General features: G+C 44.6%; 2 protein-coding genes and 1 non-coding gene across 3 annotated transcripts; 1 reads left to right on the forward strand and 2 right to left on the reverse strand.

Annotated features, from left to right (window-relative positions):
• Positions 1-1,793: 1,793 nt before the first annotated feature.
• SACM1L (SAC1 like phosphatidylinositide phosphatase) lies at positions 1,794-61,680 on the reverse strand. Its single transcript, XM_010589869.3, has 20 exons — positions 61,656-61,680; positions 39,081-39,178; positions 36,242-36,316; positions 35,204-35,331; positions 32,295-32,444; positions 29,673-29,732; positions 24,572-24,605; positions 21,087-21,188; positions 18,985-19,070; positions 18,093-18,179; positions 17,530-17,598; positions 17,357-17,436; positions 12,644-12,742; positions 10,117-10,255; positions 8,197-8,266; positions 7,995-8,067; positions 7,187-7,280; positions 6,986-7,078; positions 6,116-6,173; positions 1,794-3,656 (listed from the first exon to the last, which is right to left on the reverse strand). The coding sequence occupies exons 4-20, from the start codon at positions 35,225-35,227 to the stop codon at positions 3,520-3,522; spliced, it is 1,455 nt and encodes a 484-aa protein (XP_010588171.2). The 5' UTR covers positions 35,228-35,331; positions 36,242-36,316; positions 39,081-39,178; positions 61,656-61,680; the 3' UTR covers positions 1,794-3,519.
• Positions 61,681-62,085: 405 nt separating this feature from the next.
• TRNAR-ACG (transfer RNA arginine (anticodon ACG)) lies at positions 62,086-62,158 on the forward strand. The gene has a single exon. It is a non-coding gene; the product is annotated as a tRNA-Arg (tRNA).
• A 7,885-nt stretch (positions 62,159-70,043) lies between these two features.
• LIMD1 (LIM domain containing 1) lies at positions 70,044-141,880 on the reverse strand. The gene is made up of 8 exons (XM_064274677.1): positions 139,995-141,880; positions 104,083-104,184; positions 86,068-86,135; positions 82,906-82,968; positions 77,131-77,261; positions 76,440-76,491; positions 75,602-75,670; positions 70,044-73,988 (listed from the first exon to the last, which is right to left on the reverse strand). Exons 1-8 carry the CDS (start codon positions 141,397-141,399, stop codon positions 73,851-73,853), a joined length of 2,028 nt encoding a protein of 675 aa, XP_064130747.1. The 5' UTR covers positions 141,400-141,880; the 3' UTR covers positions 70,044-73,850.
• Between the last annotated feature and the right edge of the window lie 2,299 nt (positions 141,881-144,179).

A 144,179-nucleotide genomic window follows, 5' to 3' on the forward strand; every position in this document is an offset into this window, starting at 1 on the left:
GGACCTTGGGACACAGGAGATGAGAAGAGGAGAAGCAGTAATAAGAGCCTTCAAGGTCATGAGTGAGAACGGAATAAAATCCTCACCTTCAGGGAAATCCGTGTCTGGAAAAGCCAAGTCGGGATACTCTGCTTGCTGGCTTGCCCTCTTTCCACAGCAAGTCACTGGGGAAAAAAAAAAAAAGCGGCAGAGACAGCTGATAGCCTACCCAATATCCATGCTCCTCCTAACAGATCTCCTATATTGACAATGTGCCCAACTAACAACAATCCCAGTTTCCCTTGAACCAATGAGATATAAGCATTTGTCTTTATGATGGCTTGATCAGCCAGTGGGTGCTTTTTCGCTCTCCCCTATTGTCTAGAGGGTCAGTGAGAAAGAGGACGACCCTCAACGAGATGGACTGACACAGTGGCTGCAACAATGGGCTCAAGCAAACAATTGTGAGTATAGTGCAGGACAGGGCAGTGTTTCATTCTGTTGTGCGTAGGGTTGCTATTAGTTGGAACTGAGTCAATGGCACCTAACAACAACTGTCTTCCTGTCTGGATGCTGGATATTATGGCTGGAGCTCCAGCAGCTATCTTGAACCAAGAGGATGGAAGCCATACAGTAGGGATGATGAAAGAGAAAAAGAGAGGCAACCTGGAACATGGATGACATTTTGGAGCCTCTAAGCCAGTCCTGCAGGTATGCACCATCCTAGTGTATCTCAGGAGTCTTAGACAAGCTGAAGGAAAAAAAACCTAAGTCGTTTAAGCTACTTCTCCAAACAACACCCCCATCCCCCTCCCCCGACTTCTTTTTCCTTTTCTTATTTGGGCTTTGGATTTGCCACATTTAGCCCACCTAATCCTGACACAAGCAGTCAGTCCGACTGCCTGGGGACTGACACTGTGCATCCATTGACTCTGGGACCCTCCTCCCACCTCCAACCTCCCTGCACCTCACTGAATCCTGAGAAGGCCAAAGCCTTTCATTTTGTAGCTACAGATAAAAGACTCAGAGCACAAACGGATGACCAAGGTAACACACTGACTACACCTTATTCACACTGAAGCGTCATCAGTCTATCAGCAAACATAGCTTATTTTTTTCCATGGCAAGAAAGGGGTTAGACAAGTGCCAGGCACAGAACGACAATTAGAGGGAAGGACAGAAGGTCATGGGGGTGCAGTGGAGGTGGGGGGGGGGGACTACTGAAAACCCCTTTCCAGGAGGACTCTGGGCCAGCTGCCTTTGCCGGCACATGTGGGGACGCGCATGATGGAATCCGAGGTGGTCCTGCACGGTTCACAAGGGGGAACATGTATAGTGCCCAGATGCCATTTCCAAGGAATTCATCTCACTTCCCACGTGTCCGAAGGCCTTCTAGGCTGCCTGGGTGTACTCACATCGCCATTTCACATGCTCACCACCACCTTGCCGCAGCCTGGAGAGAACATTTTCTAGAAAGCAGTATTTTCCCCGCTTGTCAGGTAAGACCTATATCATTGTGAAAAACAAATTATGACGGGGAGGAGGGGGGATGCCTTTTTATAGACATTATACTTTACTAGATATTTCTCTGGTTTTATCTATAACTTAAAAAAATTATAGGGACTTATACAATTTTTAAGTGATCGTAACTGCCAAGTAGGATTTCAGACGCTATTGATTTTCCTGCTTATTTAAACTGCCTAATTTTTCTATAATGATCCTGTATTACCTTGCATAATTTTTAAAATTCTAAGATTAAAAAAAAGAACATCAACACCTTTCAAGATAAAGTATAGGAACAACACCAGCCGCAGTTAGAAAAGAGGATGACATTTTATTTTCACGTATAGAGGTACAGTACGTGAATTTAGAGACAAAATCACTGCAGGGTTCTGAAGTACTGATACCCTAAGACCTGACACACCAACATGAGTCCATTCCCGGCACAGTAGCCACATCAGCAGTTCTGATTTTGGTCTTTGTTGTAGTTGTTGAGTGAAGTTCTTAATGTGAAATGCCCAGTAGCATTTGAATAATATATTACAACAGACATGGACTACATTTCAATCTTCCAGGTATCTTTGGAACAAATTATACTTATTTACATATTAAGAATAGGCAGCTCTACTTTCTTACCTATTGCCAGTTTTAATGGCTGATTTTAAGCTACAGAGGCTTTCCCAGCTAGTATTTCCTTTAGAGTTTCTAAAAGCAACAACTCTTATTAACGTTTATAAAAGGTAAGGTTGAAAAAAAGGCAATGCTGCAACAAAGGTGCTTTTAGAAGTATTTAAGGACAACATAAGGTATTACTATTGAAAAATACTGTACGTATCTTCAAGCCCAACAATGCAACATTGCAGCAGTGTTTAAATGAGTAGTTTTAAAACAATGGCAATGACACTACCTTACATACTTTTCTAATATGTAAACCTTGTAATTACAATTTGAATATACAATCCAACTTACAATTAGAACTACACACAACTTCTAAAGCATATTTTCAGGTTTATTTCTGCACATAAATTAAAGTTGAAGTTGGTCCTTGATTAGGAGAACTATAACTACCTGGAAGCACTAAATTTGAGACAGACTTATCGGATGCCAACAGAAACCTTTACAGAGTGAAAGGCATCCACGGTACCAGCGTGAAAAAGAAGCTGCCCACGTGCATCATCACCTCCAGCACAAGACCCTCGGGGAGGCCTGCACTCACGACAAAAGGCCCCCGGAGAAACCGGAATGTGCAGAGGAAGTGACTGACCAGCCAGGGCTGTTTTCCACACTGGGGCAATCCTTAAAATAGAGGCGGCTTTGGACCTTTAGCTCAAGAGATAGACTTTACATTCTTTGATTTACACCTTTTAAAAAAGATAAAGTACATCTGAACTTTGTCATCATACTTAAAACTGCTGGTCCAGCTGCAGCAGTTCAAGCTGACTGAACTTATGAGGCAACGCAACCAAAACTTCCCAAGAACACCCGACCGTTCTTCCCTCCCTCCCATGAAGTCACAGACCACTTTGTCAAACTCCCTGACGTATGTCAAGGGCTTACATCTTATAAACATACCGGAGTTAGCTTACTACTAAACTTTTAAGAAAAGTCAAAAGCTGTGTGGGAAAGTATGCTTGCTAAGAGTGACTGCTTCTACAATGACAATAATGAAACCGAGCTAGAAAAATAATTTTCCTATTTTAAATAATGAAAGAAGCTAGATTTTTAATATATATTACTTATTCTGCAACAGTTGATTAGATTGACAATGAATAGATTTCTTCCATTCTGTGAGCTGAATTCAAGTTACATTTTAATTATAGAACAGCTCCAAGTGATAAATATAACCATCCCAACGGCAGAGAGATCATCAAGGCAGGACCATCAGATCATTTCTAGTTGTCACCACTGCACAGAGCACAGATGTGTTTTTTAAGAAAGGCTTTAAAAAGACCTCAGGCTGATGTGGAAAGCAGGTCAGTAAAGACTCCAGTTCTGCATGATGGAATCTTCCAAGCCAAGCCGCTTTCCACAAACACAAATTCAGTCTATCTTTTCTTTCTGGACCAATCTGGGAGCATCGACAAAATCTTTGCCATTGTAAAGGATAATGAAAAATGTTCCAATGCTTGCAACTGCCCAGAAGAGCACATAGGCCAGTGTTTCTGTCCACGTGTCACCTGTTGAGATTAAAAAAAAGTTGATAAAATGAAGTCTCTGATGCCAGACCCAGCTTTCTGCTATCAAGCACATCTTGACAACATTAAAGCTTAACACATCCACAGGAAAAACATGAGACCCTCTTCATTAACCAGCACTCTCGACTCTGGCTCCCATCATAACCCTCAGAGGGCTCGTTAAAGCACAGATGCTAGGCCCCACCCCAGAGCTTCTGGTCAGTCTGGTGGGGCCCAAGAATCTGCATTTCTAACAAGTTCCCAGGCGATGCTGACGATGCTGGTCCAGAGGCCACACTATGAGAACCACTGGACTACAGGATTTCACATCACATCACACAAATAATAATTACCACTTTTAGAATACAGACTTTCGTATTAGAAGAGACAATAGTTTAAGTCATAGTTCTATTCACAAATATTAGCTACTATCAAAATATCTATACAAAAATACATTTACAAAATATACACGCTTCAGAAAACATTATACTTATATAAAACAAAATCCAGTAACATATTTAATAATGTATTTAAATACAACTCTGCTGACAGGCATTTTTCAAAGTCTAGGGTTCAGGAAGGTTAACAGCAAGCAAAATGTCTATTTTGCTTTATTTCCTTGCCGAGGGCCCAGTATCGCTTAGATGGGGAACACATACAGAGGCTAACAGGCAGTAAGAACACACCAGGGGAAGCAAGCCAGGCGTTCAGGCTTTCCTAACAAGCTATCAGTGCTCACTCTGTATTTGCTTTCCATTTTCTTAAAAACCACACTCCAAACCAAACCAAACCCACTGCTGAAGAGTAGATTCCGACTCATAACGACCCTATAGGACAGAGTAGAACTGTCCCACAGGGCTTCCAAGGCTGTAATCTTTACAGAAGCAGACTGCCACATCCTTCTCCCACAGAGCGGGTGGTGGGTTGGCACCACACACTTTTCAGTTAGCAGCCGAGTACTTAACCACTGAGCCATCAAGGCTCCTTAAAAACCAGAATAACAAGACCAAACCCATTCCTGGCAAGTCGATTGGAACTGCTGACCTGTGGTTAGCAGCCGAACTCTAAACCACAATAAACCCATAAACCCACTGCTGTCGAGTCAATTCCGACTCCTAGCGAACCTATATAGGGGCTAGGAATCAAACATTATCCTACCCAAACAGTCCAAAGTTCATTATTTCACAACAATTAATTGGTAAGAGATGATGCCATCTGAAGATTAACTCCAGCAGCATCCAATCTCTTTTTATTCAAAAACACATCTGAAGTTGCTTAACAGCCCATGTTCACAGCTGAGTTTTAAGACTCTTCTTGAGCAAAAGGCAGGCAGTTCCTCATATGCAATGATCATATTCAAACCCTTCTCATCACCCCCACTTCTGACCCGGGTTCCCAGTTCCTCAACTTCCTGGAAAATCTGATCCCCTCAGCCTCCTCACTGGTGGCCCTGCCCCTTCTTTGAAGCTCTTCACCACAGAGGGAAAGAATGTTTTAGCTATTACCATTATTAATGGCTTGTTTCTTTTTACACCTCCCCTCTGCGGTTTAAGATCCTTGAGGGCAAGTTCCAGGTCTTACTCTATGGCCTCAGCACAACGGACAGCTGGCCCTTGTCTCATTATGCAATCATGAATCAACTTCTCCCCGCTGTGTGTTAGCCTCATCAACTCAGGTTTAGTCAATTTTATACTCAACTATTAAAAGTTAATGATTAGTGTTTTAATCTATTAATGACATTTATTTGTCCAACAATAGCTGTTTGATTAGATAAACTATACAGCCATAAACAGGATACTATGTAGTCCTTGAAAATGTAGATAAATATGTAATTACACGGGAAATATCTATATTGCTCAGTGAAAAAAGATTACCAAAAAGTATGTATGATATGATCTCACTTTTGAAAAAACACACACTCATAAGAATTAAAACATCAAATTGTTAAGAGTGGTGAGCTTCTCTTTGGAAGGCGAGATGGTGATTAATCTTTTTTTTTTGCCTAACCATATTTTCTATAATTACTATGTGTTATTTTGGTAATAAGAAAAAAAATTTTTTTTTCAAAATCTTAAGCAAAAATAAATACCATTTATCAAACTACTGGGTATATATTTTACCTCCTGTCACTTCTAAGGAGCCCTGGTGGTGCAGTGGTTAAGAGCTCGGCTGCTAATCAAACTGGCAGTTCAAACCCACCAATCACTCCTTGGAAACTCTATGGTGCAGCAGTTCTACTCTGTCCTGTAGGGTTGCTTTGAGTCAGAATCATGTTGATGGCAACGGGTTTGGGTTTTCTGGTCACTTCTAAGGACCAATCTCATCTGCTCACTTTATTCACTAAATTTAGTAAGGAAACACGAAGTGTTGAATGAACTAAAAAAAACTCAAATGCTATACAATAAATTTCAACGTTCTAACTAAGAAATAAATCTAAGAAGGTGAAGTATGAGCAGACTTACCAGCCATGAGCAAACAGATAATGCACATTGAAAAGGCAACAACCATAATGATAGGCAACTGGAAAAGAAAATGGAAACAGAGAAACCACTGTTTAAGGATGGTAATCAATGGCCGCAAAATCAGTTGTGCACGCTTTGCCTAAAAAAAAGGAACGTCTCTGCAATCTAATATAAGCAATTATCTCGGCTGCAATGATGGGCTCCAACATAGCAATGATTGTGAGGATAGCACAGGACTGGGCAATATCTCATTCTGTTAAATGTTAAAAAGTCACTAATGAGTCAGAGCCAACTTGATGGCGCCCAGCAACAGTGTTTTCAACAAAACGCCATTATTCAGGGGCTCGGCCACGACTGCCAATGTCTTCCAGTGGGGTAAGTTACAAGATCTGAGGAAACACGCGTTTGCTCCAAACCAAGGAGTACTTAGTGGAAGGAGGTTGCCCAGATGAGAAACCAGACACCAGGGCTCTCCTTCCATTCCAGGCACTTCCCTTGCAAAGTCTAGGGAACAGAGGAGTCAATAAGGAGAGAAGGGTCACGAGCATACTTAATCTTACATGCTATAAGTTTGCCTCCGGTAATGCCTGAACCTACAGGGACTGACGACTTCCTGAAATGAGAAAACTCCCACATTCCCTATGCTTATGTGCCTTACATGAAATGGACAGGAGGGAGTGGGAAGAGAAAACAAATGCCCCAAAGTTATTTTATTCCTCTCCATACTCTTCTCTTTGGGGAAGCCCAAGAATTTATATTCCATTTAGAACAACATATAATGTTTTCAATCAGTGGGAGTTGGCACCATCTCTGGTGCCGTCCTCAGACACAATGCTTTTTCGACATCTTGAAAACATGAAGGTTTCTTACAGCCAGGAATTTCCAATCCTTTGGAACACTTAAAGGACTATGAGATTCTAATTCATCCACGGAATAGTTCCCAAGAAATAAGTCTATGGAATCCTAGAACATAAAGAAGGAAATTATATTATTATATTACATTACTAAGGAATAACACAAAGGTACAACTGCGTAATGACCAAAAAGGCATAAAGTATTGTACAAACTCACTTGTCGAAATCCATCAGAAAAGTTGTTCTTGTAATACCGTACTAGTGAGTTCCAGCCATCCATTAAAAGTCCCAACTGAGTTCTCTTCCCAGTTCTGGTTGAAAGAGGTTAATTTCTGAGTTAAAGATTACATATTAAATTCTCACAGTTTTATGACCAGGAAGTAGGTGGTATAGGGATAACTGAGTTACAGAGATTTAAAAAATCATTCCTATAAATTTAAACAAAAATTTCACTGAAGAAATCTCTGACAGAACCAAGAAATATGTATTCTCTTTCTAAACTATGACCAAAGTAGGACACAAACAGGAAAAACACTCAGTTCCAGTTGCAAAGACAATAAATTAAAGGAGAAACACAGAGCCTGGATTAAGTGGCATGAAACCAACAAACAAACAAAAATTAGAACTCTTGTTTTGCTCCCAGGGAATTCATACAACAGGTAAAGACCCACTTGCATTTGGGACAAGTTCAAAACGGCCTGGCTCAGGTACTAAAAGCTTTTCAGACTTGCAGAAATCGCAGGCCCTGCCCCCAGGCTGGCTGATTCAGACCCCCTGTGACTCAGGGGCACAGTGAGGTTCCAGAAGCACTGAAGAGCCTAGTTCTCAACCCTCAGTGTGCACGAGAATCAGAGAATCACCCGGCCTGGGCCTCACCACCCAGAAGTCCCAACTTGACTGGTTGGAAGTGAGGCCCAGGCGCTGGTGTTCTGCTGGTGTTGTGTGAAAGCCGATCAAGTGACTCTCATCTGCACCAGGACCGTGAAGCACTGCTCTGGAATGCAATTTTTAAAAGCATGACTTGCCTGGTAAAGTCAGTCTTCAAGGCACCAGTTCCCGCATACTGTTTGGCACAAGCATTCGCATTGTCAGCCCAGGCTGTGAAAAAAGGTTTAAAAAAAAAAAAAAAAAAGCTGCTGATGATTAAAAGGATAACCAGAGACCTAAATCCAAAGTGTTACTTTAAGGTACAAAACTGAAGGACCTTTACCTCGGTTAATTACCTACCATTTTTGTAAATCTTCTCAAATTCATCTTGCTCTTCAAGCTTTTGTCCCACATGCAAAACTCCTAGTCTCTGGAATCAGAATCACACCCATTCCTTATTACAGGGGATCCTAGCATGCACAGCCCTCTCCTGCCCAGGGCAGGCACCAAGCCTCTCCTGAGAACTCCTCTCCTCAGCAGCCCCCAATCTCCCTTGAGCCTAACCACCACAGCGCTGTCTGTCCTCAGGGAAAAGGGCAGAAGGGAAAGGAACAGAGAAAATGAAAGCTGCTGCAGGAGCCAACCACCGCTGCCTCCCTCCCTCCTGGGCCCACCCTTCCCCTGCTGCTCTCCTCCACACAACTCACCGGCCCCAGACTTCCTCACCCTGGGTCATCCCCAATCACACCCCACCCCCAGGACCCCCGACAATCTGGTGGACGTTCCGTAACTACCTGCCCACAAGCTGCACATACATACAGCTCTTGCGTATAATCTCAGGGGGGTCGTGGGCCCCCTGAAGCTCCTCTGTGGACATCCACCCCTTCAGGGTTCACCAATCACCAACCAGGAACCCCTGCCTTAGCCTTTGTCTCAGACCCTCAACTCTCAGAACCACCATCTTCACTGCTCACCACAGACAACGTCTCAGTTTCTCTAATTCAGAACAGATTCTCGCTCCCACCCTCAGACAGCATAGGTGTCACTTATTCTAACTGGAAAGAAATTCTACCCTCACAGGGGGAGACAGGCACAACTGCGGAGTCCCACGCTAGCTGGCAATGCTGCTGCGGAGGTGCCTGCCCACACACTCTGTGGAGGTTGGTGAGGTTTTAGACTACTACATCTAGCACATAAAACAATTCAATACAGATTCTAGCACCGAATTAAGTGGTTCTGTTACTCAGCCTTGGAACTAAATCATTACTATTGTTTCTACTGAAACATGCACTCTGAAGTATACTCAATAGAGCAACAAGGACCTGGTTAGTACAATACCCCAAATGGAGGCCACTCAAACAGGGAAAGCACTCTGTGCTGTAAGAGCACGTTTTACTTAGTGTTCAGGAACAGTTCACTGGCAATGAGTTTACCATAATTCCCTCCTGGGTCTCATGAAATTATCACGAACAAAGTTGAACGCTTACTAATTACCTAAGCAGGAAGTCATTCGGGATACATTTTCTTTGCCACTCATAATAAATGCTAGTGTGATTTGAAAATTTGGGCTTTACATTGTTTTTAATTCCAAATATAAACAAAAGAAAATACTCATACCTACTTTTCTCAACAGCACAATGTTAGTGGTAAAGCCAAGCCAGATAAAAACTTTTTACCTGGAGTTCATACCCCTTGCCAGTAATAAAAAGAGATGCAAATAAAAGCCACCTTGAGGTACTACTACTTTATATGACTAAAATAGGGAAAAAAATGTTTTAAATAAAAACATCTAATGATGGCAAGAGTTCAGTGAAATGGATCCACTTATTCACTGCTGGTGTCAATGTAAATGAGCATTACTCTGTGGGAAAGTAATACGTTTATTTTCTTTAACACAGTAATTTCATTTCTGGGAATTAACCCAAATGAAATAATTCAACTTAATAATAGCATTCACAGATATATTCACTACAGTATTATTTATAAGCCAAAAATGTAGTGGCCTAAATAGCTTGGTAAATTAGAGAGTAACAATGAAGCCGTTAAAAGCCATGACTAGGCATAATGCTAGAGAAAATGACAAAATTAAAAATGGTGCATTTATACGCTGACCATGGCTATGGAAAATGTGTGTGCCCAAGGATGGCAACACACAAAAGGAAAAAGAGCTGCATCAGGGTGGAAGCAATATGCATGTTTTTTGTTATTCATTTTTAAAGACGAAGTTTCTTTAATTTTGTTGCTATACTGTCTTCAATGAAAGGAAAAAAGAATTTGCACCTGAAGCTGGGCCTGAAGTGAACGGCGAGCTAACAAGCTCTGGATCACATTGGTCCTATCTAGACAATCCATGCAATTGCTGCGGAACACGCCTTCCTGGTTGGTCACCACCTTGCCAGCAGAGTCCACTAGAAAATAACTAAAACATATTTGTATAAGCACTCTAATACCAAAGTTAGTCACATCTACTGAGGACATACCTCTTACAACTGGACATCATTATCAGTGACATTACTAGAACCTGTTAAGGAAAAGATCAGACCAGAATGCGTGGTCTAGGTATATTTGATTACCACAGACCAAACAGAGTTTGAACAGCTGAGGCAAGACATGCCACCATCCAAAACACGAGTGTAACATTAGTGGTCATTTCATAAAGAAATGTGAAGAAGCAGAGCTGGGAGTACTGTCAAGGTTTCTCTGGGCACCAATCATGTTTCCCTAAGGCCAGAAGAGGGTTTTGTTCAACACGATTATTCCAACTAGGCACCTCTGTATCAGGGTTCACAGAGTGGGGGTCCCCTATCTATCTGTACAGTCTGCGGCAGAATCCCCTGGGTTGCTTGTTAAAAATGAAGATCCCCAGCCTTGAGATCAACGGAACCGGAATCTCTGAAGCAGGAGCTGGATATTGTACATCAGACACATATTTTAATCCTTTGAAAAATGGGTAATACCTGCGGAGAGTATAAAACCTGTAAAGTAGGGTATTATAGGAAAGATCAGTTTCCCTTCCTCCCCTTAGCCACTCAGATGTTGGCACTGCAGCCAAACATGATAACCAGTTTCTGGGCAGTCTTCACTTTTAACAAGTTCCTCAGACAATCCTCTGAACTTGAAAATCTGATAACACTCGGAGTGGTGGTTAAGAGCACGGAGTCTGGCAGCAAACAATCCGCTTGCTGGCCTTAGCTCCCTGGGCAGTTCACTCTGTGTAACTTAAAATGATCAACCTCTGAGAGCCATGGAGGTGACGGCACCCCCACGGGGCTGTCCTGAGGTGTGAATGAGACAATGCACATGAAGTGCTTCACAGAGGGCACTGGACAAAGCATACCGATTACCAGGTAACAGTGATTTTATTGGAATTATTCCCAAGAATCCAAAAGGAGGGGGAAATGCAGACTGACCAAGGGCTAAATGAACAAGTGCAGTGAACTAATAAAAATCATGACCTTGGCACTAGGGCCTAGAAGATGTTTAGACTCAAAATCTACATGAGGTTCATTCAGAGCTGGTGCGCACGTGTGGTGGCACCGCTCCGCATTTATAAAACACCAACTCTTTTAAACACTACAGTAAGTCTGTGAGGTAGGCAGTAAGTCTGTGAGGTAGGTGTTACCTCCATTTTACACATCCGAGAAACCATGGCTTGAAGTTAAGTAACTTGCCCCTAGTCACATGGCTAATAAGAGGCAAACTGGGATTTCAAACCAAGATGCACTGGACCCCAAAACCCAGGTTCTTTCCATTGCCCCCAAAACTCTAGGGGAAAAAAGTCCGAAGAGGTCACCTGAAAGTCACTGGTGAAAGCTCTACTGCCCTGTGGAGCACAGTGAGGGGCAATGGACCAACTTTGGTGTTCATTCTCCCCTCCTTCTTACACCCCTGTGTGGCAGTGACTATCGGGTGACTCCAGAGAACTCCCCTCTGACAATGTGCCGGACCCAGCCGATGTTTTCTCTTAATAGCCCAATAATGATATAGGCCACCTCTCTTCACCAGCTGTGCTCGTGACAAAACCTCACAGAAAAAAAAGCAGATGTAAGTAACAGTAGCTGATAACTTCAGATGTATAAAAATATATATTAAAAATAGCCTGGCGAATGTCTGTTGGAGATGTTTTGCTCTATTACTGCGTAATAAGATAAAGAAGGTACATTTGGGTTGCCAGGTTTAGAACTATTACACAGAGGCAGAGCAAAGTAATAGAACGGTTTAAAGATTCCTTCTTCTGGCTTTAAATGAGTAAAGACTGGCACCCACATAGGGCACAGCAAACCTGGGAACCAAGACAACCTTTTGGAAAACAATATGGTAAACACATAGAAAGTACCAGAGGATATTCAGGCCCTTTGATCCATTATATACCCAGAGTGATTTACTGCAGCACTATCTTCTACGGCAGTGAGAAAGAACACTTAACTGAGACTGATGACACAATGGAATACAGGAAAGCCATTAAACACCGTCGTTACAAAGACTCTAAGCTAATGAAACAATGCCCGTGATAGCAGGTTTGGGAGAAACTGACTGTACAACAGTAGTAAACTGACTTCAGTTATGTAAAAAGTTTTAAATGTGTGGAAGGTAACTCATAAAAACATGAAAACACTTGGGCTTAATTTTTAAGAATTTAAAAATGTTTTTAAATCACCAAGTCTCATCTTTCCAATAAAAAAAGAAAATAGTATAGACAAGCCCTTGTTGACCCACTGAACTATATCTGTAAGTCAGCTAGATGACGCATGACTGCTATGAATATACACCTCTTCCCCCACCTCCAGAGGGAAAGAACATCGCTTACCTTAATTCATCCTGCACTTCTGCTACCTTATCCAGCAAAATACTTAGTCGATCCCATCTCATATTTTTACATTCCTTATGGAAGTCAAAGGCAATGTATCTATCAAAAGAGAAAAATATTCAGAAACTGACCACAGGTTACTCCTTTCCCTTCTATCAATTATGCTTTCATTATCGGATTCTCCTCCTACGCCAGGGCGCACAGTATTTTCTGGGAACAGTGGAGCCTCTTCCGTCTGGGTTTACCACTACACACACACATATACACACGCATCACCCCGGCTCCTCATTCTCATACCTGGGGGAGAAAGAAGTATATGTACGTCCACCCACACACACACACATAAATACACCCACACACACGTATCTTCACATGTTCTTCTAGGGGCCCTCAGGTAGGAAGATGGGAGAAGCCTGCAAAATGCTCGAGAAGTGGGTTCAGGTACAGTAATTAGGTACATACCGTAAAGAGGCTTTGCCTGAATACCTATCATGTATTTTTCTATCACTTATGTGAAAAGAATAGGGTTCCTTTTTGTTTTTCTCAAATCAATTAAAATGGGCAAGCAATTCAGTCCAAGAAGGATTAGTTTGTGTGTCTGTCCTGTACTGGGAGTTGTGAGAAGTACAGAGGCAGGATACTCTTCTCCATTCTGTTACTGGCCATCCTAACAAAAAATTCACTTTTCTTTACCAATATCTAAACATCAAGCATACATGTAGTAGAGATAATTTTCCTGTCAATTTCTAACAAGTTGTTTAAAGTTATCCGATGTAGGAGACCCAGGTTCAATTCGTGGCCAACAGACCTCACGTGCAACCACCACCCGTCTATCAGTGAAAGTTTGTCCGTTGCTGTGATGCTGAACAGGTTTCAGCAGAGCTTCCAGACTAAGAAGGACTATGAAGAAAGGCCTGGCAATCTACTTCCAAAAGCCAACCATGAAGACCTTATGGATTCACAACAATCCGATCCGCAGCCAATCATGGGGACGGCACAGGACCGGGCAGCATCGTGTTGCGTTGTACGCGGGATTGCCATGAGGCCAGTGCCGACTCAACAGCAGCGAACAACATTTAACAGGCACAGTTCTAAAAGTCAGGAGATATCTGACAGTGGAAGTGTCCTACCACAAGGTGAATAAAGTTGCCCCTCAAGAGGGGAAGAAATTATTAACAGAATCCTGAAAGTCAAGGGAAGCAGGATGGGTGCGGAGAACCTGGGCACTACAGAGACAGGGAAACTCCCACATTCTGCTTCCGCCCAGCTCCCTGCTCAGGGATCACGGTATGTCATGTAACAGGAGGCCTGGTATGCTCTCCTCTGCACAGTCAAGATTTAGATGAGGTGCCTGCTTCCCCGAGGACTCTCTCGGCTCCAACACACTGAAAGGGAGTCCACCAGCGTGTGGGCTTCTGAGCAGAGGAGAGGGGCTCCTACCACCTCCATGATTATCTCACTTATCTACATGGTTAGCTTCCAAAGACCAGGTCATTACTCAAAAATCAGCGTTATGCTAAAATGGCTGATTTTTTTTTTTTTTTTTTGTTTTCAGACCATCCATTTGTCTGATTTTATTTTGAAAAAATATGATCATAGAAATAACAACAGCTAAGATTTACTGTGACGAGTCCAGTTATGGATCATTCCTCTGCAGAGGAGGCTTGGAGGAGACAAAGCTGGATAAAGTCAGGCTGTGTGGAGGGCCCATGGCTTAACCACTTCACCTTCCTCTTGTATTGGAAGGCTCCGCCCCCACCCCCACCAGCCCTTTGTTCAAGATTCTGGAGCCTGTTCTGACCTCCAGGCCTGGGGAGTCACTGAGGATGGGGCTTCCTGTGAGGGCACTGGGAGTCTGGCCACACACCCAGCCCCACAGAAGCAAGGCTTCTGGCCCAGTTCAGCTCACTTTCGGATGTCATTAAACTTGTGTGCATTTCTTCCAAACACCCTCTCCAGCGCTTTCTGCTTTCCTCCCTTCCCACCCCACAGCAATCTTGAGCTGCAGGGTCTCAGGCCACATAGGAGATGGGAACCCAGAACAGGTGCCCCGCTGGCTTGGTGCTGCCTGTGTATCTGTCCCCCATTTGCCAGCAGGAGGGAGCGGCAGCGAGGTCCAGCTTCCCCAAGGCTCCCCAGAGGCCCTCCTGGAAGGAGGGAATGCTCCGCAGCCATTGCCACCATACTTGCCATCTCGTTAATGTGCAAATTAGCTGGCAAGTAGATTTTTTACTATTGTCATAAATGCAAAATGTCCAGATAAGGGGGTAGTCGGTAAGTGAGGAGTAAGTATAGTAGTACAAAATAGAGATTAGCCAACTCACAGGCTGACAACTTTGGGAAGACAGGGGGTGGCAGCAGGCATTTTCAAAGCAGCTCCAATAAACGCAGCAGTGTAACAGCTTTTTTCAGAGTGCTCTGGCCACAAGTGATAGCTCTAGATTTGTTTAAAGAAATTAAGACGCTAACATTCAACCGCACGTGGATTCTTAAGCCTGTATCCTTGTTCTAAAATCACACTTATATCTTCTAAGAAGGAACTCTAAGCTTCCACAGTTCCAGGAAGAAACCCTCAGAGACACATAACCTTGCACATCTCACCTTTTCACCCAGTTTCTAAAAGAGTAACTTTCTACCGCTAATGCTCCCAGCCACTTCTCCGAAGTACAATCATATGACATTTCTCCTTCTGGTCCTTCGCCAATCCAGCAACTTAATTAACTTACTACAGTAACAACTGGTGACAAAACTAAAAAGTGACTCAGTCCAACAGGCACCTTATAGACTCAAAAAATCTACCGTTTGATTTCAGACTTGAGCCAACAGGCTGATTTTTCCCCCCGCCAGAATATATATTTATTAAGTAAAAAATACTCATATACCTGTTTTTCTGATGCTCCTCTGTCTGATGGTCTTCAGAGCCCACAGAAGGGAAATAACAACATCTTTGGGGTGATCACTCTTTAGCAGTAGGTGCCCTTTAACTTTCCTGAAACACTGAGTGTATAACCTTGGGACTCTACGATTTATGCATCACATTCCCAAAGTTAGCTACTGCTAGAAACTCCAAATTCCTCGAGACAACTCTGGGGCAAGGCACACTCAGGAAACCCTCTGGGACAGGACTTAAGCAGGGTTGTACATGGGAGCCAGCATACGAACTTCCCCACTATAGACATGCTGGGCTCCGACCCGAGAGAGCTGGATTTTACAGTTCTAAGGTATAGCCTACGTTCCTCGCGGGTTTCTGAGGTACACCTGATCAGGAATTCCTTCTGAGTCAGCCAAAGTGTGTCTGGGCAGGTTTCACTCTGAGAAGGTAGAAGCGTGAATGCAGTGATGGTGTGATGAAGTTGCTAGAGTTTTTGAGTTAGACACAAAAGACTTAAATTCTTCCCCAAAGTTTCATTATATTATTCTATTTTGGGGTATATTTGAAATCTTCCATTAGGTTAAAACAATTTCTCCCCCAAAGAACTCACTAACATTTCAGATAGGAAGTTTTCCCTCAGTTGCCTGTGACCACTTCCTACCACAGTATGTCACCCTCACCTCCTGCCCATTTCCTGATACAGAAACCTCCAAATGGGCTGACTCATTATCACCTTGCACCTCCCCACAGGATAACTGTGGATGTTTTAGGATTCCCGCCTTTTGATCAGCTACTCAGAATTTACAATCTACACCCGTGGAAGCAGCATTCAAGAAATCAAAAGACACATCGCATTGGGCAAATCTGCTGCGAAAGGATCTCTTTTAAGTGTTGAAAAGCAAAGACGTCACCCTGAAGACTAAGGTGCGCCTGACCCAAGCCACAGTGTTTTCAATCGCCTCCTATGCATGTGAAAGCTGGACAATGAATAAGGAAGATTGAAGAAGAACTGACGCCTTTAAACTGTGGTGTTGGCGAAGAATATTGAATATACTATGGACTGCCAAAAGAACGAACAAACCTGTCTTGGAAGAAGTACAACCAGAATGCTCCTTAGAAGCCAGGATGGCGAGACTGCGTCTTACATACTTTGGACATGTTGTCAGGAGGGATCAGTCCCCGGTGAAGGACATCACGCTTAGTAAAGTACAGGGTCAGCGGAAAACAGGAAGACCCTCAACGAAATGGACTGACACAGTGGCTGCAACAATGGGCTCAAGCGTAACGACGATTGTGGGGATGGCACTGGACAGGGCAGTGTGTCATTCTGTTGTGCGTAGGGTCGCTGTGAGTCAGAACCGACTCGACGGCATCTAACAACAACAAAAAACCCAGAATTTGTACCTGTTGTCTGGTGACTGCTCGTAAGACAGACAAAGCTGCTGCTCCAGTTGAGGCCACGGTACAGCTACTGAGCTGCCCCGGCTCCCATGACAGGCAGGACCACAGAGACCACACCAATTGCAAGCAGTGGAACTTTGAGATCTGGCGGCCTTAGAGCCACAAAGCCTCGATGAGGGGATTTTGATCAGGGGCTAAACATTTTACCAAACTTAGATGAAAACTTGAATGTTAAGAAATTATTTTACACCATAAAATTAAGCCAGAGAAAATTTCTAGTCAACCAAATCATGCCCTGATCTATTATTGGAAAGAAATGCAAGCTGAAACATATTATGTCTAGTGAGATCTATGTACTCAAGTATGCGTGTGAGTGTACATTTTTGTGTGTGCAGAGACAATGATCTGAAAGGACCCGCAACTGGTTTCAAGTGAGGTACCTGATCATTCCACTTCCCAAGGAAGACACCATTGTTGCAAACGTCTGTTCAAGAGGCTTCTCTGAGCCCTTCTGGTTAACCTGCAAAAAATTTTAAACATCCATAGCTTTCTTTCAAGTTTACTTAAAAGAAGATTTAAAAGGGGATTCTGACGCGGTTTGTAAGAAACATACCAGGTTGAGTATAACTTGCTTTCCATAAATAATCACTTGTGAATCAAAATGCCTTTGGAAACCGTCCAACTAGGAGGGAAAAAAAAAAAAAGTTATCTACTTTACCAGATGACATTATAGGAACACTTATAAGATTTTTTAAAGTACCTCCTTAAATGTCCTATCTCCATATTCAAGGAATGAGGTTGGGATGCAGATCACGTCTTCTGAATGCTTTGTAGTAAACAGGATTGTAAACCATTCCACCCCGCCTGCAGTACTACTGTGGAAACTCTGAACACAATCTCCGACAGACTACGCCACGCACTCTAGAGTTCAAAGTCTTACTGAGGTCTCTAAAGTCTAACATGCCAAGCCATTAAATTCCACTTTGCTTTTCCACATCTGGCACGCCATTTATGCAGCCTTTTGGTTTAGAGGTCCACTGCGTGCCAGAACCAAGAGAAAGGCCTCAAAGATGCTGAATTCTAATACATGGGGAACAAATATGTGCTCCATATGCAAACTCTAGTGCCATTAATCTTCTATTTTTAGCTAAGGAAGAAAGCCTGGAAGATACACACATGATTTGCTACTTTGTTGATCTGGGGCTGTGGTTTGTACTTGAGGTTTGGTCTTTGGGACCAGAAAACTGGTATTGATCCTCGCGTCTAAAAGGAAAGAGAGAAATGTGAAATGAAAAACACACACACTTGTTTTTCTCAGTTTACTTACTGTCAGGGTACATATAGCAATGATTCTGCAAGGCAAAAAAGTAGCACAACTTAGCAACTCTGAAAGAAGTCCACTACCTGTTCCTCCAGTTCATGTTTTTTGGGAATACATATGGAAAAGATTTTCTCTTCTTCTAATTTTAGTTACACGATGTCTGTAGAGCAGACAGTTGTTTCCCCCTAAATTCTAAAATAAATCAATTTTTCACAAGTAAAAATTAACAAACTATGTTATATGACTTGGCATTACAAAAAACTTAGAAAACAGCTTTATTCATTCCCAGTGAATGCATTTATGAACACATGAATGTTTAGTTACCACTGCTCGGGAGAAGCTAGGGAGCCAGAATTCTGAAGCAGGCAACCAAAAAGTGGTGCTGTCTCACAGTGAAGTACAAGGCAGGGAAGCCAGTCATAAACCAGCAGCTTGTCCTTCCTTCACTGCCCTGAATAAATCTAAAGGCTTAAGCAGATAGGTGGCTGTGTTCCCACACCCTTGTGCCTGCTACCCTCTCCTTTTGGGATGTAATTTAAGGGCAGAAAATGTCAGCAGGTGAGTACCAGATTAATGGAATATCCTTGTTCTGGGCAAACTCTTTCCCACACTGTAGACAAAGATATTACTTCAAAAAGAAAAAAAAAGGGGTAAGGAGAGGACCCAACAACATGACAGAAAATGACGGACCAAGAAGAAGAGGCCCCTGGCCTGCGCCGACTCCGCCAACCAGACACAGAAACTTGCCTGCACAAAGGAAGCCCTGTTCCCATTGTAGTGCACGATCTGCTCTGTTTCTACAAAGTTCGCTGCGTGGCCTTCGGAATCAATCCCTACATTGAAGAAAAAAATAGTAAACTCTATTTATTACATAGGAAACACATCAGAAGCTCACTGATTCAGGTTAACTTGGAAAGAATTAAGTCAGTTCCAACTAGTGGAAAAGCACTTATAAAAATAAATTTCCAACAAATGCACAGTACATGACCACAAAGCTAACAGAAGCTCGCTTGTTTAAACCAGCTCAGAGAGGAGTATCCAGGACTAATAAACAGATGCAGTAGACTGTTGTTTGTTTATCCATGTATCAACGGTTTATACATACACAATTCCTCTAAAACAGTGTTTCTCAAACCTGAGACATCTTTTAAAGAAAAATAAATTCTCAAGGACCCCGAGAGAGTATGGCCATAGATCCCATATGGATCCCATAGATCCATAGTATTTGAAAAATACTATTTTGAAAGTTAAAACCTTCTATCTAGGTGATCATAGTTAGTAATAACACATTAAATGCAAATGTAGGGCATCATGTACATAGCATTCAGGTATAATAATGCAAATAAATGGTCCAGCAGATGCTTATATTGACTTTAATTGTTAAAATGACAATACAAAAATGATATGAGTCTCAATTTTCTGTAAAATCTAGAGCGTCTATAACCACATGAAACCCAGTTTGAAAAGCACTGCTCTGAAGAGCTTAGAATCTGATACTGGTCAGTCCTTTCAAGTATGTGAAGCAGCCTTTTATGACCTTGTCTACGTGATCTTTTTCTACTAACAAAGAGCTTACCTGCTAAGCAAAAGCAACTTCCAAGCTAGTCCCTGACCCAAACAAATTACCAGGTTACCAGAAAGAAATCAGGGGAGTTTTAACTGTCCCAAATATTTTTCTTAACATCCTTTCTGATACATTTCTCAAGCGTCACATTTTGAGATATCTGTATGGTACGGAGTTTTTGTTAGTATATTATGGTGAGAAAAATGGTATGAAAAATTCACAACTAACCAGCTGGTACAGGGATGAGAACCAAGTGGATGGGGTAAGAAACGAGATTTTTTTTATTGCGTATCTTTTAAAACTTTTTGATATGTGAATTACGTGAATATGTTATCTATTCAAAAAATTAAAAAATATGTTTCCATCCAAGACAATCCAGTTACCAGGGAGCTGCTAACTCTAATTCTGGTTCTCTGATCTTGGCCAGGTCACTCACTCAATGTCTTTCTTCCTCTGCTATATCATTTATAATGAGGGAGGTTATTAACCTCCACAATTTCCTAGCTGAAAGCTTGTGTGACTTATTTAATAGAACAGGATTTTATTCAGATATCTTCTGGTAAAAGGTAAAAAACAGAAAGAGCTGGAGAAACTCCTTTTCATTATGAAAGAAAGTTAATACTGATTTTAAAAGCTTGTTTGAGCAAATTAGCATACTGTTAGTACAAAACCTAGAGAATAAATGTTCAAGATGTAAATATAAAGTTAAATGTCTAGCTTAATGCATGCAAGGACAATGCAAGAAAATACTTTCTGATATTGAGTTTGGATTACTGAAAAGTACATTAAATTCAGCTGTGACTTCAGACATTCAGCAAGCAACATGGCCAGTTCCTCTCTCAGCAGGAAGCAGCCCATAGTGTCACACTGCCACGTGCGTAAATGACAGTAGCTGGAGTAAAGCACAGAAAACCAAACCCACTGCCATCGAGTGGATTCCAACTTACAGCAACCCTACGGGACAGAGTAGAGCTGCGCGTAGGGTTTCCAAGGCTGTAAATCTTTAGAGAAGCAGACTGCCACATCTTTCTCCCTTGGAGCAGCTGGTGGATTCAAACTGCCGCCCTTCTGGTTAGCAGCTGAGTGCTTTAACCACTGCACCACCAACTCCTAAAGCACAGACAACCTACCTAATTAGTACAATGAAGCAGGAGACAAATATTTAGTGAGGCTATCAAATGATAATGAAAACAAATTCAAAAGGTCACATTCATGTCACCGTAAGACAAAACGTTAGTGATAGATCTAACCCAGTATTAAATCATGCTGAGAAAATTAATCTCACCTCTCACATAGTAGCGCACACCAGCTCTGAAACAACTCCTTCTTGAGATGAGAATCCAATCAAAGTATTTTCCATTGATAGAACACGAGTGCATAGTAATAACTTAACTCCATTAAGAAAAACATAACATATGTAGAAATCACATTTATTTCCAGATTCAGTATGAATCATTTACCCTCCTGAGAACAACTCCATTTCTAAGAAAAAAAAAAAAATGGCCAAAAATATACCAATCTTTCTGGTTCTTCATGAACACTCACAAGGCTTTAGTACCGTAATAGTCAAATGTAGAGTTCTGTCAAGGCAGTAGCCCTGCAATGACATATAATAAACAGTACATTTAAGTGGTTCATTATAGTGTCGCCACTTGGATAACATGATTTCCTTTTTCTGATATCCTCAACCACTTTCTCAAAGTAAAGAATTAAGTATTAACCTACTCTGAATGAGAAACATATAAATTTAAAATAGATTAACTTTCAAATAAGAAATGAAAAAAAAAATGGGAAAAGGGCTAGACAACTGCAGTTAAAAAAAAAACTGAAAAATATCACATGTATAATTATAAACGTAAATTAACCATAAGAGTTGGTAAGCTTATGAAGATTTACAGATCAAGCTGAATTAAATAAAGATTATCCAGAAACAGAATCTTAGCTGTTCTTTTCTTGAAATAGGAAAAGTGAACCTAAATTTAAAAAAAAAAAAAAAAAAGACTCTCTCCTCAAAAGCTTCTTAATACAAAACTCTAACTACTGGTGACAGTATAGGCGACATGACACTCACAACCACTCAGTAACATCAAAGAGTCAGATGCCTGGAAATTGGAAAGGCTGGCCTCTCTATTTCACTCCAGAGAAAAAGCCTGCAGAAGCCTCTGGCACTGGCATACCTCTTAAATCAAAACTACATTTTTATCATTCAGTGTAACACAGAGTACATAATGCATATGTGCAGTTAAAGGAATAAAAAGGTACAAAACCACCTCTGCACCCACCAGCACCTTTGACGCACCCTTCAGAGTAACCACTCTCCACTCAGCTCATCGTTCCCTCACTTCTTTCCCGTTTTGCCAGTTTTTGACCTTTTTTTTTTTTTTTGCAGATAAAAGGAATTACACTTTATATATTCTTTCAACTTGTTTTATTTGCTCAACATTATGTTCATGAGGTTCACTGGTTGCTATGGATGTATGACAGTCCACCGTAGGGATATATATTAAAGAGAAGGAACACCGTAAAGAGAACGACATCATGCTTAGTGAAAAAGGGGGTCAATGAAAAAGAGGAAGACCCTCAGCGAGATGGATTAACACAGTGACTGCAACTATGGGCTCAAGCATAGCAACAGTTGTGAAGATGGCGTAGGACCAGGCAGGGTCGCTATGAGTCAGAGCCAACTTGAAGGCACCTAGTAACAGCAACATCCATTCTACTGTCTGTGGTCATGTAGGCCTTTCCCGTTTTTGCTATCATGAACTGTGCTACAGCAAACACTGCTGGACACCTGCTTCTGGGGCACTAAGCTCCTCTTTTTCATGTCACAACATACACTTTGTCAGCAAATCCTGTTAGTGCTATCTTCAAAACACATCCAGAGTCTGACCATCTCTCACCGCTGTCACTGCTACCATCCACCTAGCCACCATCACCTCTCACCTGGATTACTGCAACTGCCTCCTAATTGCTCCCTGTATCCACCCCTGCTCACCTCTGGTCTTTCCTCTACATTTACCTCAGTGATCAGTCTTAGCATGTCAATACTTTGCTCGAATCCCCCCAACAGCTTCTCACCAAAATTAAAAAAAAAATCCATATTATGGCCTATCAGCCCCTGTGCAGTCTAGACCTGCAGTCTCTCGATGATGCAAACGGTTAATATGCCTGGCTGCTAGAGGCTCCACCCAGAGGAGCCTTGGAAGAAAGGCCTGGTGATCTACTTCGAAAAAAAAATTAGCCATTGAAAATCTACAAAGCACAAGTCTCTGACACACACGGGGTTGCCATGAGTCAGAAGGGCTCAAAGGCAACTGGGTTTTTTGTTCATTTTTTAACCTGGGCCCAGCGTCTTCTCTGAACACAGCCCCCACCTCCTCTGCTGGCTGGCTGTTCCACTCACGCACCTGCCTTGGGGCCTTGAAACTCACCATTCCCTCTGCATGTGTATGAAACGTGTTGACTATATTTCTAGTCAAGAAATTACACCAAACACAATTTAAAGCAATACGGGTAAATTTCAAAAAGTATCCAGAAAAAGATTCTCCAAAATCTTGATATTTGTCCATTCACAGTCTCATTTTGAGATAAAACACAACTGGCCTAATTCCCTTCAAGCACCACCTAAATATGTTAACATAAGTTCATTACATCTGTCACACAAATTTCAAAATATACAGTACTTACATTTACTTGCTACTCACACACACACACATATACAAGTACTTTGGAAATAAAGTACAATAGGGAAACCTAGGATTAGCTCAGTGTTTATAATTGAGCAGTCCTTTCAATTTCTTTACTACGTAAGACTTATCTTCCCAGGCTTTACCTGTTTCCCAAATGCCCTATATTCCTCCTAAAAACCAATCACAGACTGTTGTGTTTCCAAGCTTCCTGGGGACACTGCAGAGAGAGCCGCCCCCTCAGTTTCTACAGAGCAGAGTCTTGCCTACAGGCACTCGTCAGTACACTGCCAACCAGCTCCCTCTGCTTCGCTATTTTTATCATGGTGTCTACAATAAAGCCATGTTTTTCAAATGAACTTACCATTAGATAGTTATTATGCATTTATACCATGATTTTTCCCTGAGTGTTATTCTTTGAACTCCAACTATTTTTATTTTTCTCTGGTTATTTGGAATGACAAATATAATTTTTAATTGTAATTCTCTCCAAGCTGCTGTTCATCCTACTTCATGAGTACAGCCTTTTTACTTACTGAGGAAAGTTTTCATTTCACAGACAGGGTGAAACTATTCTTCTTTGATTTACTGAGACAAAACCAAAAACAAAACCCAAATCCGCTGCCACTTAGTCAATTATGACTCATAGCAACCCTATAGGACAGAGTAGAACTGCTTCATAGGGTTTCCAAGGAGCAGCTGGTAGATTCGAACTGCCAACCTTTTGGTTAGCAGCCTGAGGTCTTAACCACTGCATCACCTTTACTGATACAAGGCAACATCAAAAATCTAATAAAGGCAAAATACAATGTATTAGAGTATTCCTTCTCTTTAAGCCACCAACCCCATAACTCTTGAACACAGAGAGAATAACTTTGTCTGAAGAGTTCATTCTTTAAAAAAGGCAGCAGTGGCTTACAACCAATATTCTAAGATTTTGTGTCAATGAGTCTGACTTTATCAACAATTTCTACTAATTCTGAAATTGTTCTCATGCAAAATCTGAGAATGTCTGAATCTGCCTTATAATAAAATTGAAAGAAAGGTTGTTAGAAAACTAAAGAGCAATACGATGTAAGGATACAGCCATGCAGCACTGGCAGGGCAAACCGATGAACCTGAAATGAAGATGTAACAGTACATTTAGGAATAAACGTACTTTAAAAACAAGTAAATAAGCACTACATTACAAGTATACGTGAAGAGGTAATATGCAAAATAACAAAGCAGTAAACTTCTGGGTAGTTTTTAATTTTAAAAGAAATTTCTCTAACGTAATGTCTTTTTAATTAAAACAATTTAAAGCACATCTATTACAACCGTTTGGGCTTGACTATTCAGATTATGGGACACTAACAAAACTACATGACGTTGCAGAATGTTTTCCTACCTCCTTTTCAGTCTGACTGTAACAACTTCATTCCTCCAGGGAAAGGGTTTACCCATGCTAATTGTTTGCAGCTCAAATTACTTTTCCAAAACCAGCAAAGCAAATGACAAGAAATAAAGCAATTAGGCAAATCTACCTAGATTCTATATATTGTTTTCCTGGCTGTGCTTACTTGTTTATAACCCGTGTGTGTAAGCAAAGGACAAAGGAAGCTGAGGCCTACACCAGTCTCTCCTGGGTGGCTGAGGAGAGTCACAGCCCCACAGGAAGGCAAAGGCAGAGCTCTGGGCTCAGCCTGGGGACTTGGCTCTGGCCCCTCATTTCTCCATTATTCATCCCCAAGACCAATCCTGTCTCTCTTACTTATAGAAAACAATGTTTTTGTTTTTGTTTAAATAATATTTTACTGTGTTTTAGGTGAAAGTTTACACAGCAAATTAGGTTCTCCTTTAATAACTTTTGGAAATCCTGGTGGCATAGTGGTTAAAGAGTTCAGCTGCTAACCAAAAGGTCAGCAGTTCGAAACCTCCAGGCGCTCCTTGGAAATGATGGGGCAGTTCTACTCTGTTCCATAGGGTCACTGTAAGTCGGAACAGACTCAATAGCAATGAGTTTTTTTAAACAATTTTTATACAAATTGTTCTATGCCATTGATTACAATTTTTACAATGTCATTAGCATTCTCATTATTTCCATTTTGTTTGCTCTGTTTCCACTGATAGAGCTTCCCTTCTCCTCGTCTTCTCTCGTTCTTGCTCTGTAAACGCTGACTGTTTGGTCTCACGTAGTTTGTTTAAGGAAGCACATTACTCATGGGCGATACTGTGTATTTTACAAGCCAGTCTATTATTTGACTGAAAGGTGACCTGCAGAAATAGCTTCAATTCCAAGTTCAAAGGTTATCTTAGGGCAATAGTCTCAGGGGTTCCTCTAGTCTCTATCAGTCCAGTAAGTCTGGCCTATTTTAGGAACTGGAGTTTTGTTTTACATTTTTCTCCCATTTGGTAGTGGTAGCCAGCACCATCTAGTTCTTCTGGCTGTGATTCGTGCGGGCTATTAGTCTCATGGACTAGTTTCTTCTTGAGCCTTTGATTACCTTCATTCTCTTTAGCTCCATCTGAGTAGTGAATAGTTGTATCTTAGATGGACACTCGCAAGCTTTTAGGACACCAGATGCTACTCATCAATTTAGGATGTAAAATGCTGTCTTTGTGAACTATGTTATGCCAATTAACTAAGCTGTCCACAGAGACTATGGTCCCACGCCTTCTAACCCAGGAAACTAATCCTTCAAGTGGTTTGGATATGTCTAGGAAGCCTCCTTAACTGAGCCCCCGTGTGATTTGTTACTTATGTGGACATACACGCAGCGCACACAAACATATATATAGATACGCTTATAGGTGCACTACCCATGCACAGGCAATTATTCACGTATGCCTTTATATACACATACATGCATCCGTATCTACCCACGTAACTACACATGTATCTTTTTGGTTGTGTTTTTACTGTTGCAAAATTGTACGTTACATAAAAAAAAACGAAACCAAACCTGTTGCTGACAAGTCAATTCCAACTCATTGCGACCCTACAGGACAGAGCAGAACTGCCCCATACTTTTTCCAAGGAGTGCCTGGTGGATTCAAACTGCCGACCTTTTGGTTAGCAGCCACAGCTCTTAACCACTACACCAGCAGGGTTTCCCATAGCATTTACCAAAATTGTCCCATTTTCTCTCATACTTCTTAGCGTTTTTATTTAGCTTGGTTGAGGTATGCTAACTTCACCCATATTTGGTCTTATCTTTTCCATCACCAAAAGTAACAAGTGTCTACTATCAAGAAAGTGATTCCCCTCCCTCTCCCTCCCATCCCTGGTAACTGTCAAAGAACTTTGCTTTCTGTGTGTATATCTATTTTGATTTTTTATAAGAGTAGGACCATACGGTATTTGTCTTTTTGTGATGGACTTATTTCACTCAGCATAATGTCCTCCAGATTCATCAATGTTAAAAGATGCTTCATGGACTCCTCATTTTTCTTTATAGTTGTGTAGTAGCCCATTGTATGTATGTACCAGAGTTTCTTATCCATTCATCCACTGATGAGCGCTAGGCTGTTTCCACCTTTTTGCTATTGTGAATAATGCAGTAATGAACACAGGTGTGCATATGTCTATTAGTGTCACTGCTCTTGTATCTCTAGGATATAAACCTAGGATTGGGATTGTTGAATCGTAAGGTATTTCTATTTCCAGCTTTTTGAGGAAGTGCCAAACAGTTTTCCATAGTGGTTGTACCATTTTATACTCCCACCAGCAATGTATAAGACTTCCAATCCCACCACAACCTCACCAGCATTTGTTGTTTTGTTTTTTTGATCACTGCTATTTTTGCAGGAGTGAGAGGGTATCTCATTAAATAGTTTAGATTTGCATCTCTCTAACAGCTCATCATCACAAGCACCTGCTCATGTATTTGTTGGCCACCTGAATGTCCTCTCTGGTGAATCATCTGTTCATGTCCTTTGCCCATTTTTTGATTGGACTGTCTTTTCGCTGTTGAAGTTTTCTACATATTTTAGAAATTAGACCCTTATTAGATATTTCATGGCCAAAGAGACTTCTTTCCAATCTGTAGATTTCTCTTTTTATTCGCTTGGTAAAGTCTTTTGATGAGCCTAAGTATCTAAGTTTTAGGAGGTCCCATTTATCAAATTTATCCTCTGTTGTTCACGCATTTTTAGTTTTGTGTGATAGGCTATTTATGCCAAAAATTAGGTCCCACAGTTTTGACCCTATGTAATCTTCCAGCATGGATACAATGGACTAAGGGATGATTCACCTCCCGGTGTGAAATTTAAAACTTGTAATTGTTTATTTCTGGAATTTTCCACTGAAGATTTTCACACAGCGGGTGACCATGGGTAATTGAAATTGCCAAAAGCAGAACTGCAAATAAGAGGGGACTTCTGGTGCGGCAGTTTGCTTCCATAGAGATTTACAGCCTTGAAAACCCTACGGGGTCACTATGAGTCAGAACCAACTTGATGGCGGCAGGTCTGGTTTTACTGTATTGAATAAGAATGGTGATAAAAGGCATCCTTGTCTTATTCCTGTTCTCAAGGGGAATGGTCTCAATCTTTCTGTGTTGAGAAAAAGGTTGGCTGTTAGTTTTATGTATATGCCCTTAATCATATTGAGGAAGTTTCCTTCTATTCCTGTTTTGCTGAGAGTTATCTGGACAGGGTGTTGGATTTTATCAAATGATTTTTCTGTGCTGATTGAGATGACCGTGTGATTCTTTGCCTTTGTTTTATTTATGTAGTGGATTACATCAATTGACTTTTTAATGCTGAACCATCCTTGCATCCCTGGTAGGAATCCCACTTGATCATAATGTATTATTTTTTTGATATGCTGTCGAATTCTGTTGGCCAGAATTTTGTTGAGAATTTTTGCATCTATATTCACAAGGGATGTTGTTGTTGTTGTCAGGTGCTGTTGAGTCAGTTCCAACTGATAGCAACCCTATGTATAACAGAACAAAACACGGCCCAGTCCTGCTCCATTCTCAAAATTGTTGTTATGCTTGAGCCCATTACTGCAGCCACTGTGTCAATCCATCTCATTGGAGGATATTGCTCTGTAATATTCTTTTTTAGTGGTGCCGTTGCCTAGCTTTAGCATCAGGGTTATGCTGTCCTCATAGAATGAATTAGGGAGTAGTCTTTCCTTTTCTATGTTGTGGAATAGTTTAAGTATAATTGGTGTCAACTCTTCTCTGAATGTCTGATGGGATTGTCCAGTGAAGCTGTCTGGGCTGGGGCTTTTCTTGGTTGGGAGTTTTTTAATGACCTCTTCAATTTTTTCTTTTGTTATAGACCTACTCAAATTTCAAACTTCTATTTGTGTTAGTTTAGGAAGGTAGTGGGACAAATTTCTAGAAATCTGTCCACTTCTATATTTTCAAACTTGTTGCAGTACGATTTTCAGAATATTCTGTCACTATCCTTTTTGTCTTTTAATACTTTTTATCTTAGTTGGTTCTGTTGTAATGCCACCCACCTCATTTGTTATTTTGGTTATTTGCATCTTCTCATTTTCTTTCTTTGTCAACTTGGCCAGTAGTTTGTCAGTTTTACTGATCATCTCAAAGAACCAACTTCTAGTCTTGTTGATTCTTTCTATTGTTTTTCTGTTTTCTAATTCATTTATTGTTACTCCGATCTTTATTATTTCCTTTCTTGTGGTGACTATGGGCTTCTTTTGGTGGTCCTTTTCTATTTATTCAAGTTGTAGGGTTAAGCTACTGATTTTGGCCCTTTGTTCTTTTTTGATGTGTCCATTTATTGCTAAAATTCTTCTCTGAGCATTGCTTTTGTTGTGTCCCAAAGATTTTGGCATGTCATGTTTTCATTCTCATTTGAATTTAGGAATTTTTCAATTTGATTTTTTATTTCTTCTATTACCCAGTAGTTTTTAAGTAAGGTGTTATTCAATTTCCATAGATCTAATTTTTTCCTTTTCTCTCTGTTACTGATTTCTAGTTTTGTAGTTATGATCAAAGACAAGAAAGCAACGTATTTTTACTTAAGGTTTCTATGAGATCAAATTAAAATAATTAGGCTTCCTCAACCTAGAATGATGTAAGGGTAGACCTGATCTAAGTTTATAAGTTATAAATACAGTTAAAGTAGATTTATTTACCAAAAACCCTGGTAATTAGTCATTTTATTATATGTATTAAGACTTGACTGTAACAAATAAGCAGATTTTATTCAGTATACATTACCTCTGGCTGAGCAGAAAGTTCTCTTAGAAGATGACCATTCCATACAAACCTCTGATCTGCCTAAGAGAGAAGTTTTAAAATTAATATACTTGCTGCCAAGTTGACCTTCTACACAAAGAAAAATAAAGTAATCAATGTCTCCCCCTGGTGGCTAGGTATTTAGACTGCTCCAAACAGAACTCATCTTCCCACACTCATACTGTCTCTCCTCCCAGTTCACTGCCTCAGGCCAGGGCGCTGCCCCAAACAGAAACCTGGGAGACCTCCCAGGATCTTTCTTTCCCTTACATTTAGTCAATCCTCAAGTCCTAAATCTCATCCAAAATCCATCTACCTTCTACATTCCTACTCCAACCAACCACGGCCAACACACTAGACTCCAGCCTAACTACTACAATGGCTTCCCTTGCCTCGAGTCTTGGCCCTCCTGCTTCATTCTTCCACAGTGCTGCTGCCAAGCAGGAGTTCTCTAACACGTCCTGTCTCCTATGTGCTCTGAATTCTCCCAGGGCTTTCTATCACCTAAAGGACTCAATCTTTGAGGGACCTAGCCAGTCCTTGGCTCTGGCAGCCCTATTTAACTCTCTGACTTCCAAACTACAAACACAGAGGAGGCGCCCTCAACCAGCCTCTGTTGAACTGACTCAGCAGAGTAACCAAGCCTCCCCATTCCCTCTATAAAGTCACCAACTCAACCCACCACAGATGAAAGCCACAGGGAGTGGCTCTTGCACTTAGCAGCATCAGATGAAATTCAGCTGTGTGTCCCCAACCGGTTTGTGCCAGTCACATTGCTATTCATCATTACATAATTTGACTAAACATTTTATACACCAATGATATACGACTAAAACAGAACTGCTATTTCTATGAAGCTGAATGCCTTGAAATAACTCAGTAAAAGGCAAGTTGCTTAAAAAACTGCTGTTGAATTTGGAGCGCAAGTGGCAAGTAAAAAAGACTTTAGAAATGCAGTAAAAATCTACAGGATTTTATGCACAGATTGCTTTTTTGTAAGTATGAAAGCCTTTAAAAAGATCCAGGCTGGAAAGCAGTATGGATATAATTTACACAGGAAAAGACAGCTAGAATCAAAAAACCAAGAACAAAGAAAAAAAGCCTGTGGCCCTACATACAAAAATTGACCCTTGAATGAAAAATGTTGTTTAAATGTTTGACGTATGTATGTTTCATTTATCACTTTTGTGATTCCATATTTTAACTTTAACCGACTTTTCTGATTAGCTGACAACTTCCTATTCCCATCCCAACACATGGGATGGCTTCTCCCGCAGTTTAGCCTAATATTGCCATAGCCTCTGCCTGGAACCCTCTCTCTCCCACTGCCAACTGACCAACAAGCCCTACTCATCGGCAAGTCTCAGCTCAAATGTTCCTTCCTTTGTAAAGCTGTTTCTGACTCCCCCAGGCAAAGTGAAACCACCTCCCTTCAGGATCCATCCACACTTTGGTACATATTTCTGTTCCACCAGTCATCCCTTGTTTTGTGATTGCTTGGAGGTCTGCTTCCCCTGTAGGCTGTAGGCTCTCACGAGGCAGAGGCTACATCTTTCCATTCTGTGTTCCCAGTTGCTAGTACCATACTTGGCCCATAGCAAGCACATGAGAGACATTTGCTAAACAAGTGGAGAATACAGCAACTGCTTTTAAAAGCAACAGTATCTTTGGTGTTAAAAGCCACTTTCTTGATTCCTTAGGCAAACTTACAACTAATCTTACATAGAATTTTACTAGATTAGAATATAAAATCTTACCCAAAAGGGCCAGTCAATTAAAATATTGATTTTAGTTGAATTACATGAAATTATCGTTTCTATTTTTTTTTAATTGGTAAACAACAGTCAATTACAAATAATTTCATATGTTTGACCTTTAAAACGGCAGCCTTTTAAATTCTATCTGTCCCCTAAACATATCTAATTGTTAATACAAAGTAAAATCAAGGCAGCAATTACCCAGGGTCTGAAGAGCAGAAATTTTAAGCTGAGATTATTTGAGGCCTAGTTTTAAAGATACACTTTAAAAATAAATGAATAATGGATTTTTTTCAAGCTCTGAAATCAATAAATTCTTATTTTTCTAATCACCCCAGATTATAAGTAACATGCTGCAGAAAGAACACCATTGACTTTGTGCTAATATTAACAAGATGTTAATTTTTTAAGCCCTATTTAGTCACTAACGCACCGCTTTACTACAGGACACTGAGTGCTAATAATTTACATGTGAATGCAATGCTGTCTTGAAGATTTGACACTTGAGAGCTACTGCTTGACAGCACAGTACTATTTATGTAAAAATATACGCTCTGAAGGCTTTTCATCTAATCACCTACACCTGCGTATTGAGACTGGCTTTCTAAATACCTGGGCCTGTGGTTCTCGATCCTGGCGGTGTAACAGGCATAGATTCTGGGGCCCTGAACTTGGGACTATGGTTTTTGTGATATATGTGAAACATGGTATGTTTTCAAAGCCCTGCAGATGACCCTGATATAGCCAGGGTTCAAAAGAATCAATATAAATTTTTATGGATGAAACAGAGACATGCCCCTTAAAAAATCACAAAAAGTAAATGAACATAACCAAAAAGCAAACTTACCCTTTCCAAAAGACTCATTTCTTGGAATTCTGGACTAGTGTTGGACAGCCGCTGCAATGTATGGGTCAAATCATATGATGTTGAAAAGTAAAATCCATCCACATTCAAGACATGGTTTATCATTGCTAGGAAAGTTTTATTATCTTGTAACTGTAAACAAACAGGGAAATGTCAGTATGTGTCACACCTGAAAAGGTATCTGTCAGTATGAGGAAAGAATGAAAACAAGAATCTATCGTTTGGCCCCATTAAATATCACTGGCACGTGGACCGGGCCAGGGGTTGGGAGGGTGCTCACCATCCTTTCCCCCAGACCTAAAACACTTCCTGACATGTGGGAGGTGCTCAGTAAATGCTGCAGGGTATCATTAGATTACTTGATTAGGTGGGACTCCTTCCCTTTGGTATCCCTCACAATTTTTACCCTGAAGGGCAGAACAGTTGTTTTAACAAAATACCTTCACCCTAGGTTATGACCTACTATCTGGCATAGGCTTTACACAGATTCTCTTTCATCTTCACAACAACCCTACTAGGTTAGCATAATTATCCCCATTTGACCAATGAAAAGCCTAAGTTCGTGAGGAGCTCAGTAACAGCAAATAACAACAGAGTATCATCCTCATTCTTAAAAACTTCATTGGCTTGGGTTGGATAGGAAGTAAAACACAATTCTTTTTCTTTAAAAATAAGATTAAAAAGCCCAGTAAAAGCAATATTTATCTTTGCAGACACTTCCTAATAACCATTTTAACTGGCTTTCCCAATGAATACTAAGATTGATATTTTTTTTTATCCTTGTTTTAAAAAAAACGATTGTTGATGTTTGGTAACATAATTAATATGTACTACGAAATTTTAAATTTGGGCTCCAGAGATATTTTTTAAAAAAATCAAAAGCACAAGCAAGGCATATCTAATAAGCAATGCTAAAGTTAGCTACATGGCCTGACGACAAAGTGCAGCAATGAAGACCAACGGTCCGATACTACCGGGCTACCAAACACAAGCCATTTTATTTCCTTAAAATATTAGGCCCTCACGGAGAATGGATACAAATCCCTAATTTTTTCATTGATATATATTGTAAAAAAGAAATTTTAAGTTTAAACTAAAATTTAAAAAAGCAAATCCTACAGTTTTACTTAGTCAATAAAACAGTGCTATCACTTTATTTTCAAAATGTTTATCATAGGTAAGTTCCACATGTTAGTATAATAATTTTTCTTTCAGAAACAACCATTTTTGCAGTCTTGAGAGTAAAAATGTAACTTAAAAAAATTTAAATAATTTCTGAACATCCTGTTGACTTAAAGAATGCAAGTATTTATTTATAAATACTGTCTGGGTATGATGGGAGGCAGTCTTCACTTGGCACGGTTGAGCGGGACTGTGAAAACGGCCCTGCAAGCTAGCTTAAAAAAGGAAAAACTATAATGGTCCTTTGATCTTTAAATTTTATAGTCAAAACAAAAACTCTCTTACTCTAAGTTATACATGTATAGAGAAAACAGTTAAAACTAATATTTCCTTAGTACACTGTAACTTAAAACATTAGAAACATGGAGAATTAAAAGTGTTTTTGTTTCTTTTTAAAAATCTTATCAAGAGTAGTCTGAACAGTGCTTGCCTCCTCCTTCTCATCGCTTGCGATATAGAACGGACATCTTTTCTACACCTTGGTGAGGTAGTATACTCCTTTCTAAGTCTGAATCATCTTCAAATATTTTATCCTTTGTGCTTTCTATGTGAAGAAATACCCCCAGAGAGTTCCTTCCATGGCAAGTTTTTCGCTGGCATCACTTCCTCTGGGATATCGTCATCCTTTTCATCACCACCACTTTGCTTGTTAGTATTGGTAAGTTCCCCTTCACTAATACCTCTGGCTGCATTATTTAAAGCCTCAGTCTCATACAGCTACAGTGGCAGCATTCCCACAATCAGCCATTTCTTTCATAACTCAAAAAAAAAAAAAAAACCCGTTGCCATCAAGTCGGTTCCAACTCCTAGCGACCCTATAGGACAGAGTAGAACTGTCTCATAGGGTTTCCCAGGAGCGGCTGGTGGACTTGAACTGCCGACCTCTAGGTCAGCAGCTGTAGCTCTTAACCACTGCACCACTAAGGCTCCTCTATAACTCCATTTATGAGCCATTCGATTTTTACTTCCAGCATTATTACTTTTCATTCCTTTGCAGCACTTTCATCTTTGGTAAACTAATTGTTTGCTTCATTAATATACTGTGGTAACGGAAATCTGAACTGTGTTGTTGGGGGGCCTGTTGTTACTTAACTAAACCACAGTAACTGAAATCCATGCATAAAGGAATCATGCAAAAGTGAGACAGTCTGAATATATGCACGGACATACCCACCCACACACACTTATATCCATGTGGTAAAACTGAAGAATACTTTTCTCTGAGGAAAGGGGGAATGAAATTTGATGAGCAGAACTTCAATCATATCTAATATTTTATTTCTTTCAAAAAGGGTCATCTATGAAGACAAATCTGGGTATTGAGTATATACGTATTTTCTGTTCGTACTTTTCTTACCACGTGAAGTTTCATTATTTAAAAATTAAGGCAGATTTTCTTTTTAAACAACCAAGAGCAATAAAATGCATTAATAATTTTTTAAAATATATTTTATAACTAGAAACCAAAAGTAAAAGCTTAAGTGTGTTGCCCCTACCATAAAAGTGACTAAGAGTTCCAAATTACCCAGAAGTAGCATAATACAGTTGTCTTTTAAAAAACCAGCTCTGTTTGCTTGCCACACAATAGCTACCTATTTCCTACCCTGCTTTATGGGTGCTTTTTTTTTTCAGTATTTGCATTTAAAAGAAATCCATCAAACATTCTTTGCATTTAGGCTCTACAATTACTAACTGTTTCGAGTTCTTACCTGAATATCAGTTAAGTGCAACATTGTCTTCTTATAAGAAAGGATATCAAAATCTGTTGCTTTCCAGATTACATGATTGAAAAATTCACCTATTTTTGTCTTTTTGGTAATGACAATAAGATAGTTACCTGCAAAAAGTAAAGTCAAACTTATATAAATATAAAAAAGACAACTCTAAAGCCAAAATAGAGGTCCTTATTGTTTAAACCGTAAAGGCTAGCCGAATAAGACTGTACTGTGCTACACAGATAAAAGGCCCATGCTTTTTTATTTTGGCAAGCTTGTATTTATGAACAGAAAGACTAAACATTATTTAGAAAAATTCTTGTTGAAAGGTCAAAGTTTCCCTCAAAAAAATAAAAGCAAAAGCTGTTGGTAAGCAGTCGTCTTAGCGGACGAAAAGCAGAGACAGAAAAACACTTCTCCCCTGTCCCCAAGGCATACAGGCCTTCTAGGTAGTAACACTGCATCACCAGCATGTACCTTAAAGTATCACAGGATGTGAGATCTGATCACTGCAGGGCAATGTCCCATCCACCCCATTCCTATGTCCCTCAGGTTATTCTAAATGGCAGAGAACTGTGCCGGGGCAGTGTAAGTGGTTACTGCAATATCACAAGGATGAGTGGCTAGGAATCAAGGAGCCACCACAGCACAACGCACAATATGCCAACCCTGATCCTAGCCACTTCCTTCTCCTCGCAAATGTAACAGGGTAACCACTTCCACTAACTCAATTCTTCAGCTCTGTTCAATGTTCTATCAATAAGCACCCTCCCCTGGAGCCTTCCTGGGTCCTTGTCTCCCCTAGAACTTGCACACCACACTGCAGTAACTTGCTGCTTACATGCCTCTCTCACTAGGCTGTGCACTACAGGACAGAAGGGGCCTGTAGCTTCACAACTCAGCATCTAGCGGAGTGTGACTTAACCTAGAGATTTATCGCATAAAGCGTGACATGAAGTATGTCTCCGTCTTATACTCTAATATTGTCAACTGAATTACCTTCTTTGCCCATCTTAGCTTACTGTTTCTTACCTGCCACCAGATGGATTGTGCCCAATATACCAAATATTGGTCTTGTGACAGCTGAAGGAGGAACATCTTTCTTGACTTAAAACATGAAAAGAGAAAGAAAGAAAAATCACGTGGGAAAAAGCTCCAGTAGAAATGGAAATTCGGTTTGATTTCGATAGCTACTTCATTTAAATCAATGTGTATGATTTGCTCCAAAAACAAAATATCCTTTCATAAGTGCTAGACCTCCAGTTCGGCAGAACAGAAAACAAAAACGCCCACGTGATGCATAAAGGCCTCTACCTGTCTAGACTGTGGAGCCAAAAGTAACAAGCCTCAGCAGCCTCATTGGGTAAATCGTTGGCTATTTCTAATGTTAATTTTCAAACACATTTATTCAACCTCATGCCAGAAACTAAGTACCTATCTCTTTAAAAGAACTAGAAAATAAATGAAAGTGAGGGTTTGAGACAAGATTTTAATCTCTACACGCAACTAATAAAATGCATATATATATATATATATATATATATATATATATATATATATATATATATATATATATATATATATATGACTTGCCCATCTGTGTGTAAGAATGTGGGAAATGCAGGCAGAGAGCCAAGGGCAGAAGGAGGGAAAAGCCTCCTCGCGTCTAACAGTAAATTTACACAAGCAAGCAGGGAAGCATAACATAAACTGTGGTTTTATCAATTATGTCCCTATTAATAAAACAGTATTTATTTTAGATCACAGGGTCACTTCACAATTCATACTATAAGCCAATGTGTTTTGCAAAGCTTATTTTGTAGGCTCTAGTTTAGAGAATAATGCCCCCAAGAAAGGGGCACAAGGAGCTCCACAGTCAAATAACCTATTGTGCTACCATGCATCGCCTCTGTTCCTTCTCCCAGACAGTCCTAACGCACATTCGGAGAATAAAGGCTCTGAGAAGGAAGGCTTGGTGTAAAAGAAAGCTGTTCCGCTGTCTAATTCAAGGTTTTCCAAATTTATACGGCTATAGAAGTTTTCTTTCAGTTACAGCGTATTATCATACTGGAACCCATTTTGGAAACACTGCTGTAAACCCAGGCTCTGATTCTTAAAGACATTCCTAACAATGTTGTTGTTGTGTGCTGTTGAGTCAATTCTGACTCATAGCAATCCTACAGAACAGAACTACCCCATAGGGTTTCCTAGGTTGTAGTCATTACGGATGCAGATCGCCAGGTCTTTTCTCCCACAGAGCGGCTAGGGGTCAAACCACCAACCTTTCAGTCGCCAGGTGATCACTTAACCATTGCGCCACCAGGCTCCTTTTCAAATAGACTAAAATTCAATCTAATTCACTCAATAATTAAATTTGCTTAATGACCCTATACCACAATTAACTAACGCGAAGAATGGGAACGCTGGTGCGGTAACAATCTCAGAGAAAATCCTAAAGGTACTGAGACCATCTGACAAACTTAAATGGACTACTGATAGTGCTGTAGGGTACAGTGACTTGGGTACAATGGCAACAAAACTATGAGGATGCCTAAGAATAGGTGTCGGTTTTTCATGGAAGGAAAAAAAAATTCCCTCTCTCTGTGGCCACAGTCTGTATTTCCAACAGAAAAAAGAAACTGGCTAAGAAACTGTCAGTGAGTCAGCCCTTCACCATCTCTGGCTTCATGCCAAGCATGTCTCCACTCATGGCTGCCTGGTATCGACATCGTCACATGCAGATAATCTACACCCTTCAGCTTTTCGGTCTGCTCAAATGAGTCGGCAGTCTCTAGCTGTGAGTAAAATGTCACTGCAAAGTCCAAAATAACAGACACCGGGCTGTCTGAATATGGTAAAAAGCAGCAGTGTGATTCAACTTCACGAGACGCATACTAACTTTGGTTAAACCCAAAAAGCTATCTGAAGAGAACAGCCACCAAGCCATGAATACGTGGGAAATACCGCATTACCAAACTAAAACAGCTCTAGTTCTGTTTGCTCAAATAAAAACTTTATGTGGTATTTACCAGAATAACCAGATAAGCAAGAAAATAGAAATTGTAGAGCCACAATCTTTCTTGTACTTTACTATCCCATGCAATATATTTTCATATTTCACTTTATCCATTCAGAGTATTTACTGACTGCCTAGTCTGTGGTTACTCAAATAATGTACTTAAGAAAAAACAAATACAGAACTCTGCAGTAAATCAGAATTTTTAAATACATCAAAAATGAAATTCTGAATGTGATGTCACAACGGTACACTAATTTGCCACCAAAATTATTTCACATCAATCTGTTTAGAAATCAGTGTTCCATACAATTGAAAAAACAGTTGTTTTTCATATCCCAGAAAGAAAAACCAAAACATAACTGGACAGGTAGATAAAGCTTCAGAACATCATTTGCCCAGAACTCTTACAAGTTTCAGTCAGTAAATTATATTTTTTTTCATTTATTAAATTATCCTCACCATCATGAATATTTTCAAAACAAAAGCCACTGCTGAATGTCACACATTTAATGATCTCAATCAAATACCTGAAAACTTAGAGCTATGAGACATCAAGAACACCAATCCTGTCAGAGTACAGGTAAGGGAACCAATAAAGAAATAGTTAGGTTTTCAAACGCTTACAGATAGTAAAATGTTACCTAAAAATTTCAAGATCATTTTTCCTTTCTGTAAAAAGGAGACAGCATAAAATTAGTGTATAAACTTTAAATGTCATGGCCAAGAATTAAAATTTTATAAGAAGGCACACAGAGATCCGAACACTGGCATGCCTCTGAGTTATTTATTTTAATTATTACGACTTATGGATAAAGTCTTTCTCAGACGCTTCTACACACGACTAGGAAATACCTGAGAGGGTAACCTCTGTGGACACTCGGTCGATGGTAAGTACATCATCGGCTCCATCATCACAAGCTTCCACATAAAATTTTTCAGGTGTGATATGCCTAAGAAGAAATTTTAAGCCACAAGTAGTTAAATGAAATGAAAACTTATAAACGAAAACTATTTATTATAACAACGGTGTTTAAATCTGATGTCATTTTCCCAGCTTCTGACAACATAAAGGTGTTAAGTTTGCTATCCTTGTGAGTTCACTGCAACTCTTTTTACTTCTGTATTTAATGCTGACAAAGTTTTCATTTGCTGAAAAACCATCCGTTTGACTTACACAGAAAGGCATAAACAAGTGTAATTTATTATATTCAACACAGTGCAGAAAACAATGTAGCACAGCAGTTAGGAGCAGTATAGAACTAAACTGCCTGTGCTGTGTGACCCTGGACAAGTTACTCACCCTTTCTGTTCCTTAGTCTCCTTATCTGTAATTAAGGATAATACCAGACTCACCACACAGAATTGCTGTGAGGATTAAATGTGCTAATCTTTAACAAGCACTTAGAACAACACCTGAAACATAGTAAGGAAGATGTCAATACTAGCTAAAAATACTAAGAAATCCCATTCCCACGAAATTGTTCAAAATAAATTAACATTCAGCTGCTTTTTGTTAGAATGCCACATGTGAGAACTTTGAGTCTAACAAAAGAAACACTGGTTCCTCAGGAGATAACTGGGAAATATCAGGCAGGCAACTCAAGCCTGGTTAGGGTTGCCCCAGGGAATAGTAAAAATTAACCATAACAATGAAGTGAAGTGAAAACGCACACTTGCAGAAGTGACAGCGAGTGACAGTGACGAGTGACGCAGGACTCTAAGCCTCTGGTTGAGGCTGTTGTTAAGGTGGGCACAGGAGAAGGCGGGACTCTCCAGGAACGGAGCAAGGTTGGGGAGGGAGCATGGGGCCTAGGAACTAACTCTGCACCACTCCCCCGCCCCCCTGCCCCCCCCCCGCCCTGGCGAAAGAACTAATTTCTAATGTTCTTAAAGCAGACTTGAAAGAATTTGTCTGTGTGGCAGCCAATCTGAGAGTATTTTCCTTTCCTTTTTTAATTGTACTTCCACTATTCTCGCTTTCCAGGCCTCTGAAAAACCTTGTACGAACCCATACAACCATTATTGACATCATTTCCTATTTACCAATCACATATAAGCTATTTGGAGTTATAGAAACATGTCCTGTAGCAGAACAGACTGTATTGGCTATTTTTGACTGTAAGTTCTCTGAGGAATAATCAGCTCTTAATTATCCAAATATAATTTACATCCATTCGTGATTCACCTGTGACTAATTTCTTAACATGAGGCTAGTTTCCTCCATTTTGGGGGCTATGCGCTCGGGCAATGAATATCAATTTTAAATAAATCAAGCAAAATGCAACAAGGAAGGCAAATATGTTCGAAATATGGCAGTCTTCAGTTCAAAACAGTTGATTCCTTTTCATTGATGAGTAATATTCCATTGTATGGATATATTGATTTGTTATCTATTCACTCGTTGATGGACATCTGGGTTGTTTTCAGTTTGGGGTTATTATGAATAAAGGTTCTTATACATTCTTGTACAAGTCTTCAGGTGGGTGGCCATAACCACTCATTTCTCTGGGGTAACTTCTTAGGAGTGGAGTGGCTGGATCACATCACAGGTGTATGTTTAACCTGTGCAGGGAGGGATAAAAGGGATTACGAACTTTTAGGGCTGATGGATGCGTTCACTATCTTGCTTCTGGTGATAGTTTCAAGGGTGTAAAAATATGTCAAAATTTATCAAGTTGGATACTTTAAATATGTGCCATTTATTGGATGTCAATTATATATCAAGAAAGCTGTAAAAACAGTGAGAAGTTCTGCAACAAAACAAAGAACTTTCAGACATTCTACTCATTATAGGGTAGTCATCTCTACTCTTAACTCATTTAAAAACAAAAAACAAAAAAAACAACATTTCTGTTCATATCTGCAGAAGACGTTTTGTGCAAGCTACAAACTGTACTCCAATTTCAGGAGCAAGTCAGTATCTATTAGAAAGCTACCACGAACAAGTGACTAGGAGGCATACTGAATATACCACGGATCGCCAGGAAAACGAACAAATCTGTCTTGCAAAAAGTACAGCCAGAATGCTCCTCAGAAACAAGGATGGCGAAGACTTCATCTCATGTACTTTGGGCATGTTATCAGCAGGGACCAGAGCCTAGAGAAGGACATCATGCTTGGTAAAGTAGAGGGTCAGTGAAAAAGAGGAAGACCCTCAATGAGATGGACTGACACTGGTTGCAACAATGGGCTCAAGCATAACAATGACTGTGAGGACAGCACAGGCCTGAGCAGTGTTTCCTTCCGCAGTACAGAGGGTCACTATGAGTCAGAACTGACTCAACAGCACTTAACAAGAAGAAATGACTAGGAAAGGTAGGTGATAAATAAAAATTTAATAACAAATAGAAAAAATACCCCCCAAATTTTAAAAATAAAAAGCAGACTAGAGATAAAAGAGACATCTTTGTAAAGGCTTTTGAAAAAAGTGCTGTATCTAAATCAGATGGCATTTTGAAAAGCCTACCTCCCGCACCGGGCCACCCAATCTTTTAAATGCCCTGTAAGCGCCTGTGCAGCAGGTGGTAGCCCACTGCGTGCTTCCCACACCTCAACAAGCCATAGGAAATGCTTTCACACCGCGCTGGTGCCATCTCTGAACGTTTGTCCCACCCCAGTGTCCTATGAAACTCTTTTTATAATGTTCAAATGAGTAACAAAGAATCTTAAGACATTTTGTCTCTATTATCTGATCTTTAAAAGAATGATCACAGCATTGAAAAAACAGCCCATTACCAAAGTGGCTTCCGTGTTAAGTGTACCAACAAGGGTTTGTCCTGGTCCCAGTAATGCCAAAGCAATCATCCAAAATCAGTCAATTAATAAGCACACGCATGTAAGCTCTCCTATTTATACAGCCCCCACAGAACTGATCACAAGCCTCTCATCAAAACCACCTCAGCAAAGTATAAAAGCACTGCATTAGGAGTAGTCACACTGGGAAAAATCTAGAGAGCTGCAGTCAAAACCACAGGGGTTCTAATCCTGACTGCTATTTACTAGTTACGTGATGCTGGCCGAGCTGGGAGTATCTACCCTGGGCCAGGCCTTGTTCTAGACATCAGCGATACAAAGGCCCTGGATCAGAGAGCTTACGTTCTGGTGGGAGAGACGACCAAATCACAAGGAAGTACCCAATGATTTCAGGCAGTGCAAAACAATATGACAAAAATAAAGGTTGGGTGGGGTACTCGGGAGAGGGTACTGATCTATTTGAGGAGTACACAAATCAACACATGAAAGCTCCTGGCACAGCTGTGAAAAAAGAGATTTTATATATATGTATACATACACACACATATACATACATACATATATATATATATATATATATAAAACCTACCTCACCGCACAGAACAGCGAGAATGAAATGAACACTTACGAAGAGTTCATAAGCAAAGCATAAAGCACTGGCTCACCCGTATGATATGTTTTATCATTAACAAAAATAACGTCCTTTAACAGAGAAGGTAGAAAGGTTGCAAATTTTCATAAAACTCTCAACACGGGACCAGAAAAGTTGTTTGTCACATGGACAATATCTGAGTAATTTAATTTTGATAGTAAGATGCTAGAATAAAATTATATCTCAATTCAAATATAGTCTGTTTGAACATATAATTGGAATATAGAAACAGTAACATGTTATTGTTGTTGTTAGGTGCCGTCAAGTCGGTCCCAACTCATAGCCACCCTATGCACAACAGAACGGAACACTGCCCAGTCCTACACCATCCTCACAATTGTTGCTATGCTTGAGCCCACTGTAGCAGCCACTATGTCAGTCCATCTCATCGAGGGTCTTCCTCTTTTTCGCTGACCCTCTACTTCAGCAAGCATGATGTCCTTCTCCAGGGACTAATCCCTCCTGATAACATGTTCAAAGTATGTGAGACATAGTATTGCCATCCTTGCTTATTAAAAAAAGAAAAAAAAAGTTACCATTATGGCAACCCGATGTGTGTCAGAGTAGAACTATGTTCCACAGGGTTTTCAATGGTGATTTTTCAGAAGTAGATAGCCAGACTTTCTTCTAAGGCACCTCTGGGTGACTTGAACCTCCAATCTTTCAGTTAGTAGTCGAGCAAATTAACCATTTGTACCACCCAGGGACTTCAGTTGCTATTTAAAAAAAAAAAAACAAAAAACTCGTGGTTGATTCTGACCCATAGTGGCCCTATAGGACAGAGTAAAACTGCCCCATAGGGTTTCCAAGGAGTGGCTGGTGGATTCGAACTGCCAGCCCTTTGGTTAGCAGCCAAGCACTTTAACCAGTGCACCACCACGGCTCCTGCTGTATTAAACAGATAATTTTATTATATATGTATAAGTATTCCAGTAATACCCCACTCATCTGTCAGTTTGTCATATGGTGGTGGCTTGCATTTGTGATGCTGGAAGCCATGCCACTGGTATTTCAATACCAGCAGGGTCACCCATGGTTGACAGGTTTCAGCGGAGCTTCCAGACTAAGACAGACTAGGAATAATGACTACTTCTGAAAAAACTGATGAGTGAAAAACCTTACGAACAGCAGCAGAACATACTGGGGAAGAACACTGAATATACCCTGAACTGCCAGAAGAAAAAATAACTCTGTCTTGGAAGATGTACAGCAGAATGCTCCTTAGAAGCGAGGATGGCAAGCCTTCGTCTCACTTACTTCAGACATGTTGAGAGACCAGACCCTGGAGAAGGACATTATGCTTGGTAAAGTAGAGGGTCAGCAAAAGAGAGGAAGACCATCAATAAGATGGGCTGACACAGTGGCTGCAATGATGGCCTCATGCATAGCAATGATTGTCAGGATGGTGCAGAACCAGGCAGTGTTTAATTCCACTGCTCATAGGGTCGCTACTGAGCTGGAACCAATTCGATGACATCTAACATTCCAGTAATAAGGAGGCCTGGTGGTGTAGTGGTTAACTGCTCAGCTGCTAACCAAAAGGTTGGTGGCTCAAACCCACCAGCCATTCCATGAGAGAAGGATTTGGCAGACTGATTCCGTAAAAATTATAGCCTTGGAAACCTTATGGGACAGTTCTACTCTGTCCTACAGTCAGAATCAACTTGATGGCAATGGATTTTTCTTTATTCCAGTAACGCTGTTCTAAAAACTAAGATTACCTTGGCTTCGTATTTTGGCCCCAGAATTACGTGAAAAATCTGCCTTCTTCATTGTAATTCCACATTTCTTAATATTTAAAGACGTAAAATAATTATTTTCCAACATAAAACCCAGCCAGTGCCATCGAGTAGCGACATATCTGGACAGAATTCACACGAATGTGTTAATCTACATGTTTAAAAAAAAAATAGATTCCTCAAACCAGAATACAACAAACACAAATCTGGGAAAAGTTACATTTCAAAATAAGGAACTAGGAGTCGCTTCTTGGGGTAAATGTCCACTGAAAATACCCAGACTACATAAAATAGACCTCTGATTTATCAAAGATAAATGTTCTGAAATAACAAAAAGTTTTATTAAAAAATTATGAATACCTTTCTTGTTCATTTTTAAAGATATAAATCTATAAAAAGAAAAAATTCTTTAGTACAAAATAAATGTTAGCATAGGATCAGCTTAGAAAAGACAACATGCCAGCAATCACTTTTACTTTGCATACCTATCAGTTTGGGCAATTAAATTAGACAAAATGTGCTGAAAAATTAACAGCAGCTATGGTCGGCAGTGGTGGTTAAGTGCTACAGCTGCTACCCAAGAGGTCAGCTGTTCGAATCTGCCAGGCGCTCCTTGGGAACTATCAGGCAGTTCTACTCTGTCCTATAGGGCTATGAGTCAGAATGAACTCGATGGCAGTGGGTTTTTTTGGGTTTGGTACGGTTGGCAGAATTCTAAATAAGCCCCCTCAAAATTCCTGTCCCCTGATTATTCAATCTAGGTATTGCCTGGCTGATGGAATTAAGGTTACTAATCAGCTGGCAGGAGCCCTGGTGGTGCGTGGTTAAGACCTTGTCTGCTAACCAAAAGGTCGGCAGTTCAAATCCACCAGGCCCTCCTTGGAAACCCTATGGGACAGTTCTACTCTGTCCTATAGGGTCGCTATGAGTTGGAAACGACTCAACGGCAACAAGTTTGGTTTTTTGGTAATCAGCAGGCTTTAAAATAGGGAAATTATCCGAGATTATCAGGGTAAAAAGAAAAAAAAAACTTTTTGGTAGGCCCAATGTAATCACGTGAACCCTTATAAGCAGAAGAAAAATGCGTCAGTCAGAGAAAAGCTGCAGAAGGGGAAGGCACGGGGATTACTAGTGAGGATTCCAAAGCTATGCATGGCTTCTGACATACAAGGGCCACGTGCAAGGATGGAGAGAGGTCTCTAGAAACTAAGGGCAGCCCCAGCCTGACAGCCAGCAAGGAAACTGACGCTGCTTAGTCCCACAACCACAAGAAACTGGATTCAGCCAACAGCCTGAATGAGCTTCTAAAAGAGATTCTTCACCAGACCCTCAGTAAGGAGCACAACCCTGCTGACACCTTGGTTTTAGGCTGTGAGACTCATATTGGTTGGGCTTCTCACCTACAGATACCATGGGATAAGAAATATATACTGTTTTAAGCTTCTGAGTTCATGGCAGTTTGTTATAGATAGCATCAATAGAAAACCAATGCAGTGATCAAGTCTACAGAGCCTCTGTCCCCTGTAGGATGAAGCTGCATTCACATTAACCCCCGACCAGAATATACCCACGAACGGCAACACTTCTCTTCCTGGCAGCAAGGAAAGAGATCCTTCCCACGTCTGAATTTTCAGACATCTGGTATTAGATTTCTAAGTGATAAAACTTTTTCAAAACCATTTTTAATGGAAAGCCTTTATTTTAATCTGTACTAAACCAGTGTTTTTTCTTATTTCTCAAGCTAAGTCTAAGTATGTAAGTACTGGTAGTCCCTGACTACATGGTTGTGTTCCCTGAAATAAGGGTTCGATTCTGACGTAAATTGAATACTTTTTTTTTTTTCAGTTTTCATTATTATTGTCTTTTATTATCAGTATCTTTATAAATCTGATCTTTGAACATCTGCAAATGAACATTTACGAATGATAACATCAGCAAATTACGTATTGCAACATTGTATTAGTATGTATTACTAACAATAAAATGTATTTTTAAAAAAAGGTTGTAAGTGTGGCTAGTCATAACTCTAATAAAATTGTAAGTGGTTTTAAGTCAGGGACTAGCTGTAACAATGTTTCTTGTTGAACCAGGGTTGGTTTCTGTATCCTTGTCTTCCTATCAGGATGACACCTTTAAAATCCAGTAATATACACCAAAAAAAACAAACCTGTTGCAATGGAGGCGATTCTGATTCATAGTGATCCTACAGGACAGAGTAGAAAGACCCTGTAGGATTTCCAAGACTGTAATCTTTATGAAAGCAGACTGCCACCTTTCTCCTGCAGAGTGGCTGATGGGTTCGCAACACTGACATTTCGGTTTGCAGCCGGGTAATTAACGACTGGCCCAGCAGGGCTCCCTAGTGATAACAACACCAAAAAAAAACCAAACCCGCTGAGTTGATTCTGACTCACAGCGACCCTGAAGGACAGAGTAGAACTGCCCCATAGGGTTTCCAAGAAGCACCTGGTGGATTCAAACTGCCAACTTTTGGTTAGCAGCCGTGGCTCCTCTGAACCACTACACCACCAGGTTTCTCTAGTGATATAAAAATGGTGAAAAATGAGAGGTTTCAGACCTTTGTAAGTCTGGTTTGAATCCCAACTCCACTGCTTACCATCAGCTGTCCCTGAACAAACCACTAACTTCCAGGATCAGCTTCTATTAAACAGGGATAACTGATAGGCGAGGCCAAACAAGACAATACACGTGATATGCCTGGCACTAAGACAAGACTCCACGAAATGGCAGCATTATTGTTTTTTTTATTTTACTAAATGACTTCAAACCATTGGGTTTTAACGTCTTTTGACTCTTCTGCTGTCTTTAGTCTCTTGACAAAACCTTTGCCACTGCTTCTACTCAGCTGCTTTAGTTTTCCATCTAATACAAGGTTAACAAGCTTCAGATAAGGTCTGAGGAGGACAACACAGCTTTGACCAGAGAAAAGCCCACAGGTTTTATTACATTCATTCCCCCCATATTGCTCAGAGGACTGTTTTCTTCTAAGTTCACATCTATATTCTGAGGGACAGAGTCAACACAATTTATTTTTCCAGATAAATGTTGTATTACTTCTTTAATAATTATACTTAATATAGAATATATAATCTCAGAAATAAAATTCCTTCACTTTTTTATACAATGCACAGTAACTGAAAGCTTGCATCTATGAAAACAGTCAGTACAAAAATGCATATTGCTGACTGTTGCTGTCAGCCGCCAGCAAGTCTGCCCCGACTCACGGCAATGCCACGCGTTACAGAGCAGAGCTGCTCCACAGGGGTTTCTTGGCTGTAATCTTTACAGCAGAGGTTCGCTAGGCCTTTCTTCCAAAGAGCCACTGGGTGGGCTCACACTGCCAACCTCTGGGTGAGCAGCCAACTGTAAACGGCTTGTGCCACCCAGTTTCCTTTTATATTGCTCACATACTCATATGTATGGAGTCCCTGGGTGGCACAACCAGTTAAGTGCTCAACTACTTAACCAAAAGGTTAGTGGTTTGAACCAACCCAGAGGCACCTCAGAAGACAGGCCTGGCAATCCGCTTCCAAAAGGTCACAGCCTCGAAAACTCTACGGAGCAGTTTGCACACGTGGGGTCTCCATGAGACGCAATCAACAATATGGCAACTAACAACAACAAGTATGTACAGAAATGCATTGAAGATTCTCACCTGCGAAACTTATGATGAAAGTGAATGACCTGAACGAAGTCAGTGAGCTGAGAAGTCACACGTGCTTCCATGTGTAAGTTTTGGTGTGTAACCTAACTGATACCTTTCACAGGGATAATCAAGTGTTTATATGAGCAGGACAATCTGGTTTTAAATGCCTTAAAATATGTGTGTGTGTGTGTGTGTGTGTGTGTACGCGTATATATGTATTTAAAGGGCCAAAAACTACTATCCCCGTTACAGGCAATCCTCATTTCTTCTGGCAGTCCATGGTACATTCGATATTCTTCGTCAACACCATCATTCAAGCGCATCGATTCCTCTTCGGTCTTCCTCATTCACTGACCAGCTTTTGGATGCGTATGAGGTACCTGAAAATCCCATGGCTTGGGGCAGGTGCACCTTAGTCCTCGAAGTGACACCTTTGCATTTCAACACTTTAAAGAGGTCTTTTGCAGCAGATCTGGCCGATACAATATGTCATTTGATTTCTTGACTGCTGCTTCCATGGGCGTTGATTGAGGATTCGTGTAAAATCAAATCTTTGATAATGCCAATATTTTCTCCATCTATCATGATGTTGCTTAGTGGTCCAGTTGTGAGGACTTTGCTTTATGTTGAGGTGTAATCCATACTGAAAACCGCGGTCTTTGATCTTCATCAGTACATGCTTCAAATCCTCCAGACTGAAAAGACCCACCAAATAAATGGAAAACACACACAGGCATATTTAGACAAAAAAAAATTGAAAACACCAGATAAACAATCCTAAAGTTTCTAGAAAACAAAAAACTAAGAAGAAGAAACACTAACGTATTCAACAGTCACACTACCAGATCATTCCACAGCACCACACGGGACGACTCAGCAGCAAAGCCTTCGCGATTCTGGATGACGGTAATTTCCAAACGAGCATTCTTTACCTAGCCATGCTATCAAGTAAGGGTGAGGGTAGAATGAAAACTTCTTTTTTTTTAAGGTTTGAAATTTTGCATTTTAAAGATTAACCCATCAAAAGCTAAAAATTTTCATTGTAGGGTCATGTATCAATCCTGCTTCTCTGTTTTATATTCGTAATACAAGAACAAAAAAGAGGAAACAGAATGTGCTCAGAAGTGAATAGGCCCAATATGGACTAATGCTTGGTGCTTTGGATTGGTACTTCTCAACCACACAAAAAACATTTTACTTAAACTCTCAAATCCCTAGTCTTAATCAAGACTTTCATGCTTCGGTTGATGTGATGACTCAACATTTTCTCACTTCAAGTTTCTCAAAATCCCTTTGGATCCTTGGGATTTTAAAGTTAATTTTGCCTATTGCCATTTAATAGAACAATCATGATGGAAAGCTGAGTTATGGTTAGGAGATAAGTCAGTAATTAACAAAGGGCTGTCTGCCATCACATCTCCCTGACACAGCCTACTTTACAAAGGGAGCCTTTTCTTTTTATTGTGCTTTAAGTGAAAGTTTACAAATCAAGTCAGTCTCTCATACAAAAATTTATATAGACCTTGCTATATACTCCTACTTGCTCTCCCCCTAATGAGACAGCACGCTCCTTCCCTCCACTCTGTTTTCGTGTCCATTCGGCCAGCTTCTGATCCCCTCTGCCCTCTCATTTCCCCTCCAGACAGGAGATGCCAACATAGTCACATGTGTCTACTTGACCCAAGAAGCTCATTCTTCACCGGTATCATTTTCTACCCCATTGTCCAGTCCAATCCCTGTCTGAAGAGTTGGCTCTGGGAATGGTTCCTGTCTTGGGCTAAAAGAAGGTCTGGGGAACATGACCACCAAGGTGCTTCTAGTCTCAGTCAGACCATTAAGTTTGGTCTTTTTATGAGAATTTGGGGTCTGCATCCCACTGTTCTCCTGCTCCCTCAGGTTCTCTGTTGTGTACCCTGTCAGGGCAGTCATCGGTTGTAGCTGGGCACCATCTAGTTCTTCTGATCTCAGGCTGATGTAGTCTCTGGTTTATGTGGCCCTTTCTGTCTCTTGGGCTCATAGTTATCATGTGACCTTGGTGTTCTTCATTCTCCTTTGCTCCAGACGGGTTGAGACCAATTGATGCATCTTAGATGGCCGCTTGCTAGTGTTTAAGACCTCAGACACCACTCACCAATGTGGGATGCAGAATGTTTTCTTAATAGATTTTATTATGCCAACTGACTTGGATGTCCCCCGAAACCATGGTCCCCAAACCCCTGCCCCTCTATGCTGGCCTTCGAAGCATTCAGTTTATTCAGGAAACTTCTTTGCTTCTGGTTTACTTCGGTTGTGCTGACCTCTCCTGTATTGTGTGTTGTCTTTCCCTTCACCTAAAATAGTTCTTATCTACTATCTAATTAGTGAATACCCCCTCTCCCTCTCTCCCTCCTCCCTCTTGTAACCATCAAAGAATATTTTCTTCTCTGTTTACAAACTATTTCTCGAGTTCTTATAATAGTGGTCTTATACAATATTTGTCCTTTTGCAACTAATTCCACTCAGCATAATGCCTTCCGGATTCCTCCATGTTATGTAACGTTTCACAGATTCATCACTGTTCTTCATCGATGTGCAGTATTCCATTCATCCATTGATGGGCACCTTGGTTGCTTCCATCTTTTTGCTATTATAAACAGTGCTGCAATGAACATGGGTGTGCATGTATCTGTTCGTGTAAAGGCTCTTATTTCTCTAGGATATATTCCAAGGAGTGGGATTGCTGGATTGTATGGTAGTTCTATTTCTAGCTTTTTAAGGAAGTGCCAAATCGATTTCCAACGTGGCTGTACCATTTTACATGCCCACCAGCAGTGTATAAGTGTTCCAGTCTCTCCACAACCTCTCCAACATTTATTATTTTGTGTTTTTTGGATTAATGCCAGCCTTGTTGGAGTGAGATGGAATCTCACTGTAGTTTTGATCTGCATTTCTCTAATGGCTAAAGATTATCAGCATTTCCTCATGTATCTGTCTTCTCTGGTGATGTGTCTGTTCATATCCTTTGCCCATTTTTTAATTGGGTTATTTGTCTTTTTGTAGTAGAGTTTTTGGAGTATCACGTAGATTTCAGAGATCAGGCGCTGATCGGAAATGTCATAGCTAAAAACTTCTTCCCAATCTGTAGGTAATCTTTTTACTCTTTTACTGAAATCTTTGGATGAGCGCAGGTGTTTGGTTTGTAGGAGCTCCCTGTTACCTAGTTTCTCTTCTGCATTGTTAGTAATGGAATGAAAACATTTTTAAATATGCAATGTCTCAAAAAGATACCTCTCTTGCACTTTTTCCTAGAGAGAATAAAAGGCGTGTTTCACCAAAATGAGGGAGTAATTCAACAAAGAGACTTGGAATCCAAAACAGGAGAGAGGTGAAAGCCATTCTCACGATGATGGTGAATGAGAGGTCTCAGGAAAATAGCTGTGCAATTAGCCTAAGCAATAATGTGTCCAGAATAAAGCATACAGGGATAGAGGGCTCCCAAAGGTGAGTCTGAGAAGAAGATGAATTGACAGTTACCTGACATGTCTGAGTGCATTTTATTGCTGTCAGAGAGACTGAAGGTTAATTAGTGATGATGTCGTTAGCTGCTATTGAATCAGTTCGACTCAGAGCGACCCTATGTGCAACAGAGTGGAACACTGCCTGGTCCTGCACCATCCTCACAATCGTTACGATGTTTGAACCCACTGTTGCAAACACTGTGCCAATCCATCTCATTGAGGGTCCTCCTCTTTTTCAATGATACTCCACATTACCAAACATGATGCCCTTCTCAAGGGACTGGTCTCTCCCGATAACATGTCCAAAGTATGTGAGACGAAGTCTCACCATCCTTGTTTCTAAGGAACATTCTGGCTGTACTTCTTCCAAGACAGACTTGTTCATTCTTCTGGCAGTCCACGGTATATTTAATATTCTTCACCAATACCATAATTCAAATGCATCAATTCTTCAGTCTTTCTTATTCACAGTCCATCTTTTGCATGCATGAGGTGACTGAAAATCCTATGGCTTGGGTCAGGCTCACCTTAGTCCTCAAAGTGGCATCTTTGGTTTTTAACATTTTAAAGAGGTCTTTTGCAGCAGATTTGTCCAATGAATTACATTGTTGGATTTCTTAACTGCTGCTCCCATTGACACTGATTGTGGATTCAAATAAAATGAAATCCTTAACAACGTCAATATTTTCTCCATTTATCATGATGTTGCTTATTGGTCCAGTTGTGAGGATTTTTCTTTTCTTTATGTTGAGATGTAACCCATACTGAAGGTTGTAGTCTTTGATCTTCATCAGTAAGTGCTTCAAGTCCTCTTCACTTTTCAGCAAGCAAAGTTGGGTCATCTGCATATCGCAGGTTGTTAATGAGTCTTCTTCCAATCCTGATGCTGCATTATTCTTCATAGAGTCCAGCTTCTTGGATTATCTGCTCAGCATACAGACTGAATAAGTATGGTGAAAGGATAAAACCCTGATACACACCTTTTCTGATTTTAAACCAATTAGTGATAGGTACGTCAAAAAAAAATAAGAAAATTAAAAAAAAAAAAGGTACTTTTTAACTCCTGGAAAAACCATGTTTTTGTAAAAAAAAAAAAAAAAGTAATACTATACTGTGGGCTTGCCCTAAACCATATCCATATAACCATAACAATGTGAACACTGAATATTTTACTATACTAAGAGGAAAGGAGGAGAAAAGAGAATTTTAAAAGCTAAATCCTCATCTTCTTAAGTAGGAAGTCATCAGCTGACTAAAAATGAAAAAAGAAAAGAATCAGGAAACAGCAGTAAAACATGTTGTTTAGAAATATGGGGTAAATGCCAGAAGAAATCGCTTTAAAGCTGAAAGTAGGTAGGTGCTTCTTAGGGGGAACTGGAAGTACAGATGGGTGCTCTGGTTTTCTATAAGCTTTGTCGACTGTTACTTTTAAATACGTGTCTCAGATTTTTAAAAATTACATTTTCAAAAATATCTTAAAATAATAAAACACAAAAATAAGAGTAATAAGGGATCAAGACAGAATTGTACGCCAAGGGCTCTGGGACCTTGGCTTGATCATCCCCCTCAGAGAGATACTGCTAGAATTTAAGTTGCTGGTGCTGCCACCAGGCTATTCTGATAATGCAACTGAAAATGGTATCTCAGGCATAGTGGTAAAAAGATCAGCTACTAACCAAAATGTTGGCAGTTCAAATCCATCAGCTGCTCCTCAGAAGCCCTATGGGGCAGTTCTACTCTGTCGTATACGGCGACTCGGTGGCACCTAAAGACAACCAGGCTTAAAAACTGGAGTAATGAAGAGCTGAACAGTGACTGCCAACTAATCAACATTTCTAAGGACAGCAATCCTAAGTAACACGCTCAGAATCCCACTGAACAGCAGGGTGCCACCGAAACTCAGGGACACCCACATGTCCCTTAGTGTCCTCCTCTTCTCCTTACCCTCCTTCCATTTCTCACCTCTCTTTAACTGGCCTTAAAATTGATCTGAAGTAGATCTGTCTTTATATATTAAATTCTATTCTATAAGTTTTATGCTCTCCACATGTCATTTCAAAACCTGGTGAGATTAACTTCAACTCTAGCACTTACGGTCAAGAAATACTCATGTGGAATACATGAGTAAACACCCAGTGGTGTAATTTTTGCTAGCGTGTATGATTTTGTTGCTGTTTGTTTTTAAATTCCCACCAAAGAGGCTACAAAGTCTTTACAGACAAGAACGTCCATGCTTGTTCCACTCTTCCTGATATTTCCCACACAAGAAGAGCAGAGGCTCAATCAATTTTCTTAGAAAATGCAACATGTTTAGTCCGCAAACACCTACATGAAGCTATTTTTAATATGGCCCTTAACATTTTCTTTGGCTCTGTGACAGAGGGAATAGAATTCTAAAGTTTGGTTTCCGTTGTTCTAGCTAAGGAAAGATGTTGACAGGTCAAAACTTTTGAACTGGATTTGAGGTTATACTGTAACGAATATCAAGAGGTGAAAGAGGAAGCAGTGCGTTCTCCGATTACAAAGCCTATGAAGTGTCACCAAACCCAAGTACTGCCCTGGATATTTTCCCAAATTAAGGTCACCATGGCCATACTGAGTTATCAATGTAATAAACACATGGAAACTGAAGAACTTGATGGAAACCGAAGACAGACTCAATGATAATCAAAAGGCTACTCAAAAGGAGAATGAACAAAACCAAAGACACAATGTTATGAGTTGGAATTGACTCGACACCACCTAACAACAACAACAGACCACAAGTAGCACAGCCTCCACCAGCCTGAGCCCAGAACAACTAGATGGTACCCAACTACCATCACCAACCGCTGACAGGGATCATAATAGAAGGTCCCCGACTGAACGATAAAAAAAATGTAAAATAAAATTCAAATTCACACACACACAAAAAAAGACCAGATTTACTGATCTGATAGAGACTGAAGGAACCCCCGAGACTATAAAAACCAAACAAACCAAAGCCAGTGCTGTCGAGTCGATTCCAACTCATACTGACCCTACAGGACAGAGTGGAGCTGCCCCATAGAGTTTCCAAGGAGCGCCCGGTGGATTTGAACTGCCATCCCTTTGGTTAGCAGTCATAGCACTTAACCACTACACCACCAGGGTTCCCCCCCTCCCCGAGACTATAGCCCATGGAAACTCTTTTAACTCAGAACTAAAGTCACTCCCCAAGTTCACCCTTCAGCCAAAGATTAGACAGGTCTATACAACAAACAATGACACACATGAAGAACATGCCTCTTAGTTCAGTTATGTTTATGAGACCAAATGGGCAACACGTGCCCAAAAGCAAAGACGAGAAGGCAGAAAGGGACAGGAAAACTGCATGAATGGACATGGGGAACCTGGAGTGGAAAAGGGGAGAGTGTTAACGCATGGCAGGAACTGCAACCAATGTCACAAAAAAATCTGTGTATAAATTGCTGAATGAGAAATTAATTTTCTCTGTAAACTTTTACCTAAAAACCAAACCCATTTCCATGAAGTCAATTCCGACTCACAGCAACCCTAGAACTGCCCCATAGGGTTTCCAAGGAGTGGCTGGGGGATTCGAACCGCTGATCTTTTGGTTAGCAGCTCAGCTTTTAACCACTGCACCACCAAGGCTCCACTTTTACCTAAAGCACAATTTTAAAAAGAGTTGCTCAGCATGAACAACTATCTAAGAAAAAACCCTTTCCCTTTTGCAAAAAGAATGGCCCTTGATGTGTGATGCCCCTCATTTCCATAAAATTCTGTTACTTATTTTTTGAAACAGACCTTAGAAGTTAAAAGAAAGAGATCCCAGCCCAGAACTATATTTGGTCATTAACTATGCTGTTGATATCAAATCTGTAAGATTCAAAGTTATATTGTTGACTAAAAAGGACTTCTTTTACATAAACTATCTGTTGAGGTAATCAGAGTGCAACAGGTATTAACTGTTTAACTGAACAAGAACATTGACAAGCTATTTTCAAGAAAAGGGGATTCAAAATTCACTCAGAGTTCTGGCTACTGTTAAGACAACACACATTTTGGGGGGATATATCAAAGTAGCATAATATTTAAATCACAGCTATTTCCTATTTAACTACTTTTCTTTGGTTGGCTATTTTGCTTTTAGGGATATTGCCCAATTACGGGGTTAAAAAAATCATAGAGGGGACTAAAAGTAAAATTTAACTAATGCAATTCTGGATATTATACTTAATTTAAATGTATAGCCACCTAGGATTCAATAGCACTTAGGAGTGATTTTTTTTACTACCCTTGTTAAATTTTAAGAAAAGCATTACATTTAATATAGTACAAATATCAGACATTACAATTTCATTTTCTTTCAGTGTTGGCATTATGATTTTCTAGTATCTGAAAACATACTTTTTCCCCATGTAACATTCATATTTCAGGCAACAACTGACCTCCTCAAAATGCTGTCAAATCACACTCAAATGAACTCAATTCAAAAATATTAATATTTGCATAGAAACATTGTATAGTCATGTCATAAAACTAGCAAAAGTATTTGCTCAAAAATCTTACATAAAGAATTAAATCAAGGTCTCAATGATCAAATTTAATATATCTTTGGCTGAAAACATACAGGCATAAAATTTCAGTAGGTTTGGCTATCAAAAAGGGTCCTCTGAACCTACTACGCCCATACCCAGAGGCATTCCCACCGCTCCCATACATCCTCCCTTTGGGCCGCTGAGTCTCCCTGCACTGAGCTCCTCCTGGGGGCCTTTCCTAGGGCCCTCAGTTCACCCCAGGTTAGCTCGGGGCCCAGCCCAATCCCAGCTGGTTTCCAAGAAGCTAATACACTTCAATTCCATCTTCTTCCTCAAAATCCCAAGCTTCCACCCACTTCAGGCCATGGGGCTTCCTATTCCCCGTATACCCTAAGATTCCTTCTCTCCAAAGGCCAGACTCCTTCACAGGACCAGCTCTAAACTCCACCTGATTTGAAGCTCTAATCCATAGCACAATCTTATCTTTCAGCGGCCTAGGTCCCCCAAAGAAAGTTCTTCTACCAGCATTCTCTGGTCTTCATTCAGTTGCATCCAGCCCTAAAATACCCTTTAGAGTGCATAGAACTACCAGGACAGCTGGTTAACCTACCAGGACAGCTGGTTAAGCTTGCAGATTCCCAGGTCCCACCCCCAAAGATTTTCACTCGGCAGGCCTAACGTGGGGCTCTGGAATATGCATTGAAAACAAGCACACCAAGTGATTCTGATGTAGCCTAGGACCAACCTGGGCCCACTAGCCTGAACCCCCCACTCAAGTCTCTAGCAGCCATCATGTATTAGATACAAACCCTGTACTGTCTGTGCCCAAATTCATAAGGAAATCTCAGTTGCCCACACCCTTCCCTCCACAAAAAGCAGTGTGAATAACTGAATGTTCGTTGTTCTGGATAGTCTACGTATTCTTCATCACTATGTAGCTTAGCTTACATCTGCTCTGAGGGTTCTAGCACATGTAGCCCCGCTGACCTCAAAGCTATGAGAATCTTTTTAAGAAGAAAGGTGACTTCCTAACTGAGAAAACAGTACTGCTCCAGAGGGAAGCTGCAGCCTGATTCAGTTTATAGAGAATTTTCTACCTTCCACCTAAGTTTCAGCTCACTTTTCAAAAGAAAAAAAAAAAAATGCTTTAAATTCTTCCAGTATGGCATTTCTGTTTTAATTGCTTAGCAATTTCCATTTTGTTGTTGTCTAACATTATCCATGTTTACACAAATGATTTAAAAGGCAAAATGGTGTCTCAAACATAGGATATTTTGAACTGCCTGAAAGTTTAAAAAGTGTGAATTTTAAATTCTGAATAAATCAATATTGTTTTCTATATTAAAAACCCTTGTGCACATGTCAACTATTTTCAATTATAAGTGATCCATTTGTATACTGGGCATGTCCTTGGACTGAGGGAGCAAGCTGATAAGAGAAAAGAAGGTTTTAAATGGGATAATGTGGCGTAATGGAAAGATCACCGGACTCTGGGCCACCTGTGTTCCAAGGTCAGCTCTGCCATGATGTGGCTGAGCGACCTGTGGGGCCAAGGGCAATTATCTGACTGTCTTCAACAATGATAGATGGTATACGTGAACCTACAGCCTCACAGAACCAAACCAAAACCCAGTTCCGACTCATAGCAATCCTATAGGACAGAGTAGAACGGCCCCATAGGGTTTCCATGGAATAGCTGGTGGATCTGAACTGCCAGCCTTTTGGTTAGCAGCCGAGCTATTAACCACTGCACCACTAGACCTCACAGAGGCATTGGGAAAATAATATACATGAAATAGCTTAAGCTGCTGCTGCTTCAAAAGAATACATTCCAAATTACCCCAGACTGTTATCTTTTTGAAGTGCCAGTAGGTGTTCTGTACTGGAAAGTTCTTCTCATTTACTCAGGTGATTCACTAAAGAGCTGCTCTGTTTATGCTAGGTACTGAGTGGGACTAGAGAAGAAATCAATGTTAAGACGTTTCTAACACGTCCTAGGTATGTGCAGTCTGGTTGGAGAAAGCATACATTAAGATCTCACCAATTTTATGTGGTACTGAGAGGGCTTCAAAAAGTACTATGGACTGATTATTCTAGCTTCCAGTCCTCTTGTCCATGAAACAGTAAATACACTGTAAATCAATCCTAAGAGACAGGACGTATAAATTATATGGACATTTCGTGTCTAGACCCTGTGACAGTAATTCCTCATTTTGAATTAACTGCATTCTAGCTTTTAAAAGTTACAGGAGCTTAGAGAAGGGCGACATGTGGAAAGAAAACAGATTCTCTGACGAGGTATCCGTGTACACCAGGTATTTTCATGTATACTCTCCTTCAATCTTTAAAAGAATCCTGTGAAGTGTTAACATTCCCACTTTACAGATGAAAAACAGATTCAGAGACGCTAACTAGCGTGCCCAAGGTAAAAAAAAAAAAAAAAAAAAAAAAGCGTGCCCAAGGTAGAAGGATCAAAATACGGTGAGCCCAAACGTGGAGCTAGAAGAGCACGAGCCAAGTCTGGTATGAGGAAGTGGGAAAGGAAAAAAAAAAATTGGGAATATTATGGGAAATAAGGAGCCCTGGTGGCGCAGTGGTTAAGAGCTCAACTGCTAACCAAAATGTCGGCAGTTCGAATCCACCAGCAGCTCCTTGGAAATCCTAAGGGGGCAGTTCTACCCTGTCCTATAGGGTCGCTATGAGTTGGAATCAATTTGATACCAATGGGATTGGTTTGGTTTATGGGAAATAAAATTAGGGGTTAGATGAGTCAGAATTGACTCGGCAGCAACCAACAACAACCAGAATACAGATGGCCAAGAAACGTGGGCTGATCCTACAGGCCAACATGATGGGACTGGAAATCGAATACAGGGTCGCTGTGAGTCACAGTCGACTCAACAATGGATTTGGAGAGAGGAGTAAGGATGAAATCAGGACATTAGAAAGGTGAGCCCCCTAGCAGGGTAAATGGACTGGAGGGAGAGTGTTGGATAACGTAGAACTACTACTTAAAATTTCAAGTACTTCAACACTTAAAGAACCCAAGTAGCAACACTTTATAATAAATTAATCAAACTATCTCTTTTGTATGGGTTTTTCTTAAAACACATCTTTAGGCACATTTAAAAAATAGTTATTCCTTTGTCCTACTAATTCTTAAAGGGGTCAGAAACCACTTCCACTTCCAAATGCATCCTAAAGAATACTCCTTATTTCAAAGGCTACATCTGAAAACCTTGAACAAGGGTCTTAGAGCAGGAAAAGCCAAAGAGAAAGACTAAGAGGAGACTCCAACTCAGAGAGACTTCAACTCACAAAAATCTTTGGTAAAGAAAACAAAGTTGTAAAAGAGTTGTATCTTCTAGTTGTAACTAGAGAGTGCCTGACTACACCTGATGACTGCTCTGACAGGGAACACAACAGAGAATGCCTGATGCAGCAGATGAGTAGTGGGATGCGGACCTCAAATTCTCATAAAAACACCAGACTTAATGTTCTGACTGAGACTAGAAGGACCCCGGAGGTCACGGTCCCCAGACCTTCTGTTATCCCAAGACTGGAACCATTCCCAAAGCCAACTCTTCAGGCAGACTGGACTGAGCTTTAAGATAGAAAATGATACTGGTGAGGAGTAATACTGGCTCATGTAGACATATGAGACTATGTGGGCAGCTCCTGTCTGGAGGGGAGATGAGAAGGCAGAGGGGTACAGAAGCCGGCTGAATAAAGAGGAGCGTGCTGTTTCATCAGGGGGAGAACAACTAGGAGTACACAACAAGGTGTACATAAATTTTTGTATGAGAGACTGACTTGATTTGTAAACTTGCACTTAAACCACAATTAAAAAAAAAAAAAGTACCTTCGGATTTAAAGAAGCTCTCAAAAAAAAGTTCAGGGGAAAAAGGTTAAGGACTAGCAAATCAAAGAATGACTTTCACATGACCCAAATATTTTTTCATCCCACTAAGTTTAGTTTCCACTTCTCACAAAGATCAATACAAAGACATCGTCCTCACCACTTAAGGGCCAAATTGCCTTTCTCTTTTGTGGATACAGAGCATTTTGTTCTTTTTCTGATGTCTGGACTGGTGAAATTTAGTGTCCTGGCCGTTCAAAAACGAACATAATTCTCGAATTCTCTAGCCCATTCACTCTTTGCCACAGGAAGATTTAACTGCATTCTGTAACCTAATGCTTGGCCGCATCAAGCCAAAGCTCCATATTCCTTAAACACACTTGAGATGTGGTATAGGATCACGCTAACCCTTTCAGAGGCTATCGGATCTACAACAATAACCAAATTACCCAGCAGAGCACAGGTGACACTGGCTCTGCCAATACCCTAGTCAAAGAGGGACTGGGACTCATTCATTCACAAGGTGATCATCTTGCAAAGGGAAAATGTGGAAGCAAGTGTGCAGCTGGAGGTCTCACAGAGATTTACGGTAAACAGAGTGGGCTAGGGAACGTAATCGTCATCTTTTCTGCAGAATATTTGATGTCAAGCAGATGACCTCTCTCTCCATTTTATATCCCTAACTTTACAATGAACCTTCCAGAAAGTCATTAGTGAGCTTGAGGTTCTGGGAAAAGCGTAAGAAGTACCCAAACCACATTCTGATGTCCTCATTTCTCTGCAAAGGAAATCTGACACCTAAGTACCAAGATACTTTGACTTATTTAGGGATGGATAAGCTTCTCAGAAATTACAGTTGCTTCTGCTGCCAAAGACATTGCCAAATTATGGCACCTGGATGTTCCAATATCCGCGAGGTAAAGTACTAAACACACAGAAGTGAGTAAAAGTTATGCTAAAGATATAACACACGCACGAAAAGGGTGGGCTGGTGGTAATGCTAAGGGAAATACATGTTTTTATTTATCCAGAACAAGCCAAAGCCATCAAACTCCTATTTTACAACTCTGACCACCAGAGCCTATTTGTCAAAGCCTCAAGAACTTGACTTTACCGAAAAGTCAATCTGCAGTGTCAAAATTCTCGAGACTGACCTCTGGCTATTAGCAAGGCCTTCAGAACCTGCTTTGTGCTGCAACTGAACAAAATTTAAAGCAAAGTAAATACCTTCAGGACTTCAAGAGTACTAACTGGACTTTAAAATTTTTCTGCATCCTAAAAGCCGGTCAGGTAAGCATCGCTGCCTAGATAGGCTGTACCAGGGAGAGGTCCGCCGATCTGTGCATTCCAAAGTGCAGCTACGCGCTCATTAAATAAGAAAAAAAACTTCTTTTCTCTAGGAAGCTGTCCAGATGAATTTCGCCGCCCCCATCTAGAGAAAAAGTGGGCAGGAGCGCAGCGCCCCGGAGCGCCGCATCGCGACGCCGGCCCCCCTGCACTGTCCCTTCGCGGGCGCCGAGGCCCAACGGGGCGGAGAAAGGCCGGCGGGGCGGTCCACCTCCGGCCGGGCCTCGGGCCGGGAGCGCTGGGCACCGAAGGCGAGGACGAGGGGCTGCCACACCCGCCTTCCGCGCCGGGCCCAGGAGCCCTCCCCGAGGCCGGCCGCGAGCACCTGCCGTCCCGCCCCGCCGGCCGCATCTCAGGCCCCTCTGTCAACGGCCTTCGGCCCGCAGAACTCACAGCTTCAGATGCTCATAGGCGGTCGCCGCCATCGCCATCCTGCACCGCCACCTCCTTCCTGCAGCCTCGGCCGGCCCCGCCCCACACCGCCACCTCGGCTACGGCGCTCCTGGTCACCCGGGTACAGGGGCCGCCGCGCCGCGCCTCTGTCCACCCTCGCCCCGCCCCGCCCCGCGCTGAGAGATGACGGAATACGGCCGCGGACAAACTTAGTTCGCGAGTTCGCGAACGCGAGGCGGCGCTGTCCGACGCGGCGGATTGGAGCGCGCCAACGAGCGCCGGGACGTACCTCCTGCAGATTGGTGGAGCGCGTTTGCGACAGAAAGGCGGGGCGCTCTGCGCTGAGACAGAAACGGAACGCAGGCGTGGCGCCGCCTATTGAGGCTGGTAAGAAGTGATGAGCCGTTGCTGCGAGCACAGCAGCAACACGGGGCCAGTGGCGCAATGGATAACGCGTCTGACTACGGATCAGAAGATTCTAGGTTCGACTCCTGGCTGGCTCGAGGTGTGTCTTTTTATTCCGTTTTTAGGATTGGTTTTGCAAGGATCTTTGACAACGGTTATGGTTAAAGCATGAAAGCTAAATATATTGATTTTTTTGAGTTTTTAAAAAATTATTGTACTTGAGATGAAGGTTTGCAGAAGAAACTAGCTTCTCATTAAATATATTTAATTTTAATGCTGCTTTGAGAATTTAAGCTATATTTGGAACCTGGAGTTGGCTGAGATGTTTGTAAATTCAAAGCTTTCTAGTAATAAGGCAGGTAGGAGCCTCCCTAAGTGGTACATTTGGGGAAATACATCTGGAAAAGTGGTGGTGGAGGGCGTGGTGTGGCCAGACGTTGACTCTCAGATGACATAAAAGCGCAATTCTGGCCTTTTGCCCATGGAACCGACACCCTCACACTGATAGAAAAAAGAGCGCTGTCCCGGGCTGTCAGGAGGCTGGAGTGCCAGCTCTAGCCCTCAGCAGACAAGGAAACGCTGCCGTGCGGCTGCGCGCCTCCAGGAGGGCTGGGCGGAGGGCTGGGAGTCTGCAGCGCGGGCCCATTGCGAGCTTCGGGTCCAAAGCCAACCTGGCCCCGGATTCCATCGGGAAACCTTAAAACATGGGCTCTTTACAGTAAGAAGGCCCCAGGTAATCTAGTGCATTACCCCTCATTTTATAGGTGCCGGGATTAGAGATCTGAGAAGGCCCGAAACGTCTGCGGCTGAAAGGGGACTTGAACCGGTGGACTGGCTCAGTCATCGGACATCGTCCATTCACCGATTAATCGATCAACATAATGTTTCCCCCGCCTGATTATCATATTAATTATAGAAATTTTGGAAAATACAAAAAATTATTGGGACTAGAAATAGCCCAAATTCTTATCCCAAGGTAATTACTATTAACGTGTTTTATTTCCTCCAGAAGTTTTTCTTCCATACTTTTTAATATGGCTAAACCTAAACATAAACCAAAAAATCCTGTTGCCCTCAGTCGATTCTGACTTCCAGCCACCCTTTATGTATTTTCCCACATTTGCTGTTGTACCGGAAATGGCTTTGTGTTCTCATTTTGTCCTTTTGGAGCCCCAATACACACTTCCATCAACAGCATTTTTCTTTGCAAGCTAACCAACATTGGGTATTATAAATTGAACTATAATTTCATTGCAATTTTCATAATTGAAAGATAGAGCTTCCTTTTACTTGCATTTATTACTGGAGAATGATATATGCCTTCTCAATTCATTCCATTTTTTTTTCTTACAGATTTGTTAGACTTTTTAATACATTTTTGTTGTTGTTGTTGTTATGTGCCATCGAGTCGGTTCCCATGCATAGCAACCTTGTGTACAACAGATAAACCCTGCCCAGTCTTCTACCATCCTCGCAATCGTTGTTAGGCTTGAGCCCATTGTTGCAGCCCTTGTGTCAGTCCATCTCATACAGGGTCTTCCTCTTTTTTGCTGACACTCTACTTTACCAAGCATGATGTCCTTCTCCAGCGACTGGTCCCTCCTGATAACATGTCCAGGGGACATGAGACAAAGTCTCACCATCTTGTCCTCAAAGGAGCATTCTGGCTATACTTCTTCCAAGACAGATTTGTTCATTCTTCTGGCAGTTCTTGGCATACTCAATATTCTTTGCCAACACCATAATTCAAATGCCATCTATTATTCTTTGGTCTTGCTTATTCATTATCCAGCCTTTGCACACATGTGAAGTGATTGAAAATCACATGGTTTGGGTCAGGTGCACCTCAGTCCTCAAAGTGACATCTTTGCTTTTTAACACTTTAAAGAGGTCTATTGCAGTAGATTTGCCCAATGCAATACATTGTTTGATTTCTTAACTGCTGCTTCCATGGGCATTGATTGTGGATCCAGGTGAAACGAAATCCTGGACAACTTTCGGTCTTTTCTCCGTTTATCATGTCGATTATTGGTCCAGTTGTGATGATTTTTTTGTTTTGTTTATGTGAAGGTGTAATCCATACTGCATGCTGTAGTCTTTGATCTTCATCAGTAAGTGTTTCAAGTCCTCTTTACTTTCAGCAAGCAAGGTTGTGTCATCTGCATACTGCAGATTGTTAATGAGTCGTCCTCCAAACCTGATGCCCCATTCTTCTGCATATAGTCTGGCTTCTCAGATTATTTGCTCAGCATACAGATTGAATATGGTAAGAGGATACAACCCTGACACACACTTTTAATATACTGGAGGTTATTAACTCTATCATACACATTGCAATTTTTTTTCCAATTTATCGTTTTCCTTACATTTTTGAAACTAGAGTAATTTTTACTTTTGCATATTGAAATTACCAATATTTTACTTTATGGCGTCTATTGCATATGTGCTTTCTTCAAATTATTTTGTGTTGTGTTTTTCCCATTTGCTTGGAAAAAACTAAGAGTGTGGCTCTTAATTCATTCGTATCTTATTTTATACACGTCATGATATAAAGATCAATGAAGTCCTAAAAATGTCACACTTGTTGAGCAATTACTGCATGTCATGTACTACTCTAAGCCCTTTATGTGGACTAAGTCAGTCCTTAAAACAATCTCATAAATTCCTGTGTTTATCCCATTTTTTACATATAAGGAAACTAAATTTGCTCAAGGCCATGAAGCAGTTAGGTGGTGGGGCCTCGATTAGAGTGAGTTTGAGCTCTTGGTCCCAATGCTGTTCTGCTCCTTTTTAGCTCAGGTAAGTGGGCTTAGTGCCAGTTCCCTTCTGGGCATGGATGGCAGTTGTATATGCTGCTTGCCCTCTCCCCTGCTGATTAGCAAAAGGACCACTGTGTTTCCAGTCCTGATGATGCCTCTACACGCCACCCCAGAACTCTTGGCCATTTCCTCTCCTTTAATAAAATGAGGATTTAAGTTGCAGCTGAACAGCCATCACCCTGTAGAGAGCTCCCAACCAGGCTTTATAAACAGGTCACCATGTAGAAGGAACTAGGAGACGTAAAGGTTCACCTTTCTTCTCCAGTTATACAGAATAAGCCAAGGCCTTTGTGAACATTCAATGAGACTGAAAAACAAACTAATCTGGGCAGGAAGAGGCATTCCTCTGGGCTTTTTAAAGGCAAACAAGCCAAAGTCAGAGTCTAAGGAGAGGAACATTCAGAGTAAGAAATCAGCCAAGGATGGTAAAGCCTCGGTAATTGTAAGTCGACACTTTCAGCCAAATGTTTCCTATAGTGAAATTACTTACAGTAAATAGATATATATTTTTACAACATATGCTAGGGTCTCCCCATAGAGACAGTCCAAGCTGCATATAAAGCTTGCTGGCACTGTCCAAATGACTTCTACCACCCCCTGAAGGAGAATGTGGCTCCCACTTCGATCCATTCTGCCTGCTGTGGACTCTGCCTTTCCTCTAAGCCTCCAAATTGTGTGTGTTCCCTCACTATTCTTCATCATGAGCCTGCCATGGGGAACCCAGGGCCCACAGTCATCTGCCCTTAATCAGTTGGAAGTGTTACCAGAATAAGGTTCGTGCCTCTCACTGGTCAAGGATGAGCAGGTAACGCACGTAGAGTTTTCCACACCAGCAAAGCTTTATTGAAGAGGCTTGCAAGCGGAGACGAGAAAGGCCTAAAGCAAAGCTTACCCAAGTCTCACAGAACAAAAGACAGGCCGGGGTTTTTAAAAGCTCCTGGGCAGGAAAAGGTTCACGTTTATTCATAGGCACAGGTGAGGATATGTTAACTACAGTGCCCGCACAGCAGCTTTCTAAGATGGCTCCTGTCCCAGAGACTTCTGGGATTCGTAGCAGGACTTATTATGGGGTGTCGTGCCTGCGCAGTCTCTCTGCGGGTTCAATTCCCTGGCTGCTCCTGCCCCTAGTGGAAGGTCACACAACAGTCACAAGTTGATGTTCTGCGCTTGTCCCTGGGGCTGGTTTACTCCAGCTGCTTCTGAAAGACAACTTTAAAGGAGTTTGCACACTGGCCCATTTCCTTTTACTTACTTTTCAGATTTGGGGGGTCCTCTCTTCTGTCTTAGAAGGATGTGTGTGTGACCAGGCGGTGAGAGTGCCTTAGGCCTCCTTACACACCCAGAAACCTGGGGACGTCTAGAAGTGTCACATGCCTGGTGCTGTCACATACCTGGACCAGACTTCTCTGACTTCTCTTTCTTCCCACACAGGATCCTGCTGTGGCCTATTCTCTTTTTTTCATACCTAGAGTCCAAATCCCAATCACTTGGATGTATGAAGCTTTACTGTTTTCATTTCAGGGATAATGCAAACCCTACTTATAGCAATGCTTGAAGAAAAGGCACTAATACTCCAGGGATATTCTTTTATCTTCACCAAAAAAAAGAGTTGATCAGACACTGTGGTTGGATGAATGACCCCTCAAAGATGTCCACATCCTAATACCTAGAGCCTGCAAATGTTAATCCCATAAGGCTGTAACGGATTGAGTTATGTTCCCCCCCACCAAAAAAACAAAAAACAAATGTGTATTGAAACCCTAACCCTTGTAACTGTAAATGGAGACCTGGTGGTGCAGTGGTTAAGCATTCGGCTGCTAACCAAAAGGTTGGCAGTTTGAATCCACCAACCACTCCTTGGAAACCTTAGGGGGCAGTTCTACCTTGTCCTATAGGGTCACTATGAGTTGGAATCTACTCAACGGCAACAGGTATGGGTACCTGAAAAAAGGACCCTGGTTGGAAATAGGTGTTTTCTTTTGTTATGTTAGTGAGGTCATGCCAGTGTAGGTCGGATCCTAAACCTAATCACTCCTGAGTTACGAAAAGACCAGAATAGACAGAGACACACACACAAAGGGAGAAGAGGAAGATAAAGGATGGAAACAGATGTATCTACAAGCCAGGAACACCAAAGACTGCTGGCAGCTATTAGAAGCTAAAAGAGGCGTGGAAGGACCTCCTCCTAGAGCCATACCCTTAATTCTGATTTCGAGCCTCCTGAAGAGTGAGAAAATAAATTTATTTAAAGTCATTAACTTGTAGTACCTCTTGTTATGGCAGCACTAGGTAACTAAGACAAGGACAGAAAGGACTTGGCAGATTTGATTAAGGATCTTTGTTACCGCAAATCGGGGATTCGAGCCACCTACCTCAAAGCCAATACTGAGAAAGGTGGAGGTAAGCAGGAAGAGGGCTTTATTGAACACCGTGTTCAAGAGACAGAGGGTTCCCCAAACTGTCTGCCCCAAAAGGGCTGACTGAAGGGTTTTATAGGGAGAGGGTCAGGGTTTAGAGATTTCCGGGAAAGTTGATTCTCCTTTGAGGTTGACATAATGACAAAGTGACCTATTGTTGACATCCAGCAGGTCTCTTATTGCTATCCTGGTTTCGGTCACAAGATGGATCCGGACTTTGCTCAGTCATCTTGGGTCCTAATGGTACTGTTCATTGTCTTGTCTCCTGGTCTAATCAATGACAAAAATCTCGATTACCTTGTTTTTCTACAAAGGAACTTGTTTTTCTACAAAGGAACAATCGTGAGACAGATCCCAGAGCAAGTAATCGATATTTTCAAAGACTAAAGATTTAATCGCAGCTTATACAGCTAAACAAGAAAATATTTTCTCTTATTTTCATACTGAAACACTAAAGAAAATGTATTTTCTCTACTTCATCTAGCAGTGGTGAGGTTATCCTGGATTATCCAGGTGGGCCCAGGTAATCACAGTGGTCCTTATAAGAGGGAGGCAGGATAGTCAGATGGAGAGGAGGTGGGACAAAAGAAATCAGAGTGATGCGCCCAAGGACCAAGGAATGCTGACAGACTACAAGCTGAAAAAGGCAAGGAATGTGGCTCTACTGACGTTTGATCTTAGCCCTGTAAGACCATTTCAGACTTCTTGCTTCCAGGACTGTTTTAAGCCACTGTTAGTGGTAATTTGTTACAGCAGCCATAGGTAACTAATACTCCGATGGACAGCAGTATAAGCTCCTCCTCACAGCCTCATGATATGAGTCTTTAGACTACGTAGCTTTGATAAGAGCCACCCTAGCGGTACAAATAATTAAGCACTCAATTCCTAACCAAAAGGTTGGTGGTTTGTACCCACTAGAGGCTCCTCAGCAGAAAGACCTAGTGATCTTCTTTCATACAGACTACAGCCTAGAAAACCCTATGGGGGAGTTCTACTCTGTCATACAGGGTCACCATGAGTTGGAATTGACTCGACGGCACCCAGCAACAGCTTTGATGAACACAATGAAGGACAGGTTACTCCCCTCACGGCAGCCAGAGTGGTAAAGCAGTCAAGACAGCCTCCTCTGGGTCAGACTGCCTGGGTTGCACTCTCAGCTCTACCATTTACTGGATACTTACTGTTTGGTAAGTTACTTCACTCTTTTACGTATGTTGCCTTATCTACAAAATGGGGAGTGAGAATATATGGTCCTCAGATATCTGGTATGTGGTGGGCACAGAAGGAATGTAAGCTATTACTATTGCTACTGCTTTAACCACAGAACTTAGAATCGAACCAGATTTTCCCACTGCTTCAGCCCCAAGTGGCCCAACTGCCGGAAGCTGGCTCATACTTGTTCATGACTGTGCGGTCTCCTCCCAACTCCAAGTTCAGGGATGTCAGGTTGGTAGCTTGAAACTGGCAATGGTGGGAATATTTACACCACTGAAACTGGCAAACACAGGGCCTATTTTTTCCCCCAGAGACCTGGTTTGCCAGCACATCACAGCCCCAGACCACCAGAAGATTTTTCTCTGACTACATTTTCATCCCTTGTTCAGGCTCATAGGGAAACAGCAGCTCACGTTTGTAAAATCAGGATAGCTGCTCTTCTGTCACTTTGTGTGCGTGTCTGTGTGTATCTGTGTATGTGGCCCCACTGCCACAGCACCTTCATTCTCAGTTTCCCTGTATCCTTGGCACATCAGACCTGGCAGCCTCAAGAACTAAATGGAAATCTTAAATGAACCCCCAGAGCAGTAAGTGACGAGTAGCTAAACCACCTACTCCAGGCCAAGGTTTCTAACCATACTCAGCCCCGTCATGCTGCGAGTCCTGCCTTCCTGCAAGTGGCTGCCTCAAATCTAGGACATTGACTGGTTCTATCCTGGCAGCAAGATAGTTAAGCCCTTGGCTGCTAAATGAAAGGTTGGCTGTTCAAACCCACACAGCGGCTCCTTGGGAGAAAAACCTGGCTATCTGCTCCCATAAAGATTACAGCCAAGAAAACCCTATAAGGCAGTTCTACGCTGTCATATGGGGTGGCTATGAGTCGAAATTGACTTGATGGAACACAACACCTCAAAAGAAAAAAACAATAACAGGAAGGAAACGAAGGGCCACCACTGCAAGACCCAGTTAAAGAAACTGCCGATTCTTGAAAGACAATTTTCCAAGAGTCTCAAGTTCCTACCCATCTTGTGAGCAGAGGCACCAACTGCCTTAGTTCTAGACTACCTTTTGAAGGATGTTTGTATAGTGAACAGTATTGGATGTGAGAGATAGTGTCTCTCTCAGGAGCAAAGGACAGGCACGCTTCTGCCCGTTATAAACGATAAGGTTCCCTGAGCTTGGGGTTCCTCTTGCAACATATGTACAGGTGTCTCCTGGCCCTCTTCATGGGGCCGTGTGGGAACAGGGCTTAGGGAACCAGCTCAAACGCTAATCCTCTGTTTATTGCTACTGCTGTGAGTAATACACTCTCCTTTGTCTCTGACCCAGGAGTCTCATGACTCTTGCCAGCATCCATGAACTGTGGGATACTAACTTATTAGCTTCCAAGTAGGGTAAAACCTCAGACCCTTCACAGTCCTTGATACCCATGTGTTCCTTTAAAAATCCAGAGCTCTAAAGACCAAATCCAGTCAGCAAAAAGTACCATCTGCTTACTTCACACACACAAAAGAAGACCCCAGTAAACATCATCAGGTTGGGGAGCACTTTAATAGTCTACAAATTAATGCAGTTTTATTGTCACAATATTTTGGATAATTTCATAGTAGCAATATCTTGGATAATTTCATAGTAACAATATTTTGAATAGTAAAAGAAGAAACAGAATAATTCCCCTGCACAGTGAAATTTTCATACACTATATGGAAATTTCCCACATCTGCCCAGTTCTGGCTCAGAACAGTAGATAGCTAATATATTTTACTCATTTTTTTCTATTACTTTGGAAAGTCATTTCAAATAGTAACTAGGAAATCAGGCCTTATTTCTTGCACAACGGACAGAACAAAGAATTTGGTTTCCTGGCACACAGAGTTTTAACAAGTGCTTGAAGCAACAATGGTGTGGGGGTCACCAAGTCTCGCACGCACCCCTTCAAGGGTACCAGCAGCTATCACGGCTCTCATGCTTCCACACACGTGGGAAATGACACACAAAAACAATCTTAAAAGGACTGCAATGCAAAGGATCATGAATTCCAAATAATTCTCTCAAGTCCTAATGATCCTGTTTTTCATTTTGGAAGTGTGACTCAAGTCCACAGAAACGAGGTGATAATGAGTCTTGAAGGTGATGAGAATTCCTTGACTGTCCCATCAGCCATCCAGCACCCACCAGCATAACCCCTGTGGATTCTGCTGAAGGGTTTTCACTCGAGCACTCGCATCACGGAGAAATGGAAATCCTACTGCCATTTGCAGGCACTGACCCAGGGACGACTAGATGCCATTTGGTGTTGAGACAGGAACACATCACTCTTTACCCAACAATAGATGGGCTAATGACATCACGTGAGAGGGAAAGAATCCTGATACAGCAGGCCAACGGGGTAACTGGCTTTGCTCAGGCCACCCAGTTTTTGAACGGCCCAAGCTGGGGGTGGGGGTGGGAAGACAAACCAGGAGATGGTGAACAAAAGCTAAAGGGCAAAAGGAGGCAAGGGAGAAAGCTGGCTTTGAGGTCTGGAATCGGGCCATAGCCCTCCTCCTTGGCCAGGGAACTCAAGAAGGTCTATTTGCTCTAACTTTTAAAACAAACTTAACTTTTAATAAGCTTAATAAACACCAGGCCCTTGTGTTTCCTTTCTATAATCCCATTACAGTTCCTTCTGGCTAATAATTTATAGAACGTTTAAAGTAACAGGTAGGTAAATGTCTCTTCATGGCTTTTGTGCAAGGGCCTGAGGAGAGACACGTTCACAAGAGTGAGAAAACTGGTGCAAGCAGCTCACCAGCTGCCCTCCGCAGGGAAACTGGCATCGAGAGAAGTCTGCTTACTGGATTTCTAGGACATCGCCAGATTCTCTTATTCCGTTATCGTTCTTCAACACCACAAAATGGCCTGTTTGCAGAGATACCTGAATCACCTCAATCAAGGCCACTTTAAAGGATTCATTCAAAAAGTTAATCATAGATTTTTAAAACCAATTACCCAATTTGCAAGCGAATCCCTGTTACTTCTGTCTGTGGCTCCAAGGCATTTTTCTTCACTAGGCTTAAATTGAAAGCGAGCAAAGGTCTGTCACAAGGCCAGAAACAGTCCCACGTTGGTGGAGACTGGTTAAAACATAGTCCAGGCTTCTTTTAGCCTTGAGCCCTGCTAAATGCAAGGGAAGAGAGAGGCGAGACTCTGGGGTTCACTTCCGTAGCCATGTGTGTTTGGGGTTTCACAAGCCCGAGCCTGTGAAAAAGAACCAATAAAAGCACACAGCCTGGGCCAAAGTGACATCTAGTGCAAGGATTCCCACAGAATGAATTTAATCAAAATGAAAAGGATGATCCATGGCACCAATTCTGTGCTTCCTACAGAAAACTGCCATCAGACGAGTCAAAGCCTGGCCTAGAAATGGAACTGGGTCTGAGTTCACAGGGCTCCATAGACGCCCTCGGCTGGCCCAGACCTCTCACTCTGGTGTGGGGTGAGGTGGCAGGTGCACCCTGGAGCCACTGTGCTCCCAGCTGGCTGGCAGGGGTGAAATGGGCACACCCTCCCGAGACCAGGCTGCCAAAGTCTCCCCGTTGGCTGAGAGGGCAAACGGCACCCGGCCTTTCTTGCTGCTGCTTCAAACTGGAGCACCAAGCCACACTGACCTCCAGCCTTAGGGGTGTGACTTGCAGGGCATATTTTGCCTCTTCAGTGCAGATGTGGCCTTGACATCTTGCCAGTGTGTGGCCCTCCCTTAGCCCTTGCTGCCCCGGGGCGCCAGAATGATGAAACACAGACGGCAACAGCACTGGCTTTTAATCGGCTCTATTCCCAGCTGCCCTTTCGTGAAGCTTACAGTGCCCTGATGGACCGGAGATTCCTAACACCAAAGAAGGTATCTGAGTCCAGGGAGATGGCTGGATTCCTCCTGAATCTGTGATTAGGTGAAGATCTTATCTACGAGGTATTTTTTGTGTGTGTAAAGACAGAGTGGACGGAAACTTAAAAAAAAAAAAAAAGATAAAAGCAGTGTACCTTATACTGGTTTCTTTAAACATAATGCCTGTGCCAAGATCTGAGCAAGAAAGAAACCTGTGAAATGAATACAATAACTTATCCCGAGGCACTCCCTCCATGCTGGCTTAGAGATCTCACACACACAAAAACTGCCCTTGTTTATAAGGGGCTATCTCTCAGCATGTGGGCAGGACTTCCCCCAAAGCCTATTATTAAATAAGCTAAAACAGCCACGAGAGACGTCCCCACATGGGACCCTGAGACTTCCCTTTGTAGGAGCGGCTCTGAAGTCACAGACTCTCAAGAGCATCAGAGGAAAAAAGCACAAACAGGCAAGCGACAAAGGCCTGGTGCCTGCACCAAGTTCTTTCAGAGCAAGCTTTGCTAGAACAGGACAAATCTCCTACAGCCCCAGGGGCATTCAAGGGGCGCAGGGAGGACACCCTGCTCACTTACTTCAAAACTTGGCTCTGGTTGACCAAATAAATTCTTCCTAGGGTACAAATCCCACGACAGAGCTTCCCTCTTACCATAAGGCAACTCAAATTTGTCACCATTCTACTGGAGAACTGAAGTTCTGGGCTGAAAGAAAGTTTTAAACCATGCTCTGTGTGTGTGTGTGTGAGCGCATGTGTGTGTGAGATGGTCCCTGGGTGGTGCAAACAATTTGCACATGGCTACTAACCAAAAGGTTTGAGGTTCAAGTCCACCCAGAGGTGCCTCAGAAGGCCTGGCGCCCTAGTTCCAAAAAACCAGTCATCAAAGCCTCGACAGAGCACAGCTCTACTCTGACACACATGGGGTCGCCATGAGTCAGAACGGAGTTAACGGCAACAAGTTTGGGGTGTGTGTGTGTGTGTGTGTGTGTGTGTGTGTGAGAGAGAGAGAGAGGTGGGTGTCTGGGTGCAGGTATTTCCCTAAGGGGGTGAGGAAAGAGGTGACCATATCAATAGCTGAGCTCTCTCTTCAGGCGACATTGTGAAATCCGCTGAAGATGAACCTCTCCCTCTGAAGCAGGAACTGTTCCCAGTGGGGACAGAAGGGTCTGCCTGGTTTCACCCATGGATCTCCCTGTCGTATGCCACACACTTGCTGGGTGTCTTTCTGAGTAACCTGACGATGGTGCGGCAGCAGAGAGAGGCACTTGGAAGGTGCCTGCACCAGACAGGTCGTGTTTCACCTCCCTGGTTCAGCGAAAGGCATCCTGCACACCTGTGTGGGAACCTGCCTGCCCATACTTCCTCTCCCCCATCCCATCCCCACTGGAAATCAACTGGCGGATTTCTGCATGTGAAGGCCTGGCTTCTCGTGCCCAGGAGGTCTGTCCCAGGCCCTGGCTAGAAGTGGTGCTGGTGAAGGGTGGCTGGCGAGGGGCCTTTCTCTAGCCTCTTGACGTGGCAGGAGTGACAGAACAGATGGTCCTCCAGTGGGTAGCAGCGGTGGCCATCTTCATCATTGAGCTCCAAGCCGCAGTCCTGGGGGTGAGGCGAAGACGTCCAGTGGGAACAAAACAAACACAACAGACTATAAGGCTGACACAAAGACCACAGTCCCGGAACCGAGCAGAGGGTACTGTGTTTCTACATGTTGCTGGGTGCAGTCGAGTTGATTCCGACTTATAGCGACCCCAGGTGACAGTGCAGAACTGCCCCAAAACGTTTCCTAGGCTATAATCTTTATGGGAGCAGATCACCAGGCCTTTCTCCCGTGGACCTGCTCGGTGGGTGTGAACCGCCAACTTTTTGGTTAGCAGTTGAGCACTTAAGTATCGCACCACTAGGGCTCCCACCCAGTGAAGGCATGGACTGTGCTGCCCAGCACAGAGCCAAGAGCCACATGATGTCACTAACCACTTGAAATGCAGCAGAACTGAGATGTGCAGTTGGCATAAAGCACGCACTGGATTTCAGAGACAGAAGACAAAAAAGGATATAAAATATACCGTAAGTAAGTTTTTACATTAACAGCGAAATGGTATATTTTGGATATACTTGGTTAAATAAAACATCATCACAAAAATTGATCACTTCTCTTTCTTTTTACTTTTTTAACATGGCTACTAAACACCAAAAAACCAAACCCAGTGCCATTGAGTCGATTCCAACTCATAGCGACCCTACAGGACAGAGTAGAACTGCCCCATAGAGTTTCCAAGGAGCGCCTGGTGGATTCGAACTGCCGACCCTTTGGTTAGCGGCCGTAGCACTTAACCACTACGCCACCAGGGTTTCCGACATGGCTACTAGAAAACTTAAATTGCACATGTGGCTTAAATTTGTGGATCATGTGGCTTGAATTTGTGGCTCTCAGATTTCCACTGGAGAGCTCTGGTCTGGAATGAGTGGGCAGGAATACTGAGAAAATACTGTCACCTTTCTCTCTAGGCACCTGGAATGCCATGACAGTGATCCCTTGTTTATCTTCAGAGCTGGCCATGGGATCGAGCTAGGCGGCACCTGCGCCTCCTGTTCTCCCCACTCACAGGGTCACAAAATCAATCTAATCTCCTTCTGTGGGTGAAGCCACTGAATTCTGGCTCAAATGCCACAGGCACTTAACATGTTTGCACCCTTCACAAGGGGTGGGCAGGGTGACCCCTGGCTTTCCTGACAGCGGCTTCTTCAGCCTTGGTGTGACCCAAGGACAAAGAAGGGGCAGACAGGCCCCCACCACCTTCATACCACCAGCTGACATGCCTGTCTCCAGGGGGGTTTCTTCATAATTTCCAGGGCTTGGCTGAGAAAGGGGGTCCTGACAGACAGAACGGCCTACAAGCCTCTTACCCAAACCACACAACCTGCCTGACAATCTGAGCCCCAAACAGGACCTGAAACTGTGGCCTCATAAGAGCCTCCCAGTGCTGCAGCTTCAGGGAACAGCAGGGTGAAGGTCTCAGGACCTGACAGTTCTGAATGTGGAGGCCTTTGCACCCCAAACATCTGCATCCTCTCCTGCCCCACCCTCGTCAGGCTGCACCTCGATTCCTAGGTCAGCTCTGGAGGGCACACCCGCCCCAGAGTCTTGTTGGTCATCTTGCATCCCAGCCAAGCAGGGAGGCTTCCTCTCTTGGACCTGGAAGCTGGCCTACCTCACAGTGGTAGCACTCCACGTGGTAGTCTCTGTCCATGGACACGACGCGGATGGTCTCGTCTGAGCCCTGGGGCCAGGCACAAGCGACAACACCAAAAAGAGGCGGTTAGGGGCCTGTTCATTGGGCTCCACATAAAAAGGGGCGGGGAGGGAAGAGGTTCTGATGTGACAGGTAGGTGGCCTTAGAAGAAGCGTATCAATCAGTGGTGGACACTAACACTTGCAGGAAAAAACACATGGTGAGATAAGTGCAACGGGGAGTAATGGCAGTCCTACCTTCTGGGATGTCAGAGTCAACAATGAAACACAAGACCCACGTGGGCATTTATTTTTTTAAAAAAATGAATAGGGCATACGAGCCCAAAAGCAGAGAATAGAAGGCAGGAAGGGACAGGAAAAATGGATAAATGGAAACTGAACCTGGGGTGGAGAAGGGGAGAGTCTTGACAGATTGCAGAGTTGGCAACCAATGTCACAAAAGAATTTATGCATTCATTGTTTAATGAGAAACTAATCTGCTCTGTAAACTTTCACCTAGAGCACAATAAAAAAAATAAAATAAAAGGTAAGCTTTTTAGCTCATCTAAAAACCTAGGAGTTAGTACCAATAAGAGTTTGACTTGATTATAGAGACAAACGGGGACAGGGGGGCACTGGGTGGGGAGAGCCAGCCAATGGAAAAGGGGCTTCCCAATGAGAACGCTATTTATCTCAGAGTTAAGATTTTATAAGGGTTGTTTAACAGGTGTAGGGACAGGACACCGATCTTGCAAATGACCTCAGGGAGATTTCCTAGTCTTGGAGTCCCCAGGGGCATGTTTGAAGAAACATCTTACCTCAGGTGGAAGGATGGGAAGCCCACAGGCTGCACACTTGGGGGCCAACACCCTGGGGGAAGAGGCAAAGAAGTTGTATAATGCATATTGAGTGCTTTCTGGGTGGTAAGGCCCAGATTAAGACTTGCATCTGGAGCTTTCTCACCACCCACCTCCTACTATCTTCTTCTGTGTTCTTCCAGCCCTCAGAGAGAGGCTGGGGTCACTCTCTGGGTCATGCTTCATTGCTGCGTTAGAACCATGCCCCAGCTGTAACAAGAATGTTCGGCCCTTCTAACTCTACTAAGGGGAGAGATGGAGCCCTTTGTTTGTTTATTCCCCTCATGGAGCCTAGTGTGGCCCAGGCAAACCGAGAATGGCGGACACCAACACGGTACCAAGAGCCTTTTGAAGTGAGGTAAAGCTGGAGCCACAGGGTTTGGCTGGTCCTCTTGAGGCCTAACCAGGAGTCTGATTACAGGTTGTGTTGTTGTTGCTCTGCTTTTTCTCTAAACACAATTCTTTAACCAGTTCCTGCCTGTAGTGTCACTGATTGCCCTCCCAGGGCCCCTCAGAACAACAGAGCTCTCGCCGCCTGCCGACCGTGGGTACAGTCCGTCCGCACACACGCTTCCATCCACCTCCATCTCTCGCTCTGCTGAGGTCCACGTGGGTTACGCGTGCAGTTCCTCTCCGCTCCACCCCTCCTTACTTGTGGTAATCTCGGACACAGTAGATCTTGTTCTCTGAGTCCACAGTGAAGGGCACCCCATCCAAACACTCATTGCAGATGACACAGCGGAAACAGCCGGGGTGGTAGGACTTCCCCAGGGCCTGCAGGATCTGGGGGTATGCAGAATGAAAGCTGAGAATCAGTAGGCCTTAGCAGAAAGGCAGGGGCGGTGGAAGGGAGAGAAGCACCTAAGGCTAAGGGAGCATGGGAGCAGACACGCAAAATGGCACACACTCTTCTCAGATTACACTTGGACAGAGGTTGAGAAAGGATGGGGGCAGGAAAAGATTAAACAGGAATCCTATACTTGACAAACTTCTCGCAGGGTCTCTAGTGCCAGAAGAGAATTTAGAGGGGTGGTGAAAGTGTTTAAGCACTGGGCAACTAACCTAAAGGTTGGTGGTTTAAACCCACCCAGAGGCACCTAGAAGAAAGGTCTGGAGATTTGCTTTTGAAAGGTCACAGCCTTTGAAACTCTGTGGAGTGTAGTTCTACGCCACCGCACATGAGGTCGTCATGAGTTGGAAGTGACTCCACGGCAATTGGTTTGGTTTTTGGTTTTACTACTGTTATGGATTGAATTTTGTCCCCCCAAAAGATAGGCAGAAATCCTAACCCCTGTACCTGTGAATGTGACCCTGTTTGGGAATAAGGTTTTTCTTTTGTTATGTTAATGAGGTCTTATGAAAATAGGGTGGGTCCTAAACCTAATCCCTTCTGAGTGGTGTCTTATAGAGGGGACTATGGACCCACACAGACATACTCCATGTGAAGTTGGAGGCAGATGAATATATAAGCCCAGAAACACCAAGAATTGTCCTTGGTGCCACAGTGGTTAAGTGTTCCGCTGCCAACCAAAAGGTTGGTGATTCAAACCCGCCAGCCTCTCCACGGGAAAAAGATGTGGCAGTCTGCTTCCGTAACGATTTACAGCCTTCAAAAGCCTATGGGGCAGCTGTACTCCGTCCTACAGGGTTGGAAGCGACTCGATGACAATGACTTTGGTTTTTGGACTAGAAGCTGAAAGAGACAAAGAAGGATCTAACCCTAGAGCTGATGCCCTGATTTCGACTTCTAGCCTCCAAAACTGAGACAATAAATTTCTGTTCTTTAAAGCTACCTCCTTTGTGATATTTTTGTTACAGCAGCACTGCATAACTAAGACACCTACCAATTCCTTACACAGAGCAGGAATCTCTCTTCTAGTTCTTTCCTAAAAAGATGTGCTGAGGCATCTAGGATACAATTATTGGTCTCTATTCATCCACAGCAAAAGAGAAAGAAGGAAACCAAAGACTCAAAGAAGAAACTAGTCTACAGGACTAATAAATAGTCTACATGAACCACAGCCTCATCTACCCTGAGATCAGAAGGAATAGATAGTGCCCGGCTACCACTACTGACCATTCTAATCAGGGCCACAATTTATGGACCCTCACAGAATGGGAGAAAAACATGGAACAGAATTCAAATTCTTAAAAAGTTCAGACTTACTGGGCCAGTTGAGTCTGGAGGACTCCCTGAGACCACTGCCCTGAGATACTCTTTAAACCTTGAACTGAAACTATCCCGAGGTCACCTTTTAGTGAAATAACAGATTGGCTCATAAAATAAATAATATCATCCATGAGTACTAAAAAAAAAAAAAAAAATGAGTACTAAGCTCCTTTAATTAATCATCCATATGAGATCAAATGGTCAACAATTACTCTAAAGCAAAGATGAGGAGGAAGGGCAGCAGGGAAACTAGGTTACTGGAAACAGAACTAGAACAGAAATAATGAGAACGTTGACATACTGAGAAAAATTTAACTTTCACAATAAAACATTATTTAAAAAAAGGAAGATGGATTAAAAAAAAAAAAGGATGTGCTCTGGCAGGGTTGGGGTCACTCCCAGGACAAAATCCACCATGGAGAAGCAGAAAATGATGCAAAGCAGGGCCATAGAAGGATCCATCCCAGATCTGGGTAGCAGCAGCTATATGGACAGATTAAAGGAAATTCCACATGGAACTGGCAGAACTCAAAAAAAAAAAAAAAAAAAAAAACCCTCTTAACGTCTGCCTCCTGGGTACAGTCAGAGGTTCTCAAAGTGTGGTCCCAGCACCTGCAGCCTCAGCACTACTGGGAACCTGTCAAAAAAGCACATTCTCAAACCCTGCCCCAGACTTCCTGAATCAGAAAATCTGGGACTGGGGACCAATAACCCGTGTTCTAACCTGACCCCAGGTGACTCTGGAGCACACTAATGTTCCAGAGACACTGGTTTAAGTTAAGGTCCCTGGATGGTGCAAACAGTTTGTACTCAGCTGGTAACAGAAAGGTCAGTGGTTCGGACCCCCCCACCACCACCCAGAGGCTCTGCGGAAGAAAGGCCTGGTGATCTCCTTCCATAAAGATTACAGCCAAGTAGAACTACACAAAAGTAGAGCCAAGTAGAGCTATGGAGCAGTTCTACTGTGTGACACATGGAGTCGCCACAAGTCAGAAACCACTCTACACAAGACGACAACAGGAGGTTTAAGTTAAAATGAGTCAGGTTTTCTACAACTTGCAGTTGAAAACATCTTCACTGACTCAAGAGATTTCATTTCTGCAATTACGTGGGCAGGGAAGCGCAGCACAAACAATGGAACTACAGACCAACGTAAGGGTGCCCCCAAACACCGACGTACAAGAACATGCAGAATGGCTGTCAGCATCCTGCAATGGGGGCCACACAGAAGTCCTCAGACAGGCAGAAGGAAGGGGACTCCGAAGTGAGGAAAACTTCGCCAATACACTGAGAAGCCTGTGGGAAAGACATGCTGTGTTCTGGTCCCCTCCGTAGGCCCCATGCTGCCTCAGGAAGTGAACACCGCCTGCACACACTCCAGCCAAGCTATTCATTCCTGCATTCATCTGAAACAACAGCTCCCTGGCTCAGCTTTCAAGCTTCCTCATTCCCTCCTGGGTTTCACTAACCTGTGGGGACCCTCTCTATCTGCAATGAGCTACCAAAATAGGAAGAACAATCAGCTGGGCTTCCAAAGTCCATTTGATACCTTGGACCTTGAAATGCATTCCCCCCCACACTAATGCCATTTTGGCAGGAAGACCCTTAAAGTTAATTAACCCACACTGTGCCTAAAGTATGGTACGATAAAGATGCCACTTCACCACATTCTGAATAGATGTAATGGTGTCTTTTTTTTTTTTTTTTAATGTGGAAAATGCCCAGTTCTAATCTGCAAACCCAGAGTACACAAAAGGTGGCAAAGACAGTTTACAAAAGAGCTGAACAGTTGGGATTCTGGTGTAGGACCAAGAGTGGTATCTGAAGGTATTTTTCCCTGCATTATTAAAATCCTTGGCAGCAGTTAAAGGTTCTGTCTTTAAAACTGGGCATCGCTACCAGAAAGACATAGGCTAAAAGTTTCCAAGTCCTAGAAAAGATCTGTGAGACTCCAGACTCAATTTCCCATTATCCTGTGTGGTAGGGATCATCTCCAAAGATGGCCACCATCAATTCCTTCCCTCCCTGTATTCACATGTTGATACTCACATCAAGAGGTGGAGAATATTTCCCCTCCCTGTGAATCTGGGCTGGCCTTATTATTTTCTTTGATCAAGAGAATGAGGAAGAAGTGATGTTTTGGGACTTCTGAGTAAAGGACTTAAGACTGACAACTTCTACTTCCTCTTCCTTGCTGTAAGGATGTCCAAGCCAGACTACTGCATGATTAGAGGCTACAGGGAAAGAGACCTGGAGGGTGAGAGGTCACCCTGGACATTCCAGTCCAACCATGCCACTAGCTGAACACAGTAGGGTAAATCACTCCACACTCCAGCCAATGTCAAGTGGAGCAGAAGAACCACACTGCTGAGCCCTGACCTAATTCCTGACGCACAGTATCACCCAACCACAGTCCTGGGACAATGGCATGTGAGTATATGTCTGAGTGTGTCTGTATGTATGCAGGTGGATGCCTTGGGAGAATGTGAGTTCTTTCTCATGATAAATAACAAATCACTGTTGCTTTCAACCACTAAGTTTTGGGGTAGTTTATCAAACAACAATGATAAATGAAATACCCAGAAGCCCTAAGAAATTTTAGGACACTAAGAACTAAGAATAGGGTATAATCATGCTCATAAAGTTTGGACACTGTTAACTTCATATGCAGAAAGTTTGTCAGAGGGCTCTTAAATAAAGGGAGCCTAGCATGTCTGACAGGCACTTGAAGAAGGTAGGGGTGAGGGTGAGTAGCTCCTGCCAGCCTCCCATTGAAAAGGGCCATGTTCATGTACGGGGTTCTTCCAGAGCTAAGCTGTGCCTCTGCTGTGGTCTATCAAGTGTAAATGACAGCAGGTATTCTTCACGAATAGGCAGGGCTCTGGTTCACTGTTGTTTCATAAATGTTAGCATATAACCAACGGAAATGAGTGTTTATGTCCACCAAAGACATGCACAGGAATGTTCACAGTGGCTTTATTCGTAATAGCCCCAAACTGGAAACCACTCAAATCCTCATTAGCAGGGGAATGAATAAATAAACCGTGTGGTATGCCCACACAGGAGAATCCCTCTTAGCAATGAAAACGAATGAATTACTGATACAGGGAACAAGATGGATGAATCTCAAAAACGTTTTGCTGAGTGAGAGAAGCCAGACCCAAGAGAGTTCATGCTGTACAATTCCATTTATATGTACTTCTAAGACAAGCAAGCCAAATCTGCAGTGAGAAGAGTTCCTAAGAGTTCCTAAGAGCCAAAACTGCAGTGGAAGGGGGTCTTGACTGGGAGAAGGGCCAGAAGGAACTTTCTGGGGAATGTTCTCCATCTTGATCCGGGCGGTGGTTACATAGGTATATGGGTATGTAAAATATTAATTTGCTGCCCACTTTGGATTTGTACTCTTCACACTATGTGAGTTATTTCTCAATAAAAAGGTAAAAGAAAGAAATTAGCCAAGATTTGTAATAGTGCCTCCTGGGGAGAAAGGAGTAAGTGAGTCAGCTTAGAGAAGGATTTAACTCTTTCCAACCCACAGAATGTCACATAATCATTTCCTCTGACCAGTGTTTTAAAGAAATCCTTAAAGGCTTGTCTCCAGTGGTGAACAATTTGATTCCTAAGACAGGATAAGAACACTGTATTTATTAACCTCACAACCTCATCCTACAAACAGGCCAAGAAGGAAAAACTGTCCCCACTGAAGAGATAAAGATACTAAGGCCCAAGAAGACCTCAGAGAGCCAGTGGCTGAGTGAGAATGGAATGTGTTGAACCTGCTTCTTGTTCTGCTGCCTTGGAACTAAACTACACGCCCCATAAATTCAGGAAGAGGTTGAGCCAGGCAGAATGGGGGGGTAGGGGGGAGAGGACAATTGTGCTTATCTGCGTTTCTGTGCCTAATTCCAAGGGTGCTGAGATTTCTGCAGTAAAAACAAGCTCCATTTGGCATCTCACCTGGGATGCCACATGGATCTCAGAGAAATCAGAGGGAGGCCAGTGTGATCTGAACAGCCCAGAGGAGCAAGGAGCATTGCCAGAGACATGACATCACCCAGTGTGGATGGTTAAGGATGCTGATACCAAGAAAAGCCAACAAGAGGGGCTCTATCAGCAAGCAAGCTGCATGCACAGGGCTCTTTTAATAAAACCAGTTGTGATCACAAAGCCTGTTCTCAGTTACTAATTTTTTTTTTTTTAATCTAAAGGCATCCCCCTCCCACCATGCAATTATCTCATCCAGCTGACCCTACTCACCATATCCATGATCAGATGTCCACAAAGAAAACACCTGTCAGCAGACTGCTGGAACCCAGAGTACTGCAGAGAAAAGAGAAACCGTTAAACCCAGGCAAAGAGGAGGGATCCAACCACTTTCCCGCCAGTCACGAGGACAACAAGGAATTTCTCAGAAAGATGTGTCACTCTGTGCAGAAGTGTGTCACTTCCTTGAGGTCAACACATCTGTGTGATGAGTCACAGAATATACCTTCTGCTGCAAAAGTCACTACAGATACTAGTACCACTCACCACAGCAATGACTGGGTCTGGCACCCACGACATGCCAGTGGTTCTCAAATGATTCCCTAGATCATCTGGAAACTTGTAAGAAATGCAAATTCTCCCATCCCATCCCATCCCACCCCACCCCACCCCAGACCTACTGATTTAGAAACTCAGAGGGTGGGGCCTGGCAATCTGTTTTCACAAGCCCCTCAGGGGATTCTGAGCCACACGTAATTTTGAGAACCACTCCTCTGATTCTGAAAACAATTCTGCAAGGAATATATTATCTCCATTTCCCAAATGGAAGATCAGAGAGGTTAAGTCACCTTCTCAGGATCACACAGCTTATAGGGGTAAAGACAGGACTCAAATTCAAGTCTGGCTCTGGCTCTGGCTCCAACGCCAGTGCCTTTTACAGTTAGCTCAAATAAACTTGCTAAATTGTGTCTACTTTACCTTACCAAATACTCAGGCAAACATACACACACACTTGGGAGTTTTAAAAGAAATGGGGGACTCTCTTCAGAAAACACACTAGATACTACATACTGGAAGTAACGTGTTGCTGCTGTTGTTTGCTGTCAAGTCAGTTTTGACTCATAGTGACCCCACGTCAGAGAGCCCAACTGCCCCATAGGGTCTTCCAGGTTATAATCTTTACAGGAGGGGATCGCTAGGTCTTCTCCCACTGCTGGGTGGTTTGGAATCATCAACCTTTCGGTTAGCAGCTAAGGGCTTAACTACTGAGCCACCAGGGCTCATTCCTAGAAGCTTAAACCAAACCTGTCGCCGTTGAGTTGATCCTGACTCCTAGCAACCCTATAGGACAGAGTAGAATTGTCCCATAGAGTTTCCAAGGAGTGCCTGGAGGATTTGAACTGCCAACCCTTTGGTTAGCAGCCATAGCACTTAACCACTGTGCCACCAGGGTTTCCAAAACATTGCCATTGAGTCAATTCTGACTCACAGTGACCCTACAGGACGGAGTAGAACTGCCCCATTGGGTTTCCAAGGAGCACCTGGTGGATTCGAACTGCTGACTTTTGGTCAGTAGCAGAAGGACTTATAACTACTACACCACCAGGGTTTCCTCCTAAAAGCTTAGATAATGCAAACATAGCATAAGTGGGAAAACATGGTGGGAAGGCAGAAGGAAAAAAAGAAAGCAAGGAAATTTCCTACAACTTTATACCACGCAGTGGAAGTCTCTGTTGCCGGGCACCTTCTTCCCATCCCAGGCGCAACAAGTCTTTATTTCATTGGAATTCAGCCCGCACACCCCTCACCTCGTAGTTCCCATGATTTCCGTGTGGTCCACTCGTGCCCAGTCCCAAGGCAGAGCATGTGATTCAGACCTGGCCAGTCAGAGCCTTGCATTCCTCCAGCACCAATAATTTTGTCGAGGGATGGATATGTGACCCAATAAGAGCTAATGAGACTCCAGGAGACTTTTGCTCAGGATTCTGAAAGTGGGACAGGCACTCTTGCCCATGGGATTTGAAACTGGGAGAATAAAACTCTGGAGTGCTGCCACCATCTGGCCATCAGAGAGTGCCTGAGACTGAAGCTAACGGGGTGGGAGGCCAGGCCAAGGACAGAAGAGAAAATGACTCCTGAAAGCACTACTGAAATGAATTTCCGTTTTGCATAAGCCAGTTTGGGTGTGCTTGTCTGTTACTGGCAAACAAGAGTCATAATGAATCAATCCTTATCTCTGAAAAACCAAATAGAACTTTCTCCAGGAGAAGGCGGAGAGAAGAGGGCTTCCTATATTCACCAAGAAGCTGGCTGGAAGCCCATCTGTGGGTGTCCCATTCCTTAACCGAGAAACAGCAGAACCAGTTCAAAGAGTGTTTTCAGAGTGCCCCCCTGCTTGGCCTTGTGTGAGCGTCTGAAGATGCGAAGGTGGAGAAGCATGCTCTTTCCTTTCTAGAAGCCCAGTCAAGTGGGGGAGAAAGGCTTGTAAACAACTTGATGCAGGGTGCTAACCGCTGTCCAGGGCAAGCCCCGGGCATGGTGGCAGCACAGGGCAGGGGCATTTCGCTGTGGGAGCAGAAAGGGCAAGCAAGGCTGTTGGAGTTAACCAGGCAAAGAAAGGGGCAAAGATACCCCAAGCAGGGAAAACCACAGGCAAAGGCACGAAGGTCTGAGGTGATGTGGTGTGCAGAAAACAAGCTACACAGAGCCAGCAAGAGGCTGGAGAGGGAGTCAGGGTTCAGCTCTCGTAAGCTTCCTTTCGGGCACGCTCTTCACCCTGGAGACACCAGAGTGAAGGGGGTCAGATGTACATGATGGGGGCCTCCTCACAAAGGTACTGTGGAGCAGGCTGCTATGCTGACCCAGCTGAGCCCCGGTGAGGGTGGGAACTAGGGCAGAAGCCTGGAGGACACAGTGGCACAGGGCTCAGTGCCTGGCTGCATTCAGGGAAAGATGGGAAGGAAGAAGGTTGAGGATGGACTCCAGTCTCTAGTGGGGTGGGGAACAGAGGTCAATCTCAGAGATAGGACACAAGGCAAGACTACGCTATGTGCTTCAGACAAGGAGGGTGTAAGGCGCTAGAGGACAGCACGCAGGCCATGTCCAGTGGATGGGGAGACCACAACAGCAGGACCCGCCACAGGTGGGGGCAGGACACCAAGGTTCAAGAGATGCATGGAGGAGGCAGAACTCAAGAAAGTGACAAGAGGATAGGCCGAGTGGCCCTAAAGTCCCTACAAAGTACAAAGCTCTGCAGTCTATCGTTTGCCTGGGGAACCTGGGCCACCCCCATACATCTCTATAAGGGAAGTCATGGCCCCTCTCCAGCTTCAGCCAGCACAGAAAGGTGCCCTCTTCTGCCTGATCCCAGGCTCTCCATATCCTCATTCCCTCTAGTCAGGGAAGGGGGAAGGGAGGCAACAGTAACATACTCACCAGGAAGTCTTCCTCACAAAACACTTTGCCGTTGACAAAATAAAAGGCTTTTCCCCTCAGCTTCCGGCCTAGGGAAAAAAAAAACACAATGGTAGGATATAACAAAAGGGGGGGGGGGCCAGGAGAGGGTAAACACTTTTTAAGCAGAAACAAACATACAAATAAATGTCAACTGCCAATTACAGCTTCCTGTTACTGTGGCCCTTGGTGATGGGCAGACTGAGGCCAGAAGGCACAGACTGAGGCTCTTTGGCAGGAAGACCTGACGGCTGACTCAGGAATCATCCATACCCACCTTCTAGTACCTCCTCTCTGCTTAGAAAGAAGCCAGTGACTAGATCACAGAAAAAAACACAAAAGAAGCTTCTGTTTCCCAAAGGCATTTGTTTTTCTTTTATTGTGATTTAGGTGAAGGTTTACAGAGCAGATTAGTTTTTCATTAAACAACACACGTATTGTTTTGTGACATGGGTAGCCAATCCTGCGACGTGTCAACGCTCTCCCCTTCTCGACCTCGGGTTCCCCATTTTCATTCGTCCAGCTTTCCTGTCCCCTCCTACCTTCTCATTTTTGTCCTGGGCTGGTCTGCCCATTTAATCCCATATACTTCACTGAGCTACACGTATTATTGTTTGTTTTATGGGCGTTGTCTAGTCTTTGGCCGAAGGATGAACCTCGGGAGTGACCAGTACTGAGTTAAAGGGGTGCCCAGTGGCCATGCTTTAGAGGTTTCTCCAGTCTGTGTCAGACCAGTAAGTCTGGTCTTTTTTTGTGAGTTAGAATTTTGTTCTACATTTTTCCCTAGCTCTGTCAGGGACCTTTTATTGTGATCTCTGTCAGAGCAGTCGGTGATGGAAGCTGTCTAGTTGTTCTGGGCAGTCTGGTTGAGGTTGCCCCACAGGCATTTGGGGCAGTGACCTTCCACTATATTCTCAGGGGATGTTTATGACAACCTACTGGGGAAATCCTATGACTTGGTTAACTTTTATTTTCCTTATTTTCATTCACGTCTTCTTTTCATCTAAACTATCGAAAACACACATTGTTGGAAGGGTGATTTTTTCTTGTTTTCTCTTGATCTAAATTGGGTAGCAAGAATGGGGAAAATGCAATGCACCCCGACTCTTTAAACGGAACTTTAGATTCCATAAGGCTAGAACATTGACAAGAATATACCTGTCCAACTCTTTTAGTCTCTTACAGAAAAACAATGGGGCCACATGTTCAAGGTAAGCAGGAGTATCTTTATGGGAGTCCTTGGATCTGCTACTCAGCAACATTCACAGACCTGGGAACATGTCCAGTGCTAGGCATAATATTTACCCAAAAGACAGCATGTGAAGGTCAAAAATCAAACGAATTCTAAACACGAATGGTATCAAGTGACTTGGGGCCCGGGTAGGCTGCAGCTATGGGTGCAGCCACTAGGGAGAGCAAGAAGGCCACCTAGGAAGGGCACACCCTTCACAGAGAGACGAGGCTTGGAGAGCACAGACAGGGCTGCGGTTCCAGGAATGGGTCCAGAAAGTTCTAAGGAAGCTGAGCTGGGAACCAACTGTTTTGTTTTAATAGAGGGCAGATTACCTCTACTCTCATAATCATAATTATAGGACATCATTAAACATGCAAAAGCATCTAAAACCTCCTAATATTCTAAGGGAGCCCTGGTGGCACAGTGGTTAAGAACTCGGCTGCTCACCAAAAGGTCTGCGGCTGGAGTCCACCAGCCACTCCTTGGAAACCCTATGGGGCCATTCTACTCTGTCCTACAGGGTCGGAATTGACTCAACGGCAGTGGGTTTAACCCTCTAAGAAGGAGCCCTGGTGGTGCAGTGGTTAAGTGCTCAGCTGCTGACCGAAAGGTTGGTGGTTCAAGCCCACCACCTGCTCTACGAGATAAGGATGTGGCAGTCTGCTTTGATAATGATCACAGCCTTGGAAACCCCAGGAGGCAGTTCTCTTTGTCCCATAGGGTCGCTAAGACTCAGAATCAACTTGACAGCAGCGGGGTTTTTTTTTTCTTCACCGTGACGTCAACAAGGACTTCTCAAATGATCACAAGCGATGTTCGTGACTGCCACCGTCACTGCATATTTCTGTAAGCTACCGATGGGAGTGTAAATGATAAACTCTCACTGGAGCGGAAACCTTAAAATACTTATTCTCTGACCCACCGAGAGCGTCTGAAACTTAGCTTAGGGAAGGCATCAGTAATGTGTATAAATATTTACTTAGATAGCCAACGGTAGCCTTAGAGGAATGGTTACGTGAACTACAGTACATCTAAACGACAGGATCTTATGCCGCCATCTAAAATACCATTCAAATAGGTCTTAATGATATTGGAAAATGCTCACACTCTAGGATACCCAAAATATATTAGTAAGTGAAGAACGCAAACTGGAAACAGTATTTATAGTACAATTCCATTTCAGTTATTAACATGCCTGTCATTGATATGCAAAAGGGAAAAAAAAGGAAAGACTGCACACTAAAACTAATACTGGTTAGCACTGGTAGGGAGCACTACTGGGAAATCTCACTATTTCATAAATTTGTCTTTTTTTAACTTCTCTAGTCTTATGTAAAGGAGCCCTGGTGGTGCAGTGGTTAAAGTACTTGGCTGCTTACAGAAACATCAGCAGTTGGAAACCACCAGCCATCCGCTCCACGGGAGAAGGATGTAGCAGTCTGCTTCCATAAAGATTTACAGCCTTGGAAACCCTGCGGAGCAGTTCAACTCTTTCCTACAGGGTCGCTATGAGTCAGAACCTACTTGAAGGCAGTGGGTTTGGTTTTTGGTTGGGGTTAGAGCGTAAAGAGCCCTGGTGGTGCAGTGATTAAGAGCTCAGCTGCTAACCAAAAGGTTGACAGTTCGAATCTGCCAGCTGCACCCTGGAAACCCTACGGGGCAGTTCTACTCCCAGGATCGCTATGAGTAGGAATCAACTCCCCGGCAATGGGAGTATTATATAGCACTGGCAGTGGCTGTCGTTGCTATTAGCTGCCGTGAAGTCGGCCCCCAGCTCATGGCAACCCCATGCGTAATATAACAAGCCCTGCCCAGTCCTGTGCCATCCCCATGATTGGTTATGAATCACACTGTTGTGATCCACAGGGTTTTCATTAGCTGATTTTCGGAAGTAGATCAACTGTATCCTGAACTCTCTTGGTAGGTAGGTGGTGGTAAAGAGAAATTTCACTTTCTACTTTATACACCTCAATACTTTTTTTAAAAAACTTTTCTAGTGTTAGGTACACTGGTAGATAGACTATGAGAGAAATTTCACTTTTTACCTCATACCTGTCTATATTAAAAATTTTTAGACTCATATATATTGTAATCTGAAAAAACAATTTTAAAAATTTTAAAAAATTTAGATGACAATGCTCATGTCACAATGTGAAAAGTAAAAAATCAAGGTGTAATAATCATATATGCAATATGACCTCAACTATGTAAAGAAGAAAGCCAAAGGAAAAAGCTTGGCAAGGAAAGCTGCCAAACTGGGCCTCTGAGTAGACACAGGCAAGATCTGTGCCATGGGGCCAGGGTGGCCAGCCCGCCAGCCGTTGGCTTCTTCACGCTCTCCTACACTTCCCCAAGCTTTTAACAACAAGCAGGCGTTACTCGGATCGACATTTTAGAACACTGTCCAGCTGGCTGGACAAATCTTGATGCCCACACTCAGAGCAGAGAAGTCCCACGTTCGGACACAGACGCCAGCAGAGGGCTTTAGTTGCTGCACCCGCTTTTCCTTTATTTAAAAAAAAAAAAAATTGAGAACGCCCCCACAGACCCAAGAGGCTGGGGCTTTGATCTGCTCTGATGGACTAAAACTTCAGTTTTTAAAAAACCACCAGAGTTTCGATTCCACATCCAAATGTATTAGTTTGTATTTTTGTCAGAGAGAGAAGAACAAAACTAACATCTGTTGAGTGCCTTCTATGTTTCAGGTACTGTAGCTGGAGCTTTCGTGTATTAAAAGAACTATTTTAAGAACCACCGCCGCCCGTGTTACTGCCTCATTACCCGCCCCCCGCCTCATGCTTTTTGCAGAGAAGTGTGTTAGGTCATTCCCTGCCAGCTACTGTAGCTTTCAGCAAACATGGAAAGGGCTCACATAAGAGTTAACACAGAAATAAAACACTACACGCCAATAATGGAGCAGTCCAAGAACTGGTTATTCTCGGGAATCACTGGACATGGTATCCTGGATTGCCTCCAGATTTCTGGGTTTCCTTTTCTCTTCAAAAAAGCACAATACTTATGAGTTAAATGTTATTGGCTCCATTTCATAAACAAGGAAACTGGGGCTCAGAGAGGTTAACCCAAGTAGTAAGTGGCCAGGATGGGAACCGTGGTTTGTCTGACTCTGCAGTCCATGCTTGCTCCATTGTGCCGAGGGCTTCCGGCACTATTTAAATGCTATTGAATGCACAGCTACTACAGTGAGAAGAAGAAAACTGTCGCTTTTTGAAGCACTCTCTTGTACTGGACCATTTACTTAGATCATATCTCACTTAATTGTCAAGACAATTCTGTAAAAATCCCTTGAGATGACACACATTTGTATATAACTTAATTGGCAACTGGCTCCCATCTTCCCCTGGGAGCAGGCTAAAGTTTGTGCATCTTTGGAGAAGTGGTGTGTTGAGGAAGAGAGGGTGAGGCCAAGCAGGAAGCAGCAAGAAATCTCGTCTCGAGAAGCGAAGAGGCAGAGAGAAGCTGAATCATTCCAGATCTGGCCAATGAAACAGACACCAACCAACTTGGGAAGTCCTGGAACCACACTACGGTCCTGAAAGTTCCAATCAAGTACAGGATCCAAAATCATCCTCATAGACATTTAAGCTAGAGCATCCCCCACCACTAGGTGACACCAAACCACAACCAGGACCAGGACAGACTGGCGTAGCACAACCGAGAACTCTAGGCTGGCTAGTGGTAGAGGCTGGCTTGGGTCATTGCATTAATCTTGTAATAATGTGACCCTGCACTTCAGATAGTTGAACCTCACTTATTGCAGCATACTCGCTGCCGTGGAGTTGGGTCTGACAGCAACTGACTCAAAGCCACTCCATAGGGTTTGCAAGGCTGTAAATCTCTACGGAAGCAGACTGCCACATCTCTCTCCTGCTGCTGGTGGTTTTGAACCACCGACCTTTCAGTTAGCAGCCAAGCGCTTAACCACTGTACCAACAGGGTTACCTATTGCAGTGTGGTGAAGCTGTACTGAATCTTCATTTTACAAATAGGGAAACAGAAGCAAAAGAAGTCAGGCAAACCTGCCTGTTTTAGTCAAAACTTTTTCAGAGTTTTAGAATACTAGTAGTCAAAGCTGCTCTTTATTGTCCTATTCCAACAATAGTTTATAAAATATTGAGTGATAAATATACAGACTCATTGAGAATCCACTCGAAAAAGACACTTACCATAGATTCAGTGAATGAATATTTTATATTTGCCTTCAGGGGCACCTTCAGTTGAAAAGAGACATATGCATCTCACAAAGCCAGTGTGGCTTGATGAAGGAAAGAAATAGCAGACAAGGACGCCACAAAGAGAGGTCAGTCATTTAATCTGACAAATAAAAATCTAAATTTTCAATACTCACCATTCTCTCTTCCCTATAGAAATTGAAACGACATACAATCTATTCTGGAAAAGTAATTGGCCCTTAGCCGTAAGACTTCACCACAAAATTTCAGTTCCCAAATATCTCCCCGAAAAGTAAAAATGCAAGGCTTTGCCGACTACAAGTAGTTTCTGAGAAAAGGAAGTAAAAATTAGACTGTGTTTTTATTGTGCTATCCTAGTTAGTTACCTCATTCTACCTGTGCTGTCCAGAGGGGCCGCCAGCCACATGTGCCTATTTATAAAAAAACAAGCCAAACCCGTTGTTGAGTCGGAATCGACTCAACGGCACTGGGTTTTTTTAAACCCGTTGCCATCAAGTTGATTGCAACTCATAGTGACCCTAGAGGACAGAGCAGAACTGGCCCATGGAGTTTCCAAGTAGCACCTGGTGGATTTAAACTGCCGACCTTTTAGTTAGCAGCAGTAGCTCTTAAGCACTACGCCACCAGGGTTTCCGTACCTATTTATAGGCAGATGTTAATTAATTAAAATAAAATAGCACTGAAAACTCAGTTCCTCAATCACACTAGCCACACTGAAGTGCCTGGTGGTAGCACCTGTGGCTAGCACAGCTCTAGAATACTTACATCATCGCAGAAAGTTCTACCTGATCTACTTCTTCAAACAGCTTTTTCCAGAATAGGCTAACTCTTAAACTGGTAACCAGCTGCCGTGGAGTTGACCCTATGTGTGTTAGAGTAGAACTGTGCTCCATAGGGTTTTCAAGGGCTGGCTTTTCAGAGGAGATTGCCAGGCCTTCCTTCCAAGGTGTCTCTGCATGGACTTGAACCTCTAACTTTTTTGGTTAGCAGCCAAGTGTGTTAACTGGTTGCTACTACCCAAGGACTCCTAGCTCTTAAAAGTTATTACCTATACCGAAGCAACAGAAAGAAAGCAATCAAGTTAGTTTGAGTTAAATGAAGCAGAGATCAAATCTGGAATCCTAGTCCAGCCTCAGGAAGCCCACAGGGTGATTCCCACCACAGTAGGCCCGAGCTTCTCTCCATGTGATGGACTCAAGGGGCAAGGCAGAAAGGTAGAGGTAGAAAGTGTTCAGGCTTGGGGTCCAAACGTGGCTTTGTCACTTCCCGGAAATGAGACTGTAGCCATCACCTAACCCCTCAGGGTATAAATGTGGAGTGAGGAGCCCAGCACAGTGCCTGCTCACACACACTGGTACTCACCATCAGTTACTGCTGCCAGGACTCCATCAATGACCTTCACTTTCCTCAGTGGCAACTTCGTGAGCTAAAAACCACATTCCCCACCAGCTCCCCCCTTTCTCCAAACCCTCCAGGTCACTACTTTCTTTTCAGTTTATCTGTGGTAAAGGGTCAGGTTTTTTTGGAAGGGGGTTATTTATTTATTTGCTTTATTTTGTTTTTAATTTCCATCTGTCAAAGACTTCTTTTCTTGTAAAACACAATAAAAATTACTAGAAAAATGAAACATATGAAATCTAAGCCCTGAGGCTATTTATTCCCTAATTCAACTGACACAAAGTTACTCTGTCAAATTGTCACACAAGTTTCTAAATGTTCTCAATTTCTGTGCATGTCTCACTGAGGACCCCCATGTTGTGAGTAGCGGTGTTCACATTCCAATTCTCTTTTCCCTTGCCTCTCGCCAGTCTTTTTTCTTACGGTTTTATAGCTCCATTCCTTTTTTGTTTTCCGTTTCCACTACCCCAGGCCATAATCATCTGGGTCAGAGAAAAGAACGCTGCAGAGAGGGAAATTCTGGAAATCTGCAGAGGGTCTCCTTCTGGTATCCAGCAGAGTACTGGTCAACACATGCGTGTGAGGAAACTAGCCAAGGCTGAGGGGAAAAAAAACACCCAAAAGAATTAGAAGGAACAGTGCCTGGCGTTCACATAGGGCCAGAAATAGTGCCTATTCCTACCAGCCAGGCTGGGAAAGCTCATAATCCACAAGGTGTTGAATAAAATACTCAGGAAAGTTTTGCCCCAGAATAGGGAATAATTAGCTCTAGACTGAGCTCTGTTCCAAACTTGTCTAACAAATCATAAAGGCAAGACTGGAAAGGGCCACTGTTTTCAAATAACTTAACTGCATCGCAGAACAAAGCCGAAGACAATTTAAAGGAATACAAAAATTATCCAGTACTCAACAAGGTAAAATTTACCATGCCTGGCGTCCAGTCAAAGATTACCAGGCACGCAGAGGCAGGAAAATGCAGCACATAATGAGAAGAATAATTAATCTACGGCAATCAACCCAGATCTGACACAGATGTTAGAATTAGCAGAGAAGGACATTAAAAGTTGTTACTATATTCCATATGCCCAAAAAGTTAAGCAGCAACATGGAAGATATTTAAAAAAAGATCCAAATTGAACTTCTAGAGAAGAGAAATAAAACACGTGAGATGAAAAATACACTGAATGGGATTAATGGCAGATGTAACACACTTTAGGAAAAAATGTTAGTGAATTTAAAGGCATAGCTGTTGAAACCATCCGAAATGAAACTAAGAGAATAAAAGAATATAAAAATAATAATTTTAATGAAAAGAGCATAAGTGAGGTGAGGGACTACTTCAAGACGCTAAACACAGGGATAAGTAAAACCCCTTAAAGAATGAGAGAGAGGGTGTGGCAGAAAATATTTTGAGGAAATAATGGCCAAAAGCATTTCAGAATTGATGAAAACCACAAAGAAGCTCAACAGACCTCAAGCACAAGAAACATGAAAACAACACCAAAAACAAAAACAAACCCAAACCCGTTGCTGCCAAGTCGATTCCGACTCACAGCAACCCTATAGGACAGAGCAGAACTGCCCCATCGGGCTTCCAAGGAGCAGCTGGTGGATTCGAACTCCCAATCTTTTGATTAGCAGCCGAACGCTTAACCACTGTGTCAGCACAGCTCCAAACACCACCAAAGGAAGTCATAACCGAATTTCTCAAAATCAATGATACAGAGAAAATCTTAAAAGCAACCAGAGAAAACCAGCATGTTACATACAGAGAAATAAAGATAAGAATGACACTGAATTTCTCATTGAAACTAATGCATGTGAGAAAGCAGTGGAAAAACATGTTTAAAGTACTGAAAGAAAAAAAACCTGTCAACATAGAATTCTATACTCAGCAAAAATATCCTTTAAAAATGAAAATAAAGTAAAGATGTATTCGGACATATAAAGGCTGGAAGAATTCATCACCAGAAGATCTGGGCTACCAAAAAAAAGTTAAAGAAAGTCCTTCAAGAAGAAGGACGATGGTACCAGATGAAAATTTGGGTCTAAACAAAGGAATGAAGAGGACCAGAAATGGTAACTGTATGAGTACATACGCTTTTTTTTTAATTAGTTAAATCTCTTTAAAAGATAATGAATGGACTGGCTCAATGGAATACAACTTAGAGACCAGACACAAACCCTTACATTATGGTTCAACTGATCTGCCACACGTTTGCCAGGTCTCTGCACCAAATGGTGCTGGCAGAACCGGATATCCATGTGCTTGAAAGAATGACGTTGGAACCCTGCCTCCTACCATATACAAAAATTAACTCAAAATGGGTTAGAGACCTAAATGTAAAAGCTAAAACTATAAAACTCTTGGAAGAAAACGTAGTCCTGAGTTGGGCAATGGTTTCTTACACATGACACCAAAAGCACTAGCAACAAAAAAGATAAATTAGACTACATCAAAATTAAAAATAAAAAAACCTGTGCACTGAAAATGCCACCATCAAGGAGGTGAAAAGACAAGGAACTGACTGACAGAACGGGCCACATGTGGCTATTTACATTTAAATGGTAATGAATTATAAATGAAGCAAAATTAAAAATTCAGTTCCGAAGTCACACTAGCCACATTTCAAGTGCTTCATAGCCACCCCAACAGTGGTCCTCACCTTTTACGGAGCATCAGTCACCAGGAGCGTGTTACAGTGCAGACTCCTGGCTCCACCTGCAGACACCATGATTCATGACGTGTGTAAGGCACATCCCTGGGGGGTCTGATGCAGCCAAACGGCCACTGTCTACAGCCTAGCAGTTGGCCTCACCACCCACACCTCTTTACCTTCATTTGGACTTCCACCTCTCTGGCCTCTGGACTCCTTGAAAAATCTAGACTCTATTAATGTCCCAGACAAGAAGAACCTGAGATTCTTCCAATCAGGGACTTCAAGGCCTCTGACTAGATCAGCAAAGTCTGATCTGGGAAGCCAAGCTTGGCCCCATTTCAAGCACATCCGTGGAATGACTGCAGGAGACGGACACAAGAGACCCTTTGGTAGCATGCCAAGTAACTGTCACCCCTCTGCTCCTGTCTGACCCGCACAGCCCTGTACCCAGCTCCAGTCTATTCTGGTTATTTCCTAATCCCTCCCTCGCCCACTGATTTCCTTTGGTCTCTGCCCACTCTTCCTTTCTCACATTCTTGGTCTTTGGCTTTTTTCCTGAGGTCCAGCTGACTCACTCAACTCATACATAAATGCTGAATAGGATGAGAAATATTGGGACGACCCAGAAACTCAGGGATCAAAGGCCTGAAGAAAGAATAGACCTCTAATCAAAGCCCTTAATCCATGTCTCTCCTATGGGTACATCCCCTGGTTGAAATTCTGCCTCCCCTATTCCAAGTCCCAGGCCACTCTCCTGCACCCATAACTTGAGTGTTTCCAAGGGCCCAGCCTCTGTGTCACACAGCCCCAAGGTGGCAGCTGAACCTGAGAAGTCAAGGCAAGACCCCATGCCCACAGCCAGGCCTCTTTCTCCCCACATATCCTAAGCAAAGGTAATTTAACATAATGGCCCTAAGCAACGGCTGTGGGTTCACACGTTCCTAGGTTCAAGTGCTCACTCCGCTTCTTAACAGCGATATAACCAGAGACAAGCTAAATTCACCAAGCCTCTGTCTGCCCTTCTGTAAAATGAGGATGATAATAACGCTGAATTCACCGGGTTGTTACAAGAATTTCTGAGCTACTGAAGGTAGAGGGCTCAGCATGGTGTCAGGCCCACAGTAAGTTCTAGGACGCTCGCTTATAAAATTATTGTGATGGCTGTTCTAAGGAAGCAGACTTCCATGACGTAAATGACCAGTTACCAGTGGCTGCGGAGTTGATTCTGATTCACGGCGACCCCACACGCATCAGAGTAAAACTATGTTCCACAGGGTTTTCGGTGGCTGATTTTTCAAAAGTAGATCACTAGTTCTTTCTTCTGAGGTACCTCTGGGTAAACTAGAACCTCCAAAATTTTGGTTAGTGGCTTAGCACACTGACCATTTGCACCACCCAGAGACTCCCAATTAAAGGAAGACCTCCTTAATTCTGGTTCGGTGAATTCAGGATCTGTGAGCATTTTCAAAGGCTAGGTTGAAGAAGTCATTTACAAACTCGATGGAAAAGGCAAACATGATTTCAGAGGCAATGTTTAGACTTTGTAAGAAAAACAAAATAGCTGACAAGAACCCTCCCATACTTCACAGATTCCAACTCACTGGTAGGTGAGTCACCAACCACTTATTTATTAAGAATGCCTGCTCAGCAAGGCTGGGCTTAGAGCTGGTGGTTTTATTTACCTGAAAGTAATGAAATGGCATTTATTTCATGTTTTAGAGGGAAGCTTTTCACTAACTCAGACACACTTTCCCCTAATTGAGTGAGATTTCACGATAAAATCCACCCATGATCTTTAGCAGACCTGGGTGTTTAGTTTTTGAAAGGTAAGATGTCTTCCCCTAAGGTATGGCTGGCAGATCACAGTTCGTCCTCCCACCCAGAAATATAAACACTACGTTATGATGCCTTGACTTACACATCCCGGCACTGCCCCTGGGCTGGACCAGTCTGAGCCTTCTGTGGTCCTCCTCTGAGCTCAGCCCTTCACCAGTTTAATGGTTTTGGCATAATTCCCATCAGCCTCAGGGTCAGTGCCTCCCAAGCCCCAACCCCAACACTCGGGCCCCCTCATGTTCTTAGGGGCCTCCAGGAGGAGAGTACATAGTGTTTCATATCTAGTTTATCATCCTCCAACTTGCACAGCCGAGACACAACAGACACTATGAACATGACAGAGCAAACAGGTGTCACCTGGACTCCAGGACAGAATTTGTCTAATCTTTACAAAATTGTTTTGGGGACCAAAAACTGCCTGGACTGAGGACACAGCGGCTTTGCCTTCTTTTTCCACCACAGTCTATTCTGGAAGGTGCTAAGCAGAACCCCCTTGGCCCCTTAAGCCCAGCATACCTTTTCTTCCTTTTCACTCCATCTCTTACTCAAGCCAGATGGGCGGGAGCTTCTCCTCAGACAGCCCACTCAACACAGGGTATCCATACACACTACGTGCATGGTCGCCTGCCAAGGCCACTCCTGCCTCTCCTGTGGGTGCCAAGAGCTTCCTGAGAGCGTCCAGGCAGGGTGCTCGGCCCCTCGGGTGAGCAGAGCCGGCAGGAGGAGGTGCCACAGCTCACATCTCCATGGCAACCAAGCACACTGGCTGCTCAGGGGTCCTCAGGAAAGAAGTGAACTTGAAAAACCATATACACGCCCACACACTGGACCTTGAATGCTTGATTCTGGGAACAAACACTAAGGAAACAATTCAGCAGAGAGAATAAAGACCCACGCATAAACTTGTTCTCTGATGCGATGTGTAATAGCTAACAAACCAGAAAGGCGCCTAAGGCCATAAACCGTGGCTGTAAACCAAGTCCTCTTGGTAGACTCAGCTGGTTACCACGTTTTAACAAAACTTACGGAGGCTGCAGAGACAGGGATGAGTTTATGATATGATGTTAAATCAAAAAGGATACAACATTGATTATCCTCTATGATCACAACCCTAAAAAATGTGTATACGCATGGCCAAAAACTGGAAGGGAAAAGGAAAAGTGAAAATAGCTGGGCTAGAATGATAAAATAGCAGGTTTCTTCTTTAGAACTTTCTCTCTGGTCATCATGTTGTTGTCATGCTAAAAATGAACTAAGTATTGTGGCCTCTTGGCAGAGAGGTGGGGGAGCCCGCAATGCCAGGTGCCTGGCGACCTCACGTGGATCCACACAGGCCAAGGGTCACCTGGTCTCAGAGCAGCACCGTGTGTGTGGTCCTCCTGGAACCCAAGGAGGGCGGGAGGCCTCTGAGGAGCTGCTGCAAGGCCATCTCCCTCGAGCCTCCTTATCTCCCTGGGGGGCTATCATCAGACAGTCTCTCATCACCTCTGCGTTCTGAAGAGGTCTGAGACTCTGCCCTGGCCCCTCAGGATTGCACTGCAGACTACAAAACCCCCAACTGCATGTAGATTTGGCTCCTCAGCAACAGGGGGGAAGGGAGGGTGTTGTCGTTCTTTTTGGTGTGTGGGACGAGGACCCAGAGGCCCTTAGACTACTTTACTTTTCATCGTCTAGCTAAAGAATAAGCTTTCTGGATCTAAAAGTGGCTTGTCGTATCTTTACCAGTCAAATCAGTCAGGTCTTAGCCTTGCCTTATCTTATAAGGGTGTGTGAGTTTGGCAAGACCCCACGATTTTGGTTTAATGCAGTATCAGTAAAATCCAAGAAGTGTGCGTGTATGTTTGTATGTGTATACATATAAAAAAAAAATCCATAAATAAATATACATATATATACATATATACATATATACATATATACATATATACATATATACATATATACATATATACATATATACATATATACATATATACATATATACATATATACATATGGAGCCCTGGTGGCACAGTGTTTAAGCTCTCAGCTGCTAACAGAAATGGGGGTTGGCAGTTGGAACCCACCAGCCACTCTGTGAGAAAAAGATGTGGCAGTCTATTTCCGTAAATATCTCAGCCTCAGAAACTCTATGGGGCAGTTTTACTCTGTCCTATAGGGTCGTTACGAGTCAGAACTGACTTGACAGCAACAGATACACATATATTCACTACTCATCTGTCAATCTGTCATACTATGGTGGCTTGCATATTGCTACGATGCTGGAAGCTATGCCATCGGCATTTCAAATACCGGCAGGGTCACGTGTGGTGGACAGGTTTCAGCAGCCTTCCAAACTAAGACTACAAAGAAAGGCCTGGCAATCTACTTCTGAAAATCAGCCAATGAAAACCTTGGATTTAACAGGTTAAAGACGAGTGACATGTGGGGTACCACCAGGTCTCACCCTTGGTCTGGGATTACTGAGGGAAAAGGGTGTAGATTTTTGTGCTGATCACAGCAGAACACTGTCTGACTCGCTTGCTTTGGACATGTCATCAGAAGGGATCAATCACTGGAGGAGGACACCATGCTTGGTGAGGTAGAGGGCCAGCGAGGGTGAGGGAGACCCTCGGTGAGATGGACTGGCACAACAGCTATATCAATGGATACGAACATGCCGGCGATTGTGAGGATGATGCAGGACCGGGCGGTGTTTTCTTCTGTCTACAGAAGGTCACCATGAATTTGATATGACACCACAGCAGCTAACAAGAATAACAACTATGGGTATGCGTACACATACACACACACACACACACACACAGATTTTAAGCTAGACTGTTACCACACATGCCTTCAGTATGGATTAATCTCAACATAAAGGAGACAAAAATCTTCACATCTGGACCAATACGCAACATCGTGATAAACAAAGAAAAGATTGAAGTTGTCAAAGATTTCATTTTACTCGGGTCCACAATCACACCCATGGAAGCAGTGGTCAAGAAATCAAACAGTGCATTGCACTGGGCAGATCTGTGGCAAAAAAACCTCTTTTAAGTGTTCAAATTCAAAGATGTCACCATGAAGACTAAGGTGTGCCAGACCCAAGCCATGATGTTTTCAATCACCTCATGTGCACGCCAAAACTAGATGGCGAATAAAGAAGATCGAAGAATTGACGACTTTGAACTATGCTCTTGGTGAAGAATACTGAATATTCCATGGACTGCCAAAAAAATGAACAAATCTGTCTTGGAAAAAGTACAACCAGAATGCTCCTTAGAAGTGAGGATGGTGAGACTATGTCTCACATACTTTGGACATGTTATCAGGAGGGACCCGTCCCTGAAGAAGGACATCATGCTTGGTAAAATAGAGGGTCAGCAGAAAAGAGGAAGACCCTCAATGAGATGGATTGACACAGTGGCTGCAACAGCGGGCCCAAGAACAACAACTGTGAGGATGGTACAGGACCAGGCAGTGTTTCATTTTGTTGTACACAGGGTCACTATGAGTCGGAACTCACTTGACGGCACCTAACGACAACAACATATTATCATAAATGAAATGAGAAAACAGAAAACATACACATATACTCACAAACACACACAGTAGCCAGGTGTCTTTATCAACAATCAAAATATGAAGAACAAAGAAAACACCCCTCTCTTCAGCTTGGCTGGGTGGAAACGTATCAGAGGGAGAATCAGGAAAGCAGGTAAGTACAAGGATAATGTAGACTCAGGTGCCTTGGAGGCTGATGCCAGCTCCACTGCTGGGTTTTTGACCTTGAGAAATTCTGCTCCCCTCTCTGAGCCCCCATCTTCTCTTCTATGAACGTGGGGATGGAATGGATGAGCCCCAGCCCACGCTGTGCCGTCTCCATGGCGCCGACGCTCACAGAGACACACTCGAAGACCTGCAGAGCCAGGCGCCTCCTTTTACTGCAGAAAGCTGAGTTAAAGGGTAGCAATAAGTTAACCGAACAAAAGGCAAATGACTTCTAGAGTTCAAGAGAAGCCACTCAGACACATGCCTGGGTTTCTGGCAGCACCAACGGTTCCCTACAGCTAGTTAGAGAGGAGCAAAATGCTCCCCAGACTGGAGCGTGTGCAAGCCTGGGGGCAAACAGGTGTTCCTGCCTTGTCACAGAGGGGCCTAGTTTGCTGGCACTGGAGACACAGGGCATGTGTTCCCTGTCTACCAGGTAACACCAACAAGAAGGCCAAACCCAAAAGTCCAAGCCAGTCGCCGTCAAGCTGACTCTGCTTCATGGTGTGTATGGAGTACACCTGTGTTCCATAGGATTTTCAATGGCTGAGTTTTTGGAAGTAGAACTCCAGGGCTTTCTTCTGAGGCACCTCTCAGTGGACTCAAATGGCCAACCTTTCAGTTAGCAGCCAAGTGTGCTAACCTGTGATCACCCAGGGACCCTAACAAGAAAGCAGTACATGCCAAATTCAGGAGAAAAGGTTCCTTTCTGCTAGGAGAACAGGGACGGCTTCCTGGAAGAGGAGGTATTTGAGCTGAGTCTTCAAGGCTGGACAGAATTTAAACATATGAAGTGAGCGGGGACTAGTGGGGATAGGAGATTCTAGGGATCAATGTGATCAGAGGCATGGAAGTGAAAGAAAGAAACTCAATTTGACCGATAAGGAAGGAGAAAGTGATAAGGCAGAGACCAGACCACAAGGGCTTTAAATGCTAGACCAAGTAAAAGCCTGAACCAGCTCTGTCTTCCTTAAGGGCCTGGGCTTGTCACAATTTAAAGCAACATTAACTTGACCCATTAAGGAAAAAATAATTATTCATACAGCCACAGGTAGGTTTGATTTTTTCCCCCAATAGCTTTACTCTTTCAAACGGCAGTCGTGTGATGTAAAAAAAGTGTCTAATGTTTCTTCTCCTTTTCCTAGAAAATAGAGCAAATATGGAGAAACAGCTGTAGGAGGCAAAGATGTTAAAAGATCATTTTTAACGTAGAGTGTAATCACAACTCTCATACAGATATAACACAAATGTGTTAAAGTGTTTTTTTTTTTAATGGATTAACAAACTAGGGAGCCAGCAAGATGCTCAACCAGGAAAATTCAAAGAATCGCGCATATATAAGCCACCGGGAATGCAGAAGTAAACTTGCTGAATAGAAGTAAAACCGGTCAACAGCCACAGAGCAATAATCAACTGGACGCCGCCTACAAACTCAGTTTGCAGTGCTATGGATACCGTCGGCATTCCACAACTGACAGTGTAACTTAGCTCAGACAGGCAAAGGCCCAGAGGCCCCAGACAATCATATAACCACTCAACTCCTGCTTTTTCCATTGAGGACACTCAGTAATTTTGGATCCATTTCAAAATCTTTTACAACTTCTCACTATGCAGGTGATTACTGATCAATGTGCCAACAGTAAACTCTCAGGCATATGTTTTATGGGAAATCGCAGGGAGGATCAGAGTGTGAGGTTTAGAACTTGGGCATCTGACCAGGCCACACACACAAGCAACTGTACACACTCTCACACACTCATACACCAGCCTCCAAATCAAAGGTTGGGGTCACACAAGAGAAAGATTAGTCCAAAGGACTAATGGACCACAACTACCACAGCCTCCACCAGACGGAGTCCAGCATTACTAGATGGCACCTGGCTACCACCACTGACTGCTCTGACAGGTATCACAATAGAGGGTCCCAGACAGAGCTGGAGAAACATGTAGAACAAAATTCTAAATCACAAAAAAAAAGACTAGACTTACTGGCCTGACAGGGACTGGAGAAACCCCCAGATACCCTTTTAGCTCAGTAAAGAAGTCACTCCCGAGGTTCACCCTTCAGCCAAAGATTAGACAGGCCCATTAAACAAAGTGACACTAAAGGGGCACACTAGCCCAGGAGCAAGGACTAAAAGGCAGGAGGGGACAGGAAAGCTGGTAATGAGGAACCCAAGGTTGAGAAGGAGAGAGTATTGACATGTCGTGGGGTTGGTAACCAATGTCACAAAACAATATGTGTACTAACTGTTTAATGAGAAGCTAATTTGTTCTGTAAACCTTCATGTAAAGTATAATAATAAAAATAAGTAAATAAAAAAAGGTTGGGGTCCCACTGGGGTAACTGCGATTGACTGATCACCCTTTGGTTGGCTGGTCCCCACAGTAGGGCCGATAACTGACAGAAGGGAATGATGGTGCATCCCAGATATCCCTCCCCTGTCCCACCCAGGTCTGAGACCTCTGGCATCATTACAAACTCTGATGTTAAGGATTGCTTTGAACTCACTCCAGCGTCTCACCAAAGTATGTCTCAGGTAATCTCTGGTACCCAAGGATAAGTCACCTTACCCTGGTGGTAAGAAGCCCCACTCTAAAGAAACTGTTCGCCTTTCTGTGGGACTGGGGAAGGCATGGGCCAGGTATCCACTGGCAAGGATGACCTTCTATTTCTGTGTGGCCATTGCAATGAATGATCGAACCCAGCAGAGAAGTAGAGAGTACTGGGTAAGGGACGGCTGGTGTCAGTATTAGTAAAGATGGCGGAGAGAGGAGGCTTGACTGGCCTCCACCTCACAGAAGTCAGCCTTGGGCTGTTGATCTTGGTTCTCCTTCCCCCTTATGAAGTTGGAGGAAGTCAGATGCTGCCCCCACACCATTTTTACACACACACACTTACTGCAGGCTGCACAGGTGAAGCACGTGTCATGGTAGAGGTTCCCCATGGCTTGGCAGGCCTGGTCGGCCCCAAAGACCCCTTTGCTGCATTTCACACAGGCTCCTGCAAGGGCAAGAACATATCAGTGAGTCGGGAGGGAGACAGTCCAAACTGAGTCACAAAAAAGCCAATGGAAACAGCAAGGCGCACATCCGTCCTCATAACCAACCCCTCACCAAACCCCAAGGAGTACTCCCTTGAAATAATACTTGTCCTTCTTCAGGCTGGACCTCCCTGCCCCATGCTGCCATCCACACTGTCATGCGAACGTTCAGAATGCCTCCACTTGGCCAACTCACCCCCTTGCCCAAAGCTTTAAAAGTTCACAGGAAAAGACCAGAAATTGCAGGACTGGCTACAATATGCCAAACATAGTTCAGCTGAAGTATCTCATTTAATCCTCAGTGGACACCCACCAACCGAGGTCGATCATCTTCACTTTCTACAAAAGGCATCAGGCCCAAGCCCCCAGCTCTGAGCTGGTCACTGCCCTCCGCCCTTGGCCCCTCACCTTTCTAGTCACCCCATGCTAGGGCGGCCCAGCTGCTTTTCCCTTCATCCTCCAAATAAGTCCCCCCGTATCCCAGCTCTTAGCATTTAAGGACGTGGTTCCCCTGCCTGACACACCCCACCCGCACCCTTCTGCCCATTCAAATCCTTCTAGACCTTCGCCTTGACTCCTTCCTCACCCTCTCCAGCTCTCAGTTCTGAAGGCAACATGGTGACATGAAAAACAAACCAGAAACTAAAGAGCCAGGTTCCAATCTTGAGCCTCCCACCCACTCAGCACCTACGTGGGTTGGGTTAATCCATTCAACTCTTTGAATGTCAGTTTCTTTAATTAGGAAGTAGAAGTTAGTTTTACGTGCCCCTAATGTGTCAGGAGCTACAGTAAAGAAGATTGCTTTGTAAACCAAAAAGTTCTAGAGTTCATCTGCCCACAATTTACTAGCTATGTGACTTCTTGTTAGCTGCCATTGAGTTGGCTCTGACTCATGCCAACCTTATGTATAAAGAAACAAAATGTTGCCCGGTCCTGTGCCATCTTCATGATTGTTGGTATGTGTGCGTCCACTGTTGCTGCCACTGTATTCTGAGTGCCTTTCAATCGGGGGACTCATCTTCCAGCACTGTATCAGACAATATACTATTATACAATATACTATAATATCCGTAAGATTTTCATTGGTTAGTTTTTGGTAGTAGAGGACTTTCTTCCTAATCTGTCTTAGTCTGGAAGCTCTACTGAGAACTGTCCACCGATACCATAGCTTCCAGCATCACAGCAATACTCAAGCCACCACAATACCACAAACTGACAGACTAGGGCAGATTACTTAACCTCCCTGACATCTGGCTTTCTATCTATAAACTGGGGATATAATAATCCCCTTATAGGGTTGCTGTAAGAGAATACACAGAGTACTTGGCACAGGGCCTGTCATTTGGTAAATACTCAGTAAACAGGGATACAAAAAACAGGGATGATAACGATATTACTCCATTCAGCAAGAAGTTGCTCTGACCTAAAATGAACTGTCTAAGAAGTTCCAGACCTCCCAGGATCTCAGGTCCATGAACAAGACCACCCCAAGCGTTTTCATTCATCAGGCACTTCTCTGGCTTCAGAGCCCCAGCCCTCTGCCCACAGGGTAGAAGGCACTGTGTTTCAGAGTTCATGTAGCTTCAAATTGAGAAGTTCGTCGCCATCAAATGAAGCCTGAGCTAACACATCCTTCAGGTTCAAAGTGAAAACACGAAGCCATCGGCCCTCAAGCCCCAACTCTTCACCAACTCTAGGAAGCAAGGAGAGGCAGCTGTAGGAACAGAATTGTGTCACCCAAGAAAACTCTTAGGGGAATTAGTTATGGAAAGCTCTAGAGAACGTATACTGGTTATTTGCAGTTCTGTTTCAACATTGTACTAGGAAAACTTTCAAACTAGCATAAAAGTTGAGAGAATCACACAGTAAACACCCAAAAAACTCAGTTCCGTAACTGACATTTTGCTATCCATCCTCCTATGAATTCAACAACCCACCTTATTTTTTCGGCATTCCAGATTAAGTTGTAGGCATCAGTCCACCTCACCCCTAGACACCTCAGCCGACGTATCATTAATTAAAGTTCATTTTTTATTTACAGTACTTCTTCAAGGAAAAATTTACAAACAACGAAAACATAGAAGTCATAAACCTACCACTCGATGAGTTTTGACAAATGACCTATGTAACACAAACTATGTTTCCAACACCTTAGAAAGTTGCCCTAGACCCCTTCCCTTCCTTTTTCTCCTTAATGGCTATCAAATTGTGTGTGTGCGTGTGAAAGTATCAGAGCACGTCATTGCTAGGAAATTGAAATTGTGAAGTAAGTAGGAGGCATCAGGATTTCTTTTTGTCCAATTATTTCATATATACTCTCAGCTGCTCTCAAGCCAGGAAATACAATAGTTCTGGGCAAGGCACACTCCTTTCCTGGCATGCTCAGAGTTGTTGTTGCATGAAGACAGCAGGGTTCTGCCATTACCATTCATCTTGAAGGCTCATTTAAGCAGGCTCATAACTCTAGAAACCAGTGGTGCTGACGGCTGCTGCCGGAGCAGAGAGGGCACTGAGCCAGGCTGGCCAGGTGGGGCCTCCGGGCCTTTGGCATTTGGCAACATGAGGCAGTGGAAGCGATGCATTGGCAAGTCCACCACTGGGCACAGCACATCTCTCCCTGTGGCAGATTACTAGTTGCCTGTGCATTTATCTGCCTCTCCTAGTGAATTGGGAGTGCGTCCCGGGTAGGGGCCCTATCTTCATTGTGGCCTCCACAGTGCTCATAAAGGAGTGCTGAGTTGCATCACAGTCCTAGGTAGCTCCACGCTGTCCTTTCTCCTCTCCCTTTTCTGGGCACTCACTCTCTTATGTCTTGGGCACACAAGTCCATCTCCCCCGTTAGCATCATTTACAGAGGTTCAGAGTCTTATTGAACTCTGAACACTCCAGCCACTGACCAAGTGCCTTCAGTATGCCCTCAATACCCATTTACTACACAGAAGCAGAACTGCTGGGCACTTGCGATGGCGTAATTCAAATGTGATGCTGGGAAAGAATGCACTCTGAAAAAATGCCCAGGATCAGGCAATGGCAAAGTATTCGTTAAACTATTTAGTGATGATGTGTGTTACGGACTGAATTATGTCCCCCCAAAATATGTGTTGGAATCCTAACCCCTATACCTGTGGAAGAGAGTCCCTGGGTGGTACAAATGGCTAAGCACTAGACTACTAGCTGAAAATTTGGCAGTCCAAACCCACCCAGAGGAACCTTGAAGACAGGCCTGGTGATCTGATTCCGAAAGGTCACAGCCATTGAAAACCTTATGGAGCAGTTCTACTCTGCATACATGGGGTTATCATGAGTCAGAATCGACTCAAAGGCGGCTAACAACAACAAATACCTGTGGATGTAACCCTATTTGGGAATAGGGCTTTCTTTGACACCATGTCAGTGTAGGGTGGGTCCTCAGCCTAATCTCTTCTGGGTTATAAGGAGCAGCATAGACACAGAGACCAGCAAGCACAAACAGGGGAAGACAGATGCCATGTGAATATCGCCAAGGAGCCAAGGAATGCCGACGCAACACAAGCTGAGGCCAAGACCTTCCCCCAGGGCCGACAGACAGACAGCCTTCCCATAAAGCCAGTGCCCTGAATTTGGACATCTAGCCTTCTGAACTGTGAGAAAATAAATTTCTGTTCTTTGAAGCCACCCGCATGTGGTATCTGTGTTACAGCAACACGAGGGAGCTGACCTGACTCTAAACCTTTACAATAAGCAACAAGGGCTGGTTTGTCGGGAAGCAGCCAAAACACACTCAAACCAGACTGGATGTAACGTCGACACGATACCCTCATGAACATAATTCCGTTCGAGAACATGGAACAAAAGCACCCCCAGACCCAACATCATTTCTTCCCTGTTATTCTTTGTGGTCTCTTTGCTGAACCAACTCACTGTAGAAACATTCACTGCAAACAGCAGAGGAGCAGTGAGGCTCCACAGCTCAGCGTGGCATGATCGCCCCTTCCCCCATCGATAGGATGGACACACGACAAGGACCAGCCTTCTAGTCAGCTCACCAGAAAAGAGACCCTAACTATAATCTCATGAGTCAGCGGAACACTGCTGGCTCGGAATGAAGATGTGAGCTCCTCTTGTTGGATTTTGGGGAATAAATTTAGACAGCTTCTCCCACTCCTGCTATGATGGAAAGATAGAAGCATCTCTGAGTGGGCGCGCAGGCGCTCGGACAGTGGCCCAGGCCTCCCTGGACTTCCTACTACTTTATCTCTGGATGTCGGCCTTCCTCCTTTCCCTCCGAGCCCAGCCCAATGACACACGCTCCTGGTTTCCTCTTATCTGAGGGCTGTGACCTCCTGCCTTCAGCCTCCGCCTCACTCTCTCTTTAGTTCTGCAACTTGGCTCCTTCAGGCCACTGACATCCTTTCTCAGCACTCTGACAATTGAGACCAGATACAAAGCAAGGAAGGAAGCTACTTATGTTCTAAACGGTCAGTCATGAAGCAAGGAAGATCCTGTCAGAAGCCAAATAGGTAGGAAAATACTTCATCCTCTGGCTTGTGGTAAATGCACAGAAAAAGATTTCACGGACAGGAAACAGATCTACTCTTCTTTCTAAACAACCATCCAGTTGCTGTCGCGTTGACACTGACTCACGGCGACCCCACAGATGTCAGAGTAGAACTATCCCACGGAGGGTTTTGACTGATCTTTTGGAAGTAGATCGCCAGACCTTTCTTTGAGGCACCTCTGGGTGGACTCGAACCACCAACGTTTTGGTTAGCAGCCAAGCGCATTAACCATTTACACCACCCAGGGAAACAAGGCAGATTTCAAATTCTAGGAAATTAAAATTTCCTGCCATGGGCCATACCCTGTGCTGAGAGGTTTCAACCACTGAAGGAGCTCCTGTCATCTCCTTTCTAAAGCTCAAGTTCTAGAAAGGTCCTGCAACTTGCTGAAGGTCACACGGTTGGTAGGTTTGAGAGATGAAATCTGAGCCCAGGTTCTAAACCAATAGCACCCATGCAGGAAAGACACGTGAAGGCAGCAGGGTTCTACCACTGCCACTAATCTTAAAGGCTCATTTTAGCTATTCCTGTCTGGTTTGCCATGGCAGTTATTCCTGCCACACACACGTGGCATCCAATAAGGCAAGCAGACCACTTCCTCATTCCCAACACACTCAGGGATACAGACTCACAACCAGTCTTGCCCCAGGATCTCCTACCGACCACCCTAGCCTGCCTCCCCTTCTGTCTCATCCCCTGCACACTGGCCGTCTTTCTGTCTGTGACCTCAACCACAAGGCTACCCTCACCCCATGGACAGGCAACCCTCAGTTCTTCCTGCCCTACTTCCAGGGACATCGCAGCTGAGTGCCTCTTGACGACATTTGATGAAGCAGGAAGCCATTCACTCACCCCATAAATACTTCTCTATCACTCTCCCGGAGCCAGGCTCTCAAGCAGACACGGGCCACAGGATAGTTAGCAAGATGACTGCTTTGGGGAAGGTGCTCCAAGGAACCACATTTGCCACAGTGCACAGTGAGCTGACCAGTCTCACCTAGAAACCTGCTCTGAAAGTTCACTAAGTGGCCAGGGCTGAGGAGAGGTGCAGGCTCTAACAAAAGAAAAAGAACCAACCAGTCAACAACCACTTTAAAACAAAGATGAGACTGTAAAGGGACAGGGAAACCAGATTAACAGAAGTGCAACAACCAGAATGGAAATAATCAGAGTGTTCACGCATTGTGAAGAATGCCAATGCCACCGAACGATTTGTGTAGAAATTGCTGAATGGGAACCTAAACAGCTGTATAAACCTTCACTGAAAACATGATAAAATATTATTTAAAAAAATAAAAGAAATAGAAAAAGAAGAAAAGGCTATTAGGCAGCCCTGTTTTCAGGAGGAGTCCCTGGGTGATGCAAATGGTTAATGCATTCGGCTGCTGACCAAAAGGTTGGAGGTTTCAGTTCACCTAGAGGCACCACAGAAGAAACGCCTGGTGATCTACTTCCGAAAAATCAGCCATTAAAAACCTTATGGTGCGTGGTTCTAGTCTGACACACATGGGATTGCAGTGCATCGGAATGGACTTGAAGGCAAATGGTTTGGTTTGCTATGGTTTTGGTTTTCACATGTCCTCGATGTTACAGGATTTTAAAGAAATGCCCAACAGTGGAAAGTAAGAAAATGTAGTCACTGATAACCCTAATATTCCAAGTTCAAAAGCCAGGCGAGTAAGGCGAAGAAGGGATTAAGCTTTTAGGAGGAGAGAGCAAGGGAAGGGCATTTCCTCCTGCATTTAGACTCACTGCTTTTTAATCTACATTCCAAACTGCAGACACAGGGATCTTTTTTAAAACAGTTTTGCTGAGGTATAAGTGACAACAATAAACTGCACAAATTTCAAGTGTGCAATTTAACAAGTTGTGACATTTGTATGCACCTGTGACACCATCATCACAATCAAGATAGTGAACCTTTATGCCTTTTGTAATCCTTCCTCTCTGCCACTGCTCTGATTTCTGTCACTATACTTTGTACCTTCTCAAGTTGTATACAAATAGAGTCTACAGTGTGTACAGTCCATGGGGATTGGTTCCAGCACCCCGGTGGATACCAAAATCCGTGGGTGCTCAAGTCCCTTATATAAAATGGCATAGTATTTGTATATAACCTACGCAGTCCTCCTACTACCTTAAATCATCCCTGTTGTTGCTGTTGTTAAGTGCCGTCCAGTCAATTCTGACTCACAGCGACCCTATGTACAACAGAACGACACACTGCCCAGTCCTGTGCCATCCTCTAGGTTACTTCTATACATAATATAACGCAAATGCTACGGCGACAGTTGTTTCATCAAATTGAAGGCTCGCTCTGGAAGGCAGCCCTTCTCTTCTATGAGTTTCTGGAGCTCTCTCTGCTGGGAACGCTAATGCTGCCTGGGTGTCTGTGATGCTGGCTCGTCTGTGATCTTGAAGTTCTGGAGGCCACAGCGCAGCACAGAGCTAGCCAGCCATCCCTTCCTAGCTTGACACTCCTTCCTCTCGCTCTCCTCAACCCCTCACATTTAGCCTCTGAGGGACTGCTCTGACCAGAGCCCATTTTTCACAGAAACCAAGGGGGCACACAGCACAAGTAGGAACTAGTAGCGAGGTGAACAGCGCTCAAACAGCCAGCACTGGAGAGAGGCTGAGGATTTGCGAGGTGGCGGGAGGCTACAGCAGGGGATGTCTGCACTTCATTCTCTTGCATTCAGCATAGTGCTCTGCAAGCTGCAAACTGAAGTTTTGCTTTTTGGGCTTTCTTTTTTTTTTTTTTTTTAATATTTTCAATCCACGGTTGGTTGAATCTACAGATGCAGAACCCGCAGATACGGAAGGCCAACTATACTCGTTTTTTTCTTTTTTTTCGTTCAGTATAACGATTTTAAGCTTCATCCACGTTGTTGTATGAATCAAGAGTTCATTTCTTTTTAATGCATAGTATTCCATTGCACGGAGTGACCATAATCTGTTTATCCATGCCTCCACTGAAGGACATCTGGATTGTTTCCAGGTTGGGGCTATGACAAATAAAGCTCCTATCAGCATTTGTGTACAAGTGTTTCTATAGATACATTTCTTTTCTCTTAGCTAAATACCTGGGAAGCAAGTGGCTGGATTAAATGGTAGGCGTGTGTTATGGACTGAACTTTGTCCCCCCAAAATACGTGTCAACTTGGGTAGGTTGTGATTCCCAGTATTGTGTGATTATCCTCCATTTTGTGATTTGATGTAGTTTTCCTATGTGTTATAAATTCTAATCTCTGCCTGTGGTTAACGAGACAAGATTAGGTTATGTTAAAGAGGATTAAGGTGGGATGCAACACCTTAACTCAGGTCACATCCCTGGTCCGATGATGTAAGGGTAGTTTTCCCGGGGTGTGGCCTGCATCACTTTTATTTATTTATTTTTTACAAGAGATAAAAGGAGAGAGAGAGAAGCGAGCAGAAGAGAAAAAAAAAAAAAAGGGGGCCTCATAATACCAAGAAAGAAGCACTGGGAGCAGAGTACATCCTTTGGACCCGGGGTCCCTGCACTGAGAAGCCCCTAGACCAGGGAAAGATTGATGACAAGGACCTTCCCCCAGAGCTGACAGAGAAAGACTTCCCCTAGAGCTGATGCCCTGAATTTGGACTTCTAGCCTCCTAATCTGTGAGAGAACAAATTTCTGTTTGTTAAAGCCATCCACTTGTGCTATTTCTGTTACAGCAGTACCAGAAAACTAAGATAATGTGTATTTAGCTTTCTAAGAAAATACCTGAAAAATCAGTGTACCTGACCCAAGCCATGATATTTTTAATCACCTCATGTACACATGAAAGCTGGACAATGAATAAGGAAAATCGAAGAAGAACTGATGCCTTTGAATTATGGTGTTGGCGAAGAATACTGAATATACCATGGACTGCCAGGAGAACAAACAAGTCTGTCTTGGAAAAAATACAGCCAGGGTGCTCCTTGGAAGCAAGGATGGTGAGACTTTGTCTCACATACTTTGGACATGTTATCAGGAGGGACTAGTCCCCAGAGAAGGATATCGAGCTTGGTAAAGTAGAGGGTCAGTGAAAAAGTGGAGGACACTCAATGAGATAGATTAATACAGTGGCTACAACAATGGGCTCAAGCATAACAAACATTGAAAGGACAGCACAGAAAGGGGCAGTGCTTTGTTCTGTTGTACGTAGAGTGACTATGAGTTGGAACCTAACAACAACATCCCCTTCTACCCAGAGTTGAACCAAACTTCACAGGTCAAGGCACAGTCCTCCAGACTAACAAGTCTGCTCTGTACTACAGACATCAGGCCCATTCGAGGGTTCCCAGGGCCACCCTCACTTCTGACCAGTTGGCTCCAAGTTCAAGAGTTCCCACTACCCCTTCAAGTTCAGTAATTTGCTAGAACTCAGAGAACTGAGCAAAGCGCTATACTTACGATTATAGTTTTATTATAGCAAAAAGGATACAAACCAGAACTTCCCAAAGGGAGAGATGCATAGGGTGAGGTCTGGGAGGGCCCTAAATGTGAAGCTTCCTTGACCTCTCCCCATGGAGTCAGGACATGTCACCCTCCTGGCACTTCAATGAGCCAAGAGTATTGTCAATCGGAGAAGCTCACCTGAGCGTTGGTGACCAGAGTGTTTACTGGAGTTTCATTACATAACCATCATTGATTGAATCATTAGCCATGTGATCGAGTTCAATCTCCAACTCCTTCCCCTCCCCAAGGTGGAGCTGATATCACCTGGTGGGTATTTCTTGAATGGCTACCACATTATGATTTGTTTCATTAGCATAAATATCAGGTGGGGCCAGGTAGAGGGCCTCCCATGAATAACAAAGGCACTCCAATCAAAGTTTAGAGATTACTTCCCAGGAATGGGGGCAAATGCCACTTTCTTTGGATGAAGTTAACTCTTCACCTCACAATGCCAAGGTGTTTTCCAGAGAAGCGCTATCATTTTACGTTCCCACCAGCAGTTGATTAGAGTTTCAGTTTCTTCACATCCTTACCAAGATTTGCTATGATCAGTCTTTTAAATTTTAACCATTCTAATAGAAGCCCCGGTGGCACAGTGGCTAAAGTGCTCGGCTGCTAAACAAAAGGTGGGAAGTTCGAACCCACCAGCCACTCCACAGGAGAAACGTGTGGCAGTCTGCTTCTGTAAAGATTTACAGCCTTAGAAACTCCATGGGGCAGTTCTACTCTATGCCATAGGGTCTCTGTGAGTCAGAATCCACTTGATGGCAGCTGGTTTGGTTTTCTTTAATAGGTAAAATCAATGTCCAGGGAAGCAGCAGTCAAGAAATCAAAAGATACATTGCATTGGACAAATCTGCTGCTAAAGGTTTCTTTAAAGTGTTCAAACACAAAGGTGGCGCCTGACCCAAGCCATGGTGTTTTCAATCACCTCACATGCATGTGAAAGCTGGATGATGAATAAGGAAGACTGAAGAAGAATGCCTTTGAATTATGAATGTCTTTGAATTGTGGTGTTGGCGAAGAATATTGAGTATACTATGGACTGCCAGAAAAATGAAGTACAGCCAGAATGCACATTAGAAGTGAGAATGGCCAGACTGTCTCACGTACTTTGGACATGTTATCAGGAGGGACTAGTCCCTGGAGAAGGACATCATGCTTGGTAGAGCAGGAAAAAAAAACCCAAACCCGTTGCCACTGAGTCAACTCCGACTCATAGCAACCCTACAGAACAGAGTAGAATTGCCCTATATGGTTTCCAAGGAGTGGCTTGTAGATTCGAACTGGTGACCTTTTGGTTATCAACCATAGCTCTTAACCACTGCACCACCAGGGCTCCAGTGAAAAAGAGGAAGACCCTTAATAAGATGGACTGACACAGTGGCTGTAACAACGGGCTCAAGCATAACAATGATTGTGAGGATGGTGAAGCACCGGGCAGTGTCTCGTTCTGTTGTACACAGGGTCACTATGAGTGGGAACTGGTCGACGGCACCTAACAACAACAGAAGTGAATGAAAAGTTTGACTACTAAGGGAATTTGGCATTTTTTAATTATTGTTTTTATCATCGTTGCTATTGCTGTTGTCATTTCAGCCCCACATTAACGGCGTTGGTGAAATATAAATCAGGCTGGCCTAACTCTCTTTGTGCACAACAGTGATTTTCAAACTGTTTAACGGGGTAAAATTTTTTCTCTAGAAAATTATCAGCAGAAATCCAAATACATACAAAAGATAAAAGGAAAACCACTACGGTTTGTGGTGACACAGAGCCCACTCTGCCCCCTGGGATGTCCCTGCCCAGCAGCAGTCCCAGGAAGGTTATTTGAAAACCAATAACAGGGTAACTGATCAGTGCAGACACCACTGCCATCCCACCCCCAGCCTGGCCTGGCAGCATTCTACATGAAGCAAGTTATCCCCAGTTGGTATTAAATTATCTCCCACACACCCAAAGCCAAAACAAACTTGGTTTAGGGCCATGGAGGTGCCCCGCTCTCTCACGAAGGCAGGATTTACAAACGAGGAAGCCAGCAAGGCAGCCTGAGAGTGAGATTCGGCTGGAACAGAATTCCTGCCTCTTCCTGTGGACGGCCAGCCGAGGACCCTGGAGGCCTTCCTTCAAACGCATCCACGGTCAACTGGGTGATCACCAAGTCAGCATCTGCTGTTGTTATGAAAGGTTCTAAATTAAAAGGCTCCATCAGGCTAACCAATGAGTTGTGGCCCTGAACGCACTCAGCTTTGTCCAGGCAGTGGCTGCTCCTCTCTGCATGAGGAAGGAAGGCCTTTTGGAACAGTCCCTCCCGCTCTGCATTGGCTGCTGCACACCACGTGGGGTCACAGAGCCACGAACCTCCTACAATGCACCGAAAGTGGTCAGCAGGTGCAGACAAGGTCTGTGGAGCCTGGAAGGAGGCAGAGCTGTCTGGAGCACATCTGCATGAACCAATCCAGGTACAAGCTGAACAAGGTTCTTTCTCAGCCGAAGGTTGCAGCCTGTGGACCTCTACTGCTCTAGGCAGCTCCGAGCATCAACAGATTCTGGAAGAGGAGCCAAGCCTTTGGGAGAGAGCTGACCCATGATCCCGGCAGTGGTCTTCCTCCTAGCCATACTCCAAGTTCACAAAAAATACCAGGAGGTTTTTGGTGTTGGGCTCCTTACTTACTAACACGCAGATCGCCACTTGTCCAGTACACTGTACAGAATCAGTAGGCAGATGCCCGACACTAGCTCCAGAGACTCTGGGCCCATTTTGGGGGTGGGATTAAAGCTCCTCAGGAGATTCTAATGTGATCAAGGTTGAGAACCGTGGATGTAGGTAATGCTAGAAACCACATCCAACCTGGCGCTCCGAGCTTCCCCTCCTCTGTCCTTTCACCCGCAGACCCTGTAGTTCCTGAGTCCGTGAGTGAAACTATTACCAAAGCCACAAAGGAAGTATTTAAGGCCATTCTGGGCGACGGGGTAATTGCACCAGTCTACTTTCTTCACTCTGAAGCTGCCATTAAAACACACGTGGCCTCAAACTCAACCGTGGCTTCACTTCAAAGCCGTGGAAAAGGAAGTTTCTAATGGGATTTCCCAATCACTGTAAGCCTGAGCACGCCTGGCAATGACTACCTGCAGCTTTACTTCTGCCCCAGGGCACTACCGGTCTCTGGCCTGAAGAGATTCCCTGCCATCCACTGGCGAGGGGAAAGAGGAGTTCAAGATATCACCCAGGTAGGCTCTGCACCTCCACCACCAAGTACTACATACATTAAGCCCTCCTACAGCTACCAGGAGTCCCTGGGTGGTACAAACTGTTAGCGCCCAGAAGCACCTTGGAAGAAAGGCCAGGAGATCTACTTCTGAAAAATCAGCCGTTGAAAACTCTATGGCACACGGTTCTACTCTTGACATGCACGGGGTCACCATGAGTCGGAACTGACACAAGGGCAACTGGTACAGCCACCAGGGTAATCCAGACCTGCAGCTCTGGGCATACCCTTCCCTCTGTCCTTCCTCCCCTTCCTAAGGCGGCCCATCACTTCCAGTTTCTCCACACAGAGATCAGTTAGCTTTCTCAACCCTAGTCTGAAATAGGAATGCCAAGCAGCATATGAAAAGATGCTCCACCTTGTTAAGAGTCCAATATGAAGATGTGCTTGCCCTTGTTGCTCAATTGGCAAAGGCGGAAAAGAATGAAAAACAACAGCGTCATTGAGGGTGTAGAGAAAAGGGCACACTGTTGGCGGAAATCTAACGCGTACCACCTTTCCAGGGGCCAGTCTGGCAAAATATATCAAAAGCCTTAAAACACATTTATATCATTTGACCCAGTAATTTAATGGAATTTTTCCTAAGGAAAAAAATCAGCCATGCCCCCTTTTATTTATTCATATCAGTAAAGACTCGTGGATATTTATTTTACTCTATGGGTTATAATCCATGTCTGTAATTATTTTCTTGCTCAAATTGTTGCAGATTTTGAAGCCAGTTTCTCAAGTTAGCTCACGTGTCTAACATCACTTTTCCTTGTGAGAAGGCTCAAAACTGTGCATGTTTCCCAAGATCCAGAATAAACATCAACCTCCAGCAGAAAGAGCCTTGAACTCACTGTGCAGGCTGAGTGGTACAACACTTAGGTCACTGCTTCTTTTCCTGCCAGATTATTCAATGTAATCCCCTCTTGACATTGGTTCAGTTCCCCTCCAGCACCTCAGAATCCCCCAGCCCAGCATCCTGTACCCAACTTACTTCTCTCCTAAGTTTTTTTTTTCCATCTGGTCTCAGAATCCTCTCATCTCTCAAAGAAGGCCCAGTTGTATTTCTTATTCCCTTCAACTTTCAGCTCAAACAAGGGTTAAGAGATAAAACACAGGAGAGCCAGCTGAATTTGAAATTTCAGGTAAACAACAAATAAATTTTTTAGTATAGGCATGTCCCACGCAAACTTGAATTTCACAGACAAATAGTTTTTTAGTATAAGTATATCCCAAATATTGCATGGGACATACTTATACTAAAAAAAAAAGCATGTTGTTTATCTGAAATTCAAGTCCAATTGGGCATCCTATATTTCTATTTGTTAAATTGGGTAACCTCAGCTCAAGCCTAAAGAAGGGCTAGCATTTATCGTCCACAAAATTCATGACCAGTTTAGGCAAGAAGTAGCTAAAACATTTTACAGATTTCTAAAAATATTACCTCAGCATTCTTTTCTGGGGAGTGTTGTTTTACTAAAAACATTTTTACTGAAGTGTAATATACATCAAGAAAAGTTCACAGATTGTAAGTTTACAACTCAATGATTTCTCATAAAATAAAGACTCTGTGTAAACACCAAGTACAACAGGAAATAGAGCACCACCAGCTCCAGAATCAGGGCTCACACTTACTAAACCTGAAGATGACCCAGCAGTCTTGCTGGTCCCATGTGCCAAGATCATTTTTACCCTGTCCACATCCTCTCTCCTGAGGTAGAACTGGAAAGAATGGGTTTTGGTGTCAATACTTGCTTCAAATCCTACCTCAGGTACTTAGTTTCCTCACCCACCAAATGGATTATAATAATATTCACACCTCGTGGGATAACTTTGAGTACTAAAAAAAATGAGATAAAATGTGCCTGAAACCACACCTGGCACACAGAGAGAACTCAACAAAAGTTCATTGCCTTCCCTCTCTTTCCAGGAAAGGTTCTTCCCTCTCCGTCCTCTAGTTTCCTACCAGGCTTTAGTACTATGAATTAATGGAAATAACATCAACCACTCCCCTGACAGACACTCACATTCCAAACACCCCAAGAAACTGCCTTGGGGTTCTCTTAGGAACCCACCTAGGCTCTCGGAACTAGGCTGTCTCCATCCAGACCCACAATTCCTCTCCCTGTTAAAACTGTCTCCCCTTGGGATGGCAAGGCTCTTGAGGACTCAGCCATATCTTTTACTAAACAGATGCCCAGCACACATTAGGTGCTCAATTAGCGTTTGCTGAATGAATGAATGAGCCCACACAATCCATCCCTTGGTTTCTCTCCTCACACAGCTCAGTGCTCGTAATCCCCAAACCAGCACTTTTCCAACTTCCCTCTGGCCCTCCTTCTGCCCCTACAGGCCATCCCCACCTGAACCACAGAAAATATAAACTCTAGCAGGTGGCTGACACACTCTCCAGTCTGTGTCGGAGGTGACTTTTGTGGCCCAGGAAGGCTTGGAGGGGCAGTAAGAAGTCCTGCCTCAGACCGTAGCCCACACCACGGCCACAGCTGACCAGGTAAAAATGGACAGGAACCAGAACGAAAATTCTTCTTCTTAGGGAAAAACAAAATCCTGAAATTTCCTTGGAAACAACAGCAGGTTGGTTTTAGGGATGCTTTAAAACAGGCACTCACCAAAGACGGAGAGGGTGTGAGGGCCAAGACAACCATGTGAGAAGTTACAGGTAGCGCCTTAAAGCTGAGGGAAATTCTTGCACTTTCTCCAATTTCCAAACAGACAGCCCTTCTTTCTTTCTTGCCTCCCACTCGCCCAAGGAGTTAGAAGCAGGAGCCTTGACTGCTGCCAGCTTCCTGCAGGCTGTCAAGAGGCCCCGATGTCAATAGGCGCCCAGAGATTTACACCCACCCACAATTTTCTACTTAGAACTAACAAAAAGTGTGAGAAACACATCTGTACAGTTCTGTCCTTGCCCAGTGAGCGAACTTGGACAAGCCACTCCATTGCTCTTTGCCTTCGTTTCTCTACGTCCAAAGCAGGGGAAATAATAAACGGGTGTTTTGCAGGGCTGCTGAGGGGATGAGAGAGGGCGCTGGTAAAACCCGGCACATCAGTGCTTAATGGATGGTTATCAGCCTGCCTGCGAAGGAGGTGAGGCTGGCCGGGTCTAACGCAAGACACAGACATTTTAACATCAGTTTAATGCTTGAGTGAGAGTGTGACAGGGCAAATCACCAACCCCTCTTTCCTAGAAAAGGCAAGAACAGTCCTTTTTAAGACTATCTCACTCAGCATCTGTAAAAATAAGTGTGCTACCTGCAGTGCATACAACAGACACAATTTTCCTGGGATCGCGAAGAACCGGAAACCCTGGTGGTGTAGTGGTTAAGTGCTACGGCTGCTAACCAAGAGGTCAGCAGTTTGAATCCACCAGGTGCTCCTTGAAAACTATGGGGCAGTTCTACTCTGTCCTATAGGGCCACTATGAGTCAGAATTGAATCCACAGCAGTGGCTTTGGTTTTTTTTTTGTTTTCTCAAAGAACCAAGACAGTCTGAGGCGGGGGTGGGGGGCCTGACAACCCACCTGTCCACAGGAAGGAAATGATGGATTCACAGCCATAAATGTGTGGGGTACCACACACAAGGGGGCGAGTAGGAGAGGCAGGGCCAGGGGAAGGCAGGGAAGACAGGGTTGGGAAGGCTAGCTTCAGGACTTTGGCTCCTATTCTGTGAGCGAGGAATGGTGGAGCGGCTGAAGGATTCTGAGCACAGGAGTAACAGGACCTGGTTTTGTTTCAACAGGATCAATCTGGCTGCTGCTGGGGTCAGACCTTTAGGAAGGCACTTGGCTGGCCAGAACAACTTTACAACCATCAGAATGACCGGCACTTCTCTGGGCTACTCCTTGAGGGAGTGAGCTCCCTGTGACTGTCAGTGTTCAAGTGGAAGGAATATGTTCAAGTGGAAGGAATATTAGTCTATCCAGAAGATGCTGGAGGTGCAGTGGGTGGGGGGAGAAACTGGGCTCTAAATTCCATGATTCTACAATTATTTGTATAAAATTAGTATCTGGCTGTCCCTGCAAAATCAAGACAGCAACTGGGGTGACACAAAAGCCAAAGGAAAGTGGCATTTGCACAAGTAACTAAAGGAAGATTTTTCATTCCCTGGTTTCTGAACTCTAGTTTTGTGACTTCCCTAGAGGCCTTCTACGGCCATAATTTCACTAAAGTCTCCAATTTTCCAATAAAGTTAGTTTTAATTCACTCAGATTCTTAAAAATCATATATCTAATATCTATGTGTAAAAGAAAAAAGCCTACCTTAACAGTGATGATCCCTATGGTAAAACGATGAGTGGCTTTTATTATTCTTTTTGCTTGTCTAAATTACCTGACTTTCCTAACTTCCTTTCTTCCTCTCTGGCTTCCTTTGCTCTCTTGGGCACAGCCCCACCCCCCACCCCCCACCCCTATACCCTTCATGTCCACTGCCTACAACCAGAGAGGTGGCTGCCGTGGGCCCCAGCAGAGGAGAAGCTGCTGGCTCCTGTCCAGTCACAGCTCCTAAAACTGACCTCCATGGCTGGCCAACAAAGGGCTTCTGTTTAAGCCCCCACCACCTGAGAGGAAAGCCTCAGTGACGTCAGGCCAAGCCTACCTAAGACAATCGGGCCTTTGGAAGCTGCCTGGAAGCCACCTCCCAGCCTGCCCCCAACTTGGCATCCCCCTAAAATGTGCCTGTAGTGAGGTCCACACACTCAGACAAGGACCAGAGAGCCTGGCCATGGGGCAGGGCACAGGCAGGTCCGTCAGCCCTGGTCCCCAGGTGAGCTGCACCAGAAAGAACCTTCCTCTTGCTTTTCACAACAGTGTTTTTACTTCTCCTCTAACTACCTAAGGACACTTTGGATGCCTGTCTGCATTCAATAAACAGGGAGAGTGTTTTTGTTTTTTCCGTAAATTTTACTTATTTCATTGTTGTTAGTATATAAAGCAAAATATACACCAATTCAACAGTTTCTACATGTACAATTTAGCGATATTGATTATATTCAACTTGTGCAACCATTCTCACCTTCGTTTTCTGAGTCGTCCCTCCCTCTTTAACATAAATTCACTGCCTCCGAAGGTTCCTATCTAATCTTTCAAGTTGCCAGTGTCAATGTGATCCCATATAGATGGTTCTTAAAACAGCATATGCTCATATGTCTTTTTTACTAAGTAAGCTGAACTACTGTTCAGTTTTAAGATGACTCAGGGGTATTTCTGGTTTAAGGTTTAAAGATTATCTCAGGGCAATAGTTTCAGGGGTTCGCCCACCCTCCATGGCTCCAGAAAGTATAGAGTCCACAAGAACTTGAAATTCTGTTCTGTATTTTCTTCCTTTTGATCCAGATTCTTCTATGGAATCTTTGATCAAAATGTTCAGTAGTGGTATCTGGGCACCATCCAGTTCTTCTGGTCTCATGGCAAAGGAGGCAGTTGTTCATGGAGGTTATTAGCCACACATTCCATATCCTCCTCCTGTTCCTGGCTCTCCTTCTTCCTCTCTTGATCCAGGTGGATAGAGACCAATTGTTATGACTTGGGTGGCTGTTTGCGAGCTTTTGAAGACCCCAGACACTATGCAAGGAACTAGGAGGTGGGACAGAAGCACTAAACACGTTATTCATGTCCCATGAGACTGCAACTCTGAATCTCTAAACCAAGGAACCAAATCCCATGAAGTATTCCGTTGTACGTAAGTAGCCTCAGTAGCTACTCTTTTTCTTTTCCTTTTTCTCATTGTTGTAAATATATCCATCACAAACTTTCGCCAATACAACTTTTTACAGGTGTACAACATATTGACAGTAATGACAATAATCAGCTGTGCAACCCTATCCTTAATCAATGTAATTTTTCCATCGTCGTTATACAAGTGTGTTTTTAAGGTACCGGAAAACTGGCTCAGTTACAACTGCCGACTGTTCCATCATGTCCTGTGCGGACACCTTCTGCCTTTGTCGGATGGAGAACACACACATTCCACACACCTGCGTGTGAGCGGGCTGGCCTTCCCCTGTGCCTTGCATATGTCTGAGGATGGCAACCATGACTTCCGTGGACAAATTACACTCCTTTTTTGCATTTGTGAGTCTGAACAAATGGACTGGGCTTGGTTTTCAGATGGGACAGATGAAAGTTCTTTGATACTTTAAAGTCAATAATAATGGCAAGTGGTTGTACGGCAAGCAATCACCAGGCACCATGCCCTGCTCTGAGTGCTTCCTGGACAGCAGCCTGTCCAACAGGAAAATAACTTAGGCCGCACAGGTCATTTTGCTTTTTCCAGTAGTAGCCACGTTTAAAAAGTAAGAAGAAACAGGTGAAACGAATTTTTAATACTATATTTAGCCCAATATATCCAAAATATTATTATTTCAACATACAGTCAATATAAAAAATAAGCTATTGTACATTCTTTTTTCTTTACTAAGTCTTCAACACTCGGACATTTTACACTTTAAAACCAAACCAAACCCACTGTCGCTGAGTCAACTGTGACTCCTAGCGACCCTAGAGAACAGAGCAGAACTGCCCCCATAGCATTTCGAAGTCTGTAATCCTCACAGAAGCAGACTGCCACACCTTTCTCCCCATGGAGTGGCTGGTGGGTTCCAACCACAGACCCTGAGGTTAGCGGCAGAGGGCTTTAGCCTTCTACACTTTAGCACATCTCAACTCAGGCAAGCCCCATTTCAAGTGCTGAGGAGCTGCAAGTAGCCAGTGGCTCCCGTGTTGGCTGGTACAGACACAAAAACCAAAAACCAAACCTGCTGCTGTCTAGTCAATTCTGACTTATAGTGACACAGAGTAGAACTGCCCCATAGAGTTTCCAAGGGGCAGCTGGTGGGTTCAAACTGCCGACCTTTTGGTTAGCAGCCGTAGCACTTAACCACTACACCACCAGGGTTTCCGGTACAGATATACACTACCTCATTGAGTCCTCACAACCACCTCAAACCATTTCACTGATGGAGAAGCTGAGGCAGGGGCATGATGGGGAGCCTGCCCAGGGTCTCACAGCCAGTGGCAGGTCCAGGCTTGGCAGTTCCAGAGCCTACAGGCTCGCGCAGCTTTTCATTCCCACAGACAGCTCCTCGAATCCCGGTTCTAGTATAATATAAAATGTTTTCTCAGGCAAGAACACACGTGCCTGCCAGCACAATCTCCCTGCTCCCATCCAAATCTTCCCGGGACTTTGGTGAGCTGGTCCCTGTTGTTGTTAGATGCCGTTGAGTCGCTTCTGACTCATGGCGACCCCATGTGACGGAGTAGAACTGCCCCATAGGATTTTCTAGGCTGTAATCTTTATGGGAGCAGATCGCCAGGTCTTTCTCCTGTGGAGCCGCTGGGTGGGTTCGAACCACCGACCTTTCAGTTGGCAGCCAAGTGCTTAATCATTTGTGCCACCAGGGCTCCTTGAAGCTGGTCCTAGAGCTCTGCAAAGTTTCCACCCAAACTGTGGTGACCCAACCCCTTCAAGCCCGTCCAACCCTTAACTACCCAAGGTATCTTCTACCCATGTGGGAGAGCTCATCTGAGTAACTCCTGGGTCAGGGAGGGAGGTGGACAGCTAGCTCTGCCTCCTCACCTCCCCAGCACTCACCTGGCAAGTGAATGTGGCTGTGGGTTAACTCTGGAGTGTGTGTATGCTACAGCAGTAACGTCCCCAGTCAAAGCACCAAGATGCAGAGGCAGTGAAGGAATAGTTAGTCCCCTCCCACTTTCTGGCCACAGCACTCACTCATTCTTTCAACAAACACTTATTGAGCATCTGCTGTGTGCCAGACACTGCTCTAGGCTCTGGTGAAAAAACCGAAAGAAACTTATTCCCAAGGAGCTCACACTCCAGCAGGTGGAGATGGATAAGAAATCTTTGTGCACAAGGAAGCCCCGGTAATTCTAATGCAGTCTCTTGTACATAGTAACCAACCAGTTGCCGTCCAGTCAACTTCCCTCTACTCATGGTGACCCCACGTGTGTCACAGTAGAACTGTGCTTCATAAGGTTTTCAACGGCTGACTTTTCAGAAGTAGATCACCATGGCTTTTTTGAGGTGGCTCTGGGTGGACTTGAACCGCCAGCCTTTTGGTTAGCAGCTGAGCATATTAACTGCAACACCCAGGTACTCAATAAGAGTAGTTAAGGGAATAAATCATTTGAGTTTGGAGCTATTTTTTCTGAATGTAGTGATGGGAAGAGGAGGGTGAAGAGTCTGGGGCAAGTGAGAGCCATAGAACCCAAAAGAAAAGCCAGTGACTCACTTGGGGTTCATGCCCACAACCTGAGCTTCACAACTCTACAGCCCAACCCTGCCAAGCAAGACAGGAAACCATCCAGAGACTCACCCAGATTATGTGCTATCTGACCTCCCCTTCACCTCCAAATGTCGTTGAATCTCAAGTTTACCCTAAGTTACAGGACTTCTCCATGCTTACAGAATTTGTAGGCTCAGCACCTCGGAGGCTCCCCTTCCACCTTGCGTCTGGCTCACCTGCTGCACATTGTATCACCCAAGTCCCTGCCCGATAAGCTCATCCTTCAGCTCTCACAGACAGCTGGGGTCTAGCAAACATCGGCACAGGGTACTGTCAGCTACCGCTGGGTATAAGTCAGGAGAAACTACGTCTATAGCATCCAGTTTCTCAGCCCACTATCGCTGAACAAATGAGGTCATTATAAATACACACCATGACTCATTTACCCAACAGGTGTGTAACAGTAACTTCCACAGACCAGGCCTTGTGCTTTGTGTTTTGAATAGTATCACTAATTCAGGGGTTTGGTTTTTTTTCCTTGTTTCCCTTATTCCTTAAGGGCCACCTTAGAGAGCTTAAATTTTTTTCCAAAAGAATGAAGTTTCATGAGCAAAGTCAATGATGACCAAGTGCATTTAGTCACTTCTGCCGAGACTTGACTCCACTGAGGGAGCCGCCAAGCCAATTTGAAGAGTCCTTGCTGCCCAGTGTGTGCCAATTTAACACACGGTAACTGTGGGTCACACAAAGGCTCTCAGTGCACCAAGGCAAACACAGCTGTGAGTGGGGACAGTGCCTGTGGCCCTCTCTGAGGCTTGGGGCTGAATAAAATTCACTTTCACTGGACAAGAGGTGGATAGCGGGCCTTTGGGCTGCGAAGTGATGGATTGAGGACAGAAATGGCTGGGAGGCTCAGGAAGGCGGCAGCCCTCCCAATCCTAACTACTTGCTCAGGAACTCAGCCAGGCCATCTTTGGGGTCTGGGTTCTGCTCCGAATCAAGACCTACCTGGCAGGGGTGCATGAGAAAGTGAGGCGCAGTGGGCCCAGCGACTCAAGAGATGGTAACTACCTACCAATAATTAAAGTGACTTTGAGACATTAAAAATTCTTATAAATACAGCTAATACTTCCCACCTGTTCAGGTTGGCTCAGAGAAATGCACCCTTATCATCGAGTAAGAGCAAAACAGATAGAGCCTTTCTCAAAGCTCCGTGAGGGGGCACCTCCTCAGACCCAGGGGAGCGTGGAAGCCCAGCTCCTGGGTCTGGACTACTCGGAGGTGTAGCTTACACACCAGAGCTCTCCGTGGAAGACTGAAGCTGCCCCTGTGGGACTCTGCTGGGACTGCACCTTCCCTGATTCCTCTCCCTCTGTCCCCCTGGCCTGCGTCCCCTGGGACCACTGCTTCATAAATCACTTGCATATGAATTCTTGTCTCAGTGTCTGTTTCTAGGGAGCCTGACCGAACCACATAGCTTCAGGAATCTGGCCTAAGCTCGGTGACAAGGCTTTAGAGGCAGCCGGGGTGCAATGAAAACAGCATTATTGAAGGGGGTCCGAAGTCCTGATCTGCTACTCACCCCCAGCTGTGAAGCCCTTGGCAAGTCACCTCACTTCTCCGAGGGACAACTTCTCAACTGTGTGATGTTAACCAGTGAACTAGCTTACTAGTTGCCATAGAGTAAATAGATTTCAACTCATGGCAACCCCACGTGTGTCAGAGCAGAACTATGCTCTATAAGGGTTTCAATGGCTGATTTTTTGGAGGTAGATCACCAGGTCCTCTGGGTGGACTCGAACCTCCAACTTTTCACTTAGCAGCCGAGCATGTTAACCATTTGTACCTCCCTGGGCTTCCTAATCACTGAAAGGACATTTTAGAGGACCATGGAAGTGCATGGGGTGACTCAGCACTGCAGGAACAGGGGTCTCGTCCTAGTCAGCCAGTGGCCCCAATGCCAACACAGAGCCCGACACAGAGCAGGCACCCAGGTACATCATGGCGCTAAACGGGAGGAGTGCGGTCCAGGCACGCCAGGCCAACTCAAAGAAGTGGTGCTGCCTGGTATGTGCTGATTTTTTAAAAATTGTTTTGTCATGGTAAAAAAATACATAACAAAACATTTGCTATTTCAGCATTTTTTACACGTACAATTCAGTGACACTGACTACGTTCATTACATCGTGCAACCAGCACCACTGTTTCCAGATTATTCCATCACCATTAACAGCAGCTCAGTGTCCCCTAAGCAATGCCAGTGTGCGTTAACGTAACACAGTATAAGCAATGGCACTGTGTCTAATTTAACACGGTAGAGCCGAGCCGCCCAGTGACCCATCTCCCTTGCTCACTTGCTTCTAAAGCAAACTTCGGCATTCCACACGTGTTTTTCACACCCTCCCCGCCCCAGGCTTCTCCACTGTCGCTGGCTTCCCTGCCAGCAAACTAAGGAAATGCTTCCAAGTTCAACTGACACATGCCCCCGTGACACACACACAGCAGGTCCTGCCTCTAACCACCATCGCCTTCGGAGCCAAGAGTCTGCTCCCAGCCAACAGCCCCAAACCCAAAACTGGCTCTGGAGGCTCACAGCACAGGAAAGAAAATGGAATGATAATAAGCACAGGACATTCAATTCCCACAAGATGAGGAAATCGAGGGCAGAAAAGTGGAACCCCTGGCCCCGCTTGCACAGCCAGAAAGCGCCATGATCACGCAGCCAGGACGCTTAGTGTGAAGATATCGCTGTCACCTGGGCTTTCCCGAAATTCATCTCCTTCCAAATTCACAAGCTTACTGCATCATTCGGAAGCAACGGGAACTAAGGGGGTGGGCAGGCTGTGGGGAGAACAGACAACATTTCAGCAGACACAAATCCCCAACCTGATCCTCCAGTCCTATACCCCGGGTGAGCCCTATGATCATGTGAGCAAATGCTGCCACAGCTGGGTTCCACCCTGCTGAAAGGAAATCCACACACTCAGCTGACAGGGCGGGGTGGCGCAGGAGAACAGGGAAGTTGCTGTGTTACGGTCCGAAGGGGCTCAGGCAACAAAACACAAACCCGCTACTGTACTATCAATGCTGAAATGGCCATTACCATGGCTGTCCGGCCCAGAGCCTGCTTATAGGAGGGGTGCCTCGTCCACTACTGTTGTTAGCTACCGTCAAGTCACCCCCCCAACTCATGGCAACCCCATGCACCCCAGAAGGAAACAGTGCCGGTCCTTCGCCATCCCAGTCATCAGTTACGGATCTCCCTGTTGTAATCCCTAGGGTTTTCACTGGCCGGCTTTTGAAGTAGATTGCCAGGGTTTTCTTCCTAGTCTGTCTTAGTCTGGAAGCTTTGTTGAAACCCATTCAGCATCATAGCAACACGCAAGCCTCCACTGACAGATGGGTAGTGGCTGTGCGTGAGGTACGTTGGCTGGGAATCGAACCTGGGCCTCCCGCGTGCAAGGTGAGAATTCTACCACTGAACTACCACTTCCTTTAGGCTCTGTCTGTTAGGGTCCTCTCAAAATACTGTCACTATACCTCCCAGAACAGGCTGCAGGGCGGACCCACATTACGCTCAAGTCCCCTCCTTTTTTTTTTTTAAATATTTTATTTTATTGTGCTTTAGGTGAAAGTTTATAGAGCAAATTACTTTCTCCTTAAACAATTAATACACAAGTTGTTTTGTGACATTGGCTGCCAACCCCTTGATGTGTCAACACTCTCCCCTTCTCCACCCTGGGTTCCCTTCAAGTCCCTTCCTCTTAAATGACAGCATCATGGCAGGCTTCCAGGACTTTCTACACGTTACAAATACATGTTTCGGGGAAGAAGGTAGAGGCCCCTGAAATGCTCCCGACCAACTTCCAGTAGCAGAGTAACCCATCCTTGCTCTCCTGGGACAGGCACAGAACAAGACAGATAAGGAAAGGACTCAGCCAAGTCTAAACTCTCAGCTCCCGAAACTCAAAAATAACCTGGCTGTGGAGCCTAAAGTCCTCCCTTTGAACACTCAAGCATGACCTGAGACTCATTGTCCAGGTGGTTTCCCTGTGAGGGGAAAATGGAAAACAAACACTGGAGCCCATTTAAACATTTGCTGGCAGGACTACCTTGCCGTTGACAGGCCTGGGAAACTCTGGTGGCCTGTTTTGTTTTAGGGGAAGGTTTCTGTTCAGTTTGGCAGATGGACTCTAGGCAGAGTTTCATCCAACATTTGGTTCTAAGCACCTTTCTGCACACAGCCTGGAGCTGACCCTCAGACCAAGGCACCCTGGCTATGCGCTGGGATACACCTATCCTTGCCCACAGCACTTTGGGGTGTCACATAAAGCAGCCCAAAGGACACAGCATGCTCGCCCTAACCCACATTCTTCAGAAGAACACGAGAACTCAGGGAATTGAGGGGCTGTGGGCAGTCAAGGCCACTGAGCAGCTTGTGTGCCTCTAAGCTTCTGTGGCTCGTCACTGCCCTGTAGGGAGGTGCTCATACCTGACAGGCTTCTGGTGGTGAGAGGGACCTGAGTGAAGGCTCTGGCTGCAAGAGTGGGACCTAGCTCCTCCAGCCAGCTCAGGCAGCCCTCCACGCCCAGCCTTCATCGTTGCTCAAGGGCCAGAGGTGACCTCAACTCTGACCTACTCATGGCCTCAGGCCCCCTTGAGTCCCCTTTGTCAGAAAGACATTGCATTTCCAGGAGCTGGGAGGATCTCAGACTCAGAAGCCAGACTGCCTGGGTTTGAGTTCAGCAAAGCTGTTTAATAAACATATTAGGCAGGTTACTTAACCTCTATGTAGCTCAGTTTCCCTATCTGTAAAATGAGGATAATAAAATGGGGTTGTCAGGAGGATTACACAAGTTAACACAAGTAAGATGCTTAGAAAAGGGCCAGGCACAGAGTAACTGCTCAACAAATTCTAGCAAAACTATCTCAGTGTCAGACCCCCAGCTAAAAATCTCTTCTCCTTTCCCCTTCAAACCCTAACTGAAGCCAGGCATTCTTTGAACAGACATCACTGAGCCCACACCATGTGGGCACTGGAGACAGAGAAGCGAAAGACCAGCCTCACAGTGCCAGGCTCAGGCCACAGACCTGGGTCAAATGACCAGGCCTGAGACCCAGCAGCACAGAGGGCACCAATGGAGCCAGAAAGGCGGCATGAGATGTGCCAGCAAAAACAAGGAGGCCGAGCCTCACAAACCAGGACTCCCAGCTGTCCCCGGCATTAAATATGCCACGTTTAATGAGAATAAGAGCCTCGAAAGGCCTCTAAGGGTTGGTAGCCATTGTAATATCAGTGGCTCACCACATCTGGTTATTTCTTCCAGGAGACGTTTACTCCCTTCTAATCTTGCTTTAATTAGATACACTCCTCAGAGCAAATTGGCCCCAAGCTCAGTAAATGATTCTACATTTGGCCAAAGATCCAAGAACGGCAGCTTATGATGCATCCCGCATCACTAGGGGGTTCCGGCCACCCCTTGGCACCTGAGAACTTTCTGCAGAGCATCTTAATACTGATGATTCCAAGGGTGGCAGGAATAGGAGTGACTCACGTGTCTTCTTTTAAGCACAAGTATTTTTCAGAGTACCTAAAGAAAAATGATTACCATTTGTAATGGAAAATGTAACTGTAACTAAAAAAAAAAAAATTGCTTTTTAATTCCATAGAGGTCTAGAAGGGGGACGGGTGCTAGGACGCTCAGTTCCCTGCCTTTGCCGGCTCTTGGCCGCTACCAACAACGATACTGCCCAGTCCCTGGCTGGTTAAAATCCAGGCATCTAAGTGGGCCCAATACAACAGTCACAGAGCTTTAGGCCAGAAGGGACCTCGGAGGTCATCTTGGCTCAGCACAGGGGTTGGGGGGCTGCCTGACATCATATCTTGGACTGTTGGGAGGATCAGGCCCAGAGTGCTGGGTTTCCTGACTCCCAAATGCAGGCCTGTCTTCCACAGCTGCACCTCCTACGTGGAAGCCACAAATCAACAGATGTAAAGATGCAAAACTGGGGTTTTTCAAACCTCTGGCAAGAATGGCCATGTCAGAGATCCGTTTCATGCTCTGGGTTATTAAAGGAAAGTGAAGGATGGAAAAAACGAGAAATTCTTTCCTGGTCACAGAGGAATAGAGCAGAAACACACCATCCCAAGAGTAGGAGGGCCCCAGAGAGAACATGACAGGACAAGGCAGATGTCGTGAGAAACCAATGTCAGGACCCACCAGGGCTACGGCTTGAGGCAGACCCAGTCGCCCTGAAGAGGATCAGCAGGTCTGAGCAGCCCCATGCTGGACAGAAGGACGTTCACTGTGGAAAGGCAAGGGCAAGGACTCTGTGCTGGGAAGGAACTCAACACGCTCAGAGGGCAGCAAAGAGGCCAGTGCAGCGGGAGCGCAGTAAGCAAGGCTCACTGAGGGAGGAGACATGTCACGGAAGGAGACAGACCCCAAGGCCACGATTTTATTGTAAGCGCGAGGGCCTCAGTCTTGGTGGCCTTTCCCCAGCACCAAGCCCAGTGCTAAGGGCACACACTGCCCAGTCACCATGGAGTCAGCTCCAACTCATGACAACCCCATGTGTGTCAGAGTAGAAACGTGCTCCATAGGGCTTTCAGTGGCTGATTTTTCAGAAGTAGATCACCAGGCCTTTCTTCCAAGATACTTCTGGGTATACTTGAACCATCGGCCTATCAGATAGCAGCTAAGCGCGTTTACCCCTTGTACCATCCAGGGTCCCTGGGGTATAGCAGGTGCCTGATAGATACACATCTTGTTGATTCGCGGACTGAGTGAAAAGATGAGCCGCTCTGAAAGAAGTTTGGGAACTTCCTCATTGTCTGTCCCTCGAAACCTCAGAAAGCCCTGAAGAGAAATGCTGTGGAGAGAGCTAGAGGGTAGGGGCGGTGCTAAGGTATGTGAGGAAAAGTCACATGGTGGTTGAGCTCTGACCACTGGTCACACAGGAGTAACCACCATTCCAGAAGAGGGCCTGGTAGCCCAGGAGGGCGCTCGATGGAGCTGGCCCCATGCTGGTATCACCGACTCCAGCTATTCCAGCTTGACTTCGCTCAAGCAGTCTCTGCTCATCTCAAACTGCGCCATAACGCATCTAAAAAAACTGTTTTTTTTTTCTTAAGTTTTAAAAGTTACTTGAAATTACATTTTGCTCAAAACTCATCTGTGCTATATAAGAGGTCAGGATTGTGGTAATCTTTGGAAGGTGACAGCCACTAGACCTGGACACAAGGGGCCCCCTCAGGTGCGGGTCATGCTGTTTCTAACCTGGGCGCTGGTGACATGGATGTGTTCACTCTGTGAAAATTTATGGAGCTGTACACCTACAACGTGTGTATTATACTTCAGTAAAGAGTGAAAAACATATGCCTGCCTGATTTTGAGGGAAAGGCTGCCTGGTCTATTAAAAAAAAATGTACACAGGCTGCCCAGTTTCTAAAAGGTTCAGTGTCCCCACATCCCCATTGTGCACCTGCAGGGCTAGACAGCCAGCAGAGGAATCTTGGACGGCATTCAAAAAAACTCACCCAAGAATCGAAAATTTACTCCCATGGCAATGGAAGCCTGGACTCAGTAAGCTCAAATCACAACACCAAAAAAAAAAAAAAAAAAAAGCCATTGCTGTTGAGTTGGTTCCAACTCCTGACAATTCCAAGTGTTACAGAGTAAAACTCCATAGGGTTTTCTTGGCTGCAATCCCTATGAAAGCAGGTCACCAGGCCTTTCTTCTGTGGTACTGCTGGGTGGGGTCGACTGCCAACCTTAACAGCCAGGTGCAAACCGCCTGTACCACCCAGGGACCTAAGCTGCGACACAACATCCCCAAAAGGAATTTTGGTAGAAGTTTCTAGGTAAGCTGGCTCCGAATCACACTTGGTCATGCTGGTTATTTAGATACAGCCAGCAAGCGGATATCTTCAGCCACCTTCTACTTCAGCACTTGGTTTGTTTACCGAGGCACCCAATATTTGGAGGGAGGGAGCAGGAAAGGTAGATGACTGTGACCCCTGGGGTGCACAGACGGGCTCCTGTTCTGGAATTCTCGAAGTGCCACTCTATTACAGGATTGGACTTATAACTTGCTTTTATACAACAAAATGCTCTGAAACCACTCTCAATTTGTCCTTCACAGCTTGGATTAAGCCCCATATTCCACACGCAACAATAAAGTCAGATAAAAAACGCTTAAAGGATCATTAGGACAATGAGCAGCTCAATGTTTAAGGGCCTGTCAGATGGAAGGAGCAGAAAGAACATGTCTGTGTTTGGGCCGCTTATTGAACCTTGCCCATTGCCAGTAAAATGAAATCTGCGGGGGCAGGCTCCCTGGCCCCTAGTGGAGGCAGGGCCGCACCTAGGAGGAGTCACACCTGTGTTCAGGCTCCCGGGCTAAGGTAGCTTTCTGGGTTCGTTACCACGGCAGGAACATCTACCAAAGGCAGGAAAACTGAAGGCAAGGCCAGCCTGTTCTCTCTCCATGCAGGGTGGGGAGGGGCCCCCACCATCCACATGCTGGGAAAAGGAGACCCTGGAATCAGCTTATTCTTGCCCTTCTCTGCCTCTGGCTAAGCCTTCTCCCCTCTAGGGCAGAGTGTGGCTCTCTCCTGGGTGGCCCTGGCTTCCCTTACGGTACTCAGGGGGCCGTGCAATGACTGACCACCCAGGCCCACCCACAGCCAGGAGGGAAGGCGCAGAGAGGTTATGGTTCAGACACAAAGGCCCAGAGTCCTGAACTTGGGGGAAGCAGGTCAAAGGATCCTGGATCTGGAAGAGCGGAGAGCCACTGCCGCTGCCCTCAGCAGGTGGATGAAGAGTGACTGAGGGACAAACAAAAGGCGTCCAACTCGGGCCCTGTCCTAGGCTGGTTCTCTAGAGGAACAAAACCAGTGGAATGTATGGATATAAATATACGGAGAGAGATTTATTTCAAGGAAATGGCTCATGCAGTTGTAGAGGCTGGCAAGTCCCAAATCCGTGGGCCAGGCGTCAGGCCAGAGGCTTCTCCTGACTCACATTGTTGCAGGGGCGGACGAACCCAAAATCGACAGATCGGATGGCAGGCTGCTGGCTCACAGGGCTGCAGAAACTGGCAAATCTCAAAATCTGCAGGTCAAGTGGCAGGTTGCTAGCTCACGCCCCAAGAATCAGAGGTCAGAGGATGACGAGTCAGACGCAGGATTGAGAGGGAGTGGGCTTTGCTGGGACATCCACATACACTGGATGCAGGCCACACTCCTAGGGAAACATTCCTTTCAACTGATTGGCTGCTCACATCAGATCACAATATGGAGGATGATTACACAGTATCTGCCAAACCACTGAGAATCATGGCCTAGCCAAGTTGACATATAACCTTAACCATCACAGTTCACCCCTTATCAACTTGGCATCTGTACATGTCTCCTTAAACCACACATAATCTCTGAATAAAGACAATTATAAAGTCATATTTGCACCTAACATGATACAACTAACATGCATACAATTGAAAACATACTAGCCCTGTTTACATCTTATATTTTATAAGTAAAAAAACAAAAAAATTTGATGCACACATACCAGGAACGAATACTCATAACAATTATATCCCTCGTTTCTGCAACTGGTCACATGGTTGTAATTGGTATTTAGAACTACCTTCTTCCACCACCCATTCTGTATTCCCTTTCTCCTCAGTAAGTACCTCAGCGGGTCATAGTTCTTTGCCTGGTAGGGTGACCCAAACCAATCTGGGCCATTTGTAGTCATGCCAGAACTGGGTTGCTGTAGTTTTCTGTTGACTTTAATCACAGGGCATGGTAGTACTAAGAGGCACCCAAAGGGACCTCCTGCCTTCCAGGCGTAGTCTTCTTTACCTCCATCACGTAATATCAATCCACTTTCCCCTTGGTAATCAGGATCAGTCACACCAACCAGCCAAACCATGACAATCATGGCCTAGCCAAGTTGACAAATAACCTTAACCATCACAGACCCCAAAGACTACCTACAACCGCCATTTGAGCAGTCAGACATGGAGAAGGAAAGGCACAGGAGCCAGTCACAGCATCACTATTGAGAGCTGTGTGGTCTTGAGCAAGCATTTAACCTCTCTGGCCTCAGTTCCTCGATTTGGTGCCTATGTCACACCTGGCTATGAAGGCTAAATGACAACAGTGTCACAAAGCACTTTCCCCAATGCCTGGCACACCACAGGACAGTGGCTAATATCAGTATCGTAGTGCTCAAGGCCACATACTCTTAACTTTCCCGAGAACGAGAGCTGTGGTGGACGTGGCAATGCACAACCCAGGTCTCCCTGCAGTGAACGACTTGCTGCTCTGGCTGCCACCAGGTGGCCGTAACCTGCCAGCCCCTTCAGGGATTGCCTCAGCTCCAGAAAGCCATCTCACCTGAGGACACCCCTTCCCTGGGCGGCCACATCCAGTGATCCATGGGGGCGTATGAAGGCTGGGCCATTTAGGCCCAACTCAGGGCAATTCTGAGGGGCTTTTCTGCCTCCAAACTCCCTTAGGATCGACCAAAGCTTGTCAGGCCGGCACCACAGCTGGAACTCTCTCTGCCCAGTCCTACTCCTCTCCCTCCCTCCTCAAGTATTGATCACATACACACACACAAACACACACACACACACACACAACCAGTTGCCATGGAGTTGACTCCTACTCATGACGACCCTATGTGTGTCAGAGTAGAAATGTTCTCCATAGCATTTTCAATGGCTGATTTTTTGGACGTAGATTGCCAGGCCCTTCTTCCAAGGCACCTCTGGGTAGATTCACACCTCCATTACCAGCCGAGCATGACATGAGCACTCCCTAATAAGCCCACTGGACACCAGACTGTCTCAGAGTTGGCTTCGCAGGGAACCCAGTCTGTGACAACTGGTTTTTGTGTGCCTTTTTTCCTTGGAAAGGGAGGAGAGAGTCAGTGTGAGGAAGACAAGAGGACATGGTGGAGGGTCACTTCACCTCTGAGGTGTAAATAGTGGTGTTAAATCAGAAACCACATCACGTGGAACACCTTCCTTCCAAGGTGGGAACCCAACAACACTCTCCAAGCAGCATCAAAATTTTGTCCTTAACTCTTTCCTCATGGGCAGAAGGAGACATCTAAGTGACCACAGAGGATGCTACAGAAGGGAAGGTGGACCCAGCGGGAAGAGGGGAAAGAAACGGTGCCTCTGTGGGACCATATCTAACTAAACCCAGAGACAGTATGGGTATCCCAGGAGAGTTTTGTGATGAGTTATCCCGTAACTGGAAACCAGGGTGTCTTCAGACCCCAACGAGTCCTCAAAGGGGGTAACTGGGCTTCACCAGCTCTTCCCACAATGTCATATAGCAAAAGGACCCCTTTTGTTAGATGCAGTGAGGAGGCCTAGGTTAATCAATCGAAACATCTACTTTCCCTTTGGCTAGAATTACAACTCCAACAGCAACAGGTACACTCTTCTGACCCTCTCCGGCAAGGTCCCCGTACCTTGAAATATTTTTCTATTCGTTAAACAAGTAACGTGCAAGCACAAACACATTTTTTGAGATATTCATCGGCAGGTGTTTCCCAGCACGTGAAACGGCAAAACCAGCATATACTAATAACCAGGCTGGGATTCTAAGTGTCGGGTGCAGACTTGGAGATATGCCATGTGTTGGGGAAAGAGCCTTGGTGGCGCCAAGGTTAAGTGCTCGGCTGCTAATAGAAAGGTCAGCAGTTTGAACCCACCCAGTGGCTTTGTGGCAGGAAAGACCTGGCGATCTGCTCCTGTAAAGATTACAGCCAAGAAAACCCTAGGGGGCAGTTCTACTGTGTCCCATGGGGTCACTATGAGTCAAAAATCAATTCAACAGCATGTAACAACAGTGTGTTAGGGAGAAAAAAATCTCTGAAATGATACCAGATCTAAGGACAGGGCGACAGTCGTGGTGGTAAGCCCATGAGCTGATCCAGCACCTCATTCGAGAGATGAGGGAAGTGAGGCTTGCAGGAGCACACGGTTTGTTCAAGGTCCCACAGCAGGGCTGGGCCAGCATTGGCTGCTGGGTGCTCAGACAGACAAACTTCCACCTGCGTCACAGATGGAAACTCCACAGCCAAAGCAGGAGGACAGCAACCGGGCAACGTCTATATGGCACAAGGCACCGGCCCACAATCCCACTCCTGGGGCTTTAGCCCACAGCTACACTTGCTCCTGGCAGGTGGGCACACTGTAAAGGTCCAACAGGGACGGCCACTTACGTGATCTGGGGCACATCCACACTGTGGTGACACCAAGGCTATCAACACGTGCTGCCGCGGGACAACTGCCAAGGCACACTGTGTGGTGGAAATGGCAAAGAGCAGGTGGAAGCACGACAGCACTGTGAGATAGATATATTTATATTCATCATACCCAGAAGGACACTTGATGAGTAACAGGGGTGGGAAGGAGAGTAATATCTCACCGGACATGCTTTATGTAGCTATTGAATTTTCTACAGGTGAATATAACGCTTTAAAGGTAAAAAAAACCTATAGCCATCGAGTCCATTCCAGCTCATGGCGACCCTGTAGGACAGAGTAGAACTACCCCACAGGGTTTCCAAGGAGTGGCTGGTAAATTCGCAAGGCTGACCTTCTGGTTAGCAGCCGAGCTTTTTAACCAGTGCCGCACCAGGGCTCCCAAAAAATAATTAATTAAATAAACAGGTTTCAAAGCTGTGCTCAGGAGGCAGTTTCGCGATGCTGGCTAGATGCCTGGGCACAGGGGCTGCGTGGTCAGGTTCAAATCCCAGAACTACTTGTGAGATCATGGAGAGTAATCTCTCCTCCCTCAGCTTGAATTTCCTCATCAGTAAAATGGCCAAAATGTTAGAACTTGCTGCCTAAGGTTGTTGAGCCAAATAAGTTAAATAATCAGCATCAAGCATCTAGTGGCCTGGAGCAGTCTCCCAGGTTCCTCCCTGCCTAGCGCACCCTTTCCACAGGCAGCTGTGTGATCCCCTCCTCACCTCCTTCAAGCCTTTGTTCAGATGCTACCTTCTCCGTGAGATGTTCCCTGGCCACTCACTGATTTAAAACTGCAAACCTCCCGCCCACCCCTGCCCTGGCTCCATCCCCTTCCACTACCTTATTTCTCACTCTACTATTTGCTTGAAACCCTGGTGGCACAGCGGTAAAGAGCTCAGGCTGCTAACCAAAAGGTTGGCGGGTCAAACCCACCAGCCGCCCCTTGGAAACCCTATGGGGCAGTTCTATCCTGTCACTGTGAGTCAGAATCGACTGACTGGCAATGGGTTACTACTTTTTTATTTAATTTTGTTCATTTTTCATCTTATCTAGGAGGGCAGAGGCTTTTGTCTGTCCTCTTAACTGCTATAACCCCAAAGCCGAGCACAGAGCATGGCACAAAGCAGACACTCAAGAAATAGATGACATTTGCACTCGACTACTAACCTAAAGATTAGCAATTTGAACCCACCAAGTGGTATCACGGAAGAAGGGCCTGGCAATCTGCTTCCATAAAAATAACAGCCAAGAAAACCCCACAGAGCACAGTTCTACTCTAACACATGGGCTCACCATAAGTCAGAATCAACTCAACGGCAATGGGTTTTTTGGATTTTGGTTAGCCAATATCATCACTCTGATCCAAAATGTAAACTTGCATCCTTGAGTACATACAACTGCCATTTTGTTTTCAATAAGCTCAAAATAAAAAATCAAATAAAATTTTAAATTAAAATACCCACAATATTTCCAGCTAACAGCGAGCCTATAAAGAAGAGACAGTTCATGGTACGATGGTGATACAATTTAAATGAAAAATTAAACCAGCAAATAGTAACCCGACCACTGCCCAGCATGGTGTGAGAGCTTATTCTCATAAGGTTCCTTTGAGGAGCCAGGGTTTCGACCAGGGGCCCATGTCTTGGACTCCTGTCCCTCCAAGCACCCTGGGACAGAATCATTCAGTTACAGAGACAAGAGTAGGCTGGAGCAGTCCCCCAGGTTTCCCCCTGCCCAGAACACCCTTTCCACAGGCAGGTGCATGGTCCCCAGCTCACCTCCTTCAAGTCTTTGTTCAGGCGCTACCTTCCCTGCCCCCTGCTCTCCTCCATTCTGTGAAGCTGCTGCCCTGACGGGACTCCGGGCTTCCCAGGGCTCTCAAGCCTCATGTGGGGAAATCATAACCCAAATATCCAAAGTCCAAAAAGGAGGGGGAAAAACCCCCTCAGTCTCTCTAAGAACAGGCTGTTCTGTAGCTGGCTCTCCTACGAGATGCCTATATCATTACTGAACATATAGGGACTGTCTCTCTGCGTCCAAACCCTGTGCAGAGAAAAAAAGCTGAAGCCAGCAATCTCCGAGAGTTTGTAGCTTTAAAGAGAGAAGAAAACAAAACCTGTACCTCTGAGTAAAACCAGCAAGGAGCACCTTCCATCCTCTCATGAGCCACCTCGGGTCAGCCCACGGCTGTGGGTGTAACCTGGCTGCTGGTACCCAGGGGTGGGGCTGAACTGGAGGCAGCTGGTCCAGCAGTTCTCAAGCCACCCTGCCCCACATCAGGACCAGCTGGCCATCTGTGAACTCACTGATTGTGGGGTCCCACCCCAGAGTTTCTGACTCAGCAGGTCTGGGGTAGGGCTCAAGAATGTGTACTTCTAACCAGTTCCCAGCCAAAGAGATGCTGCTGGTTCAGCAGCCACACTCTGAGACCCACCGCTCTAGGGCAGAGTCTTCCTTCCATGCTGGCGTTTCACCCACCTCAGCTGCACACAAGTACCTGTGTATACACACACACATTGGTCGGAAGCCCCTGCTCCATCCGCTGGTCCTCAAATAGCCAGCCTTACCTGGCCAACTACTGACAGGACGCTTGGGGGGATCTGGCCCTGAGACAGTCGCTTTAGTTCAAGTCCAGCAGGACTCTGTCACTCCAAGAGGCTCACCTGAAACTCCTGAAGTCCGGAGTCACAGCGTTTCCCTTTTCTGACAGTAATCATGAGCAGTCCCACCCTGCTTCACCCTTCACACATGGGTAACCCCCAGCTGCAACATCCGCTTTCTGCCCAGGGATGCTTTCAAGTTTCTGAATCAGAAGCAGCAGCAGAAAGAGGAAGCCTCCCCTTTGCCTCCCCCCACCAAAAAAAAAGGCAGGGCCCTGGAAGAGAACTGCAGCATCCCTAGTGGAGGGCACTTCCCCCCAAGCACAGGGACCCCATCGCCCCACTCTGGGCAACTTTACCAGCCTTTCACTCACCAAAGTAATCAGCCTTCGGGCGGGCATCCATCTCCAGCTCCAGGTGCTGGGTGAGGGCTTCTAATTTCAATTCGGCGGCCGATGGTCCGAGCTCAGGGCCAGTGACAAGGGTCTGGCAAGGAAGCCTCACCCTAGGGGGACTAGGGCTCTCTGGGAGCACAGGCCCCAGGCTGCCATCAGGGGACCAGCAAGGGGGACCCTCTTTACAAGATACCTCAGGCAGGGTGGACATCACTGGATGGACAAGGTTGGTGGGGCTGAGCTTAGGACCAGTGCCAGGGTCTGTGCTGCCGGGTTTGGGACCTAGCCTAGAAGCCACAGCCTTCTGTGAGCTGTCCATGCCTGCAGACGAGGATGACAGGGCAGAACTAGAAAGGTAAGATTTGGGGCCATCTGGGAACCAGGGTTGCGGGTCCACAGTAGCTTTGGACATCACACCGGAAACCTCACTCCCCTCCCCTGAGTTTGTTCTTGGAAGAACTCCTTGACGGGTGCAGCTCAGGGTGAGGGGTGCCGAGAAAGAAGGAGCCCTGGACTGAGCAGGCCCCAGGGGAGGCCCATTTTCTGGGCCTGGGGAAGGGAGTCCAGAGTTCACCCGCTGGGAGGAGGAGGTGGACCAAGGGCCCGCTGGTTTCTCACTACCATGGCCACCAATGCCACCATTCTGGCCACCAAGGCCACTCTCAAACGACCTGCTGGAGCTCTGGGACAGCTGTGGTTGGTACATGCGATGGTCCCCGGAGGGTTTGGGCAGTGATGGGTCACTCCCTGAGGGTCCTGGCCACCCACTCCCTCCATTCGGCCTGATGTTAGGGGATGCTCCCAGCTCGTTGCTGCACTTGGAGCCTGCCAAAGAGAGGTTGTCGTAATAGTCTCCATGAGTGAGGCAGGAAGAGTCCTCGCAGGGAGCCGGAAGGTGGAAAGCAGACATCTCAGAACTCGCCAGACACTTCTCAGAGCCATAGTCCTGACTGCCATGCCTCATGCCACGGGCATACGGCCTGGCCTTCTGCTCCTGCGGTGGGTACAAGGGCTGCATGGCAGTGATGGCGGTGGCTGCCCCAGGTGCCACCGTAGATGCAGCTAGAGGAGGCTTGGCAGCACCATCCAGGGCTAGCTTACTGCCCACACCAGCTTCCCGGTGGGCCTGCAGGCCCAGGCGGCCCCCACCACTGACTGGGGCTCGGCCTCCCCTGGGCAGGGTCTCCTCCTGCAGGAGCTGCTGCTGCTGCTGGAGGTGGATTTTGGCCATCTTGGTGGCGAACACCCTGCGTGTTTCCTCAAACTCAGGGTTGTTGCCCGCACCCTTGTCCACTCGGAAGAGCCCATCCTTGGAGGCCTCATACATGTTCAGGTCCTCAATGAATTTACTGGCCTCCAGGCCCAGGTCCTCGTACTTATCCATGTCGCCGCAGCCAGGTGCTCCGGCCTAGCACGGTGTCCAGTGTGTGCGAGGGGAGCAAGGAAGAGGGAATGCCGGGGAAGGTCCGAGGCTCAAGTCCAGCCCAGGGCAGGTAAAGGCTTCCACCTGTCCAGCATGAGGGTCATGGCCCCAAGCCTTAAGTCCACAGTTGAGGCCTCAAGGCCAAATGGAAGAAGTTTGCTTCCAACTCCCGTTCCCTGGTGCGCATACACGTGGGGTCGCCTGGTGGCGCTTCGCTGTCCACGGCCTGAGGTGCGGAGTTTTTTTTTCTTTCTCAAATCATAAAAGTAAAAAGAAATAATCACCCAAAAAAATCACATCCTCCTCAAGCAACCGAACTCGGAAACCCACAACAAGGCAGCGAGCGGCCGCTGGGCGGGGGACGGTAGAAGCCGGCGGGGCCGGGAGTGTGGAGGCCCGAGCGGAGCGAGGCGCGGCGACCGCAGGCGCAGGCACGTCCCGGGCGCCGACGCTCCCGCTGCTTCCCCCGGGGTCCCCGGAGCTGCGACGCCAGCCGGGGCGGTGAGAGAGCGCGGGCCGGGACGCACGGACCAGCCCGGGGCCGCAGTACCGACCGACCGACGGACGGGCCGCGGCAGGAAGTTCACAGCAGCCGGGGTGGGCGGCCCATTGTCCGATGGCGGCGGAGGCTCGGCGCGCGCGGGCCCAAGGGCGGCGGGACGCGGAAGTGAGCGAGCCGAGCGCAGCCCTCGCCGCTAGCTCGCCAGCCCGGCACGACTGGGGCCCGGGAGGAGGCGGGGGCAGAGGAGGTGACCGAGGGGGCGGAGGTGGCCGAGGGGCGGGGGCGCCGCCGAGGGGCGGGGACGAGGCGCGGGCGGGCGCCCGGGGGCAGGGCTGAGCCTGGCAGCGCGGAGAGCCGCCCGCCCCGGGCCGGGCTGAGGAGCGCCGGGCTGTGCCTCGTCGGTCAGTCCCGAGCGCGGAAGTTCCCCGCCGCCGCTGCCGCCGCCGCCACCGCCGCCCCGTGCGAGCCCGGCCCGCTCGGCTCCTCCGGCCTCCCTTCCCGGGGTGGGCACCCGGCCCCGCCCCGCCGTGGCTGCGCCGGGCGGGGGCCTCGGGCGGAGGTGGCCGGCCTGGCAGCCTGGGCAGCCTGCGGGGGTCCGGGACAGGCCGCTGAGGGTTTGCGAGGCTCCCTGGGGCGCGCGCTCCTCGCCCTACCGTGCCTCAGTTTCCCGGATGGGAACCCAACCCTGTGAGCCGCTCGAGGCCGCCTCTGCCCAGGCGGCGCCCGCCTCCTGGATTGTCCGAGGTGCGCGCTGGAGGTCCAGGGTGTCGCCCGTGGGCTGGACATATGGGGAGACTGAGGCACAGAGGGGGACATGTCCAAGATGCCAACGTGGCCCACAAAGCGCGGGTGGGAGCCCAAGTCCGTAAGACTCCGGGGACGCCCGGCCTGACTCCTAGGCGCCCCCGCATGGTCCCACACTTCCTGCACCAGCTCCGGGATGACCCCGGAGAAGCTTCGTTTCCTTCCACACGGCAGCCTGAGTGAGCCCAAGGCAAACATCAGTCACTTTCCTGCTTACACCCTCAGTGCTCGCCCGGGACTTGGATTAAAATAGCCTCGGCCCGTGGACTTCCCAGCCTGCCGGGTCCTGGCTCCCCGACCTGATTCGTCCCCCAGCCCCGGCCGCACCCTGCGCTCTAGCTCCCTGGCTCATGCTTTCCACGTCTCCTGGAGTCCTTCCTGCTGCTCTTTTTCAACACCGCCTTTGTTTCCTGCTCAGTCCTGATCACCATGTCACCAGCTGCTCTGCGGCAAAGTTATGGCAGCTTACTTTCATAAAGATTACAGCCTTGGAAACCCTATGGGGGCAGTTCTACTCTGTCCTATAAGGCTGCTGTGAGTCGGTATGGACTTGAGGGCAACAGGTTTTATTTACATGGGTCTTTTGTTTGGTTGGGACCCTGGTGGTGTGGTTAAGAGGTACGGCTGCTAACCAAAAGGTTAGCAGTTTGAATCCACCAGCTGCTCCTTGGAAACCCTATGGAGCAGCTCTACTCTGTCCTATAGGGTTGCTGTGAGTCAGAATCAACTCGACAGCTATGAGGTTTGTTTGGTTGGTTGGTTTTCTACCCCATTAGACCATATCAGTGTCCCCAGAGCCAGCACATAGTAGTACATAATGATTGACTAAGTCAATTAGTGGATCTCTGTCTGCCAGGGTTGTGAGGAGGAAGCTATAGATAATAATATACTTGAACGGGGCTTTGTACTCTGTAAACCCAAAGGGTGGTCCATGCACCAGTAGAATTCCATCACTAGGGAGCTTACTGAAAATGCAGAATCTCAGGCCCCACCCGCAACCTACCAAATCAACCAAAACCAAACGAAACACACTGCCGTTGAGTCAATTCCAACTCATAGCAACTCTATAGGACAGAGCAGAACTGCCCCGTAGGGTTCCCAAGGAGCACCTGGAGTATTCGAACTGCCAACGTCTTGGTTAGCAGTGGTACCTCTTAACCACGGCACCACCAGGACTCCAGCGAAAAAGAGGAAGACCCTCAACGAGATGGATTGACAGTGGCTACAACAATGGGCTCAAGCATAAGAACGATCATGAGGTTGGCAAAGCACCGGCCACTGTTTTGTTCTGTTGTACATAGGGTCGCTATGAGTTGGGAGCTCGGAACAATGGCTATTCAAGCGCAACATCTAGTAATCCCAGAGCCCTGCTTCCTGGGCGCTCAGTTCTAATAGCTGGGGCCCTGGTGCAGAAGCCACAAACACCAGCCAGGGC

Source organism: Loxodonta africana, chromosome 22, assembly GCF_030014295.1.
Source record: "Loxodonta africana isolate mLoxAfr1 chromosome 22, mLoxAfr1.hap2, whole genome shotgun sequence".
Classification (NCBI taxonomy): domain Eukaryota; kingdom Metazoa; phylum Chordata; class Mammalia; order Proboscidea; family Elephantidae; genus Loxodonta; species Loxodonta africana.

Bases quoted from the DNA above. Each gene is read 5' to 3' on its own strand.
- SACM1L (XM_010589869.3), bottom strand. From the start codon at position 35,227: ATGTTGCACTTAACTGATATTCAG. The intron at 8,267-10,116 runs GTGCAAATTCTT...TTCTGATTCCAG, and splicing joins CACTTCAGGCCCAGCTTCAG to AGACTAGGAGTTTTGCATGT. The intron at 6,174-6,985 runs GTAAGAAACCTT...TTTCTTTTCCAG, and splicing joins AGGATTGGAAATTCCTGGCT to TTGCCTATCATTATGGTTGT.
- LIMD1 (XM_064274677.1), bottom strand. From the start codon at position 141,399: ATGGATAAGTACGAGGACCTGGGCCTGGAGGCCAGTAAATTCATTGAG. The intron at 77,262-82,905 runs GTGAGTAGGGTC...GCATACCCCCAG, and splicing joins GACATCTGATCATGGATATG to ATCCTGCAGGCCCTGGGGAA. The intron at 73,989-75,601 runs GTAGGCCAGCTT...CCTCACCCCCAG, and splicing joins TGGAGTGCTACCACTGTGAG to GACTGCGGCTTGGAGCTCAA.